Source organism: Ruditapes philippinarum, unplaced genomic scaffold (genome assembly GCF_026571515.1).
Source record: "Ruditapes philippinarum isolate M1 unplaced genomic scaffold, ASM2657151v2 ctg792_1_1_1_1, whole genome shotgun sequence".
Lineage (NCBI taxonomy): Eukaryota > Metazoa > Mollusca > Bivalvia > Venerida > Veneridae > Ruditapes > Ruditapes philippinarum.
In genome coordinates, this window is record NW_026866635.1 from 124,316 (window position 1) to 249,011 (window position 124,696).

At 32.4% G+C, this 124,696-nt stretch overlaps 4 protein-coding genes, 3 long non-coding RNA genes and 5 other non-coding genes across 16 annotated transcripts; 3 read left to right on the forward strand and 9 right to left on the reverse strand.

The window, feature by feature from the left end:
- Positions 1-1,225: 1,225 nt before the first annotated feature.
- On the reverse strand, positions 1,226-1,299 carry Trnan-guu (transfer RNA asparagine (anticodon GUU)). Its single transcript has one exon. It is a non-coding gene; the product is annotated as a tRNA-Asn (tRNA).
- Positions 1,300-12,350: 11,051 nt separating this feature from the next.
- Positions 12,351-12,424, reverse strand: Trnan-guu (transfer RNA asparagine (anticodon GUU)). Its single transcript has one exon. It is a non-coding gene; the product is annotated as a tRNA-Asn (tRNA).
- Positions 12,425-12,784: 360 nt separating this feature from the next.
- On the reverse strand, positions 12,785-12,858 carry Trnan-guu (transfer RNA asparagine (anticodon GUU)). Its single transcript has one exon. It is a non-coding gene; the product is annotated as a tRNA-Asn (tRNA).
- A 10,712-nt stretch (positions 12,859-23,570) lies between these two features.
- On the reverse strand, positions 23,571-23,644 carry Trnan-guu (transfer RNA asparagine (anticodon GUU)). The gene has a single exon. It is a non-coding gene; the product is annotated as a tRNA-Asn (tRNA).
- A 15,154-nt stretch (positions 23,645-38,798) lies between these two features.
- On the reverse strand, positions 38,799-38,872 carry Trnan-guu (transfer RNA asparagine (anticodon GUU)). The gene has a single exon. It is a non-coding gene; the product is annotated as a tRNA-Asn (tRNA).
- Positions 38,873-41,705: 2,833 nt separating this feature from the next.
- Positions 41,706-42,884, reverse strand: LOC132733142 (protein PFC0760c-like). The gene is made up of 2 exons (XM_060719755.1): positions 42,062-42,884; positions 41,706-41,950 (listed from the first exon to the last, which is right to left on the reverse strand). The coding sequence occupies exons 1-2, from the start codon at positions 42,882-42,884 to the stop codon at positions 41,706-41,708; spliced, it is 1,068 nt and encodes a 355-aa protein (XP_060575738.1).
- Positions 42,885-43,347: 463 nt separating this feature from the next.
- Positions 43,348-48,966, reverse strand: LOC132733143 (uncharacterized). The gene has a single exon (XM_060719756.1). The coding sequence runs from the start codon at positions 48,964-48,966 to the stop codon at positions 43,348-43,350; it is 5,619 nt and encodes a 1,872-aa protein (XP_060575739.1).
- Positions 48,967-59,066: 10,100 nt separating this feature from the next.
- Positions 59,067-63,923, forward strand: LOC132733140 (uncharacterized). 4 transcript variants are annotated; one of them, XR_009626136.1, is made up of 4 exons: positions 59,067-59,419; positions 59,817-59,902; positions 60,474-60,550; positions 62,510-63,923. It is a non-coding gene; the product is annotated as an uncharacterized LOC132733140 (long non-coding RNA). The 4 variants fall into 4 exon arrangements; XR_009626138.1 differs by having other exon boundaries at positions 59,067-59,361; XR_009626137.1 differs by having other exon boundaries at positions 59,067-60,169.
- Positions 63,924-65,312: 1,389 nt separating this feature from the next.
- Positions 65,313-92,498, reverse strand: LOC132733141 (PHD finger protein 12-like). Its single transcript, XM_060719753.1, has 15 exons — positions 92,173-92,498; positions 85,362-85,543; positions 84,474-84,549; positions 84,029-84,224; positions 83,238-83,355; positions 82,470-82,602; positions 82,091-82,261; positions 81,453-81,593; positions 80,283-80,994; positions 79,251-79,373; positions 78,621-78,761; positions 74,651-74,746; positions 74,201-74,283; positions 71,502-71,705; positions 65,313-70,345 (listed from the first exon to the last, which is right to left on the reverse strand). The coding sequence occupies exons 1-15, from the start codon at positions 92,218-92,220 to the stop codon at positions 70,124-70,126; spliced, it is 2,646 nt and encodes an 881-aa protein (XP_060575736.1). The 5' UTR covers positions 92,221-92,498; the 3' UTR covers positions 65,313-70,123.
- On the forward strand, positions 72,361-74,012 carry LOC132733139 (uncharacterized). Its single transcript, XR_009626134.1, has 3 exons — positions 72,361-72,446; positions 72,973-73,258; positions 73,490-74,012. It is a non-coding gene; the product is annotated as an uncharacterized LOC132733139 (long non-coding RNA).
- Positions 92,499-102,536: 10,038 nt separating the features above from the next.
- On the forward strand, positions 102,537-110,675 carry LOC132733138 (uncharacterized). Its single transcript, XR_009626133.1, has 5 exons — positions 102,537-102,663; positions 104,093-104,182; positions 104,664-104,707; positions 105,088-105,216; positions 110,589-110,675. It is a non-coding gene; the product is annotated as an uncharacterized LOC132733138 (long non-coding RNA).
- Positions 102,657-111,826, reverse strand: LOC132733137 (DNA ligase 1-like). Of its 2 annotated transcripts, none has more exons than XM_060719751.1 (2): positions 111,412-111,826; positions 102,657-104,570 (listed from the first exon to the last, which is right to left on the reverse strand). In XM_060719751.1, exons 1-2 carry the CDS (start codon positions 111,427-111,429, stop codon positions 102,960-102,962), a joined length of 1,629 nt encoding a protein of 542 aa, XP_060575734.1. In that variant the 5' UTR covers positions 111,430-111,826; the 3' UTR covers positions 102,657-102,959. The 2 variants fall into 2 exon arrangements, with proteins under 2 accessions (XP_060575734.1, XP_060575735.1); XM_060719752.1 differs by having other exon boundaries at positions 110,685-111,826.
- Between the last annotated feature and the right edge of the window lie 12,870 nt (positions 111,827-124,696).

Genomic DNA, 124,696 nt, shown 5'->3' on the forward strand with positions numbered 1-124,696 from the left:
TTTTCATTCAGCCTGCATAAACAGATAAAATATTGAGAGTGGGTTAATTTATTTCTTATCAAATATAAGGCAGCAAAGAAGTGTTTCATGTGACACCTGTATTGACAAATAAAAGGGAAAATTATTAAACATTAAAAAAAACAGGCAAAACTTCAAAACATATAAATCGATGTACTATATTTTAACTGCTGCGTTGCATAGAAATCAAATGTTTCTCTGATTTGATGAAGAATCATATATGCCCTACTAGTAAAAATAGACTATATTGGACGAAAATGATAAAGGGCGGGAAAATTGCTAGGGGCCGGAAACTGCTAGGAAACCAGTAGAGCGACAACACTAAGTCTGGACACAACGTTTGGTCTGTAAACTATATGCAAATATAACATATTACAAACGTACTTTTCGTCTAAATTATGTTTGGTGAAATACTTGTTTAATAGAGATATTAAGGAATACCTGACAACCAGACAACCAGACAACCGGTTTAAACTAGTCTAATGTTCTAAACATATTCATTTCTACGTACTCTTGGACTGACTACGGAATTATCTGACTGATAATAACATTAATTCAATATGGAATTAAAGAAATAATTATATTATGATATATGAAGTTTATTTGACTTATTATTAAAAGTTGATATGAATCAATTTGAATTGATACTTTTTGAAAAAATATCATTTTTATGTGTTGTTAAATATTATAGATTATTTATTTAAAAAAACATAAACCTTCGTATTTTAGCCTAATAAAATATTCAAGATAAAAAACTCTTATTCAAAGATATTATATAAGCAATTTATCAAAGGAATTATTATTTGTTATAATGTAACCTGGATACAGTGTACATGTAAAAAAATTTTGATTTTACATGCAGCAACCTTTACTGGTATTCACTTTTTTACATTGAATATATGATATACTTAGTATATGAAGTTTCCTAAGTAGTTTTGGAAATGCAAAAATATTGATTGAATCAATTTGAATTGATCTGATGAAAAACAAATTACCTTTATTTGCAATTTTAAAATATATTTTAATATTATTATTACTTATACATTTCATTGTTAAATAACCTTCAAAACAGATAAACTACTCATTGCTTAGTCACCAGCTTTTCGGTAAACGAAACATTCCTTGTATAGGTTTTTTTGCTAATTCAAATGTCAAAATAGAAGTAAAAAAAGACACACAAAAAAAAAAATGAAATAAAAATATCTGTCGTCCCTGGGTGGGCTTGAACCACCAACCTTTCGGTTAACAGCCGAACGCGCTAACCGATTGCGCCACAGAGACGATTTATACATGAGAGTTTATTAAATGTATAACCATAAATAACATAACATAAACAGTAACTAACATAATATTTATTCAGCATAATGTTACAACATTTATAGCCATTTCAATATATAATACAAAACATATAAGGGCAAGTACATGGTTTAACAGAGAATATATACAATGATTTATACAAATTAAAAATCTTAAATTATATTTTTAAAGAGTGAACATAATAAATTGTAAAAGTATTATTCTTACAATATTTTTCAAATCATTAATAACCATTTATCTGTTGTGTTATTTCTATAAGTAAAAACATATTACAAGATATTTTTTTTCTTGTTACGAGACAACATTTATGTTTATTAATACATTTTTGTAAACAAATTTTCAAATATGGAGATCCATTTCATTGTGTTTACCATTACTTAAAATACTTACAAAAAAGATAAAAGAAGAAAACAAGGCAGTGAACATCAGGTTATGATAATGAAATTAGTTTTGGAATAAAAGAAGAATTATTGCATATGGAAAGCTTTGTATATAAATTTGCTGACATTCAAAATACTTTTAACAGAGTCTAAATTCATAAGTGAGATATATTTTTGCTTTAGTAGGCCAATGGCAAAAATATGGATTAAAGTAGTTTTTTTCTAAAGTTAGTATATTTTGGGCATACTAAAAGAAGTGGTACTCGTTTTCTATAACATTCATATTACAATTTGAACATATTCTTTCATTTCTGGGAATATTTAAATGTCTACCTTTTTCAATCATTAAATCATGAGATGATAGTCGGAATCTTGTCAGTGCTATTTTAAATTTACTATTAGGTATTACATCTAAATATCGTTTACTTTCAATTCTTTCTTATACCAGCTATATGACTGTAATCTATTTGAAGTTCTAATTTCAGCATCCCATGATTGTTTATATATATCAATTATTCTTTGTTTAATAGTTTGTAAAGATTACGATGTCAGCATTTTTGGGATAGCCAAATGTTTGACATACCTATTTCATCGAAAATTTGTTGAACATGTCCGACCCAATTAAGACCATTATAGTTATGACCATCATTAAAAATCATCTTTAAGCATATTGTATGTCATTTTAAATGATTTATTATCATCTGATTTTACTATTCGTATCAAAAATCTAATTAAATTTATTTTACGCTGTATCATCATAGGATACCTTCCTAGTATTCACCATATAATGCAACAAGGTTTGTACTTTTACGAAACGTTTAATATTTTTCGCATGAATTTAATTATGAATCACTTCTATATCATTTGCACTATGGTATCCAAATATTTCTGAGCCATAATTCAAATTGAATCCTACAAGACTATCGAATAAGTTACATTTTCTTTTTGTATTGAGATTTAATTGGTTATAAATAAATAAATAGATTATGAAGTGCATATAGAGAGTGTTTTGCTATGTGTTTTTGTGTTCTATTCCAGTTGCCGTTTTTAAATAGGGTTATTCCTAAGTATTTGAACGAATCCACGATTTCTAACACTACGTTATTAAAAAATGAAAGAATGCGTTGTTTTTCGTCCTTTTTCGAAAATAACTATTTTGTTTTTGATGTATTTACTCTTAAATCCCACAGACCGCAGTATAATTGTAAGTCATTAAGTATTGACTGTAATGCAATGTGTTGTTTTCTGCAAAAAATGACAGCATCATCGGCAAATAGCAATAAATATAATTTGACGTCATCTATAGAACAGATCCCGTCTATGTTACTATTTATATTCAAAAGAATGTCATTTACGAAAAAATAAGAACATCAGACTGGAGCTGGGATCTCCCTGTTTTACTCCAATGTTTGACGTGAAAAAAAGTTGAGTTTTCTGATTTATATCTTACGCATGCTTTCACTGTATTATACATAGCTCTTATGAATTAACAAATCGGAGCTTACATTTTCTGTTATTAGTTTATATGAAATAAATGAGATCTCGTAATTTTATCGAAAGCATTTTTCGAAATCTATAAAACAACAATATAATTTTTTCTTTAACGATAAAGTTTTAGCTATAATTGAATGTAATATATAGACGCAATCAATTGTTGATTTACCTGCCTGAAAGCCAAATTGATTTTCAATGATTGTTTCGTTTGTTTGAGTCCAGTTCGTCAAGCGGTTTAATAGAATTTGAGAGTAGATCTTTGATATAATATTAATTAGAGTTATTCCTCTATAATTTTGTGGGTTTTCTATGTCCCCTCCTTTGTTATAGGTATTATTATTCCTTCGCCAAACGATTCAGGATATTGTCCGGTAGTAAATATATGGTTGAATAGATGGAGCATAAAAGGTGCAATTTGAGTAAACGTATGTTTAAAAAGCTCCGCTGGCAGAGTATCAAAGCCGCTGCTTTTATTATTTTTTTGTGAGAAAACAGCATTTTTAAGTTCCATATAAGAAATCATTTGGTCTAGATATTCATCATTTACAGATTCATTTAAATTTTCGTTTTCATTTATACTTTCGGTACTGTATAATGATTTAAAATCGGCAGTTCCTTTATTTTTTGTATATTGATTTTTTATTTTTCTCCAGAATTCTTTTGGGTTAGCTTTTACTTAGTTTTGCCAGCCTTTGTTTTTCATCGTTATTATATTTTCATTTTATTGAAACGTTTAGCTTTATTATATGCTGTTTTGGCCTGAATATATTCTTGCCGTGAATTAGCACAGTGTTTGTTACGTAAGAATATATTTCTTTTTCTTTTGAACATAGATCTTGCATCATAACACTCCGAATTAAACCAAGGTTGTTTGTTATTTTTAAAATGTTTGGTCGGCTTTTTATTTATTGAACATTTTATCATACAAGATGCCGACTCTTTTAGAATGTTTATGAAGCGTTCTGTTATATCATTTATATTATTTGTTGTGTTAATCATATCTGTCAGATTTTGTATTTCATTACTCTTTAATGATAAATTATAATTAAGTTCATCAATCTTTGAGTTATCCCAAGCAATACGAATATTCTGTTGTTTGTCGTTATTATTATTTAATGTAGTTTGTAAAGTTGTTTTATTGACGATTATTAACGACTCGTTAAGCATTGAAAAAGTTAATTTAATTGTTCTGCTTCATGATTCACGCAAATGTTAAGTATGCATTATATTGCATATATACTTGTGTACAATTTACGAAATTGTTTGAAACCACTAGAATAATAATTCTGCAATACTATTCACAAAATATTACCATGAAAATAGTTTGACAATGGTGATTTACTGGTATGTATGGTTGTCGATAGCGTCAACTTAAAAGCAACGAGAAATTTTACCGTCAGTTAAAATGTCGCATCTACGATATTTTATGAATTTATAGAATTTATTTATTTCATTTCCAATAGGCAAATAAGCCCATGAGGACAACATGTTACAAACATACTATGTATGACATGACAGAGTAATGCATGATAATGATAATACAAAAATGTACATCTCTTTTTCAAATATTTAAACTATAGGAGAAGGTTGAAACTCAACCTTAAAACTTCTCCAGTAGAGGAGAAACAATTATTCAATACAATACAGTATAATATATATGCAATCATGGGAATAGTACTCCAATTTACAGTCAGTCTTTATCGAAATCGAAAACAAAAGAGATAAAGGTCAACTCATTGGCTATTCGTGAGACATCATCATCAAAATAAATGTAGATTGATTCAAATATCACTTATTCTTTTCTCTATTGAATTTTATATCTTGAAAGGAGTAATATTTCCACTGTGCAGTGGCAACCAAAGAAGAGAAGAAAAAAAAGTATAGAGATATATACATCATTTTACATGTATCATTGCCCATACATAACGTTATTTCTATAATGCTTGGCAAAATTTATTCATTGAAAAAATGTCAAAATTGTATTAAATGATGCGGCTTATAGAGACTCTTGAGTTTTTCTGTAACGCTTCTGCCGTAAAAAAGTCCAGTTTTAGAAGGAAACCGCGACTTTTCTGTAAACATGGTAGATTAAGCCACACAAACAAATGCCCACTTTAGGTAGCCGATTACAGCTATTAATATCCGCGATATTTTGTTGTGATGCATACCTTATAAAATGTCGAGTTTGAGGATTCAGACTCGACTTTTTGTGCCGCGTAATGTCTCTACGCAAAAAGTCGCGGATTTCTTACAAAAAGTCGCGGGTATAAAATCTACCACATTTAAGCCGCGAACTTTTATGAAAAATTTGTTGTTGAGTAACAAAAAGTCGCGGCTTATTATTTTCATCTCGACTTTTTTGTAGAATTTCTACAACATTTGAAAAAAGGCGCGGATTTCTTTCTGTTCCTCGACTTTTAATAGACAAACGATGGACGAAATGTAGGGTCACACTATGGACGCTACTGGCCACTGAAGTCAAAATTGTTCTCAACTATTATAAAATATCGAGGTTTATACGTTTCCCGCGACATTTTGTACGATTTCGGCAGAAATTCTCGTGGATTTGTAAGTTGCCCGCGGCATTTTATAATAAAACGGTACATTTTCTCGCGGGTTTAAAATAGCCGCAACATGCCACTATAGGTATGCGTAGAGAATATTTTCAGAAAGTGCAAGATTAATGCATCACAGCCTGACAAAACTTTGCAATAGACATTTTTGACTTCGCAGTTCAACCACTGCAACAGCGAATAGATCCTGGAATACTACAATATAAACTGTCTAGTTGAGTATTGAGCCAAAGCCAACGTGATTACTTACATGTTTTATTAATTTACATTATTTTTTATATGGAAAAAGAACGTGCTTGAGGTGACACCACTGTCTGTAAATATGATTGAAAAATAAACACTATGTAACGTCCCTGGGTGGGCTTGAACCACCAACCTTTCGGTTAACAGCCGAACGCGCTAGCCGATTGCACAGAGACGATATGTATAAAATACTTTATGAAATATACAAGATGTAAACCATGTAAAAACGACTCCATTTTAAGACGTTTGTATGATTTAAAGTATTGTCCTTTTAATGATTCTTTCAAATGTTATTAAGCATTATCATGTTTATTTATGTAAGAAATATGTTCATTTTACGTAATACTTTATAAAATGTTTGAATCCACTAGAAAAAAGTTAATAAAATTACACTGCAGTGAGTTGTAGTATATACATGTATATTAAGGGGCTTCCGTGGCCGAGTTTTTTAAGCATAACACCTTTTCTAGGTTTACGAGGGTTTTTCTCCACCAGTAAAGCTGGAAAAAACGCCATATGACCTCTACTCTGTTGGGACAACCTAAAACCCAGGAACAAACAGAAAGGCAATATAACCATCATTCGAACAAACTTCATAAATTGATAGCAGTTTTGTATATAGCTCACATAAACGTCACTATTTGAATTTAGCGTTATAATGAATAATATATATTATTGTCATAAATCGTTTTAACTTATTTGTGATATTGTACTATTGTACTATTGTTCCCAGTTACCAGATATAGGCGATATAAAGGCGATATATGTCAGTTAAAACGCGCAGTATAATGATTTGAATTATTATATACTTGTATTTTCCCCCTTTTTCACACCTTGTAAATACAACTTCTAGGTTAAGATAATCCTAAAATAACCGTAAATATATCACTTACAACTTTTTATTTGTTTTTGTAATACTTTCACGAAATATTATCATAAAAATGGTTTGACATTGTGGGATATGGTTGTCAATTTAACAAATTTAAAAAAATGAAAAATGCATGTTCGACAAAAAATGATTTCTGATTTTTAACGTAATATTCATAAGAAGGAGTGTCTGTCTTAAATGAAAAACTCTGTTGTAGTAAATTTGCTTTTACCGTTGTTAGGTAATTTCAGACCGAACCTCCAATATATTTCAATTTGTACAGTTTTGGGCTTATTTAGCGATTCCATTTTTATCCTTTATACATAGGGCAATGAATACCTGCCTATTTCTGGCCAGGGAGATTGACATTGTAATGCCCAGAGCTGGAGCTTATTGCATTCATGCTGAGTGCTCAGTTGAAAACACATATTGAACAAGGTAGAAAGAGTAAGAAAATGAATGCAATTGTTACATTCAAATTCATTAAAATATTATCAACACGCATTAATGATCAAACATAAAATGATTTGTAATTATACTTTTTTAAGTCAGAATTTATTTTCAGCAGTAACTCTTTATTTTTAATTATCTTTTCATATTTTAATATTCGTATAATTTTCTGATATGAAGTAATGACATGAAACACGGATAATTTGTCTGTCAAATATCGATAAATAATGTCACAAAGGCCGTCCATATCCCGGAAGTCGTGCGAAAACACAACGCCTACGGCTGAAAAAATAAATAAGAGACCAATATCTTACATTACTTGATTCATTAACCAGAAAATTACAATTTTGATAGAATAGTCGCATATTCTTCGTTAGTTATCAGACAAATACAGAATACAAATAGTTGCATGAGAAGATGTATATTCTATCATCAATTCAGTCATCGTAAAATATGCCTATATTGTTTAAGTTTAATGCTATTCTCTTTTTTAGGCTTTTTACACTTATTGTTGTTTATTACCAGCATTGAGTCAAAATGACCGTTTTTCTGTTAAGATTTTAAAATGATCAATACAACTGCAACTGTCGAATGACATTATGGTTTTGGAAGGTCTTATAATAGTATAATGTTATTGCATGACAAAAATGTGACTATCTAAGGTTTTGGTGAATATCAATCAGGTCATGTCGAAAGACTATTGTCAGAATCCACAACAGAAAACCGTTGTGTATTTTAAGTAACATTGATTTTTATTGGTCATTTAGTATTGCCAATCCTTGAAGCATTTATAGAATGGTTTTTGATATGAGACGGTTAAATAAAAAACCACCCTTCATGATACACCAAAATCACCCGCTGTTATTGATAACATAATACTTTTTATAATAATATATATACACACGTTTCTGATATGTGAAATTCGAAATAATGTTTTGCATCTAGCTACAATTAATTTTGAAACGTATTTAAGAAAATAAAATAAGGAGATATGATTATGAAATCTTAAGACAATAAAAATAGTTTATCATAGAATTATGAACATCAGTCGTTGGAGCAACTACATGTCAATGTTTCATCATGAAATTGTTTACAATACGTACTCGTAATTACATCACTTCAGATAGAGTGGTTTCAATATGACTTAATCAAATTTTATAATAATTAAATACTAAGAAGTACATGACAACCGCATTCCACTACATATATTGATTCATTTCAGCTTTAATAAAATATTACAATTCGACCAACAATAAAAGATAATGTTAAGTCTTCAGATTTTACAACCTGCATTCGTTTGATTACCGTGTGACAACCATTGTTCAACGTCATAAAAACATTTATGATCATAGTTTACTTGTATGACGAATTATTAGAGTTCATGAATTAGTCACGTCACGCCATTGATAATTTGAGATGTAACACATATCTTTATTTAATATATCAGTATTAATAGTTTTTATTTTTGCTGAAACAAACAGACAATATTGTTTGATTTTCCAGAGTTTGTATACTTGTATCAAGGACTCAAACTCTTTAAAATAATCTCGGTACACATAAAAAGCATAGCATTTTCCAAATAAGTCTTGTCAATCTATTCAATAAAATAACAATTTAGAGAACATTTTATCACCATGCTCGACATTTGCCCTACATTTATCCTCACCTACGAAGGCTATGTTTTATTGATCTAACATATGAGCATGTGTTTTATGTAATACTGTTTTTTTTTGTCACATGACAATGACGTCATGTAAGTAACATAAATGTATTTTTAATGACAACTACTTCGTGTCCAAAAGTCATATAAACAATAAAATAATACATTTCTCTAACTCTAAAGAATCTCAAGAACTTAAAGTTATGATAAAGTTCAACAGTTGCATTGCAAGGGTTTATGACTGGCCTTTACTACCAATGTAGAGTCAAATCAACCTGTACATACGTGAAATTTACTGATTGTTCCAAATTTAAAGCTTGGCATATTGAGTATATTAAGGGTTATTAGGCTATAGATAACATATATTATTTATCTCAAACATTTTTTTCTTTGTATGTAGTTCAGGGTTAAAAGTCCTGTGTATTGACTTTATCTAAAGTAAGATTTGTCGAAACTTTGTTATGCACTAACTCGATAATACTGGCTGATCGTAAATAGAGCAATAAATTTAGTCTAGACCAAATGAATTTAATTTAGGTCTCTGTAGATATACCTATTTACAAACGTTCGTTTTTCGCTTCCAAATATTTTGTTGAAACACTTGGTTTGGTAGAGATATTAAAATATACACCAAGGTATTTTGACACCGTATGTATAATGTAAACACTAGTTTGTGAAAACAGCAAACCTCACATGCAACACATCAAAATGAGTAAATATATGTTTAAACGTTACTGTTTGATATGTTGAATTTTCTTTTAACTTAAACTACCGTCCTTTTGGTCAATTACGAAACGCACTCTAAGCGTACCTTCAACCAAAATGCCGGTAAAGATGTAAAAAAAATAAAAATGTAATGTCTAAACTTATTCCAAAATTGGCTTTAACCACCAACCTTTCAGTAAACCGCCGAACTCGCTGCTGATAAAAAATGGTTTTATCAAATTTGTACATAGAAATTGTTTTAAAAATCTATTACGTGTGCTTTTTAGCTAGGACGAAGTCCAACCAGTGTATTTACAAATACTAACGCCTACTTCAGTGACGTTTCATGTATGATTGAGTTTACGATTTTGCTTCAAGAAATACAAGCTTAAATTATGTTTGATATTTGTAGTAAAGCTTTCAAAATATTAAATCGTTTAAACGTTTGCTAAACAATTATTGAATAAAGTTTCTAAGACAACATTGTGAAGTACGATATAGGCCTATACACTGTACATAACGATTTTATTCTGTAACCATTAACTATATATGGATACATATATGTATATATTTTCCCATGAACAATTTATAGGTTATTTACATTCACAAAATATTTTTTATTACATGCTTTTCGGTGGTTTATAGAAATATATCAGTGATTTAAAACTGGTAATTTCACTGTTTGAAACAGTGAAATTACCACTTTGATAATTTCACTGTTTTGAATTTAAGCCCCTTACGTTGTTTCAGTAAAATACCAGCGTGCACAGAACTGGGTACCAACTTAATGACGTGACGTCATAAATGACGTCACGTTGTATTATTATTTGGCGCGCTTTTCATTCAATATTAGGTTTAATGTCTTTTTAAAACGTTTCTTTGCATATAATAAAAAGAAAATTTGTTTAGTTTAGTGTAAGATCGAAATATATTTCACCTTGTGAACACCAAAAGTTCATATTTCACTCGTGGCTGCGCCACTCGTGAAATATACCTTTTGGTGCTCACTCGGTGAAATATATTCCGATCTTACACTGAACTAAACAAATATCCTCTATATAATTTTGGTTAAAATTTCTGTTATACCATTTGTATCCATATTCTTTGGACAAAAACGATATGTGTTTCTTTTGCAAAGTGATCATTTCTCAATGTATATTTGTATAAAAACATAATTTCGACAAATCTTACTGCAGATAAAGTCACAAAATATATAGACATAAAAAATGAGAAATGATGGCGTTACTGAAATACATTGTATTTGACCTCCAATAAATATTTTAGTTACGCGATATTTGTTGTCTATAAACAATATAATACTTTACGATACCGATGATTAGTTCCACGGCTTTAGGTTTTGTAATTTGCTTAATCGCTGTTCTAACAGCATCTAATACGTTTTAATATTGATAAATAATGAACTACCTTTTGTTGTCTTGTATTTTAGTTCAGTTTTGAATTTTTGATAAGTAAATATAAAAATGATACGTTCACTCTTATTATAATAGATATTGCTAGACTATTTCTTCTGATTGTCCCTTCCAATGACAATACAAGAACTTGTATTACTTTACACTATTATTTAAGGCCAACCTTTGCAAGAACTTTCCTTTACCCTGCAGCAAACAAAAATATTGTATTTCAAGATGTTGAAATCATAATGACTGCAAGTAATGGAAATATGTAAGAAAGTGTATAGAGTGTATGTATGATTACCAATGTATGCGTATGTACATGTACGAAATGTTTCTAAATATCTCTAAATAATGATTTCTTGGAAATGCAAAGCGCCATTTACCAGAAACTCAGATTTCGAAACAATAGAATTGCTTACACTATAAATACATAATATTAACGAACACTCAAACTGTCACATTTCTCAATACTCGCCGACTAATATCGGTTGTCTTTTATCAATGGACCGTAACTTGTTCCAGACATTTGGTTTTACGTATGTGGGTGTGAAAACTTAAGAGTTTTTGTCGGACAAAGTTCGATCAGAAATGTGGATTGTATTACGAAATCTTCTCTTCTGCCAGAGTCAAGTGATGTAAAATTAGACTACACTATTGCAGGATTACGTTGGAAAATTTAATCAAGAAATGAACTTTTTGAAAATAACACGACATAGAAGATTATTTTCAAGCACAGAAACGCTTTGCAAAAAGGAAGAGACAAGGTGAGTTTTATGATGAATGTTTGTCGTGTTTTAATACAAACATTTTCTAAAACAGAACTAAAAACTTCAAAAAGTACGAGCATAGTTTGTAGAACAATACCTTATATCGGCGTATCTCGTGTACTTAAAAATTGGACATGTTTCTGAAGATGAAGTTTTTTTTGTTTTCATGATAAAGTATTTATTTAAGATAAAGTAATACCTTTTACTTCTCATATGGTGCAAAAGATAGACTTTCTCTAGATTCCATGCTAACTATTGAGTGTCAGTTATCTACTGCATATGGTTGATATAAAAGTAGCAACCTCACTAATTTGATTTCCATTATAAATTACATTAATTATTACATAAATTTGGAAAAGCAATCTAAGATGCTGTTAATTTCTTTTGTTTTGAGGAAATACCGTTAAATAAATGGTGACAGTATTTGCAATTAAAAGTTAAACCTATGAAAAAAAATTAACGTCCCTGGGTGGGCTTGAACCACCAACCTTTCGGTTAACAGCCGAACGCGCTAACCGATTGCGCCACAGAGACGATGTATCTGCTTGTAATAAATTAATAATATATTGTAACATGCTTTAGATATCACCATACCGTGTTTATATACTGTTTAAGCTGGCGCATTTTACTTAAAATTTCAACTAAAATAAAGTGATAAAGTGATCCATGAAAAGGTATTTGTCAGTTATCTTCAGCATATGCTTTATAAAAAAGTAGCAAAAATTTAACTGAAATCTCAGTTATTTGATTTCCATTATATAAATAACATAAATTATTACATAAATATTGACAAACAATTGAAGATGCTGTTAATTTCTTTTCTTTTGAGGAAATATTGTTAAATAAACGTGACAGTATTTGCTATATAAAAGTTAAATCTATTGAAAATAGCAACGTCCCTGGGTGGGCTTGAACCACCAACCTTTCGGTTAACAGCCGAACGCGCTAACCGATTGCGCCACAAAGACGATATATTACTGCGAAATGAATTATCTATAATATTGTAAGATGATAAAAACACCATAGCGTATATACTGTTTTAGCCGGCGCATTTTTATTTCATGCAAACTGTTAGGCAATAGTTACCGTTATATTATTAAAAAAGTTAACATTGTATCGACATTACACCAATTTAAAAAAATAATCATTATTTCCAACTTATAGTTTTGAAATGTTAATGTTAAATGTTCGATTGCAAATGTTAAAAGTAAGTTTTATTTGAAAATGAAGATATTTTGCACAATGACATATTGATAGTATTTATGTATTTGTATGTCCATTTTTTTGTATTTCTTAATTAGGTTGAATGCAAATTTGTATTGGATAACAAAAGACCAAAATATATCAAAGTTTTGGTTATATTGAGGTTTTGTGAAATATCCATTATTTGAACTTTTGTGTCCTATGAGATCATTTATAGAATGTCAGGGGAAAATGAGAGGTATTGGACATTTTACTATCTCTCGTAAAATGACTTAACTCTTTTTTCTGTTTTATTGCTCTGATATGTCAAGGGTTTTCTTTAGATTGTGTTGAAGATAAGCGTTCACAAATACTTCAACTAAGATAAAGTGATCAAGTGATTCATGACAAGGTAATCAACCAAATAAAATAAATTGAATAACAGATAAAAACCGTTTGCAAAAAAACAAACTTGTGTTTTACATCTTTTCAAATATTACAATATGCTTAAATAATTTGATATAGAAATATGGCAACTACGTTTCATATCAGACATTTCTTCCTCGCTTTCGAAATTTCTTATTTAAATAATAGAGCATTGAGTATTTCCTTTCATGTGATGATTAATATGTTAATGACTTGACTTAAGGATGCCATTTCATCTATAATAAAACATGTTCTCCTAGAATTAACAACATAACGAGTGAAACAATCGGTTGACTAATAAGGCATAGGAAAAACAATGTAGACCCTGATTTTAAATTGTTTACCGTCCTTGAAATTATCATTTTATTGGTGTTACCATCATAACACGTAGGCTTTTAATTTATGTTGTCTCTGAATGTTGTTAAGTCAGTTGACGCTGTGATCATAAAATTGATGTTTAAAAAGTTTCTCAAAAGTCCAGACTCATTTTACAGATAATTTTTGGCATCATACATTTATTTCGCCATGGTCTCTATTTGCGATAACTTTTTTTAAATCCATAAATAGTTTTCTTTTTTGGATACTGAAACTGGCGAACATAGACCAATGTTTTGTCTATGTTTTTAATATTAATAATAGGAGTAAAAATCGATGAAGAAAGTTTCAAATAACACCACAATTGTGAATTTCAAACAGGTGTTAAATTATTTAGGTAATTGGCCGAGACCACGAAAATGTAAGTGAGAAACAAGTTTGTAAAGATAAAAAAGGTTCTGAGACTAATAAGGCCATGAAATAAAAACACAAAAGCTATGTTGACATTGTCTACAAGATGATATGAAAATGTTCATTTATCATGTGTTTTCGCGATGCCATTTTTTTCGGCATAATTAGAAAGAAAAAAAGAATTATACAAAGTTTAAAATATTATTAACCCTGATATAAGAACTTGTTTTATTTAACATTTGCAGATTTATCTACCTGGCGCACATGTATATTGAATAAAACTGTTTTAATATGAGCAATGTTTCATAGTATTTTGTTATTATTGAATACATTGTCTTAGATTTCGGCCCAAATTGAAAACGAAATTAAAAAAAAAAAGAGTCAAAAGTGTTTCAAATTTCGAAAGCTTTATGTCTTTCACAGGTCTAACGTTTTTGCGTAAAACGATATAATACACTATATTTATTCTAAAAATATAAGAACTTAGAACTTGGAGTTAGAAACCTTTACTGCTGGCACGTCTAGAAATAGAGGTTTATAGTAACTTTTATGTGGAACAAGTGATACCACTGTTTGCAAATCTGATATAAAAATATTCCAAAACCTTTCCGCACCAACCGATTGCGCCGCAGAGACAATACGTATAACATATTTTATTAGATGTAAAAAATATAAAGCATCTAATTACATTCAGTGTGCATACACTTTTGTATCAATTAAAGATTTTCGTTATTGTCCTTATATGATTCGCGCAAATGTTATATAATTTATGCGTTATACTTGTATTTCTATGTAATAAATGTGTATAATTTACGTGATAGATTCGAAATGTTTGAATTCACGCGAATTAATTCACCACAAGACATGGCTCCTGAATTTATTATTTAATTTTTATGGTATATACTTCGTACTTTTATAATCTTATACAGTTCGTACGATAAAGGACAATGCTTAAGTACATTTTCGAAAACTCTAGAAAATAATCTCGGTACACATAAAAAGCATAGCATTTTCCAAATAAGTCTTGTCAAATCTATTTGATAAAATATCAATTTCGACACACAATACAGAGAAATACATTTACCCTCATACATATACATAAGGCTATGTTTTCTAAACATTTGTGGTGTAATATTAGTGCGTGTGTTTTATATAATAATGTTGTTTTTTTCCGTTTGCCAGATGACAATAACGCTATTTATGTAACAAAAATGTTTATTTTAAATAACAATTACGTCTTATTCATAACAAAACCATGTTTATTTTCATTCAGGGTATTTATTTAAAGTTAACTTTTTAATTATTTGGATGATTTTGAATGCTCTCTTCTCTGTTCAGTTTCAATAATACTATTTTAAACAATTAGATGTATTTGTTAAATTTAATATCTTTATTAGCATTTTAATAAGTATTTTTTAAATAAAAAATAAATAGAAACTATTAAGAGGGTCAACTATAAACAAAGCTTGTAAAAGTTCAAGTTAACAGTAATACTTTCTTTCTTTTACTGATAAAGTTATATGAATAATAAAACAATACATTTCTCTAACTCTAAAAAAAATCTCATATTGTTTACGACAAGGTTCAACATTTGCTTTGCAAAGGTTGAACATGATTAGCCTTTGCTACCAGTGTAGAGCCAGGCCAGTCTGTACATACATGCAGTCTAACAAGGTTCTATACTTCTAATGTCTCAAATTTTGTATTTTCATATTGAATTTCTTAAATTGTGAATGGGCTGTCCCAAATTTGAAGCTTGGCATTTTTTGTACGTGAAGGGTTAATACGCTATAGATATCATGATTTATTCATTTCAAACATTTTTACCTTTTGTATAGACTTCAAGGTTAAAGATACTGTTTTTCTACCTTTTCTAAAGTAAGATTTGTCGAAATAAGGTAATTTTGTTATGCACTTACTCGGTAAATAATACTGGCTGATCGTGAATAGAGCAATACATTTAGTCTAGACAAAATAAATTTAATTTAGGGGTTTATATAACTATTTACAAAAGTTGTTTTTCACTTCCAAAACGTTTGTTGAAAAATTTGGTTTGATAGAGATATTAAGAGATACATTAAGCTGTTTTGACACCGTATGTAAAATGTAAACACTAGTTTCCGAAAACAGTAACACGGTAAATTGAATGAATATATTACTAACATTACAGTTTGATACGTTGAATTCCGTTTTATCTTGAACTATAATTCTATTGTTTAACAACGAAACACACTCAAAGTATACCATCTACCAAATGTCGATAAAGATATAAAATGTAAAAATCTTATATTTATACTTATCCGTAAGTACGCTTACACCAACAAGCTTTCACTAGCTGTCGATGGCAAATGCTTTAAACAAATGTGTACGTAATGATTTTTAAAACTATTACATGTTCGAAATCCAACTTTCCAACCATACAGTGTAACACCCACTGCAGTGATGTTGCATTTATGATTGAGTTTATACATACAAGCTAAATTTCTGTTAAAGCGTTCAATCAAGTTTTCATAAAGTTTCTAAGACAACATTGTGAAGTTCGAATCTGTTCTGTACAGTTTTCATAACTATTTTATTGTGTTTCCATTATATGAATATATCTTTGCCCGTGAACAATTTATAGACTATTGCTATTTCACAAGATATTTTATACTTTTGGTATACGTTTCTTGTATACGCATTACAATCATATTCTTGCCAAAAAGACATGTATATATAAAGACATAAAAATAGAAATGATAGCGTAACTGAAACATTTGACCTTTAATAATATTTTAAGTTACTCTATAAACTATATAATACTTTACGACATGAATGAATTAGTACGGCTTAAAGTTTTGTTATTTGCTTAATCGATGTTCTAACAGCTTCTTTTAAGTTTTGATAATGACAAAAGATGAACTACCTTTGTCTTTTTATGTATTTTAGTTGAAATAATGTACGGAAGGGCACATGAGGTCTTCCTCCACCAGTAAAGCTGGAACGTCGCCATATGACCTATACTGTGTCGATGTGACGTAAAACCCAATCAAACAAACATAATAACTGTTGCTTAACGTTATTATCTTAATTCAATATTTGCAAGAACTTTCCTTTATCCTGCAGCAAACAAATATATTGTATTGCAATCTATTGATGCAAATAATAGAAAAATGCACGGAAGTGTATAGAAGGCATGTATAAAGACCAATGATGTATGTTTTCTATATGAACATGTATGTACGAAGTGTTTCAAACATGAATCATAATTATTCTAAATAATGATTTCTTGGAAATGCAAAGCGACATTTACCAGAAACTGATGTTACAGAATCAGATTTCGAAATAATAGAATTGCTTAGACCATAAATACATAATATCAACGAACTCTCTATCTGTCATTTTTCTCAATACTCGCCGACCAATATCGGTTGTCTTATATCAATGAACCATAACTTGTTCAAGACATTTGGTTTTACGTATGTGTTAGAAAAGAGTCAGTGTAAAAACTTAAGAGTTTTTTTTTGTCGGGCAAAGTTCGATCAGAAATGTGGATTGTATTACGAAATCTTCTCTTCTGCCAGAGTCAAGTGAAGTAAAATTAGACTACACTATTGCAGGATTACGTTGGAATTTAATTAAGAAATGAACTTTTTGAAAATTACACGACATAAAAGATTATTTTCAAGCACAGAAGCGCTCTGCAAAAAGGAAGAGTTATGGTTAGTTTTATTATGAATGTTTGTCGTGTTTTAAAACAAACATTCTCTAAAACAGAACTAAAAAAACTGTCAAAAAGTACGAGCATAGTTTGTAGAACAATACCTTAAATTGGCGTACCTCTTATAATTAAAATAATTTAATTTTATTGGACATGTTTCTGTAGATGAATTCTTTTTTTGTTTTTCATGATTAAGTGTTTATTTAAAATAAAGAACATAATGTTTGCATCTCATGTGGTGCAGAATGTACTAATGGTGGCAAAACAATGAAAGATCATGCAAATTTCTTTTATTTTGAAGAAATATTGTTAAAAGAACGCGACAGCATTTATTAATATAATTTTCGTCCCTGGGTGGGCTTGAACAACCAACCTTTCGGTTAACAGCCGAACGCGCTTACCGATTGCGCCACAGCGCTTACCGATTGCGTCACAGAGACGATATATTGATGAATTATTAATATATTGTAAGATCTCCTAAAATTAACAACATAACGAGTGAAACAATCGGTTAACTAATAGGACATATGAAAAACAAAGTAGACCTTGTAAAGGAAGACTGATTTTAAATTGTTTAACATCCTTGAAATTATTCTTTTATTGGTGTTACCATTATAATACGAAGGTTTTTAATTTATGTTGTCTCTGAATGTTGTTAAGGCAGTTGACGCTGTGATCATAAAATAGATGTTTAAAAGGTGTTAAATGTAAGCCCAGACTCATTTTACAGATAATTTTTGCATTATACATTTACTTCGCCATGGTCTGCATTTGCGATCCATAATTTTTTTTCTTTTTTGGCTACTTAAACTGGCGAACATCGACCAATGTTTTGCCTACGTTTTTAATATTAGCGATGAAGAAAGTCGCAAATAACACCACAAGTGTGTATTTCACACACTTAATTGGCCGAGACCATGAACATGAAATTGAAACAAGATGGTAATGATAAAAGAGGTTTTCAAACTAATAAGGCCATGACATAAGAACACATAAGCTATGTTTACATTGTCTATAAGATGATACTAAAATGTTCATTTATCAAGTGTTTTCGCGATGTCATATTTGTTCGGGATAATTAGAAAATAAAATCAAAAGTATAAAAATTAATTAATCCTTATATAAGCACTTGTGTTATGTAACATCTGACGTTTAATCTATATGCCGCACATGCATATTGCATGATATTCTTTTTCATATGAGAAATGTTTCTTGTTATTTTTTGTTATAATTGTCTTAGATGTCGACTAAAATTCAAACAAAAACTGTAATCAGCGGTTTTTCGTTACGTATACATCAACACAGAACCGGTTCCAGTGTTGTCCCTATGAATTCATACCTCCCGTACCTTGATATGATATTGATGATATGAACATCAAACGTGATTTGTTGGGTTTTTTTCTAGTGAGTTTGAGGAAGTACTATAAAAGTAGTAATCTGTTCAAAATTAAAGTTTCGAAAGCTTTCTGTCTTTCACAGGTCTGACTGCTTTGCGTAAAAACGATATAATACACTATATATTTTTATAAAGTGGCATTATGCTAATATTTTCATAGTCAAGTTGAGCTGAATTGGTATTATATTTTAAAAGATTGACTGCTAAAATGATGTTTGACCAAAAGTTTATATAAGAAAACGTTCTGGATAAAATTATTAATCTGCATTAAAAATAAAAAGACTGCCCCACTCTTTTTATAAACTGAGCGTTAGAGGTGAATTGTTATATATATTTACAAACTTTTATTTGGATCTGTGCATTATTTATTGTTTATGGGAAGTAAATTATTAAATTAAAAGGAATTATGGCAAAATGAAAACTTATTTTGATATTCGCCTGTTCACTCACTATATAACCCTTGGATGGGCATAGTGTCAATTTAATTTAACGGATGGAGTTAGAAAACTTTTTGAAAAGTACAATTTTATGGTAATGATACACTTTAGGCTATGTTTAATCTCCTAAGTTCTACATTTGACATCAAGTGTTTACTTTAAATTTCACAAAAGTCTTACGAATGTAATATTTATAACATATTTTCTAATATGTCATTAATTTTTTTGATTAAATGTGCATATTCCCCACTGAAAATATTGAGTCAAACGTGTATATTGTTTTATTCAATACTTTTTTCAGTGAATTACACTTTTAAAGATGAAATATCAACTCATTACCTGCTTGACCCAAGGTGACTGTCATTTGCACATGTAAATCTAATAGTACTTTAGGATATAAATCATGTTAACGTTGCTGTGTATTGACATTTCCTAAAATAAAATTTGCCGAAATTAGATCATTTTGGTATCCACTAACTCGATATATAATACTGACAAATCGTAAACAGAGCAGTAAACTTAGTCTAGACCAAGCAAATTTAATTTTGTCTTGTATACAGTACACTATGCATCTATATCAACTTCTTTTTGGACATTCTTTAGGGATTCTCTATTTCTTTATTTATTCTTTATGTCTCTCTTATCTTAAGAATGGTATTTTGCGTCCAACAATTATTTTGTTCGGTAGAGATGTTTAAAAATACTTAAAAACGTATGTAAAATGGATAAAAATAATCCACAAAGAACGCCCAAAACGACATAATTGAATACATTTTTCGCATTAAAACGACAAAACCGGTGTTTAATAGCCGATTAACACCGCTCAGACCGATATTATTTCGATTCCTACAAGATGAAATAAGGAAGATCACGAATGCTATTTTTTCAAGTGGAGATAACTGTCAGTGCCGAGTTTCGTATGACGCTGTTCGATTTCGCACTCTACTGTTAAGATAAAGAAAGTATACAACAAAAGAAATAATAAGACAAAATATTTTATAAAGTTTTCAACAATTAAAACTTACGTCTCACGCTGGATTGTATTGTGTTTACATCAGTGTTTGATTAATCATTCTTGTATGTTTAAAACGACGTCATTTTAGCGCGTTTATGAATGAGTTGCATACTTAGGATGACGTCATTGCGCTGGTTACGGATAAGCGCCTTTTTGTTCAATTTCAAATTTCAACTTTTCAAATTTAGTGGGCAAAGAACTTTATAAATGAAGGAACTATATGTTTTATGGCCTGTATTTGGATTATGTAACCGTTTTCACAATATGCCTCCTTCAGATGTCTTACTGTTTTTTTATTCACTGTGGATGGTTAGTTTTTTCTCCAAGTATTCCTGCTAGCCCTGCCATTTGTTTGATGCTTTTGTATTTGTTGCCAAAATGAGCTCTTGCTCCATGATTGATAAGCTTACAGATAAAATGCGTCTTGATTATACACTGACAGTGGCATCCTCAAGAAATAAATTCGTTATTCAAATGAGGTATTACTAACATGCAGCACAAAAGTTAAAATGGTAAACTATAAAATTTACTTCTAATTTGAAGTGTTAACTAAAACACAATGACAATGGCTTTGGCTGTATATTTGCTGTAACATGATTTATTTCCTTTGCAAAATTAATTAAACAAACAAACATTATAACATTCCATTTTTATGGCGCATGAAGCTGAATTTAATAACGTAATTGCATTTCCACACAATAATTGAAAGAAATATATAAGAGTAAACTAGATCTAATCTATAAACATCTTAGAAGGTTGATATCATATTAAATTCATCCAGTTCCATTAAATTTAAAACAACTCTAAGTGAATACTCGTAGAGATTTAATCTTAAATGTTACAGTATAAGGCATTTAATAAGGTTTGAAATAGGATTGTGTTAAAAATAACATAGTGCATTAGAATAATTACATATTAGTAAATTAACAGAACTGATACCTGTGTGACCTTTACCTCGCACACTTTTGGTTTAATATTTCTTGTATTATCAGGATTCTTCCTCGTCTTTGTATATCTCTCTACTCAAACACCATATACCTTGACCTGGTTACATGCTCATGAATAGTGATGTATCCCCATCGTAACTTTCTATGCTTATCAGTACCATAACTGCTTAAAAATGTTCCGCTTGGCAAACACCTGTAAGGTGTCTGTCTAGGCTGTTCTTTATTGAAATGAGACTACCAGGTTCGTACTCGTCACCATTTTACGCTAAGATAGATAGTGGTAAAGGTTGTAATAATGTACTCATCTATCCATTAAGAACATTTTACATTGGTACAGTATGGAAATATATTAGATAGACACGTGTTACAATCTTAAAGCTGCAGTGATTGGATGTTAATAATGGATAAAGAATAATGTTGAATATTACTTTTTTTACCTGGTACAATTCTATTTCAAAATGGTAACAGTTTAGTTTTTATAAACATAAGCGATTCTGAATCAAACCATATTATGATAATGAAGTTCGCGTTTCCTTGGTAAATTGCACACACATTATAAAATGAATAATCCGTCGCATGATCAAATCATATTTACTAACAGATGCCGGTATATATGTTAAAATGGAAAATTTAAACCAATCCCTGGCTGAGCTTGTGCAGCAAACCTTTTAGTTAACATCCGAACGCCCTATCTTTGCCACAAAATGTATGTATATAAAAAGTATTAAATATGTTAACGATACAAAGTCAAAGGTTAATCACAAAAGTTTTATTTTCTGACGATTGTCATACAAGAGAACTTTTGTTGCAATACACACGTTGATTTCATTATTATCCAGACCTTTTTAATGTTTCATACAATGTAATATTTTACAAAATGAAATATATATACATGTTACGTGGAAGGTTTGTCTAATTGAACTAAAAGAAAAATAAAACCAGAATCACGGTGACGTCTAGTATGCGGTGAATTATTAAAAACTTTAATTGATTCATTTTACTACTTGGTTGACTATTCAGGAAGCATAATTTGAAATTTGTTTGATAACATTGAATATAAAACCGTTTTAACATTTGCAAAGCAATTATTATATAAAGTTTCTTAGACTGTCAAGTCTGAATGGTATTACGAGTTCCTAAACTAACACGTTTCCCGATACTCGCCGAACAATATCGGTTGTCTTTTATCAATGAACCGTAACTTGCTTCAGACATTGTTTTGCGTTTCTGGTATTACACATTCTAGGTGGGAACTAAAAGTTTTTTATTGAACGAAATTCGACCAGGAATTTGGATAGTTATATAAACATTTATTGTCAAGTGATTATTTGGGAAATTTCATAAAGAAATGAACTTTTTGAAAATTACACGACATAAAAGATTATTTTCAAGCACAGAAACGCTCTGCAAAAAAGAAGATTCAAGGTAAGTTACATTATAAATGTATGTCGTGCTTTAATATATAAAATGTTATAAGAAATACTGGAAAATCTGTGCATTTTTTGTAGAACATTACCAATTATAATACTGTTTTGTCGGATATTTTTTCTGTCTATTGAGTTATTTGTTTTGCATGATAATGTATTATAAAGAATAAAGTAGCCTTGTAGCTTACATAGTGCAGAAGATAAACTATCACTAGATTTAGAGTTTTCAAGCTAAGCGTTTGACAGTTTTCTACATCATTTGTGTGACATAAAAGTAGCAAATTTTTAGGAAAGATGGCCTAGCAATTAAAAATACTGGCCACGTGATATTCTTTATTTTGTCTATATTTGAGATTACTTTATGTAACACTGTTTGCAAAACAAAAAGACAATCTAAACTTAGCGTCCCGAGTTTGGCTTGAACCACCCCTGGGTGGGCTTGAACCACCAACCTTTCGGTTAACAGCCGAACGCGCTAACCGATTGCGCAACAGAGACGATGTTTGTATAATTTTATAATTAGTATAAGACTGTGATTAAAACAGCACAGAGTGGTAATACACTTAGAATCTGCTAAGCGTACGTTTATTTCATGCACATTGTTAGTTTTCATTCAAACAAGTTTTTATTGTATTGAGCATGACACCCATAAAATGAAATAAGATAAAATTCTAAAAAAAAAATACATTTTCTAATGAATTGTATTTTAAATGTTAGATATTTACAAATAAATAAATGAGTAAAAAAAAATTAAACATATTTTGCACAATTACAAAATTATTATGTGAATAGTATTTGTCACCTCTAAAACATATTTGTCCGGTGGTCTTTTTACAGTGTAAACATTATAGAATATCAATTTCATTAAGCTCTCTACGGATTAATAATGAAAAATTCATAGAAAAGTAATAAAACTGCTTTCGGACATTACTTGAATAATATAACAGAGATATACAATTCTGGTGGTCACTTCTGCTTTATTATTGATAAGATTTAGACAAAACGACTTACAGTTTTCAAAAGACATATATCTATTTTTATTATTAAAAATCATCGTGAAAAATGTCTCAATGATTTTCACTTTTTGAGCGGAAAAAAATGGCATCAAAAACGTTGGGAAAAAACGATATATTCTTGTTGAAACATTTTGAATGTGTTTACTTGATTGAACTTAGGACCAAACGCTATCTAATAAAGTTATGTTGCAGTTAGTGAAATATACATTTATTTACTATCTCAATTAATTGTTTGGTCATATGGGATCACAGATATAATACCTTATGTATCGAAGTATTGCACACGTGTAAAGCTAGTGATAGGGGCATGTGAAATTTTACAATTGTCATTATCGTTCGTAAAAGACTACACCGGATACTAGTATGTGATTTTCAACTATATATTGAATGTGTTTGTTTTTATTGCTCTCACACGTCAATAGATACATTACAAAATTACAAACACATCACAATACGTCACAAATACGTCAGCTAAAACAAAGTGAAAAGGTACTGAACCAAATATAATAAATTTAATAATAGATCGTTAACGTTTGAATTAATATTAGATGAATAAGTGTATAGTATGTTTCACAACATAATTGTTCCTTTCCTCGCTTTAAAATAATACTAACAGGAGTTGAGGCTCATTTTAAATATTTTACAACTTTTTTTGTTTGTTTTAACTTTATAATATTGCAACCACTAATACAGTGTCATAAAGTCATATATGAAGTGACGAATTACTTTAGTCTATTGATTCCATTTTGTTGATTTTGTAATGTAAAAGAAAGAAAAAACATATCACTCTTCAGAATTATGTTTATGACTTTTAATTTTGTTCTTTTAAAATGAAAATACTTTAAAAACAATTCTTTTAATTTTATAAAATGTTTGTTTATGAATAGGCCTGAGGGTACCATTTTAAAAATATCAATTATTCTGAAATGAAACATTCTATAATTCATGAACATAACAAGTTAAAATATATGTAAGCAAAATTAAAGACAAAGTAGACCTTATTGCGCAAGACCATTTTTCCATTAAATTATGTTTCAATCTTGTCTCATCCTTGTACAATTCATAAGATGCATGCTTTCTTTATTCATGTTATTAAAGAGGTAATTCATGGAATGGCAAAAATTGAAGAATCTATGATAACCGTCGTATGAGCAAAAGCGGATGTTTTTAAATTCAAATTTTCCCCATTTTCGTGTTTAAATGTTGATTTCTGCTTAAGTTGATGCAAGGGGTGTGGACGGTAACTTTCAGTACCGTCAATTAATAGGCTCAATCAAATCAAGCCTGTAACACGTTAAATTTTGTTGTTTTTCTCTATGTTATAATGCGTATTAATTGCATCGCATACAGTTAGATTATTATAGTTTTCCTATTGGGCTCGTTGCCGGTGATCCTGTGTAACAGGGTTAGGTTTTAGTGATGCGTTCATTGAATGTCAACCTTTCTTGTTGAAATGCGTGTTTATATTCCAACACTTATTTAATTGATACTGGTACACACAAAATAACATTACATTTTGCAGAAAAGTTATGTTCTTCGTCATCTCAGAACGCTGTCTCACAAATATTCTGAGTAAAAGCTTTGCTGATAGTAAAATTAATATTTGTAACGTTTCTCAAATTTATTTTGAAAGATATCAATCTCAACACATTCTACTGAGAATTTGTGGCATCATTCATTTTATGATATCTGTCGAACCATGTGTTTTTTGACATATATTTTCTTGTTTTGCTTATTTAATGTATGTTTTCTTGCTGTTGATATTCCTTTTTGGTTGAATATTTATCTTTCATTGCTTCATAAATAAGTCAAGATGGCTTTTTTACTTTGCAACAGCAGGTGTCAATTGGCGTATAGCAGCTTTAAAAAGTTGCCTCGAACTACACTTAAGTGTTGTTAAAATTTTCTGATCCTTAGAGATTATTGATTCTAGCACTTTAGTGTTGAAGAATGAATAACACTTAACATTTTTTCTTATAAAAAAACTCAATCACATCGGGTCTGCAAATTTCATATAGCATTGTTGTTTCACTGCTTCCGAGGAATCACCATTTTACCGATTAGTGAAATCGCGACAAAATCAATATCTTAACTCTAAGCTGCCAAGAAACAAATAAAAAATATCCGCAAGAAATAATTAATACGAAATAGAGAACTTACAGGAAAAGTATTTTAACCCATGTTTCTATGGCACATTGTGTCCATCTGTTATATTCGACACCTTCTCTTAGAAAAATCTTATATAACCAGCCTGCGTTTTCCCTGTTCCTTGCTGAGTTCAGTGTGGGTGGTTACCTCAGATCCCTTTTCAAAATTCCATTTTATTTTGTTCCGCCCATTGTTTTCTCATTTAGGGCACACGCATTCTTTTATTTGGGGATCATACGCGGCTTTTCATGGAATGGCACGTTTGTGTCTCATTAAAGGTTCCATGATGATCGCCGTATGAACACATCTGCAGATGTTTCAAAATTCAAAATTTTACCATTTTCGTGTTTAAATGTTGAATTTTGCTTAAGCCGGTGCTAAAGGCGTGGACGGTAACTTTTTACTTTCCTGCACTGTCCATGAACAGGCACATTCAAACCCAGCCTGCAACATTTTTAATTTTGCCGTGTTGGGCTTTCTTTAGGAATTCTGTTTCTCTTTATTTGTGTGTGCGTGTGTGTGTGTGGGGGGGGGGGTGTTCACAGAATGCCGCCTTACCTTGTTGACCTTAGTTCTTGTACTTCTTAGCCTTTTTAGTCACGGTAGTAATAATTGCCTACACAAAAACCAAAACTAGAGCCCGAAGGCTTCAAACAGCATTTGATACATTCGTGCTGTAAATAATAAGTTTATTTCGTCTCTTTGTTTGTAAATGACACAACATTTTAAAGTTTAAATCTATACATCTATCTCCCATTTATTATTAATTAATTAATAAATTATTGATCTCGGCATGAAAGTCTTTCTCAAAAATATTCTAATATGTAAACATGTATCATTATTTTACTACTTTTTTCATTAATTAATCATCCATATGTTAACATATGTATTAGTTAAATTATGCTCATCTTAGTACAGTGTAACTTCCGAAAACCGAACACCCATGGGACTTGTCAAAAAGTTCGGATTTCAGAGGTTTCCGGAATTCAGAGGTTTATGATAATGTGGACAAAACTAAGCCACTTAATATCACTAAATGTCAAGGAAGATGTGGCCATTACTGTTATATCATATATAATCAAGATAAAGATGTGAATGAAATGATTACATTTTTATCTTTAATACCTGCAAATGCTTTTAAATTTCTATCAGTTTGTAGAAATGTTGTTAATTGCATAAACTTACATATCGTCCGATGCTAGTTAATTAATCATTACATCAAATGCAATAAAATCCCTAAAGACGTTTGATGCATACATTGTCCCAACTAACTGTCATTTAATCCGCTAATAAACACTTCAAATTAACTGACCGCGGTAAATTACTTTGATTAACCGCATCACATTTCACAGTTTGTGATTTTAACGCGTGTCAAATTACACGATCACCGCTGATTAGTAAACAATTGATAGGGAGATTAAATTTTCCTGCCGGGTAAACATTCTCAATTTACAATGAATTTCACACCTTTGGATATTTCCGGTTTTCGGAGGTAAAATTGCATTGATTTGACTCTAATTTTACGAAAATATCGTCCGGAATTCAGAATTTAGAAGTTCCGGAATTCAGAAGTATTATATTAATAGAAAATAGAAGGGAAAAAATCGGGACCGAAAAAATTGTTCGGTTTTTAGAAGTTTCCGGATTTCAGAAGTTCCGGAATTCGGAAGTTACACTGTAGTTACGAAACGCAAAAATGTTTTCACAAACATAACTTTTCTCCCAAGTTCCATCAAAACCCTTCGATTTTCTAAAAAGGAGTTAACTTGTATTCTATGATTTGACATACTCACCCATTTAACTTACAACTCATTTTAGAGTATGGCGCGATATGACCACTAATGCGTTAATGTAGCTGTAATTCAAATAAACAAAGCATCATACCTTGGATGTTGATGTATCTCTGTCGAAACCATTTAACAATATGCCTTTGCTTAGAGGTAATTATCTAATTTGTTTTACAAACCGTAATAGGAAACATCAAGTAGCAAATAGTCAAGTCATTCGAACAATTATAACGTGTTTTAATATCCATAAGTCTCATGTTTTCTTTGTTGTTATAGTACCATTAAAAAGAAACACACATTTAAACTGGACCATATGCTGGCATGCTGTCAATAAATATTTCTGTACAAGTTTGTCTCCTTTTTGCTCGGTGGCGTTGGAGATGTTATACATTAAATTATCTGTCCTGAACAGACTTAATCAAGTCTTGTCTGTAATTTTCACCTTTTTTCTCGAGGGATCCCCCTTTTACTGTTGAGTCCTATTTATGGTTTAACTTACTTAAAATAAACCCTCCAGTCCCCGTCTATGCTCTGTTTGTTTCGCTGGATTTTTACTTTATGCTATCAACAAAGTCAGTACTATTTAATAAACCATCCCCAAAATCTAAATTTTATCAGCTTCATATATTTTATATCCTGTTTTACTAATTTTGTCCAGATAATTCCTTACTTCTAAACTCTAAACGTTTTGACTAGTCCCACAGGCGTTATGGTTTAAGAAGTAACACTGTATAAACGACGGCCAGGCATAATTAAATTGAAGAACACCATCTGGAGATCCCTCGGAAAGCAATAAAAACAACAACAACAACAACACACACACAGAAAAACAACAACAACAACAACAACAAAAACAGAAAAAACAAACCAACAAACGAACATAAAAATGCAAACTCGGCTTGATTGAACCGCATATTTGCTACACATGATTGTCGGATTCTCGAGGGATTTCTATTGTTTCAAAACTGATAAATGTAGAAAATGGATAAAAAGTCAAATACACAAGAATGATTTATGACACCACATAAATTAAACATCAAATATCAGGTGCTCACAACGCTTTTTATAATCAGAATGATGATCGTGCGAAAGACAGTCGTTGACTTTTTCTGAACATTTTACGCACTCAAAATCACAACTAGAGATACGAGAAATCATCTAGAAACCATAGAAAAGCGCCAGTTAAATACTTATATTATTATGATATAACTGTTATTTAAATATATTTGCAAGTTAAAGAAATAGATGAACATCAGCCGATGTTTCTAAATTCGAAACATTATTTTTTATATTAGATATTGTATTTTGCTTAAGTCGATGCTAGGGTGAGCATTGGCGGTACCGTTCAAACCGACCATGAAGTATTTCCAATTTGGTCTTTATGGAATCCCTGTTTTGTCTTTTTTAGTAAGGTTAAGAAAATGAAGTCCTTTTTATAAATTATATATTGATTGTTTTCTTATTATCCGCCCTTTTACAAAACATAAGTTAATTTTACACTTTAATTTTTTAAAATTATTTGTTTCAATCAATATATACTGTGAAAATGTAATTAACAAAAGAAAAAAATCTCATCATGATACTTTATGCAAATTCTACACACTGCATTGATGCAGCTCAGATGATTATTTATTCGTAAGAAGTTATGATTCATTTTGTATTATGATCACATAATATTTAATTATGTTTTACATTGGTGAAACATCAGTTTTGCCTTCGAATATTCATATACGACACAGGTCTAGGACAGAAAAAAATTACAGTATGGACACAGGGTTGGCATGAAGTATAACAAAGAAAAATCGGACATAATTTATATTAGGTCGTTGATTGATGTTATAAACTACTTTATAATTGCACACAGAATTAAAATATAAATTATGTGTTTATACCTTGGTGAACATACTAGTAAATCAGCAACCTTTCTGATTGCGCCACACCGATTATTATTTAACAATATTTTCTATTTTTATTTGCATTTAACAACGACCATTGTACATTATTTTATTTACATAAGTTATGTGAAAATTCTCGGTGGCCGATCTGATAAGTCGTTATATGTTGGTATTGGTTCGACGTGAAACAAAAAAGTGTCCTCTCTTGTTTTCAGTTTGGTGCCTTCTGGGTGCCCTTTTGGTGAATTTGAAGTTCTGTCAACGTCGCCTTGCTTTGTTGATCTTTTTTCTCATTTTCTTTAACTCAACAGCTACAAGTCTAAAAAAGAGAATAAAAATCGCAAGATAATCTCCAAAGCAACATCCTGAAACAAATGATACGGCAATAACTCTGTAGCATTTGAGTTTTATTTTTCTAATCAATTTATGCATCTGCCGCCACATGCATTTTGCTGAGATGAATTTACATTCATGAACACGACAGTTGAATCATTTAAGTGAGGATGATATTTGTAGTCTGAAAGCTTTTACCGTTTTTTTTTGTCTAAGACATGCACTGCATAAAGTGTTAGAATATAATCATGACTACTTGTATGTACATATTCTATTCTATCCATAAAGTTTTTAGTAAATGTGTTACATTATTTACAGTCTATTTTCGCTGCAACGATCTTGTTCTGTTTAGTGTTATTGTAACAGATGAGGAGCAGAAAAGTTGCTTTTATCTAGTAAATAAGAAATATATAAGACACTATATGAACGAACACCATACAAACACCACACGAACACAATGCACACGAAAAAGATACTTACATAAAGTTATTTACAATTTCAGAAAGTTCTTATTAAGAAACATCACATATACATTTAAAGCATGTTTCCGGACAGATATCTATATAAGCAACTTTGAATTTTGTAGGAACAGGCAATCATATCATTTTGAACCTTACACACTGATTAAGTTTATAAATATTATTAAATTGTTTGGAAAAATATAATTCATCATAAAAGTGTCCATACTAAGCCGTGTAGAACGCAATCAATATTTTTATGAGCAATATTTTATAAGAATATCGAAATGATACAGTTTTTATTGTTTTATTTTAAGCAATAATGGAAATACTTATGTAAAATGTGCACATTAAAGCCCCTTCCCCTGCACCCCTTTGCTTTTGTGGGCCTGTTAATTGGTCGACTTCTTTGGTTTCCATGTCGGTTTCTGTTGTTTTTAATTGTGTATTATTGTGGTGATCGCCTCGTCCATGCTTTGCTTTGTGCCCGATTCTTTTGTGATTGGTGTCCTGCTGGGCTCCTTGCCGCTGGTCATGTGTTGCTAGGTCGTGTGGGGTTTGCGTTCATTGAACGCCGCCCTTTCTTGTTGATCTTGTTTTTATATTTTATTAACTTTAATCTTTATAGTTCTTTAGCATGTGATGTGTTTATTTATATACAGAAAGAAATAAAGTATATCTCTTCATAAATAAATTTACCAAATGTTTTAGGTGCATAGTGTAAATGAAATATAATAATGTTATATTGTATGAAAAAGAATTTGTATGTTGCAAACTATTAAGCCTTTATTGCACATGAACAGTACTGTTCAGTTACATAGTAAGTGGTACGTATTATTCACTCTGATTTTTTAGGTGCAACACAAGTTATTGAAAGCATTTTGTCATTGAAATGATAATCATCTGCCTGAAAAACAACGAAAAATCTTTTTAATTGTCATTCAAATTAAAAATAAAATCCTTATTAATGTTAGATATACCAGTTTCCTTAACAATTAATTTTTATAATATTATATATAATGAATTTTAAAATTAACATGTGTTATAATTATCTCTTGGTGGTAAAAATTTGTGAGTCTATGTTTTTAGAATTTTAAAATTTTGAAACGTGGTTTATTTGACCGTATGAGGGTTTGAAGATAAATAATAAAGATTTTTAATTGTTTATAATGATCATATCTTTGCTTTTCTCCTGGTCATTCTAGTTCCAAATATCATATATTTTTTTCATAAGAAATTGAAATCAAAGCATACAAAGTAAGTTTTGATACTTTTTGGCATATTTTGATATCTTGTTTGTTTGTTTCTCATAAAGATCAAAGATTATCTAAATGTGGTCGATAAACCAAACTGACATGATGAAGGTGCTATAAAATGTCCATAAGGGAAAACATGTTCTACTCTTTTGGTTATATCTGATTCCATTCCGTTTTATTTTATTGGCATTTGTACATCTAACTGTCATTTATATTTAACTATGAGTTAAATAAATCACCCTGTGCTGATTTGTGATATTTTACTATTGTTTCCGTTATCATATATAGGCAAATGATATAAAGGCAACATATGTCAGTTAAAACGCGCAGTTTTATGATTTGATCTATCATATACTTGTATTATTTTTTTTCATTTTGTCACACCTCGTAAATACAAATTCTAGGTCAAGATAATCCTATCATAACCGTAACTATATCACTTACAACATTTTATTTGTTTTTGCAATACTTTCACGAAATATTATCATAAAAATGGTTTGACATTGTAGGATATGGTTGTCAATGTAACAAATTAAAAATGGAATATGCATTTTAGACAAAAAAAGAAGAATAATTTCAGATTTTAAATTCAGATTAACGTTATATTCATAAGAAGGAGTGTCTGTCTTAAATGAAACACGATTGTAGTAAATTTGGTTTTAGTATTGTTAGGTAATAATTGAGACCGAACCTCCAACATATTTCAATTTGTACCGTTTTGGGCTTATTTAGAGATTCAATTTTCTCCTTTATACATAAGGCAATTAATACCTGCCTATTTCTGGCCAGGGAGATTGACATCGTTATGCCCAGAGCTTGAGCGTATTGCGTTTGTGGAAAAACACATATTGAACTAGGTATATAGAGTAAGAAAATGAATGCCATTGTTACATTCAAATTCATTAAAAAATTATCAACACATTAATGATCAAACATAAAATAATTTGTTATTAATACTTTTGTTATTTCAGAATTTACTTTCAGCAGTAACTCTTTATTTCTTTATCTTTTCACATTTCAATATTCGTCATATTTTTTATATGAAGTAATGACATGAAACACGGATAATTTGCCTGTCAATTATCGAGAAAAAAAGTCACAAAAGCCGTCAATTTCCCGGTAGTCATGCGGAAACGAACAGCCAATGGCTGCAAACAGAAATGAGAGACCAATATCTTACATAATTCATTAACCAGAAAATTACAATTTTAATAGATAGTTGCATATTCTTCGTTTGTTATCCGACAAATACATAATACAAATAGATCAAAGGGAAGCCGTATATTTTATCATCAATTCAAACATCGTAAAATATACCTATATTGGTTAAGTTATTGCTATATCCTTTTTAGGCTTTTACACTTATTGTTGTTTATTACCTGCATTGAGTCAAAAAGACTGAAGTTTTTCTGTTAAGATTGTAAAATGAATCAATATAACTACAACTGTCGAATGACATTGTTGTTTTGTAGTTATTAAACCTCGCCCCTCGCCCCCGCTAAATAGCGTGTTTTCGCTCACCGCCCTTGCCATGGTAACTTCTTTATTTACGAATATTTCGCTTAGCGCGGTCGCGAAGCGAATACAAGCTAATAAGCTGAGACGCGGGGCGAAGTTTTAGGGTTCGCGAAGCGAAAACACGCTTATTGCCGGGGGCGAGGTGCGAATGGACAAGTGTTAAAAGGTGCGAAGAAGGCTAAGATGCATGGTTTGTACATGTACGAAGTGTTTCAAACAGGAATTTTAATGTCTCTAAATAATTATTCTTGAAAAGCGACATTTACCAGAAACTGATTTCACAAAATCATATTTCGAAATAATGAAATTGCTTACACTATAAATACATAATATTAATGAACACTTAAACTGTCAGATTGACCAATATCGGTGGACCGTTACTTGCTCCAGACATGTGGTAGGAAAGTGTCAGTGTAAAAACTTTTTTTGTCGGACAAAATTCGATCAGGAATTTGGATTGTAATACAAAAACTTCACTTCAACAAGAGTCAAGTGATGTAAAATAAGAATACACTATTGCAGGATTACGTTGGAATATTAAATTAAGAAATGCACTTTTTGAAAATAACACGACATAAAAGATTATTTTCAAGCACAGAAACGCTCTGCAAAAAAGCAGAGTTAAGATGAGTTTTATTATGAATGTTTGTCGTGTTTTAATACAAACATGTTTTGAAAACAGAACTTAAAAACTGTCAAAAAGTACGAGCATAGTTTGTAGAACAATGCCTTATATTGGCGTACCTCGTGCACTCAGACATGCTTCTGTAGATGAAGTTATTAGTGTTTTATGATTAGGTAAATGTACTTACTGTTTGCATCTCATGAGGTGCAAAAGGTAGATTTTCACTAGATTTCATGCCAATTTAGGTATTTGTCAGATATCTACTACATGTGGTTCACAGTAGCTAACCGATTGCGCCACAGAGACGATACATAACTGTTAAATGAATTATTAATATATTGTGACATGCCTTAGATGAAAACAGCATATGCGTTAATACATTGTTTAAGCCGGCGCACTGTTACTTAAGTTTACGTTGTATCGATGTTACACCAACTTAAGAAATACTCATTGTTTTCAGAATTGGAATCAAATGTTACACTGTAAATGTTCACAAAAAAGTTTTATTTTGAAATGAAAGATAGTATGCACAATAGCATATGTGAAATATATTCAACACCGTCTTGTCTGGTTTAAATTTTTTTATTTGTTAATTTGGTTGAATGGAAATTGCATTAGATGATAAAGGTAATTACTTTTTCGTGAAATTTGGATTATTTGACCTAGTAAAGTGGTCAGGTATTGCACTCTTGATGTCCAAATTTTCAATGTCAACGTTCTTGAAAATGATATTTAAATATTACCGTTTACGAAAATTGAAATAAATTTAATTACTTTATTATAGAACAAACATGCAGTTATTGTTGATATAAAAGCGACTGATAGATCAACAACCACTGAACAAATAAAAAAGGCATTTTCGGGGCCGTCCAGGTTTGGTGGTTGTCCGGTTTTGGTGGTCTCCAACCAGTAGTAGATTAATTAATACTTGACGTCTTTTGTGTAAACCGCTGCAGGAACTTTCTTTAATCCTACAGGAAATAATATTTTGTAAATTATTCATATTATACGATTGAAAGATTGCAGGCACGTCCATTAAAAAAACCAACAACAGTAATGCAAAACTACGGTATAAGTAGACGGACAGAGGAGTTTAAGTGCAATGTTGTCCTTTGCAATTATTATGTTACTGACTATGAATGATTTCTTGTCTAGGTTAAGCAACACATACCGAGAAATAATTTCATAAAACAAGATTTTGAAATAATAAAATTACTAACATCATAAACGAGCTTTTAAACTAACACATTTGCCGATACTCGCCAAACAATATCGGTTGTCTTTTATCAATGAACCGTAACTTGCTCCAGACATTTGTTTTGAGTATGTGGTATTGGAACTAAGAGGTTTTTATTGAACAAAATTTGATCAGAATTTTGGATTGTGATTATTATCTGCAACCAGAATCAAGTGAAAACAAACGACTTACAGTTTTCAAGAGACATATATCTATTTTGATTATTAAAACTCATCTTGGAAAATGGTTTTCACTATTTAAGCGAAAAAAAATCTTGGCAATCAAAATCGTTGGAAAAAAACAATATTCTAGTTGAAACATTTTGAATGTGTTTACTTGATTGGATTTAGGACCAAACGCTGTCTAAAAGTTTAAGTTATGTTGTGCACAGTTAGTAAAATATACATTTATTGACTATCTCAATTAATTGTTTGGTCATATGGGATCAAAGACATAATATAATATCTTTAGTGCCTGGGGATAGCATACTTGTAATGCAAGTGACAGGGTCATGAGAAACTTTACAATTTTTATATCGTTCGTAAAAGACTGTATCTTCACTATGTGATTTTCAACTATATACAGATTGTGTTTGTTTTTATTGCTTTCACACGTCAACAGACACATAACAAATACGATACATATTCGTCACTTACACAAAGTGAAAAGGTACAAAATCGAATATAATAAATTAGATAATAGATTGATAACATTTGAAGAGAAAAAAACGTGTTTTCCAATCTGTTTAATATAAGATGAACAAGTGTATGCTATGTTTCACAACAGAATTGTTCCTTCCCTCTCTTTAGAATAATACTAACAAGAGTTGAGGCTCATTTTTAAATTTTATACAAAATGTTTGTTTGTTTTAACTTGATAATATTGCAACCACTCATACAGTGTCATAAGCTCACATATGAATTGACGAATTACACGAGTCTATTGATACCATGTTGTTGATTTTGTAATTTAAAATAGAAAAAAAACATATCACTCAAAAGAATTATGTTTATGACTTAATTTTGTTCTTTTAAAATGAGAAGACTTTAAAAGTATTTCTGATATTTTTATAATATGTCCGTTTATCAATTGGCCCGAGGGTACCATTTTGATAATGTCAATTATTCTGGCAATAAATTTTCTTTAACACGTTAAAATATAAGTAAGCAAAATTGAAGACAAAGTAGACCTTGTTGCGTAAGACTATTTTTTCAATTTAATTATGAATCAATCTTGGCATATCCTTGTACAATTAATAAGATACATGATTTCCCTTTTAATGGAGTAATTCATGGAATGGCACGAAAGAGTCACATTAAAGGTTCCATGATAAACGTTGTATGAGCGGATGTTTCTAAACTCAAATTTTCCCCATGTTCATGTTTAAATGTTGAATTCTGCTTAGTTCCAGGACGGTAACTTTTCAGTACTACTACCGTCCATGAACAGGCTCAATCAAACCAAGCCTGCAACATGTTAAATTTTGTCATTTTGCTCTATGTTATAATGCGTATTAATTGCATCCCGTACAGTAAGATTAATATAGTTTTCCGTATCCTATTGGGCTCCATGCCGGTGTCCCTCTGTTGCAGCGTTTGTTTATGGTGAAGCCACCCTTTCTTGTTGAAAATTTGTGTTCATATTCCAACACTCATAACCTGGTACACACAAAACATTACATTTTGCAGAAAAGTTCTGTTCATCGTCCTCTCAGAATGTTGTCTCATAGATATTCTCAGTAAAAGCTATGATGGTAGTAAAATTTATATTTGAAATGTTTCTCAAATTTATTATGTAAGATTACAATCTCGACACATTCTACAGAGAATTTGTGGCATCATTCATTCGATGGTATCGGTCGAACCATGTGTTTTTGACATATAAATGTATATGCTTTTTTGTTTTATTTAATGTAAGTTTCCTTGCTGTCGATATTTTTTTTGGTTAAATATTTATCTCCCATTGCTACATAAATAAGTCAATATGTATTTTATACTTTGCAATAGCAGGTGTCAATTGTCGTATGGGAGCTTTAATAAGTTGCCTCGAACCAAAGGGGTACGGCTCATTGAATGTTCACAAAATATGTATTTGATGGTAGACAACATTTATCCTCAGTCAGAAATGAATTCTAAGTCCATTCCCATTACACTATACATGTATACTAATATATAGACAAGGGTAACAACTCCCATAAGAAGGTGCCTATGCCCAATCAGGGCTTTTGCCTCGCAGTATTTTTTACACGATACAGCATAAATAAAAAGGAATCATGCAATATGTAGTCGAATGCTTTATCTATCGAACCAATGTAAAACGTTTCTTATATCTCTTACACTTAACGACTACTGGCCGTCAAAGTAACAAAAAAAACGTTCATTTTCGCGAGGTCGACATCGATCGTGGCTACGCAGGAAACATAAAGTTACACGACTGTTGCAAGCGTTAGAGATAATATCACAAGCATTTATCATGCTGGGCAATTAAAAATACATAAAAGTAATCAAAATATACCAATTATCTATAATGACAATGTGATATAAACTCATCTGCGGCTTCAAAATATTTCCCCGTTGAAATTTCTATAAAAAAACCGCCATCTTGACGAATATAAACAACCGTAATTTGATTGGTCGATTTATTTCCCGAAAATATACCCGTAAATTTCCGAAAAAAACCCGACCAATCAGATGACGGTTGTTTATATGCTTTCTGTGATCGCGCTTGTTTTTAGATAAGGATCCCGATATTGAAATAAGACGTGGAATGGTCAAAGTATGCGCTATCGATTCATTTCCGACGGTTTTCATGTTTGTACTATCCTTCGTTTTCTTTAGGCTGCTAAGCTGCCAGACTGCTAGGTTACTAACTTCACAAGTTTCGAAGCGTCAGAATGAAAAAAAAATATGTTAAGATAAAGTTCAACATCTAAAAAAATAAAGATCACGATATTGCAAAAAGGTGTGGAATGATCTAAGGAAGTGCTATTGATGTATTTCCGACGGTTTTCATGTTTGTAATATTCTTAGTTTTCTTTAAGCTGCTAGGCTGCCAAATTCAGGCTGCTAGGTTGCCAGTTATCCTAAGTATTTATTTAGGATAAAGTAATACCTTTTACTTCTTATATTGTGCAAAAGTAGACTTTCTCTGGATTTCATGCTAACTATTGAGTTAGGTATTTGTCAGTTATCTACTGCATATGGTTGATATAAAAGTAGCAACCTCACTTATTTGATTTCCATTATAAATTACATTAATTATTACATAAATATGGAAAAGCAATCTAAGATGCAGTTAATTTCTTTTGTTTTGAGGAAATACCGTTGATAAACGGTGACAATATTTGCAATTAATAGTTCAACCTATTAAAAAATATTAACGTCCCTGGGTGGGCTTGAACCACCAACCTTTCGGTTAACAGCCGAACGCGCTAACCGATTGCGCCACAGAGACGATGCATCTACTTGTAATAAATTAAAATATTGTAACATGCTTTAGATAATACCATACCGTGTTTATATACTGTTTAAGCTGGCGCATTTTACTTAAAGCACATTGTTAGGCAATAGTAACTTTTTATTAAAAAAGTCAACATTGTATCGACATTACACCAATTAAAAAAAAAATAGTTATTTCTAATTTAAAGTTTTGAAATCTAATGTTCACTTGTAAATGTTAACAAAAAACGTTTTATTTGAAAATGAAGGTTTTTTGCACAATGACATATGTGAATAGTATTTATGTATTTGTATGTGCAAATTTTAAACTGTTTATATATGTTAATTAGGTTGAATGCAAATTTGTAATGGATAACAAAAGGTCAAAATTTATAAAAATTTTGGTTATATTGCTGTTTCGTGAAATATCCATTATTTGAGCTTTTGTGTACTATGAGATCATTTATAGAATGTCAGGGGAAAATGAGAGGTATTGGACATTTTACTATCTCTCGTAAAATGATTTTATTCTTTTTTCTGTTTTATTGCTCTGATATGTCAAGGGTTTTCTTTAGATTGTGTTGAAGATAAGCGTTCACAAATACTTCAACTAAGATAAAGTGATCAAGTGATTCATGACAAGGTAATCAACCAAATAAAATAAATTAAATAACAGATAAAAACCGTTTGCAAAAAACAAACTTGTGTTTTACATCTTTTCAAATATTACAATATGCTTAAATAATTTGATATAGAATTAAGGCAACTACGTTTCATATCAGACAAAATTTCTTATTTAAATAATAAAGCATTGAGTATTTCCTTTCATGTGATGATTTATATGTTAATGACTTGACTTAAGGATGCCATTTCATCTGTAATAAAACATGTTCTCCTAGAATTAACAACATAACGAGTGAAACAATCGGTTGACTAATAGGACATAGGAAAAACAAAGTAGACCTTGTAAAGGAAGACTGATTTTAAATTGTTTACCGTTCTTGAAATTATTATTTTATTGGTGTTACCATCATAATACGTAGGCTTTTAATTTATGTTGTCTCTGAATGTTGTTAAGACAGTTGACGCTGTGATCATAAAATTGATGTTTAAAAGGTTTCTCAAAACCTTTGTTAAATGTAAGCCCAGACATTTTTACAGAAATGTTTTGCATTATACATTTATTTCGCCATGGTTTCCATTTGCGATAACTTTTTTAAATCCACAAATAGTTTTCTTTTTTTGGCTACTGAAACTGGTGAACGTCGACCAATGTTTTGCCTACGTTTTTAATATTAGCGAGGAGTAAAACCCGATGAAGAAAGTCGCAAATAACACCACAAGTGTGTATTTCAAACAGGTGCGAAGTTATTAAGGTAATTGGCCGAGGCCATGAACATGAAAGTGAGAAACAAGTTTGTAAAGATAAAAGAGGTTTTCAAACTAATTAGGCCATGAAATAAGAACACATAAGCTATGTAAACATTGTCTATAAGATGATACTAAAATGTTCATTTGTCAAGTGTTTTCGCGATGTCATATTTGTCTGGGATAATTAGAAAATAAAATCAAAAGTATAAACATTAATTAATCCTTTTATAAGCACTTGTGTTATTTAACATCTGACGTGTTATTTTTGTTAAAATTGTCTTATATGTCTGCTAAAATTCAAACACGAAGTTTAGTCTGGTGTTTTTTGTTACGTATACATCAACATAGGACCGGTTTCAGTGTTGTTCCTACGAATACCTACATTCCCTACGTGAATATTATAATGAAAATATAAACAGCATACGTGACTTGTTGTTTTTTTTCTAGTTGGTGTGAAAAGTAGTAATCTGACTGTTTTGTGTACACTATATTTATTATTAAAAAATAACGGATGAGTGTGAAAAACTTTTTGAAAAGTTCCATTTTATGGTACATGTAATTATACGCTTTAAGCAATGTTAAATCTCTTAAGTTCTACATTTGACAACAAGTGTTTACCTAGAATTGAAACAAATATGGAATATTGCTAATGTAATATTTTTACCGGCTTTTCTAATATGTCATACAATTGTTTGAATGTGTGGTGGACTTTTATCCTCTGAATATAAGACTGAAATCTGTTTTGTCCTTGCCACACCGATATTTAAGATCACTTTGTACTTTTGAAATAAATCACAACATATCATAATTTTACTATATTTATTAACACTGAGATTGAATCCAATTTTCACATTTGATATCATTTAGATTTAATTGACAAATAAATGCTAATATTACACTCCAAATAGAATTAAGTTATATATCCAACATATCTGTATTACACTCCAAATAGAATTAAGTTATATATCCAACATATCTGTTTCGCCAATGAAAGATGTTACTGAAGTCCTACCAAAAGCAAGTTGAACCTAACCTTTATATAGTGATGTTTAAGACCATGAGAAACTCGAGAATTCCATGAAACATGAAATAAACATGAATTTGTAATTATATAAGAAACAATGAGGAGTAAGAAATTATTACTGTGGAGTATTAATGTATTACAATTACTTACATAAGACCTCATGTGGAGTATGAACTAAGACTAAGGAGCAAAATACGTGAGTATAATACGTAAATAATAATAATATAATAATCACGTAAGACTTACATAAGATTGAAATGAAATATTACGATTGAGTATATACCTAGTATAACTATTCAGTATAAGCACAAAAAACAAATCAACACTATTAAAGAAATACATGTATATGTTGGTTGACATATGCACACTATGCATAAAATACACTTTATTGTACAAATAACAAAACAAAAGAAATAAAGATCGTGATTTCACGACACTCCGCCCGAGTGAAAGTTCATAACCTTGATGTATATTCGTGATAGTCTTGTTCAGCATCTGTAGCCATTCCAACTAACTCATTGTCCAGATAGTAAAACTTCTGGACTACAGTTACTGAGTGTATTTTGTACTTTGTTATAATGCGCGATGGCTCTAACGCTCGGATATCTTCTTCCTCATAATCGCTTAAAGAATCATGTTTACTATTGTCATCTCTGTCAATAAACAACTCTGACTCATCTTCACTGACAACTATTATGTCTTTGTCAGAAGATGTATCATTACTACAACTGTCACAAGAGTTCACATCGCTCTGCAGACTCAAATCATCGCTGACATGTTCATTATCATCATCGTATACATCATCATCACTATCATCTTCATCATCAGAATATTTATCAACAACACTTATATCACTCACATCTGTATAATTATCAACAAGTTCCTCCTCACTGTATTCATCGTCATCATTATCATCTTCATCATCAGAATATTCATCAACAACACTCTTATCACTCACATCTGTGTAATAATCTACAACTTCCTCCTCGATGTATTCATCATCATCATAGTCAAGGCTTACATCGTTTTCAACATCGTTACTGCACCTTTCATTTGCATATTCATCATCAATCAAAATAACATTATTCACCTCATCTATCACGTCCAAGTTATTGACGTATTCATCATCACTCAATTTTTGTTCGTTCACAACATCTCTGGTGTTTATGTCATTGGCGTTTTCATTTTCACTAAAAGTGTTATTACTATCATTTTTCACGTCCATGTTAGTAATTTGTTGTTTTATAACATTTTCGTAGTCAACAGTATCTTCTTCATACGGCTCTAAGTCGAAATATCGTATCGCCTCTTCCTCTTCCATCGCATCTAACTCTGCATGTAAGTCCAGAATGCTTTCATCAGAGCTTACATCTTCATAGTATGTACATGTTGCAGTTGTCTTTTTACTTTTAATTTTATCTGTATCCAATGCAACACGTCGTGCTTTGGCTGCACTGTATTTATGTGTAAGACACAAATGCCTTACTAAGTTACTTCTTCGAGAAAACTTTGAAGAGCACATTTTCTCACTGCAACTCCATTTTTTGTTTCCGATATGTTTTTCAAGTGAATGCCTTTTTAAATTCCTTTTATAAGCATACTCCTTGTTGCAAATGTCACACTTGAAAGGCATTTTAACGTATGAAGTTTTTAATAATAAGAGTCAAACAAAAGCGTTATCACTATGTAATAGTGTTTAATGCAGTACTAAAACTTCAATAATGACGATTTTTAATCCGCTATTCACACTTTCCTCGTGCTTATTTCCCGCCACAGTCGCAATCACTATCTGTAACATTTTGGGCGAAATTCACGTGATAATCGTGACCAACTATTTCGTTTGCTCCTCACACGCAGTTTTGGCGGGAAAATATTTATTTACTCCACACTTGCTTGGCGGGAAAATATGTTTGCTTTAAACTAAAAGTATTTGCTCCTCAATCATATATTTCACTGATTTATTAACACAAAGTTATGCTTTAACTATAAACCTATAACACACATTATTTATATATCTTACATTGATTAGAAATACCAATGTTACTTTTAAACATATTTCTTTAATATATTACTTAATTGTCTGTAATAAATTGTAATCATATCATTTTTATAATTTTCTCTCTAGCACTTATTGCTGCTTTACGTGAAGGACGTTTTGTTTCTGACGTTTTCTGTTCTTTAGAATTTTCATTAATTTTATTCGGTCTTTCTGCCTTTTGTTTTCTTTCATCAGACTGACATTCGACTGGATAGAGCAGATTTATAGGTCTACCTAGTACTTTTCCAGACGGTAATGCCACTTTCGCCGAACGTTCATATCCATCACGACTTTTAACAAGCTCTAACACTTTTCCTATTCTCCAACAACCTCTAGGAAGATTATCCTTAATAAGAACAACATCACCTTCTTTCGCTTTGAATGATGATGTTGTTTTCCCTGTCTTTAATGCAAATTGCATACGTTCACGTAAATTCATTAAATAATCTTCTCTCCACATTTTCCAAAATGAATTTAACATATTTTGGCCTTTTTTCCATAAAGCTAACAACTTGTCACGTGTGTTTTCATATGGAATGTAGTCAACGTCCTTTTCGTTGTCTGTTTCATCGTTGCACATTTCTGGAATTCCTGTAAACGGATTAAGCGACAAAAAGTGATTTGGTGTTAACGCTATAGTAGAATTTATATCATCGCCTACGTAGACAAGAGGTCGGGAGTTTACTACTGCTTCGACTTCCTTCATAGAGGTGATAAACTGTATTAATGTTAACAACTTTCTTCCAATACTTTTCCTAAAACATCTTTTTACAATGCCTACAAGTCGCTCGTAAAAACCACCCATCCAAGGTGCAAGTTCAACATTAAACGACCACTTAATACTCCTAGTTGCAACATACGTTTGAACTTCTTCAGCGCATAAAACATTTTTCCAAATTCTGTACATTGCAGTGCTTGCTGATTTGAACTGTGACGCATTGTCGCTTATTATTTGAATAGGTGTGCCTCTCTGTGATATAAATCGTCTTAAGCACAACATAAATTCTTCACTTGACATATCTTGAATGACCTCCAAATGAATTGCTCGAATCACAAGACACGTGAATATACAAATCCATACTTTCTTTGTTTCACCAGTATGTTTTATGTAAAATGGTCCAAGGTAGTCTAATCCAGTATAAGTGAATGGACTGGACTCACTGACTCTCATTTTTGGTATCGATGGCATGTTTGGCATTTTATATGGACCCCCTTCAACCTTTCGACAAATTGTACATGCACTGATAACTGATCGTACCACAGCTCGTCCCTGCGGAATCCAATATTTATGTCTAACACTTGCTAAAGTCTGTGAAATGCCAGTATGAAGACAAAGTTTATGTACACTTTCAACGACTAATCTGGTAAATATGTCTTTTTTAGGTAGTAAGATAGGACATCTGGCACCTTCACTTAGACTTGCATTTTCAAGTCTACCTTTGCTCCTCAGAATGCCGCAATCATCCAAATATAGTCCCAACTGCTTCTGAATATTTGTTGGTTTATTTTTTGAAAATCCTTCATACACTTCTGGATAATTCTTCTTTTGAATATACAGTAACCACATCTTCTCTGCATCTTCTATTTCATTTGCTGTGATATGTATACTCTCGCTTTTTTGTTTTCTTAGTTTATACACGAAACGTCTTGCTAGAGCTGTAACACGAAACAGTTTTGTGATTGAAGAATATGCTCTAACATCTATCTCAAACGGAGAACTAAGTTCTTTCGTTGATGTTTCAGTTGATGTAGTAGAAGAGATCAACAAGTCGCATTCGTGAAAGTCTTGAATTTTACTTTTGGTTTTCAGTAATGGTTCTTTTCCATGAGAGCAAAACCAAGAGTCACAAGGATTCAGCAACCAACTAGGTCCATGCCACCATTGCTCATTTTTATTCAAATCCTCAATAGTTGTACCTCGTGTAGCTACATCAGCTGGGTTTTGTTTTGTATTAGTATAAGATATGATAACGTCTTCACAACGCAGTATTTCATTCACTCTGTTTCTAACAAATACCGGTAACACTTTGTTGGAGTTTAACCAACCTAAAACACACACGGAATCTGTCCACAAATATCGTTTTTTGATTGGTAATTTAACTAGCTTTGACACAAACTCCAGACATCTAACACCTATTAATACTGCCATTAGTTCCAAACGAGGTATTGTCATGCCTTTTATTGGAGTTAAACGTGTTTTGGAAAACATCAGATCAACTTTTGTCAGTCCTTTACTTTCCTGACGTAAGTATACAACTGCGGAGTAGGATTTTGATGACGCGTCACAAAAACATAACAAATGGTATTCAATATGTTCATCTGTTTGACTCACAGCTAGACATCTGGGTAGTGTGTATTCTGATAATTTGTATAAATCAAGCCGTAGAGAAGTCCATGACAACTTTGTTTCAGTGTCTTCCACGGGATCGTCCCAATCAAGATTTCTGCTCCACAAATCTTGGAGTAGAAGTTTCCCCCTCAAAATGATTGGTGAAAAGAGGCCCAACGGGTCAAACACTGATGCTATCACTTTTAGTATACTTCGCTTCGAAATCTCTGTGTTAGTGTTTAAAACTTTAATTGGCTTTACAGCTATTGTATCATTTTTCGAGTTCCAAATATGTCCCAACACACTGATAACACTTTGCTCTGCTCTGTCTTCTCTTGGAATAATTTCATTGACTATGTCACTATTTGAAAGCCATTCTCTTAAATTCATTGAAGCATCGGTAAACATTTGTTTGGCTTCCTTATACAACAGTATTGCTTCACTTTCGTTCTCAGACCCAGTAATTACATTATCAACGTAGATGTCGTTTTTAAGTTTACGTGCTACATCACTTTTATATGAATCAAGATGTGTCTCAACGGTTGCCCCTAGAAGAAACGGACTCGAGATAACTCCAAAGGGGACGCGACGAAATCTATACTCTTGTATGTTGCTTGGAGAAACTGACGGATTGATTGTATCCTTCAACCATAAAAATCGTGTAACGTCTCTTTGATTTGGTTGTAAACCAATCTGAAGGAAAGCTTTCTCAATATCTGAAATTAAGGCAACCCTTTTTAATCTAAATCTCATGAGAAGTCCACATAGATCTTGCAACATAACAGGTCCTCTAAACAAACACTCATTCAAACTTTTATATTCTGGCCTTGTTTTTGCGGAGGCGTCATATACAACACGAAGTTTAGTTGTTGTTTTTTGTGGCGTTATCACAGCGTGATGTGGTATATAATGCTGAATACTGTCTTTAGTAGAGTAATCTACCTTTTCAACAATTCCTTTGTCTATTTGATCCTGTATGACAGAATTGTACTTTTCCATGACATCTGGTTTGTTCTTCAATTTATTTATACACGATTTCAATCTTCCATAGGCAAGTTCCCTATTTACAGGTAAATCTGGGTGTTCCTCTTTCCAGGGCCAAGTCACCTGATATCTACCGTCTTCAAACTTGATGTTTTCTTTAAAAGATTGCATAGCTTTTTCGTCATCCGAAATTGCTGGGTCATCGGTTATACCAATTGCTTCAATATTCCAAAAGTCCTGTAAATCCAGTTTAGTAGAAATTGAACTATCTACACTTTGGAATACACCACTTTCTGTCATATCCTTTCCATGGGTAATAACTAACATACTAGATGTGTCCTTACCATTCTCACTATCAGGTGTTCTTCCGGATAAAATCCAACCTAATTTTGATCCAAGAAGATACAGTCCAGGTTGAACTTCCATCTTTTGTGATAGAATGATATCAAGGTAATAATCATTACCTATCAACATCTCGATACTCGTCATCTCATTTTTGGTTGAAATGGTATCAGCTAGATCAAGACTTTGAATAAGATGATTTAAATTTGAGCTTGATGTTAAATCCATTTTTCTTCTTTGAATATTCCCACTTATTACAGGCACAATGTTCACAACTAATGGCATGAATTTCCCATCATTTAGTTTCATGTTAAGAGTAGCTGTCTTCGTTCGTAGAACTGTAGTTTTATCACTTCCAAAAGTAACTAATTTTATCTCCTCTTCTTTTGTCCCTTTCAATTTCAAATTGTCAGCAAGCTTCTGTGTAATGTACGTTCTTTGTGACCCACAGTCCAGCAATACCCTTATATTTTGTGCTCCATTTCCATTTGGATTGTTTACTTCTGTAGTTGCTGTCTGCATAAGTACCATTTCACCAGCAGATATCATTACATTTTCATTTACTTCAGAAATGTCTTTTTCTTCAGCACAAGTTTCTTCGGATAGACTAACACTTTCAACAACTGATTGATGCTTAAATTTACTAGGACAAAGACTTCGATGGTGAATGTTATGTTCGCCACAATAAACGCACTTCTTGTTCCATTTGCATTCCTTTTGCAAATGATTGTTTCTAAGACATCGAAAACAACTACCTTTAATTCGATTTTTTCTCTCTTCTATAGTCTTATATTTTAAACATTCATCACTATAATGTTTTCCATCACAATATCTACAATGATCCCTTTTAATAGAATTTTGAACTTGTTTCTGATTAACCAGAAGCGATTCTGCAGTAGACCTTTGATAGCGTTCATCGATGTTCATTTTTTTAACTCTTGGATTATACCGATTAACTTGGTTTTTGTTAGAATTCATATTCTTTCGTCTATATTCATCATCAGGGTTTATTTGTGCATGTTCACAAGCTATGACATAAGAGTGAAGTGTTTCTCTCAACAGGTCTACAGTCCATTTGTCAGTTGGTCCTTTCATTAGTTCAAGTTGACGAAGCACTTCCTTTGGTAACTTTGACCTGATCATACTCACGAAAACATGTTGATTGATATCTTCTTTCAATACTTCTAAACTTCTTAGATGTTTTTCAATGGAATCAAGAAACATTCGAAGATTTTCATGTGTGTTATCAATCGGAGGAATTTTCATTAATTTGTGGTAATGAAGATCAATAGCCTCTTGCTCATCCCCGAATCTTTCCTTCAGGATACCAATAGCTAAAGTATAGTTTTCATTTGATAATGATAATCCACTTACGGCACGTCTTGCCTCTCCATACAGTTTGGTCATCAGGTAGTTGAATTTATCAATACATGAAAGCTTGTCATTGTTGTGAATTGTACATTCGAACGCATCCCAGAATGATGCCCATTTCATCTTATCACCACTAAATGAAATTAAATCCAATTTAGGCAATTTTACAGAACACACTTCATGGTTTTCCTTTTGATTCTGTTTTTCAAAAAACTCCTTTTGTTGTTCAAGTTGTGATATCATTAACTTTTGTAACTGTTCCTGGAATAATACATTTTTATCTTCCAATGCTGTTGGGTTTGTGTCAGAAAACTGTTTTGAGTTTTCTTTCTGAACCAACTCCACAAAATGGCTAAGCTCAATAGAGCTTTGCTCAGCTTTAAATATTAAATGACAATCCTCGTCAACAATTTTTTCTGTTATTTCTGGGACATTTTCTCCCATTGCATTTGTTAATTTATTCATTTGTTCTTCTAACTTAGCACTGTATGATTTTAACAATCCTAAACACATGTTTGCTCCTTGCAAAATCAAAACTTTGTCAACTTTTGTTATATCACTACCAACTATTCCAGTTGAATTTGTTATTTCTTTATCCAAAATGTTTCTATATTTCGTTCTCACAGCTTTTAATGATTTCAAGTTAGACATATTTAAGAAATGTTCTTTGACTCAATTTTGTAGAGTTAGATTTCAATATTTAAACTTACTTTCACATATTAAATGAACAAACTAACTTTATGAACTAATGTGAATACTAGTCAACGTTAAAGTGTAATACAATCATACTTTTTTCCTTTTCCGGTTGGTTCCCGGGTTCCGGCGCCATTCAATGTGGTGGACTTTTATCCTCTGAATATAAGACTGAAATCTGTTTTGTCCTTGCCACACCGATATTTAAGATCACTTTGTACTTTTGAAATAAATCACAACATATCATAATTTTACTATATTTATTAACACTGAGATTGAATCCAATTTTCACATTTGATATCATTTAGATTTAATTGACAAATAAATGCTAATATTACACTCCAAATAGAATTAAGTTATATATCCAACATATCTGTATTACACTCCAAATTAAGTTATATATCCAACATATCTGTTTCGCCAATGAAAGATGTTACTGAAGTCCTACCAAAAAGCAAGTTGAACTTAACCTTTATATAGTAAATGTTTAGACCATGAGAAACTCGAGAATTCCATGAAACATGAAATAAACATGAATTTGTAATTATATAATAAACAATGAGGAGTAAGAAATTATTACTGTGGAGTATTAATGTATTACAATTACTTACATAAGACCTCATGTGGAGTATGAACTAAGACTGAGGAGCAAATAAGTGAGTATAATACGTAAATAATAATATAATAATTACGTAAGACTTACATAAGATTGAAATGAAATATTACTATTGAGTATATACCTAGAATAACTATTCAGTATAAGCACAAAAAACAAATCAACACTATTAAAAAAATACATGTATATGTTGGTTGACATATGCAAACTATGCATAAAATACACTTTATTGTACAAATAACAAAACAAAAGAAATAAAGATCGTGATTTCACGACATAGTTAACGAGAATAAAATGGTTGCTGTTTAATAAGTTGTTTTTCTGTTTTGTTTTATTTTGAAGAGGTTCTATCGAATATAGAACGTTTTCTCCCATTTTAAATTAGTTCCAGACATCAGATACATTTGTATGTGTGTGTTGAACAAATTCTAGTAATTCTCAAATTCACGGAGGCATACATAACATTGGTATTTGTTTCAATTCTTGAATCTTTGTTTCCATAACCACAAGTTTAAATACTATGTAGAAACGAAATATTTTGCAACATAAATTTACAGAACCATCTTTAAATGTAAAGTATAATCATCTTGAAATCAATAAAAGTGTGTTCGAGTTGTGTTTCATGATGACTTTATTTTAAAATTCAAAGATGGTACTGTAAATTTATGCGAACATAAAAGTATGTCCTTTGCCATGTTATCCAGCCACTTTATGGAACATCGGTGGTTCATTCGTCACGTTTGTGTCTGAAACAGTACACGAAAGGGCACACGAGGTCCTCCTCTATATGACCTATACAGTACTGTTTTGGTACGGTGTAAAACACAACCAATAAAGTGTGTCTTTTGTCAATGCGTTTTCAAAATAAGATTACATATAAACTGGCAGTTCGGGTAGTTTAAAACAAGAGCCACCGCCGGATGGAGGCGGTGGTGGCTGCAATGCTCGACGTTTTTTTACTTTTTCTAAAAACACATAAATGGTGTAAACAAATAAAAATAAAACAAAAAACTTTCTCTTGTTTTCAATTTCATAAATAAAAGACAACATAATTAAATCATTTGACGGTCAAGGTCATATGGACGTCAAGGTTATTTATGAATGAAAGTCCAGTTTAGTCTAGTCTACTTGAAGGTTTTGTCCCTATGGTTGTTGTGGTTAAATGTAAAGACAATACACTAAAAACTAAAAAAGATATGATCACGGTTATAGTGTGCGGTAAAGCCGTCATGACTGTAACAATAACTCATTTTTATTCATTTTTTTTTTTCGAAAAACAAAGCAAATTAAAAACGTCACAGTATCCAAGAAGTTACTCATTGGCCAATTATTTAAATTATCTTTTGCTTGTATTTCTTTTTGTCTTCTTTTGCTATTTATTATAGTGATTAGGTATTTTGTATGGCAGTGAAAATATTACTTTGAAATTTTGTTCTACTTTTACAGCAAATATTTTTACATTCCGTACTACCTTTTTCAGAAGATAAGAAATTAAATAAGCCGTTATTTAAACCATTATTTAAACATTATAAAAACTCGTGTTTGCCGTTTCTAAAACAAAGTGAAAATTTAATATTTTCCGAGGCACATTTTGAGTTTTAGTTTTAGATTGTTTCTCCGTGTGAAGTGTAAATATATGATGAACAGCATCAACAAAGAAAGGCAATGAACGCAACCCCTACACCACACAGCAACAAGAACCAGTGACAAGTACTCCAGAAGGATCCCAAACAAAACAGGACAGGACACATAGCAGAGCACTGACAGGATAATCACTAAAATGATACTTAAAAAAGAAATTATAGTCACCGACATTGAAATTAAAGAAAAACAACTAAATAAAAGTTTCTTAAAGAAAAGAGACGCTTTTGATGCTTTGCAAATGACCGTAACAGTATATAAATAACACATGGGTTTGTGGGTAACAGTAAAAATATCATCCCGAAGAAAATACTGTTACCCGAGGCGTAGCCGAGGGTAACAGTATTTTACGAGGGATGATATTTTTACTGTTACTCACAAACCCATGTGTTATTTATTTTATTACCCCGAACAAAAATACTGCGGTGATCTGAAATTTTCAACTAAATCTAACTGTAACAAAAATAAACCAAGAGTAACAATAATAACTAAACTGTCCTTACCTTTCAAGTTTTAAGTGTACTTTAGGCCTACTTGAGAAGTTTTCTTTTTCTTTTATTCTTTATGCAAGTGATGATATCTACAAATCATATACATACAATAAGCTAGGTTTTATTTAGAAACAAAACACTAACCCATTTACACGGTTATGATCTGTGGAATCGATCCTTCTGTTTCCAGAATATTCTTAGCAAATGACGATGATATCCTATGTCTGTCCACCATCTCTGTAACATTTCACTGATTAAAATTGTTAAATAATCCTTTGTTGCATGCTTAAATCGTCTGCATGTTCCAGTTTGACAATTGATTATTTACATTGCAAGTACTTCCGTTGAAAACGGATGTTCACTTTTTGACTATTCAACAAAAAGATATTTTATACACGAAAAGCACACCAGGGTGCGAACTACTAAATTTTATGGGTGTCATAGATACTCCAGATAAGAAATTGATGTCCTATCGGGGTTTAACGACGAAAATAAGAATGAATCGAGAAAAAATGGCGGCCATTTTATTTAGAAAATAGACCACGTGACCAGATTTTATACTGTTAAAAAATACTGTTACCTATGTAACAGTACAAAATTCTTAGTCACGTGGTACACCTGCATTAACAGTAAAAATAACTCCCAGAGGCCTATGGGAAATTAGCATTACGAAAAAAGTGAGGGGTAATAATATAGTATGGTTTATTTGTTATGAAGGTAATACTTGTATGTAAAAGGTAACCAGGGTAAAAAGATATATTTAAAAATTGACTTTGTTTTCTTCATTTGATTAAGGGGAGAGCAGTCGAACGATGTGTTATTTCAATATCGGTGTATGCTTAAGTATCTTTAGAGTTCAGATGTGACTAGTGTACAATGTTATTACTTTGGTGCTTTAATATTAGAACGAAAACGTACGTTTTGCAGTGTGATATTAATAGTTTTGTGGATTGTCTTTATTGTATGAGTATTTTTAGCATATGATAGGACGTTCTCATAAGTACCTCATAATGATAAGATACCATGTTAATAATGTAAAATGGCTGCGGTGGAGAAACAAATAATTTTACTTATTATTGCTATTTCTCTGCATCAAAACTTCATTATAACATTGAAATTTTAGATAAAGCTGATTTCACTTTACTGGAAATTAAAGAAAAAGGTAAATATAGCCAATTTAGTATAGGTAAAGGTAGCTTAGAAAATATAGGTTGTATAAAGGTTACCAGTTGGATGTAGGTAAAGGTAGCCAAGCGATGATATATTTGATACTTCCAGAGTAAACGACAAAGAAAACAGATCAAACGAAAATAACGTGCAATTTTTTATTAACGTTTATAATATGCAATATATTCTGAAACGATATTGAAATAAAAATATGCAATTGAAAGACAACAAATCTGTTTTTGAACTCGAACTGTAGTCAAAATAGTGGTTAAATGTGTTTTCCATAAAAATTAATATTGATGTTTAATGGGTTTCAAATATATGTTAACTATTGTTTATGTACCAAACTTGTATGCTCATTAGGTTTTGTTTGTAATAGGTATTACATCCAACAATGACACCACGTATTCTTTTACAATTGATATTAAATAAGTGTTTTTTCAATAGTATTCAACAAGTTTGCTAATTGAGTATTGTTGTATGTTTCTTTTTATTTGCATAGATGTCGAAAACAGGGAGTAGATTTCTTTATTAAAAACTGTTTAGCATTTGTTTCATTAAACCTGCAGATTAGGTTTGAGTCTGACATTTAAAGATGAATTTTCTCGTAGATGCATATTGCTTAAAGATTATCATTTTATGATCATTTTTTCCATTCATATACGAGGTAATGATGTATGGGTATAGGTGGTTGCGCTCACGCTCCCTTGCTGTTCTTGCTTGTACTTTTTGACTTATAGTCGGGTATTATTATTTTCCTTCAATATATTTTGTTCATTATGAAGGGTAGCAATACTAGTGCGAATGAAGGTGTGAATTCGACAATTATAAGAATCATATCAAAAGAATTAAGCGTTTATTGCTGTATATTTTTTTCTAATATGTTAAAGATCATGTATGTTGTAATTGAGGTTGTATAATTATGCCTATAAAACAATTTTCAAACATCGAAGAATATGTAAAATATGTACTGCAAATTATTTGTGCACATTTTATATGTAATCATTTAAATATATGCATTCTTTTGTTATTGAAAAAATTGACTTAGACTTTATAGAAAATAAATATTTATTTACCCCCTTTATTTATATGAAATGTTAAATTTGGTAATATCTTTATAAATAATGCTTTTTGGAACTTACAATATTTATAAATCTTAATTTGAGCATCATATTTATGATATAAAACCATAATAATTTGTGTTACAGTGTCTTTAAATAAGTAAATAGAACAGAAAATAGTAAATCAATTAAATACTTCTGTTCAAGGACATTGAACAATGCAAGAGCTGTCAATGAAGACAGAACGCTCAATTAATTAAATATTATAATAGACGCCTAAAGAAAGGCAAAACAGTGCACAAAAAATACAATGAATATATTTCTATATCAATATCAAGAAAAAACAACTCGAACAAACAATGTCTAACTTTTTTGTACCACATAACATGCATGGTAATGTAAGTTAAACTTGGAAAATTCATAAATATGTGTTTTGTAATAGAAAAGACAATAATCTTAAGTAGGAAATACATTATTGTATAACCCTTAAGTAACAAGATGATGATTGTATAAATAATCGTCTAATTTGCTGTTGACCCTAACGGATCATGGTATATTATTAACAACAACAACAACTTTAAACATGTACAAAATATATGTAAAGACTATGCTAGAGCATAATACATGTTGCTCTAGCAAATAGCCTGCCCTTATGATGGATGACCTTTCGAGGGCAGTTGCGGTAACGAATACTTTCTTATAATAGTGATATGGTCATACATATTGAACTTCAGTTGTTTATTTTTTTTTAAAATATCGGCCTGAGCGGTGATTAACTGCTATTTAACAGCCATTTGGTATGTAATCTAGGAGCATTTTCATCAACATATGTTCTGAAGACCCATTTCATACGACATTTTTTATCAAATATAACTGACTTTGGACTGCTTGTTCATATCGGGAATATCATAATTATTATCATAACATTTAATGCTGTAAAACTTCTACCAACACGACAATCTGCTTTCATTTTAGCTTATTTAAATATTTTCAAATGCCGTTCTTTTTTCCGATGGTTATAGACTATATTATTATAAATATCAATGGAGTTATTCCAAATATTAGGCTGAAGTAGCAAAAGACCAACGAAATATAAGAAATGTAAGACTATAAGAAATATATAAATAATTTTATATGAAACAAGGTACATGTACACATAATAACAAAAGAATCGATGCTTATCGTCACTTATGGGACTGTTACAATGTACATGCAACTTCTTAATAAATTGAAATCATAAGAATAAACGTGAATGCTGTCGCGCATACACACAACGGACAGCCCCCAATGCTTAGGTGAGCCAAAATGTATGTTTCAATCCGCCCGTTTCAATCAGTTCAATTTAAAAACGAAATAAAATTCGATCCATACATCTTAATCATAGCAGTATAACGTTGTCTAAAATTAAGATTAATGTGAAAACCATTTAGAAATTTCTGATTCAACTGAAAGATTACCATCTTTATTGTCACATAAACTAGAATTTAGTGTTAAATAAAAAATAAATGGCGTCATTCTTTGACGTATAGACAAATAACTTATCAATCAATTACATAAAAACAATTTAGAAACCTTGAAAAAGGTATAACTGTCTGAATTAATGTAGTTTCAGAAATTCCTCTTGATATTAATGAAAGTCTAATTGAAACATTTTATAGGCGGACCTACAATTTGTTGTCAAACCCTATAAGAAAGTATTATGATATTCAATAAATAAAACAAAATAAACAATATAATACAATTATTATAACTTAATTTTCGAACGGCTTCCAGGTAAAGCTCTTTTTTGACAACACGGTTAATGTTATTAATTTACAGTGTATAGGATTGATACAGAAGCAAAAACAATAATGCTGATTCCCAAGACCATGTACCGGACGGTTTTCTTCTCCTTTTTAATAAAATGTGCTTAATCTAGTTGTCATTTTTCTGCAATAACTGATCTGATCCGCCAGTACTTTTTGATGGGTTTACACGTAACGAAATCTTGTGTCTTCTTCGATCACGCTAAGGTAAGTAAAACCTGGCAAAGATGCATGTTGAGCATGGTAAAGAGAACGAGGAGGTTATAAGGCAAAAATATACAGCTCCTACAAGAAAAATATGTGGAAAAAAAACGTTAGGGAAAGTCAATGGTTGCTATGGAAATCATTGGTTGCTAAGGTGGTTTACTGGTTGCTATGGAAAGCCAGCGGTCGCTAAGGAGAGGTTATGGCTGTTGTGGAATGTCAGCAGTCGCTAGGGGAAGTCATTGGTTGCTGTGTAGTCGTGAACAGTCACTGGGTGTCTAGGAAGTCCATGGTGGCCATGGGAAGTCACTGCTTGCTATTCGAGACACTGGTTGCTGTGGGGAGTCAGTGGCTCCAACGGTAGGCCGTGGTCGCTAAGAAGAGTCACTGTTTGCTATGGAAGTCATTGGTTGCTATGGAAGTCATTGGTTGCTAAGGTGGTTCACTGGTTGCTATGGAAAGCCAGCGGTCGCTATGGAGAGGTTATGGCTGTTGTGGAAAGTCAGCGGTCGCAAGGGAAAGTCATTGGTTGCTTCGGGAAGTCACTGATAGTAACGGACAGCCACTGTGTGCTTAGGAAGTCCATGTTGGCCATGGGAAGTCACTGCATGCTATTCGAGACACTGGTTGCTGTGGGGAGTCAGTGGTTTCAACAGTAGTCCGTCGTCGCTAAGAAGAGTCACAGGTTGCTATGAAAGTCATGGGTTGCTAGGGAAAGTCCATGGTTGCTATGGAAGTCATTGGTTGCTAAGGTGGTTCATTGGTTGCTATGGAAATCCAGCGGTCGCTATGGAGAGGTCATGGCTGTTGTGGAAAGTCAGGGGTCGATAGGGGAATTCATTGGTTGCTGTGGGAAGTCTATGATAGTCACGGATAGTCACTGGGTGCTTAGGAAGTCCATGGTGGCCATGGGAAGTCACTGCTTGCTTTGCGAGACACTGGTTGCTGTGGGGAGTCAGTGGTTCCAACGGTAGTCCGTGGTCGCTAAGAAGAGTCACTGGTTGCTATGGAAGTCATTGGTTGCTAGGGAAAGTCAATGGTTGCTATGGAAGTCATTGGTTGCTAAGGTGGTTCACTGGTTGCTATGGAAATCCAGCGGTCGATATGGAGAGGTTATGGCTGTTGTGGAAAGTCAGGGATTGCTAAGGGAAGTCATTGGTTGCTGTAAGAAGTCACTGATAGTCACGAACAGCCACTGGGTGCTTAGGAAGTTCATCGTGGCATAGGAAGCCCAAGTAAATCGTCCGTTAGAGCTCTCTGCGTGCGGTCAGTTTTCGTTGTTACGTCCATATTAATTTGTAAGCGTACGTAAAAAAACACAAGGCGCCCACAGCCACTGCTTCGACACCATCCGTCCGATTCTGTTGCAGATTCGATTTTGTACAAGTGTGAGGGGTCCCCTTTTCAGAAATGTATGTCTCCAAGCCCTAGCTCAAGTAAATCGTCCGTGAGAGCTCCGTGCGTGCGGTCCGTTTTTCGTTGTTACGTCCATATAAATATGTAAGCGTACGTAAAAAAAAACACGGATTTAACTCAATACAGGATTGGAGCAGTACCTCTAGACGCTTGCTCTAGAAATCATGATCGCAAAAAAGACAAATTTATATCGTTTTTTCGCCGATTTTTACATTTTTCATTCATTATCATACATAAATCGGTGTGAAAAAGATGAATTAGACCTATTAAAGTTCATTCCGTTGGTTAAAAAGGCAAGATTTTAGCATTTTATGATTCAGGCGCCTTACCCGGTATATACCGGAATACGGTATTTAGTGTGGTGCTCCAATCCTTTTTTTAGTCTCACTCAAAAAACACAAAGCGCCCACAGCCACTGCTTCGACACCATCCACCCGATTCCATTGCGGATTCGATTTTGTACAAGTGTGAAGGGTCCCCTTCACATAAATGTATGTCCCCAAGCCCAAGTTAATCGTCCGTGAGAGCTCCTTGCGTTCGGTACGTTTTTCGTTGTTATGTCCATATTTATATGTAAGCGTACGTAAAAAAAAACACAAGGCGACCGACACCATCCGTCCGATTCCGTTGCAGATTCGATTTTGTACAAGTGTGAGGGGTCCCCTTCACAGAAATGTATGTCACCAAGCCCTAGCTCAAGTAAATCGTCCGTGAGAGCTCCTTGCGTGTGGTCCGTTTTTCGTTGTTATGTCCATATTTATATGTAAGCGTACGTAAAAAAAACACAAGGCGACCGACACCCTCCGTCCGATTCCGTTGCAGATTCGATTTTGTACAAGTGTGAGGGGTCCCCTTCACAGAAATGTATGTCACCAAGCCCTAGCCCAAGTAAATCGTCCGTGAGAGCTCCTTGCGTGCGGTACGTTTTTCGTTGTTATGTCCATATTTATATGTAAGCGTACGTAAAAAAAACACAAGGCGACCGACACCCTCCGTCCGATTCCGTTGCAGATTCGATTTTGTACAAGTGTGAGGGGTCCCCTTCACAGAAATGTATGTCTCCAAGCCCTAGCCCTAGTAAATCGTCAGTGAGAGCTCCGTGCGTGCGGTCCGTTTTTCGTTGTTACGTCCATATTAATATGTAAGCGTACGTAAAAAAAACACAAGGCGCCCACAGCCACTGCTTCGACACCATCCGTCCGATTCCGTTGCGGATTCGATTTTGTACAAGTGTGAAGGGTCCCTTTCACAGAAATGTATGTCTCCAAGCCCTAGCCAAAGTTAATCGTCCGTGAGAGCTCCGTGTGTGCGGTCCGTTTTTCGTGATTACGTCCATATTAATATGTACGCGTACGTAAAAAACACAAGTTTGGTGATCATCCATCAATTAGTTCTGTAGAAATAGACGTTTATAGGTATTTCTATTTTTAGCTTTAGCGGCCCCTAAAAGGGACCAATCAAATTAATATGAGCAAACTTGATAAAAGACTACTCAAGAATGCTACAGACAAAGTTTGGTGATCATCCATCAATTAGTTCTGTAAAAATAGACATTTAAAGGTATTTCTACTTTTAGCTTTAGCGGCCCCTAAAAGGGTCCAAACAAATTGATATAAGCAAACTTGATAAAAGACTACCAAAGAATGCTACATAGTCCAGTCAGTCTGTAAATCGACCTCAAACAAATTGCAACAGAAAATATTTTACCTGGTATAGAAAGTAAATGGAATAACATGAATCATATCAAAAGTCTAGCAAAATCTAAGTTGCGCAACATTGAAAAAAAACGGGTTTTTATCGCGTTATTTTTTGTGATTTTTTTCTGACGACAACGGTCTTCCATAGGCGAACAAAGCGTCTCCGATACTCAGAATAGCGACTGCATAATGGTGACAACAACAACAAAATATGTGTAAACAAAATTAATGTCAGTAAAGTACACTGTAAAGTGGGTTGGTATATTTTCCTTAAAATATTACAGATCATAATAGGAATTATTAATGTGGGGTCGTAAGTTTATTATGAGTATTTGTTGAAGATTATTACTTGTTTTACCAGTTCTTTATCCGTTGAAGGTCAACAGGTGTTTCAAGTGATCTGTATTATACTTTTCATGGAAAACAGTTTAATTTATATAAATTACAACTCTGATTAACTCCTGTCTTAGTAAACATTCAAAAACGGCCTAAAAATGTGTATTTATAACAAGTTAATTTCGACAGTATTTTAAACTATGGAACGCCATTATCACGTTAATTATGACGAATTACGTTAAATAAAGTCTGAATACTTTAATCATGTTTTATTGTTAAATTTGAATTCAAGGTTGGGTTTTTTTTGTATTTTTTAATAGTTTTTTTAAAATTGTTTTACATATATAATGTATGTAATGTTATTATTATTTCAGGGGTACCGCTTTGAGGTAGTCTTCATTGATGTATGCTTGATTTTGAAAATAAAAAAAATCCAGTAAACTATATGTACACTAAATGAGTAAGTTTGCTTTCCTGTGCTTACATTTGTAATATTTTTACATATATAACACAAATATCAAACATTATCTTTTACTAGTAAGTTTAAGTGAATATTAAACATGGAGGAAATAGAGTCGTATGCATAATTCAATATATCTGAAATTATTTTCAGTTTTTAATAGACATAGAAGAAATTTATACATGAAAAGGTGACATGAAAAATTTATCAATAAACAAACGTGATTTCTAGTTATGGTTCATGATTGGCGACGTGTATGAGTTCAAGGTAAACATGCACAGTTGATCCATAATTTAAAAGAAAATCTTTTATGCACAATAGCACCTGCGCGAATTTGAAAAAGTGCATTACGTGTATAAGATTAATTCACCGCGATATATTAGTATTTCTATCGGAATGCACACCAAAGTTGACTATAGTATAATTTTATCACTTTTAAAATCAAAATTTAAGCAAATACATGTAACAATAAAAACATCTGTGTATTCTATAGAACCTTATTTCACGTAAATATGAAAATAAGATTCTAATCCTTTCAAGCTTGAAGTAATTTCATGAAGTAATGTTACAGATTTCATCAACACACCAGAGCCAATGGGTATGCCCGATCATGTGTTCTGAGGACACTGTGATGTATACGAGTTAAAGGTAAAGATGCATAGTTGAGACATTTGTTTCACAAAATCACTTTAATGATATTTTTCATATAAGCAAACTTTTAAAGTGTGTCATAAGTTCCATATAGTAACATATCAGTACAAATATTTTTGAATGCATGCACGGATGGGCATTAGAAATGCTTAAAATTGAAAGGTGACATTTTTAAACTTTATCTTTACGTTACTTCCAAACACTTTAACCAGTAGGTATTTTATATTTATAATTTTAGATTAAAACCTTAGAAAATAATAATAATATCTGTCATATGTTGCGGTTCGGATCGGAATATCCGTCCCGAGGTGACCCGCCCATTGGGCGGTAACGACGCTTGCCGAGTTACCGCACATGGGCGGGTTACCGAGGGACGGATATTCCGATCCGAACCGCAAACATATGTCAGATATTTTTTCTTGCATATTTTACGATATAACATTATATTTTGAATTCTTTATCTTAATTTTCAATGGGAATTTATGCCATTGCAACCGAAACTGCAACAGCGTATGAAATTACAACTTCATTCATAACGGTAAAATTACGTCATCCTAAGCGTGACATTGTACAGCACGCGACTCATCTGGCACCCCCTATGCCAGATAAAATTTCCGGCATGGGTAATACAAACGGAAACGCCAGTCTGATATGCAAGAAAAGTGTGTCATATCAGCAACTTTGATCAAATAAATACACCTAAAACATTTTAAGGAAAGCCTTTTAGGAAAAATACATCTTATAATAACACGTACTGTTCTGGGATAACTGAAACAATACGTAATCAGCTACCAATAACCAGAATACAAGAATGCAAGGGATGATCCAGAAATACCCGTAATTTTAACAATAAATTCAATTTCAAAGTTCATATAACAAACACTTTATTACTGCGTAATATATCCTCTTTACAAGGAAACAAGAATATGATAATTAAACACAGTATGCCTACCATATAAGCAAACATAGGATTTGTCACATTATGCTAAAAAGGTTGTCCTCCCGATGCCATTCACTGTAAGTGTACTAACAACCTAAACCTATGACTATTGAACTGCTAATTGCTTTGATTGCTGTGATTCATACACATGATCATCTTAAAGTTGAAGGCATAAAATATATGATTCATTTAATTTAATTAGATAAAAAGTGCATGTAAAAGAAAACAAATAAAGTATGAAAAACAGCACATAATTGTCAATTAGAATTAATTTTTTTAAATCGCATTGAAATTGTGCAAGGCCGCATATGACAGCATATTTGTATTTTTCAATCGCCACAGCGACGGAGAACGTTAACTTTACGCGAATTCTTCTATGCCGCAAACGATATGTATTTATCTCTAAAATTACTCCAACAGTCTGGTAAAAAAACTTCTTTACCCCTCAAAAAGTTTTGTATGCATGACTAACAAAATACTTGTGTCGAATTTCTTTTATCATATTAGATGTTTCTATGGTAGGCTGTCTAAACAGTTGACAAATGTTTATGAAAGTGCCGTTTTCCGACGCCTTAATGAAGACGTTTTTGCATAAATAAACGTTGAAATAACAAATGATTACACAATAATACAAACGACGTGAAATTTTAGCAGGCTTTACATTAACCTTCGGCAAATATTGGACATGATCCCTTTTTGTGTCGGGCACTTTGGTGTTTTATAAATTTCAACGAATGTCGTGTTCTTTGAGTTGCGCTGCTGTGGCGTATCCAGGGTTATTTAAGGCGGCCTGAGACGGTACTGGATGTTTATAATCAATTATATTTGGCAATTAAATAGAAGAAACATCGATCTTTGCGCATTTATAAATTTAATGAAGAAAACATAAAAAAGTTATCAGAATTATAAACAAATTTTGGGTAATTCTGGATCAACCTCCATATACTGTAAAAAACAGATTTTATAAATCTTACAATATCAGTTATTGTTGTTTTTTTGTTTTTGTTTTTTTCAAGATGAACTCCTGTCGGATTTGTTAACGGCTGTTTGATGATCATACAAAGACAGTTAAAGGCAACGAAAAGGAATGCAAGGGAATAAATGCTGCCAGTGAGAAATAAAATGACAGTTTAAAAGTTGAATCGGAATAATATATTCACATTGAGTGTAGAAAGATGTACTGTAACCCACATTACACTAAAAGAGACACTAAGACAGAAAAAGAAAACACTGATGCCACCATTGAGATCAATGACTGATAAGTTTTCATACAAAAAAGATTGTTTATATTGTGGTCAATCTGTAATAAGTAAGGGTAAAACAAGGAAGTGTGATGTTTCGCCAGTAAGGACACTTGAATATATGTATACAGAGGAATGACACTGTTTGTCTGATATAGTAAGAGCAAGGATAGAACAGGTTCACGACTTGCTTGTAGCCGATGCTCTTTACCATCAAACATGTTTATGCTCCTCTAATTTCAGAACTGGAAAAGATATACCAGAAGAATTTCAGGTGCTACCATCTAGTGATAAAAAGTGAAAGATTGGTCGAGCAGAAATTACAGAAGCGAGTGACGCTTTGTAAAAGTCATGACATTCTTGTGCTTATGCTTAGCGAAGATATTTTACAAATTAAAATTTGCATTTTTTTTTTTTTAAATTTTATGCTCAAATGTATCAAATATTTGAAATTGACCTTCCAAAAGGTCAATGTCACCTCTTTTGACCCAATGTCATGATGTTATATAATGACTCAGAAAAAAATACAACAGATGTGCTTGAAAGTATTCAAGTTAATATAAAACTCAATATTATTATCATAGATAATATAGATTTCCTTAATGTTTCTTTTTTTGTATAAAATTACCCCACCCACTAGCTGTACAATGTTAATATAAATATTTCAATATATGCATTAAATATTGATGGAATGTAAATTAAATTTATAAAACGTTGAAACTTGATAGTTTTCACATGTACGTAAACCATTATGTATTTTCTGTTTAATATCATATAACATAGAGCTTTCAATAAATTGTTGATCTACAGCAATGTAAAAATATAATATTACCCCACCCACTTAAGTTAATTAATAAATTTTAGAAAGGTAAAAGTAGTTTCTTTAAACAAAAACAACTTTTTGATTACTTTATGTTACTATAGGGATAGATTAAGCTATATTTTTATGCATATTATATATAAAACTGATTGGAAAATTGTATGTGTGTATTACATTGAGTTCAAATTAAAAAAAATAAATACAATGATACCCATATATTTGATCTCAATTTTTGAAAACATTCTCCAATTTAGATTTTTCTAGACTTTTGATATGTTATACAATATAGGTCTGGGGTGTCAAAACACTCAAAATATTTTCTGTTGCAATTTGTTTGAGGTTTGGCTCTATTTTGAGCTAGAATGACTGGACTAACAGACAAAGTTTGGTGATCATCCATCAATTAGTTCTGTAGATGTTTGAAGGTTTTTCTATTTTTAGCTCTGTTGACCCCTAAAAGGGGCCAATTGAAATGACATGAGGCAATTCAAGTGTGACTGTCACAAGGATGCAACAGACCAAATTTAAAGTAAATCTGCCAAGTTCAAGAGAAGAAGACGATTGTTGACGCATGACGACGGGGCATCCCCCTTTGATACTAATAGCTCACCCTGAACCTTCGGTTCTGGTGGGCTAAAAAAGAGCAACTATGTACCAGTTAACGCATTCAGTCCTTTGTCTTACTGTCAATATAGTTTAAGTATCAGCGGAGTGTCAGCTTTTGCAAAAAGTACATAGTATTACGATTCTTTTTTTTTTGATAACAGTTGTTGATGGAAATTGTTGGATTTTAAGTCAAGGCTTCACAAAGCACTCGAAACTACACAATTTCTTGCTCAAAGTATCATATCAACTTATTACCTTGCCCTTCTTTATCCTCGGACATAAATTCCATAGAAAACTTACATGATGAATTGGGCTCAAAGAACCATATGAATGTTTGTTTGTTTGTTTCATTTTTTTACGCCTTTTCCCAACAGTATTTCAGTCATATAGGCGGGTAGTTTCCTAACCATCGTTCCTGGAGAGTTACACCAGTACAAGACTACCTTCCTCCGCGCTAAACTACCAAAGCATCTCCCGGGGATCGAACCCATGCCAGAGAGGTAACTGGATTAGAAGTCATCGACTCTAACCCCTCGACCACGGAGGCGGTTAACCATATGAAAATCAGGTAGATACAAAAATGATTCCAAAATGCACTTGTGTTGGAATGTAGTCCAAACGTACTACTGCAACGTTGCGTCAACTCTATGAAGCGACGTATTTGACAATGTGTTCCCCAAAACAAATGACAAGTGAGACAGGATACTGATGTAGATGTTCAGCATTTTGGTGCACATGGTAATTAAGGTAGCTTTATTTTTCTAGTCCTTCAGGATCACTGATATTCAAATGTTGAAGATAAAATACTTCTGCTTAAGCCGATGCTAGACAATAGTGTGGACAGTAGCATGCACTTTCCAGTACTGCCCATGAAAAGCTTAATAAAACTGAGCCTGCAACATTTTTAATTTTGCCATGCTGGGCTTTCTTAAGGGATTCTAATCTCTCTATTTATAGGAACTCGAGATGTTGCACCGTTCATGACTTCTCAGACAAATATAACAGTCTGCAATTTTCTCCCATTTACTAATTGCATTGCTCTTAGTGTCTCCCTTTGCCTGATTTTCATAAAAGCATTTAAAATTGAAGTTTTACTCATACTAGAAAATCAACAAGTCTTGAGCAGTTTGTAGAAAAAGAAAACAAACACACTTTTGGAAGATGAATTAAGTTTTTATACTATACAAAATGTACTATACACAAGTGTAATAATGGGTCTCTCTAGTCATGAATTTTACATATGTTCATATTTACAATAATGTACATGATTTCATTTTGATGGAGATATATACACAATATGATGACTCCATGGTGATAAAAATCCTGAGGTTTAAAAAACTTCCAAAATTATTTACCATATAATCATAACAGTATTTTTGATGCACAAGACAAAAAAGAACTAAGTACAATGTATGATGAATATTTCTGCATTTCTATAAATAAAAATACTTTGCAAAAATATTGATATAATATCAAAGAGTATGAAAAAATGTGTTGCAATTTTTCTTAAAAATAGCACTTTCTTCAACATATAAAATTAAACTTTAAACTGAAAGGGGCAAATCATTAGACAGTCATATGAGCTGTGTCACTGCAAAACCAACATAGTGCGTTTGCGACAAGCATGGATCCAGACCAGTCTGCGCATCCCTGCAGTCTGATCAGGATCCATGCTGATCGCTACTCTATAACAAGTAGAGAAACTGACAGCGAACAGTATGGATCCTGATCAGACTACGCGGATGCGCAGGCTGGTCTGGATCAATGCTGGTCGCAAACACATTATGTTGGTTTTGTCATGACGCGGCTCATATTCTGATTACTATATTAATAAATACATGTACTGTCCAGTTTCAAGGAAAAAAATATATTTGGATCATATGTAGAAGTTACAAATTGTTGATAAAACAACCAACATAAATATCTTAGCCTTGGTATAAAACATTTCTCAAACTGGATAAAAGTAAAATGCTATAAAAAAATCTATAACATGATTTTTTTAATGACAAACGGTTATAAATACGTTTATTTATTCTTGATCGAAAAACATTTTTAAATTATAAAGTAAATTCTTAAAAAACCCTATAACCAGTTCTGGGGTAAGCAGTCAAGGTTGTATAGGGCTTGAACCCATGATGCCCGTGTTGAGAAGCAAATTCTTCAACATCTAGGTCACTGCTCCAGTTCTTTTTGTAGCAGTGCTTTTATTTTCAAGTAACTTCAGACAAACATTTAACAACAAAAATCCTCTCAAGACAGGACAATGTGACACAGATCCAAAAGAATTATGACAGCTTTTCTACTAATACACTATCAAAGGGAATTAACAATGTCTTCCTATAACAATACTACCTTTGGAGTGACATTAAAGGGAGATTATATCCAGTAATCACTAACATGTAGATATAAAACAAAACATGAAAACAAATTGTACTTTCTTAACATTGCCATATGTATAAAACTACAAATGACAGTTGTTAAATTATTGTTGTATAAACCCTGTAAATAACCTGCTAAATTTCTTAAATGGATTCCCCCCACCTTTTAATTGAAACAAAACCACTCATCATATTTAGGGAAAACTTTGAAATAACTACACACTGATTAGTACAGACCATGATTTGATCACAAGGATATTCTGACTGATCTTGGTTTTCACTGGTTCCATGGGAAGCATCAGTTGCTGTCAGAAGGCTATGGCTAGTTATTCAGTAAAAACTCTGAAGTGCAGTGTGACCACACTCTACAATGTTCCCAGCTCAGTTTTTGTATTTTGTAAATGAAATCCCTTAAAATTCAAATGGACAATTCTAAATTTACAGCAGGGCAAGTCCATTGCACAAATCCAGCAGGTTTAGGGTTAAATTCATCACACAGATATAACACATTACAAAGATGACAAAAATAGTTGAATAAATATCTTGTACCAACGTTATCGATTCACATCGACTTCAATTCGTAACAAAATGACAATATGCTACTGGTTACTATGGTAACAGATAAAATAACAAACATTGCACTTCCATACCCCTGTGTAGCACATTTAAAAACACAATTACTTTGTAAAAACTAAAATCTTCTATTGTATCTATATATTAAAAAAAAATCATACACACTCCTACAATGAAAATTGGTGCTGTTGTTTCCTTAAATGTGTTCTCTTCATTCTGTTAGTCACAATTGGAATCATGCTCCTACTCTTTTTGTTTAAAATGTATAGTTTATAAAAATAAAATGCAGAGAAAGACAATTAATTTTGGGCCTGAAAAATTTCATATTGCTCATTGTAATTGAATTCTGCTTGATTTTAGTAACAAAGAAACCAAATACAATTGATAAATTACACATGGTTAAAAAAAATTCTGTTATGAAAACAAAGTAACATTGAACATCAACATGTTGAACTTCCATAAAACCGAAACACGAAGTTAAAGCAAAAAGTTTCTATTTATTGAACGATGATCAAATATATGTAATGAATTTACAGATCATGTGTCCCCTTGGGTGCCTTGTTGGTTGAGATACCATGATGCTCCAAATACATGCAAATAAACTTCAACTAGAAACATGGCAGATTAACTAAAACATAACTGTCATAAATCATTAACTGAAACTTTCACTGAAATGTAAAAATTCAAAGATGTAAAATCAAGTTCTTTATTTTCACTATTTGCCATGAAAAATGCAGTACCATTGTACCCGCAGGGAACTATCAAATCTAAAAATAGGCCAAAAACTGTTTTCTCACTATCTTCATAACAAACAGCTCATAAGAAGAACTTCAGCACTGTACTAATCTGAGATCATAGGGAAACTGATATAACTATACTTCTTCAAACACTTAATCCACAATACAAACTCAATTTTTTACTCAAAACATCAAAGAATTAGCATTTACACCTAAATTATCAAAACCAATCACAATCACTGAAAATTTCTCACCTTTTCTACCAGTATAAAGTAAGGTCAATCTGCATAGTCATGCAATCTAACCAGAGCTAAACTTTAAGATTTCAGCAGATATACTTATAGCATTTAAGGTTAATATTTTTGTAATCCTGAAAAATTCTGTACTTTTGTTCCTTTCTGACTTTATAATTAAAATCCTAAATTTCTGAATATTATAAATTCTAAAAACCTTCATCCATGTAAGCTAATTTATTTACTGTTTGTTTACATCAGTAAACCGTTACAACAAGCTCAAATGCAGATAACATACAAATTCTACCATTAATTCTTAACAACATTAACATACTTTGTACATGTTCTATGTGTGAAACAAACACATATTTATGTGTACATTATACAAATATGGACTTTTTAGCTGTTGAATATGGTGTGATATGTACTGAAAAAATTAATATTGACCGAGGCGATAGCCGAGGTCAATATTAATTTTTCATTACATATCACATCATATTCAACAGCTAAAAAGTACATATCTGTTTTATTATATATTTTATAAATAGCTTTTATATGGCTTATCACATCTGCCATTGCATACGACGGAAATCATTATTTTTCAGCTTGTCTACTGTTTCCATAATTTGGCCCTTTCCATTGGCATGCTAATCCCTATTGTTCTTAAAAATGAAAAATGGTAACTAAAATAGACTTATTTGACTCTTATGTACACCCCATTCAACGTTTTTCAGAATAATAACAACAAACTTTGCGTGACGTCTCGTCAAAGTCTCGTGTCTTTTAGGGATTTCCAGAAAATCTATTTTTAGAAGAAAAACCGGTGAATATACTCTGAAAATCTATTTTTAGGAAAAAAACAGTGAATATACTCTGATATTGACCTGTTATTTTTTACAAAAAGTTGCTTGTTAGCCAATCAGGGAAAGGCATTTCAAAGCTATTTATAGATTATATAATAAAAACTAATAGTTACTTATGATAGAATATAACTTTTTGTTGAAACTATAACTGCGGAGATCATATTTAAGGGCTGTTGAATTGAATATGCAAAAAGGGATCCACAAAAGTTCTGTCATTATAGAAATTAACACCTTAAGTTCAAAGATAGCTCCACAATTTTAAATTGTTTACTTCGTTCTTTAATCTTTACAAAATATGTTATGCAAGTTTTAAATTACTTTTCTCAACATTTTACATTTAAAAACAAACATATAAATAGACAGCTGACATAAAAATCAAAGAATGAACAAAATACTTTGGCAAAATAGATTACAACCCTTCAGACAACAATCTAACAAATAATCTTAACATTTTAAACAATAGATAAAAAAGATATATTTCATTCTTGCCAGTTTATTGCAGAGTTTAACAGAAAACTAAAACCTAACTTTTTGCTCCTTCAAGAAAAATATAATTTGAAAGAAAAAATAAAAACAACATTTCATGTGTTCTGTGATATTCCAATATTCAATGCGAGTGTTTTTTTTTGACAAATGCTTTTTTTCTGAATTAATTAAAGGGAAATATGTAAATTTTGTTGGAAACAACCAAGAAGGATAATACAATCAAATGTGATAGCTGATTCAATAGAAGGTCTCTGATTCAATAGAATCCAATATCTCCTTCAAAAATGTCACAAGAAAAAGATTTGTTTTTTATCAAGGCTGCAGCTTTAAAAAAATACAAGTTTAAACTTCAGTTACTTCAGCATGTAATTTTTATAACATTTAAAAAATTTGAAGTATTGTAATTTAATATATCTATCACAGTTACAATGGTAAACATCAGGAAGAAGAATTATAAAACTAAGTCAAGGAAGACTTTTTCTGTGACTGTTTCTCAATGTTGAGAAATATTTGATCAACATATAAGACTTTAAGACTATACAGTGCAATTTGTTAAGATTTTTTTTTTACATTTGAAACACAAAAAATGTAAAATTCTTAAAATAATGCCCAGTATCTTACAAATCTATCTAAATTGGTTAAAGATTTATCACAGAAGACATCAAATGTAAAAACAGAATATTTTATTAAATGTTACGGAACTCCTTTTAGATGTGATTTTAATAATGACATAGGTTCTCTCTTAACACCTGGTATAGGTTGAGATGTTGCATGATCTACAATGCTGAACACAAACTGTATACAGCCAACTTTGATGTAACTGCCGTGGTGTAGAATGGCTGTACCTTCCCAGCCTGCTCCACTTCCTCCTATCAGACTTGAGCTGCTGCCTTTACAGTTGCACCTTAACCGAGTCTGTAAACATTGAAAGAAAACAATAGCATATTAACTTAAGTCAAAAGAATGGGAACTTTTTAGGTATCAATTTTGTTTTCATCTTCAACAAATATGTGAATCAACAAAACTCAATACAGTGCACTCCGGATACAACGAGATCGTCGGGACTTCGGATGATTCCTCGTTATAACTGGGACAGAACAAATGAGAAATCGTCGACCATCATTTATTTCTACTTTCTCTTTCGCCTGCATCCTTTTTGAAGAGTATATAATGGGAGGTAACTCTTTGCAATCAGAAGTTTATGTTTTATTTAAATATACATGTATATAAATATATATAGCTATCATAGAATTTAAACAAAACATGAAAACACAACATTTAAAAATTCCTTTTCAAAAGTCACGCAGTGCATTTCTCACAAACACCGAATAACACCACAAGATTTGTGCTAATCAGTCAATGAAATTGTTTTGTTATGACATTTCGTCACCTTAAGGACAATTTAGCCTGGAGCGCTGACAAAAAAAGGCTGACATATTTGATCGTTAATTGCTCGACCCTTAAATGACCTTTATTATTGGTCATCATTGTTTTTCTCAAGGTGACAAACTGATGCAGACGAAGTGCAAATGAAGTGACCTCGTTAAAATTCTGAAAAATACCCATGGGACGGCGAAATTATGTACGTTGTAACCGATATCTCGCTAAAACCGATCTCGTTATAAACGATAAAAAAAATGAAAGGAAAATAGAAGGAAAAAGTAGAATGTACGTTGTAAGCGGTACCTCGTTAAAACCGATCTCGTTGTAAGTGGAGTGTATATCTATATACCTTTAATTCAGGTGCCATTATGCAACTAAATAGAACCACCGTCATTCTTGTAGCTATAGAAAGGTCGTCAAATGAAACAAAATAATAAGGCCATCAAATGGAACAAAATAATAAAACAATATATTGTATGTAATCTTTAAACTATCTGCAATTGAATCCTTAATGATCCAACTGTATAACAAAGCGCTGCCATGACTGTTTTATTTCTTAATATTTCACTGATAATAGCATAGCTGCTTTTATTTCTAGTTTAATTTTACCTTCTCATTTTTAACATAATATAAAACAAATGTTAGTGGGTATTAAAACAGGGGAGAATATCTAAAACCAAGTCCTTACATCAGGTGGTCGAGCTGTCATTGTTAACCTTTCGTCAGCTTTCATTTTTGGTTTATGTGTTTTGTTGAGATGTCTAACAGCTGCTACAACAGCTGATGGCTGTGGAGTTGTGGCGGGTTTGTCAGAAAAATCACAGGAGTAAAGCACATTGTCAACAGTTGTTCCATGCTCGCTGTAGTTCAATAACTCATAATGCTTACTAGTCTGAAATGTATATACAGGATATTACACGAAAGCCTTATAATCCAAGTTACAAATTAAATAACAATCAGTCTTTTGATCTAGACATTAATTTTTGTACCAAAAATTTATTTTGTTTTAATACTTTTATCAGTTTTCTATTTATCTATTTCAATGTGTTTTTTGTTTGTTTTTTCTTCCGAAAATTTTTTAATAAGTTTTCTATTAATCTGTTTCAAGTAAGTGGCAGTTTTTTAAACTATTTCTAAAATAACCCAGCAGGCGATCATTTACCATATGATTCTGTACAAGTACTAACTCATTTCTCAACAATAAATTAACATAAGTGAATGAATAGCAATAGACATTCTATGTCCAACCAAATCATCACCAGGGAATTCCCCAGGCGCTTTTAGCGCATCGGCACCGATGCGCTAAAATTTCAGAACAAGAAATCCCGATGCGCTTAAAATTATCATAGCGCTTTAAAAAATGACCGATATCCCTTTCTTTTGTGTCTATAAGTTAACCCCAAATTAGCCCCAGTTAGCCAAATAAACAAGCCAATATACATGTCCTGTGTAGATAATTACCCGAGGCGTATACACAACCCGATACACTGATTGCCTTTCGACTGTGTGACGTCACAGACACCTGTCATCGATGTCTGCAGACGACTGTTGGTGCACTTTCAGGTGTTGTCAATTACCGTGTATTGAGATGGGTGCAATTAAACGAGGCATGTGTGATATTTACATGTTTCAGGTAGGTGTAATAACTTTTATTGCTTTGATAATATAATTGGCATTAATTGACATGCGATATAACAGTTTGATATTTAGGTTCTTTGTCTTAATATAAGTGTAATGTTCAATTTCATCTTTCACTTTCTTATGATCGTTACGTCTAAGCAGTACTGTAGTATTAAGATTTCAAAAAAATAATATGTCTAACACGAATAAGGGAAGCCTAGTTCACTATCAATTTTAAGAGGTTTTTTTGTGAGCAATGTCGTTGAAACTGTCTCAGGATCATTTTGCTTTTTTTACTCTTGAATTAAACTGCATAGATATTCAGAAATAAATTTGGTTGATGGCTACTTTAACATTGAAAATATTTACGACTGTTCATTATCAACTTGCAAATGAGTGAAAACAACAACAAAAACTTTACACCAACAATCCCACTTAGTGACAGCCAATTGGTCATTTTGTTTTTTAATTAAAAAAATATCTTGTAATCTGTTTCTATTCATTGAATCCCCAAAATGAAAAAAATATTAACTTTGCAGGCCCTCTTTATTCGAGCCTGTTCATGGACAGCTTTGTGAAGTGCAATCTACTGTCCTACCCCTTAGCATTGGTTTGTCAGGACATACAGGAGCTGGCCTGCAGGCACTTTGGTGTAGATATGGAGCAGTGACGCCAGCCACTGGCACCAGGTACGTGCCAGTCTAGAGGGGACTGATCAGTCAGCCGACCAGACCATGACCTGGATTACTGGCAACCTTTCTACCAGTCATCCAGCTCTTTACAGAATTGCTGCTGTGGGTCTCCTCCTCCCAACCTCTACTGCAGGTAAGCATTATTAAATTCATTCATTCTTGAACATTAATGAAATTCCAATGACAGTTGCAGATGTATAACACTTTGCTAGATGTTTTTCAACATTTCAAATATAAATTTTTTTACTTAGTTAAGTTTAAACAGGCTGGAAGTTTTAAATTTTCAAATATTCACATCAAACAAACAATATAAATATAAGACATGAGGTTAACATAAATGATTACTTTCATTTATTAATTTCAGATTTTGAGCGAGGATTCAGCTGCCTGAAGAGAGTTAAGACTGAAAACAGGAATTGTCTCTCTGTTAAAGTTCTAAACTATCTTCTTGCCGTCTCCCTGTAAGGACCCCCATTAGAATCTTTCAACTTTGAGAAGGCAGTCAAGGCATGGAAGGACAACAAACCTAGAAGACAGGCCCTCTTTTAATGATGTTAATGAAGAAAAAACAACTGAAATATACTCATTTAAATAGGACACACACATACATATAAATGTTGATCACATTTTGTGAACTTGTGTTTATATATAATTGTTTATTTATTTGAATTGTTGGAAATGTAAAAAGTAAATAATAAAAATTAAGAAAATGTTTATCAAGTGAAAAGCTTTCATTATTTGTTTTAAAACAGCCCACAGCAGTATCTTGACACCTTAAATGGCAAAAATTTTCGACACGCGGTATGGGGGTCAAGACCCCCTCCCGCACCCACCCCCGTCTTATTAAAAAATTGTAGCGCTTAAAAAAAATCCTGGGGAATTCCCTGATCACATAAAAAACTTATGCTTTGGCAAATTTTAGGTCTTTATAAATTGCCCAATCTCTACCAAGCCAGCCAGGATTTCTCCATGCTACTATTTCAAACCCATTAAACACAATACCAAAATTATGCTCTCCTCTATTTATTTTGAAACTAAATACATAGACATCTGTTCTAGGTCAAACCAGCCTTACCTCATCATAGAAAATGAATGCATGTTTAGCTGAGATAAAATTGCATTGTCCATACTGGCCCAGACAAACATCCATATCAGCACCTGAAAAATTAAACACAGTTGAGATAGAATTCAAATATTCATTAACAAACTTTCCTGTTGGTAAGTTATTACATTCAATATCTCTGCACTGCCAAACAGATGGAAGGCAAGCTTGCTAGTCTCTACCCAGTGTTTACTGTAACCTGCAGGATTTGTTTTATCACAATAAAATCACAGTAACACTATAAAATCATTCGACTTTACTGGTGCAGGTAGACTCCTGTTTGCATTACTTCAGCCACAAGCAGGCAACCAAGTAGAACCACAGATTAATAAACATCATGAAAGTTTTTTTTTTTAAACATATATGCATTAATTATAAACTTATATTGTCAAGAAATTTAGAAAGCAAAATAAGTCAGTGTACCTGTGCCTAGTGACAAGGTTCTATATGGCATAGGAATAGCCTCCCCTCTACCTGACAACGGACACAACACGGCTCTAGCCTGTACGTCCTGAAGACCTGCAATATGACATGAATTGACATAAATTACATTTCCTGATGAGGTTAAATTAACTATACATTACATATCTAAAAAGATTTCCTCACTAGGTTTTAATCATTTTTAACTCCTAATAAAACTGGATATTACCCTTTCTCAGGTTTTTCTTATCATTTACTTATCATTATGTCCGAAATAAACAAGATTGCATTTGAGAAAAATGCTATGCCACCGCATTAATACAACACTAAATAGTAGTGTAGAAACAGATTTTTTTTTGTTTCTATACAATTTTGAAGATTGTCATAATGCATAGATCCCTGACCTATCTAATTCTTATTATCAGACTAGTGGTTTAATCTGTTGTTAACTCAATAAAAGATCAGAGTAGGAATATATCAATTCACTTGAGTCTAGTGAATTTGATGGTCATATTTCACACAGCCTAAATTTCATGACTACATCAAAGGACAACACAGTAAGACACTTTGTCAAAATCTAGGTCAGCTGAAAACAAAGTTCACTTAACATCTTAATCTGTACACATGGTTCAAATTTTAAAGCTGTACATAAAAGGACAAGAAAGTAGGTCACATCATCAAAATCTAGGTCACCTGACATCAAAGTTCAATTTTACAACTAAAACTGTGCTAATGGTCAAAATTTCATTGCTGTACATCAAAGGACAAGAAAGTAGGTCACTGTCCCCTTGGGCAAGGCAAAATTTTGACCCCAAGGGTTTAATTCAAAACAATCTTGATACAGGTCCACCAAACAACATTTCGAGTCAAATATCTAAGCTGTAGCTTTCTCCCATTCAGAAAAGATTTGTTTTATTTTCTGTTTTTACTATGTGATCATAATGAGAAAATTACTGCCCCGGGGCAGGGGCAATTTTGACCCCAGGGCTATAATTTGAACAATCTTGCTAGAAGTTCACTTCACAATGTTTCATGCAAAATATCTAACCTCTAGCATTTGTCAATTGCTAGAAGAAATTTTTTTACTATAAAGTTTTTACTATATACATATAAGGAAAACAATGACCCCCGGGGCAGGGCCGATTTTGACCCCAGGGCTATAATTTGAACAATCTTGTTGAAGTTCACTTCACAATGTTTCATGCAAAATATCTAACCTCTAGCATTTTGTCAATTGCTAGAAGAAATTTTTTACTATAAAGTTTTTACTATATACATATAAGGAAAACCAATGACCCCCGGGGCAGGGCCGATTTTGACCCCAGGGCTATAATTTTGAACAATCTGAATAGAGGTCTACCAGACAATGCCTTATGCAAAATATCTAAGCTCTAGGCCTTTTGGGTCTTTACAAGAAGGTTTTTTAAGTTTTTACTTTATGTACATAAAGTGAAAATCAATGACCCCCGGGGCGGGGCCGATTTTGACCCCAGGGCTATAATTTGAACAATCTTTGTAATGGTCTATCAGACAATGCCTTATGCAAAATATCTTAGCTTTAGGCCTTTTGGGTCTTTACAACAAGTTATTTTAAGTTTTTACTATATGTACATATAGTGAAAATCAATGACCCCCGGGGCGGGGCCGATTTTGACCCCAGGGTTATAATTTGAACAATCTTGGTAGAGGTCTACCAGACAATGCCTTATGCAAAATATCTAAGCTCTAGGCCTTTTGGGTCTTTACAAGAAGATTTTTTTAATTTATTCTTATAATTCCTTTTGGTTACCATGGCAACCAGATTTCTGCATGGAATGAAATTCTTTGAACAACTTTGGAAGCCCTTCACCCAAGGATCAATCCTGCCAAGTTTGGTTGAAATTGGACAAGTTGTTTTTCACAAGAAGATTTTTTAAGTTCACTATATAATCTATATAACACACACACACACAAACAAACACACACACAGATGAATCGCTATATGCCACCGCATCGCAGATGCTGCGGTGGCATAAAAAAAGAATCTGATTTCAGGTCTCAATACTAAATTTACAATGATAAAAATGTTTAACAAGAATAATTTGACAATATCTATCTTATATCAAACAATATCTATGTACTTTAATGGAGTTAAAGTTAATGTACTTAAAGAAGTCTCAATTTAAGACTTCATTTTCATGCACATTCAATACTATCAATATTCCATTTGTTGGACTATAACACATAGAGGATATTTGTTTAGTTCAGTGTAAGATCGGAATATATTTCACCGAGTGAGCACCAAAAGGTATATTTCACGAGTGGCGCAGCCACGAGTGAAATATGAACTTTTGGTGTTCACAAGGTGAAATATATTTCGATCTTACACTAAACCAGGGCCCTCAATCCAATTTGGGGGAAGCGGGTCGCTACCCTCAGCAGGGGGAATTTTAGTGTATGGGGGGAATTTTCCTCTTTTTTTCATGATCAAATAACAAATAAACTTATTTAAATATCAGCTGTTTTTTAATTTACACGCATACTATTTTTTAAAAAATCCCAAATAGGTTACACTAAACTGTTCAGAAGTGATTGATAAGATTTGAAGAAAAGTTTTTTTAACACCTTACACCATCAGATCTTTATGCTGCTTAGCTTTCTTTATGATTCACCCCCCCCCCCCCCCCCCCCAATAAAAAATAAAATAAAAGTAAGCATTGTGAAACACATTCAGACAAATGTCTCCATTTCCACTAATATGAACAATACATGGACCTAAAGTAAATTCTATTCATAAACTACATTTTAAGTGTTCTAACACACCTTTTACTTTGACAAAGCTTCCTTTTCTTGACTTTGTAAAACATTCGTAAAAATCGGCATCGCGAAAATATGTGGCAAATGAAAATTTGTTTGTTTTCTGTTTACACATCCACAATTCTAGTTGTTTCCGATTAAATTATATAAAATTAAATTGATTGTTTATTATAAGATCGTTTTTCATCAGTTATTTAATAAAGTATCATGAAAACAAAACTTACAAGTTTGTAATTTAAGCAAAATTAACCGTGGTTGATGTAACATTTTGAAGACAAAAAAATGATTTCATGAATAAACAATTTGAAATCAAATTGTTGACGGGAATTGTGATTTTTTTCTGCATATTTCTGTTGAAATTTTAGCATTTTTACAGGATGAAAGTGACGGTAGATTTTGAGGGGAAAAAACAAACGGAAACGTGCAGACATGTACTGTACGATATTCCGCTTACAAAATAGACGTCAAATAGATTGATTTTAATTTTCAAAAACAACATTAGTTTTCATTTTTCTCTTTAACACTTTATATGTTTTGAGGGGGAATTTTTACCTCTGTTAGGGGGAAAAAAACATACTATTTTGGTGGGGGACTGCGGCCGAATATCGGCCGCAGATTTGGTTGATCGAGGGCCCTGCTAAACTAAACAAATTTTCTTTTTATTATATGCAAAGAAACGTTTTAAAAAGACATTTAACCTAATACTGAATGATAAGCGCGCCAAATAATAATACAACGTGACGTCATATACGACGTCACGTCATTAAGTTGGTACCCAGTTCTGTGCACGCTGGTATTTAACTGAAACAACGTAAGGGGCTTAAATTCAAAACAGTGAAATTATCAAAGTGGTAATTTCACTGTTTCAAACAGTGAAATTACCAGTTTTATATCACTGATATATTTCTATAAACCACCGAAAAGCATGTAATAAATATTCTTAATTCACTATAAAAATATATTGAAAATACAATAGATTGCTCCCTGCAATGAAATCTTTACAATGGGAGCAATGAAATCTTTACAATAAAATTAACAACCAATCTCAAAGTACGATACAATCAAAAAGCGATTTAGAAGAAAGGGGATAAATCACTAGGTGATTAAAACAAAACAGGAAATCTGATTAACTACGCATTAGAAATCTTTATTGTGATAAAAGTGTACTGATTTGTACCTGGTGTAGTTAGGAGACCATTTATTGAACCTGAGTTTTTTCTCTGTGACTCACTGCCTGATTTACTTGGCATCAATTGTTGAAGTCGCTGCCATGCTAATATCTGTATCAACTTCTCATCTAGTTTGCTCAACTCCAAATCTGAAACAAATATATACATACACAGTGACTTTTCATCTAATTATTCAGTTTTTAATTGTTAAGCATTTGCAATAGGTAATTATTTGAAAGCTTCAGGTGAAAGAAATCTCTCCTAATTCTTACAACATAACATTCAACAACAAGAGCTGTTTGTAGGACAGTGTGCTCTAGTATTCTCAGTGATTGATAGTTAAACAAGAGCCAGGATATTGTTTTGTAGACTTTTTTAAAGTTCAAATGAGTTATAACGCTATCAAAATCCATGTAAGAGTTATGGGTCTAAGAAAGTGACTTCCTTTTATACTCTCAAATAAGTGTGTTCAGTTTCAACCCATTCCCTTCATTAATTTTGTAGAAAGCAATTTGCACAGAGAAAAAAACTTAACCAAAGTGTGGCGCAGACACATAGATGAGAACAACAACTCTCCCTACTTTTTGAACAGCCAAGCTAAATATGAATAACAAATTTATGTCAGGGTTATTCCTCACCTGCAGTTCCTTCCAGACACTGCTGCAATGTGTTGTTCAATGAGATTATTGCCGATGAAGTCTGATTAGCCCCTGTACTGGTTACTTGAGGTGCCTTGCCCTGGGATATTGCAAGTTTTGATGCTGAAAAATAATTAAGCAGTGTATACTGTATTACAATAATAATTGCTGTGGCAAAACGTTTCAGCAATTAAAAATATTTAAAAACTATTTTTCTTTCAGCCCATCATACATTTAAAAGCTGGTCATTTAAAACTTTGATTAATATAGAATTATTTATTCAACATTTATGTACTATTTTATTCCTTCATGAGATATAGTTTTTGTTGTTTTTTTTTTTTTTTTTTTTTTTGGTAGATATTTATTAATCAACTTCAATTATAGTCACTAGTTGTCATTCAGTGTTGGTTTTATGAAAATAGAACACAAATACTGTATAGCGATCTCAGTCTTAAATACAAACTACAATATCTGTTATTTCGTTGAGTTTCTTGCTTCTAAAACTTTTTTGGTCATATCTCAGCAGTCAATCCATCTTATCAGCTTTTCTGGATAACTAACTAACAATTACCAATAACTTGCCATAGATGATTATCTGTAAATCCCACATAATTTCTGAACAAGCAAAAACAGACATTTTTTTTTCAAATAATTTTACATTTTTGGTCATATCCCAGTTAATCTATCTAACCAGCTTTATTGGATACATTACCAATAATTACCTGATTACTTGCTGCAAGTGACTATTAATTCCACATAATTTTCTAACTAGCAGTAAAAGACAAATGACCATGACTCAATATTCAAGAGGAAATGTCACAAAGAAATTACACCTCGCACAAGGATTGTTCCCCTGCATATCTAATCTCATGCTTTCCCTTTTGATTTATATGGGAGCAAACCATACAAACTATACAACACATTGCGCAAAGAAACTAGAGAAAATTCAGTGGAAGTGAGTACTGAAGATGTATGACATTACACTTATCACTAACATCATAAGGGAAAACTAAACCAACTTCAGTTTATTACCTGGTTGAGATTGATTAACAGTGATGACTTTAGTTGAAGGGCTGCCCGATGCTACATTTGACTTGAGTATAGTGCTGCCTTGTTTTCCTGTTTGACTGCCTCCCCTTGCAGACAATATTGATGTTTGTCCCGCCAGCTTCCCAGGAATACCTGGAACCACTCGCGTATACACATTGTTTGTTTTACTCACAGTACTAATAACAATATTTCTACCACCAGAAGTTTGTGCATTGCTTGAAACATTTACTTGTTTATCTCCACCTGGCCAAGTCAATTTCACAAAATTTGAAGATCCATCCGCAGAGTTACTACTAGAACAGTCTTTTGACCGTGTTGGTTCTGCCATTTCAATATCACCATTTAATGTACTACAAGATGGATTTAATAATGATACTGCTCCTTTGTTTACATCTAGATGTCCATTATTCACCTTTGTGTCACAATTAGAGACTAGAGGTCCATTTGATACACTACTTTCACTACAATTACTATTTTTAGATTTAAGATCACTAGACTGGTTAGAATTTTCAGATACAGTACTAGACTGGTCCATTAAGTCTCTATTTTGCACAGGTTGGACTGAGGCTGTTGGTTTTTCAGTTTTAGCAGATTCAGAATTTTTACAGCTTTCAATTGAATTACTTCGTTCTAATTGTTTTTTAGTTAAAAACTGAGCTATACTGGTCTGTAATGATACCACTGACTTCAACCACTGAAATATATAAACATAAACTTAGTACTTCTTTAAAAGTGATTTGCAAAGTCTATGAAGTCCATTTTACAACACAAATCTATCTTTTGCCAATTATTATAATATCAAAGAGAGGCCTACAACAAGTATCATCCTTAATGTATTTGCTCTCAAAAATTATCATGAACAATATTGTTCACTCTAAGCGTAGAATACATTCTTTGCAAACATATCAAGCTCATTTATAAAATTGAAGTCCCCTGCAATCAAAACTTGTAACTGGTCCCCTGCAAATCAAAACTTGTAACTGGTCTGTTACTTGACAAGATCATCTTAAAAGTACATTGAAAATTGAACATAAAGCAGTATTCAGTTATAGTGGCAATTAATAATGTTAGTACTTTGAAATTATAATCAATATTCTATTTATATTACAGAAATGCTAATTGGAAAGTTTCTGTGGGAATTCCATAACTTACATGCTCTTGCTCTTCCAGTGATGTTTCTGTTGAACAATCTCTGTCATTTATCTCTTCACTGGTTCCCGTGCCACTAGCTAATGTTGGTGGTGGTAATAAATCACATGGGTACTGGTAGTAATCTTTTATTGATTGGGGAATCTTAAAACAACAAAAGAGTATGTAAGGATGATTCGAACAATCATGTTTTATTCTGTATATCTGCAGTAATACATGCAAAAATCAGTCATTCCTTTTTTCTTATGTGCTTCATAACATATAAGTTGTTTTTTTTACAGACTGACTTAAATCATGCCTCTAAACCATACTCTTACAAAGTTTAAAGTCAATCTTAACGCTGACATATTTGAGAAAATCCTAACAATAAATAAAATGTCTTTCCTGGCATGTTCTTTGCTATTTGTCAGAAGAAATGGAAAATTATTATAACTGAATAATATGTCAATATAATCTGAACAAACAACAGATTGTCTGCTGTTTCTTTCCATAAAATCATTGTAGTCTGGTGGCTCATGAAACTTTGTTTTGATTTCTGCCCAATCTACCTAAACAAACTTTACTGGACAACAAACCGGACTCATTGTCTAAGATCAAATGTCACAGTGAAGTAAGAGATATTGATCATAAAATGGAGGTACCTGTGCTGCTTTGCGTCGAGGATGCCGAAATTTTAATCTAAATGGAGGGTCTTTTCTATGTACTTTCTTTAAAAATCTCATTTTAACTGTGTGCTGGTTAACCCTGTCATTATACTTGTCCCAAAGTTTTACCCTTTCTGTAAGCATAGTTGTCTTCAACAATTTTTCATCCTGAAGGTAAAAAGCAAGCATTTAGGAACTTAAATTAATATCTAGAATCGCCTCTTATTCAGCATAAATGTTTGTTTACTAGTATTCCAGTATCATTTATGTACAATTTAAGAGTGAAAGAAAAAATACTAAAATAAGAAATCATATATGTTTTAACTTTAGACAGCCTCTAATCCTTAAGCAAGATCAATGTGATATGATAACTTACAATGATGTTTTCTACATGGTTAGGGCACATCCATACAGTGGTTGGTACTGAAGCTAGGGGTGGGTCCAAACAGTCTAAATGGTACAAACATGGACAATAGTCACATGGCAACAAGGGGCCAACTCGACAACTCCTGAAAAATATAAACATTTTCTTTGAAAAAAAAAGTATTAAGCTGAAACAAGCAGTTAGTTATTTAAGAATAGGAAAACTATTATTGAATAAGGACATGATTGAGTTGACTTGGTATAATTTCCTACACTGTAAAATTTAACCTTCAATGCCAAGGTCATTCCGAAGTAATGTCATTCTATTTTCTTGTCATATAAGAGGTGTGTTGTGGCATTAATTTTATTAACACATGTCAAACTTGCTCTTACTCTGGCAGAAAAGAAAATATGCCTCAAAAACAAGCAAGTGTTCAAAATGTCTGTGATTAAGTGGATAAAGACGGACACTGCAAACATTTAAAAAAAAATAACTTGTTTAAGTATTTCTCTCTTCTTTACAAGAACACATCACATATTACAATACTTTTATCACTCTTACGGACAAAAAACAAGCAGTAAGCAAATACAATATTTTGTATTGATAATCTTATAAACTCCTGTACAACAAAAAAGGTTTGAAAAATTCTGAGCAAGTCAAATTTCTATTCCTTTATACGTATATTATTGAGAAAACTTGAGACAGAGTAAAAACCATTTTAAAACTGTCAATATAATTTATACAAGTTTATCTTTTTAGCAAACCTAATTTAAAACTTACCTGTTACAAACATAACACAATTTAGCTGGTAAGGGAACTAATCCATTGTCCAACTCATGAGCTACTTTCTTAGAAGGCAAATTTTTATCCCTTCCCCACCATTTCCTTTTGTAAGACCCTGGAAAAGGCAAAAACTTGATAAATTTAGCTCAGTAACAGATATTTCTATTTCATTTTTGTTCTTGTTGCATGTATAATCTAGCCAATCACATTACATAACACATAACAGTTTTACTAAAGTTGGTCAATTGGCACATATGGCTTTTGTCACATCTTGATTTAAAACCATTATTTTCATAATCTAAATTTAAACCAGAACTCAATCTTAATTGATTTCTCAATCAATAGTGATTCTTTAACAAAGAATTTACACAGCTATTCTAAAACTGAAATCAAAGAGAAAGTTTTTCCTAGATTTCTTCTGTTATGAAAAAAAAGAAAAGTTTAAACAAGAAAATCATTATTAAAATTGACCTGTTTTGCTGGTCACTATAAACAGTGATTTCAGTGTACATAAGACCATTTATTCATGTGATCATGTGTTTAACTTTATTACTAAGGGCAGAGAAGGAATATGAGAAACCATAAATCCCCACCTTATATGTCGAGATTAAGTCGACTAGTTTATTACTAGTAAACTCTACAACAATAAGATGTAGTCCATCAACTACCATGTTCAAGATTACCAGTTTCAACAATAAAAACATGTCTCCGGTCTTTGTTTTAAACTGGTAAGATTTGATTTCTAAAAGAAATTTACCCACTCATTAAGTACAGAATGTTTAACTTACCAGGGAGTGGTGTTGTACAGTCAATATCTTTAGGGAGTTCAAATTGTACAGGGTTGAGAATTTTAGCTGCTTCAGCCAGGGTATGTAATGGGTTAGCTGATAATACAGGTATTGGAATTGGTGGTGGAAAGTATTTTGAAGATTTCCCGCTGTTAGATGAACTACCACTCTTTGTTGACGAGGCATCATCATCTTTCTAAAAATTTAATTTTCATTCCATTAATTCCAAACATGGTAAAATATTTAGTTAAATAATCAAACATCTCATCAACAACATACCTATATGTCAGTATTATTAACTTAAGAAAATAAAAATCTGTAAAATAACTTGATACAAACTTTTTACTTATATATATTTCTTAGTCTGTAATTTCAATATTGACCTGTTTTCCAGCAAAACTAAAGACATTTATTATATAAAAGATATAAATGTTGGATATATCACCTCTTTTGGACCTGTTTTACATCTATGACAGATCCATTCTCCTGGGGGAATATCATCTTCTTCCAATGGTGGATCACTGAAATACAAGACACCTTCTGTAAGACATGGTAATTTAAAAAGAGACTGAAAATTGTGTCAGGAACTTATCATCTTACTACTTCCTATATAAATTTATACTTGCAAATAAATAAAAAAAAATGTAATGCTGACATAAAGAATCAAAATCATAACCATATCTGAAATCCAGGACATTTAATTACCTACTATTTCCTACAGTATTAACAAAATATGTGATAATTCATTGACCATGGCCTTTAACTACATTCTAAGCATGAAAAACCCAAAATACCTCAAGCTACAGGGTTTTTATTTTTCAGTGAGGCAACAGATGTGCCAACAAAAACAACCAAAGCCATAGGTCAAGGCGGATATTTTAATGTACAGGCTGAAAATATAACTAATTTCTATTAGCATTTAAACCGAAAATATGGATTGGCATTTTATTAGCATTTAAACTGGTAATAACTAATATGGATTGCCAATCTGTTAACAATGAAAACCCTGAGCTATAACAAGGCCTAGTTACCATCAATATTCCCAAAATTCATGCTACAAGATAAATTGATTTCAGCCATGTAATCACAAATGATAAAATTTATTAAAATTGATGGTAGTGAGCTGCGATGATGATGTTCATAGTAAAAGCTGAGGTTGCAGCATTCCTCAAACTGTAGGTTTTGTCTGTTCAGTACTGAACGAAGGACCTTTCTGCTCATCAATTATAGATGCTGAATATCCAATTATTACTGACGTGTTTGTTCAGGTGTTATGTCACCAAGTTCAATAATATACACTGAATAAATTTCAAACAATATAAAATAAGCTTACTGGCACTGCAGATGGAATGAGGCAGGACATCTGTCACAACATACAAGATCTCCACCTTCAGTGCAGCTATCACAATAGTCATGATTTATTGCCTTTCCGTGTTTCTTAAATTCTTTTGGTCCTCTTCTCATTTTACGAGCAGCATCTTCACTAACAGGAGGGGCAATCAACTTCTGAATCTCCTGTAATAATAAGACTATTAGATGTTAATTTATACTCATTGAATGAAACGTTTTTCAAGGTTTTACACATATAATATTTATTAATGTCATAGCTTCTCATTTCACTGCACATTTTAAACCTTGGCAATCATCTTTAGTGACCTTGACCTTGCATATGTTAATCTAAATTTATATGTTTCATACCAGTAGTCATGATAATGACCATTTGTGTTTCAATCCCTCAATAAATGATGACTAAATGGTCCCAATACATATTTTCATATTTTTATCTGAACTTTGACCCCTATGTGTGACCTTGGCTGAAGGGAAATAAATTTAGCACATGACACTCCGTCTCACAATTGTGAACATTTGTGCCAAGTTATATTGAAATCCCTCTATGCATGCTCTGGACTAGCATTTTAACAATAGCCTCTAAGTGTGCAGTGTTCGAAATTAGCAGTAGTCCTGTAGCCCCTGACTACTAAATTTCTCCTCGGGCTACCAACTTTTCACAGTAACAAGCCCGACCAGGCTACTGTATTTTCAGAGGCAATATAAACAACTGTTTTGAACAAATGAATCAGTCTAGTGAAATGCCTTTTGGGCTAGTGAATATTCCAATCTGGTAGTCCGACCAGTCTAGTCGATTCAAATCCTAATTTCTTACACTGAGTGTGACCTTGACCTTTGACCTAGAGGCCTGGTTCATGTGCAGGACACAGTTTCTCATAGTGGTGAACATTTCTATTAAGTTTCATTAAAAAAAATCCTCCATGGATGCAGGAGATATGCTCCAGACAAATATTGGATGCCGCCCTACAGGGGGGAAACTATAATAAGACACATTTTTCAAACGAGCGTATAATACATTGATGAATGTTCATTTAATCACATGAAGACCATTTTATTATTGAAGGACAGATAAAATCTGGCAATATCCTGGAATAAACTCCGGGTCTAAACCAGGTGTATATACAAGGTTCATTTCGTTTTCTTTAGTGTATAATATACAAGTTTTACTTCTGAAATATACATAGGGGTCTAATCCAGGACATTGCCTAAAATCTAACGCCAGTTGGCTCATGTCTAATTTACACAGTTTACTAAGTACTGAAAATTCCCTTTGAACAATGATCAAAAAGACAAAATGGTGAAGCATGTGCCTGATTGGACAAAAAAGATAATGTGGCGCTAATATTAATACGGGGAAGTCAAAGTCAGGGCCCGCTTTGGCTTGCCCGGCTATAGACTACACGTGTATATTTAAAAGAAAATCAAATAAAAAATACAATTAAAAAATATATAGAAGATCCCAGCTGTCCACTTTGCGGGAATGTAGGATCATTACGCCATATCATGTCATCATGTAATACTGCACTGTCCCAGGGACGATACAGATGGCGCCACGACCAAGTTCTTCGTGAAATGGCGGACATCCTGGAGAAAGAGAGAAAGAAAGATAGACCGTTGAAAAAGACTGGACCACACTTTATCAACTTTGTTAAAGAGGGGGAGAAGAAGTCTGCAAAATCAACAGGTACTGGCATTTTACATGATTCAAAGAACTGGGAAATGCTGGTAGACCTTGGGAAGAAGTTAAAGTTCCCAGAGGAAGTGACTCACACATCCCTCCGGCCAGATATAGTAATGTGGTCAAGGTCTCCGAAGTTGATGGTGATGGTAGAACTCACTGTTCCTTGGGAAGAGAGAGTAGAAGTGTCCCATGAGATCAAGAAGGGGAAATACCATGACTTGGCAGACACGTGTAAAGAAAGAGGATGGAAGACATGGGTCTTCCCAGTAGAAGTTGGTTGCAGAGGCTTTCCATCACAGTCAGTTTGGAAAATGCTGGGAGCAGTGGGCATTAAAGGAGGAGCCCGGAATACAGCAGCACATGCTCTTGGCAAAGCTGCAGAGAGAGCGTCCAGTTGGCTCTGGCTAAGACGCAATGAACCAACCTGGCAGCCATCGTAGACGAGGTAGTACCTGATCAACACTACCTGCCCCACCATCTTGAGGATGTTCCGAGATAAGGGGCGAAACATCCAGTGACAGATGGGTACTCGGCTGATGACGTCTACGTTAAGCAGTATATCTGTATTTTCACATCATTGATGCTGGTTTACCAGTGACTTCCAGGAAAGGCTGGATGACAACCAGGAAAGAATGGTGACGCTGGAGAGACAGACGACATCTAGGAAAGACTAGAAACCGGTGTATAATGGGTCGGCACCCCGTTATGCAGTCTCTGCGAGGAGGCAACCATACAGTACGCTACAACAGAACAAAAGAGTAAATACCCCCAGGGCCATCCGAGAGGGGGGGAGGATGAAAGGCCCAACAGGACGGATACTATGGCAACGAACAGAAACGTACAACGGACTTTGACTGGAGAAACCACATCAGTGGTGTGTCAATGTGGAAAGATTTGTAAGAATCATTGAGGACTGAAGATCCATCAGACGAAGAGCGGTTGTCAGTCACAGCGAAAACATCAGCAACGCACAGGTTTACCTGGTGAGACGGGGGAGATATCTGGTCAGGTTTCCAACCACAGTACTAGAAGTCTCCTAGCTCCTGTTTTTTCAATGGTTGGTAGCAGGTTGACGGGGGAGGTAACACAGTCCATAGATGACCTCTTGAGTGTGCAGGAAAATATACATGTTATTGTTCCTGAGGAGCAAGATAATGATGTACGAGATGAAGAAGAGGACTCACCAATATTCAGGCTGAATAATACAAGGAAGGACTCGCCTATATTTGGGCCAAGTTTAACCCAATCCAGTGAGAGAGTCTCAGCCACAGGAAATAGCACCGAAGATCTACTTACCTTCCCAGAGTCATGGCGAACATCACCACTTGCAGGAAGTACCAGGGAGACACACGACCTAGTCATTGAAAGGCAGCAGCCAACTTCTAGTGAGAGGAAACAGAAGATTGCTTGGCCAAAGATGAACGACAAAGGCTGGGCACTGTTTGACGAAGACTTACACTTAGTCCTACAGTCAACACTCATCGGAGCAGTGGGAAGGAAATTGGAGGCACTTACCTCACTTACATACACACTTGGGAAGGAAAGATTTGGCTTAGAAAATAAACCCAATCTACCGCAACCACCTCCAGTCCCTAACAGACGACTGTGTGAAATAAAGAAGATCCGACTAGAACTGCGGTCTCTCAGGAAGCAGTACAAGCAATCAAGTACGGTTGAGAAGGAAGGGATTAAGCAACTCAGAGAGCAGATACGATCAAGACTCAAGTCGCTGACCAATGCTGAAAGACTTAGACGAAAAAGGAGGGAAAAGACAAAGAAAAGAACAGCTTTCATATCAAACCCATATAAATTTACGAAAGAACTATTGGGCGAGGAGAAATGTGGTAAGCTGGAGAGTAGTCGAAAGGAGGTGGAAGAGTACCTTAAGGAAACCCATTCTGACCCACACCGAAACGAATCATTGGGAGAATGCGGAAGAATCCAACCAGTAGACAAGCCTGCCATTCCACTAAACATGAAGGAGCCCACATGGAAAGAAATAAACGATGTGGTCAAGAAAGCACGCTCTTGCTCTGCCCCAGGCCCTAGTGGCATCCCATACAAGGTGTATAAGAAATGCCCAAAGCTTTTAAGAACACTATGGTCACTTTTACGGGTGGTATGGAGGAAAGGAAGCATTCCAAATTGCTGGCAGACAGCAGAGGGCTGTCTTGTCCCAAAGGAGAAGAACTCGCAGAATATAACACAGTTCCGAACCATATCATTGTTGAGTGTGGAAGGAAAGATTTTCTTCTCCATCCTAGCCAAGAGAATGACAACTTACATGATAGAAAATAAGTATATCGACACGTCTGTACAGAAAGGTGGAATCCCAGGATTCTCTGGCTGCGTGGAGCACACTAGTGCTCTCACACAACTGCTACACGAGGCAAGAATCAACCAAAAAGACCTTACAGTAGTATGGCTTGACCTTGCAAATGCTTATGGCTCCATACCCCACCAACTTATTCTTGAGGCACTACAGCACTACCATGTTCCAGAACAAGCAAGAAATTTGGTCACAAGCTACTTCAATAACATCCATTTGAGGTTCTCATGCAGTAGATTTACCACAGATTGGGTTCCACTGGAGAAAGGCATTGTCACAGGATGCACCATCTCTGTCATATTGTTTGTTATGGGTATGAACATGATCATCCGAGCAGCAGAGAGGGAATCAAGAGGTCCACAGACAAATGCCGGCATTCGTCTCCCATCCAATAGGGGTTTCATGGATGACATGACTATCCACCACAGAAACCCACATCCAGGCGAGATGGATTCTGCACGCACTTGATGAAACAGTGTCATGGGCAAGGATGTTATTTAAGCCAAGAAAGTCAAGGTGTTTGGTAGTGAGGAAGGGGAAAGTAACAGACAGATTCAAACTAACTATACAGAAAGAAGAGATTCCTTCGTTAGTCAACAACCCAGTAAAGTGTTTGGGAAAGTGGTTTGATTCTACACTCAAGGACACCAAAAGCCAAGGACGACTAAAACAGCAAGTTGAAGAAGGGCTAAAGAGAATAGACAAGTCAGAACTCCCTGGAAAGTACAAAGCATGGATCTTCCAGCACGGTCTTTTAGCTAGACTTATCTGGCCATTGATGGTCAATGAAATCCCCATCAGTTTAGTCGAGAAGCTGGAGCAGTCAGTTAGCAAACATCTAAGGAGATGGCTAGGCCTCCCTCCATCATTCACCAGTTTAGGTTTATATAGCCGGTCATCAAAACTACAGATGCCATTCAACTCACTGGTCGAAGAATACAAAGTTGCTAAGGCACGTCTGCTGCTTACACTTAGGGACTCGTCTGATGAGAAGATCAGTGGAGCAGGAATTGAAGTAAGAACTGGGAGGAAATGGTCAGTTAAGCAGGCAGTAGACCAAGCTGAAAGTAGTTTAAAGCTCCAGGATATTGTAGGAACAACAAACAAGGGCAGAGAAGGACTAGGTATCAGGTTCAAACAGAGATGGAGCGATTCTGATAAAGTGGAGAGAAGATCAATGGTGCAGACAGAACTAAGGAGAGCAGAAGATGAAACACGGTCATCAAGATCAGTCCAACTTGGTTCTCAGGGAAGCTGGATGAAGTGGAACTTGCCAGAGAGGCAGTTAACCTGGCAGGAGCTGTGGAGTTATGAGCCACTTCAATTGAGTTTTCTCCTTAGATCTGTTTACGACCTACTACCCTCCCCAACAAATCTTAAACTGTGGAAGTTGTCAGAAGATCCCAGCTGTCCACTTTGCGGGAATGTAGGATCATTACGCCATATCATGTCATCATGTAATACTGCACTGTCCCAGGGACGATACAGATGGCGCCACGACCAAGTTCTTCGTGAAATGGCGGACATCCTGGAGAAAGAGAGAAAGAAAGATAGACCGTTGAAAAAGACTGGACCACACTTTATCAACTTTGTTAAAGAGGGGGAGAAGAAGTCTGCAAAATCAACAGGTACTGGCATTTTACATGATTCAAAGAACTGGGAAATGCTGGTAGACCTTGGGAAGAAGTTAAAGTTCCCAGAGGAAGTGACTCACACATCCCTCCGGCCAGATATAGTAATGTGGTCAAGGTCTCCGAAGTTGATGGTGATGGTAGAACTCACTGTTCCTTGGGAAGAGAGAGTAGAAGAGTCCCATGAGATCAAGAAGGGGAAATACCAAGACTTGGCAGACACGTGTAAAGAAAGAGGATGGAAGACATGGGTCTTCCCAGTAGAAGTTGGTTGCAGAGGCTTTCCATCACAGTCAGTTTGGAAAATGCTGGGAGCAGTGGGCATTAAAGGAGGAGCCCGGAATACAGCAGCACATGCTCTTGGCAAAGCTGCAGAGAGAGCGTCCAGTTGGCTCTGGCTAAGACGCAATGAACCAACCTGGCAGCCATCATAGACGAGGTAGTACCTGATCAACACTACCTGCCCCACCATCTTGAGGATGTTCCGAGATAAGGGGCGAAACATCCAGTGACAGATGGGTACTCGGCTGATGACGTCTACGTTAAGCAGTATATCTGTATTTTCACATCAATACCCATCATTTAAATTTTCAGTGTCAGTTCTAGTTAGGCGCCGCCATTTACAATTTAACTCAATGATAAAAGACGGTGTATTCCGAAAACGGAACAAATCTCAACTTTTCGGATAAATAATAAACGTCGAGTGTTCCGAGTGAAAACGGAAGTGGTGCATGAAATACCGAATGACACTTTTAAAACGGAAAAAATGAAAGGAATTTTTAACGACTTCCCCGTTCATAGGCTTTGCCTAATTTCATATTATGTCTTTCCGGCTTTATTTTTGCCCCAGATTGATTAATTGACCTAAAATAGAAAAACATTTCTATGATGAATTTTGTCATCAAGTTCCCAATCTTTCAAAACCAATCAGACCTTCCATTGCACTAATTTCATTAAGGAAACACAACTGATATGCTTGAAGTTTCTACAAAAAATTAGATAATGAAAAAAGAAAAACCACCAAATGTATTCACAATGGCTGCCATGTTTTGACAAAAATTGGAAAGGATAAATAATTTCAGCGAATGTATGAACTTAAACATGGATTGCGATAATTAAAACTGAATTTAAATGCAAAGGAACATGAACGTACATCCATCAGTCCTCCCGATGTGTCCAAGTCATATTCACAAGACGCCATATTTCTCAAGAACGATGATCAACTTCGAGGACCTGGCCACAAAAAGCTCAAACACTGGGCTAAATTTAAAGCAACAAATATCAAAGTTTTGCAGCCCTAAAACACCGGAGGGCAAAATAAACTACAGCTTAAGGTGCGGATTCTCGGCCGTCGTAATTCTTTTGACACCTAAAAATCGCATGGTGATTTGATTGTTCAAAAGCCCTGCAAATTCATTTTGCAAACATTTCTCCAGGAAACTTGGCGCAAAATGTCGGACAAAGCATTTGCGCATGCGTTAATCCGGGAGCTTCTACGGGGGCATGCGTATTGAAGAGAATAGTTTGAAATTACGACTGAATACAATATCATGATGGGAGCAGAAATAGGCAGCAAGCTATTAAATGTTTTAAGCTGGACCATTTAGTTGGATAAAAATGAAAACCAATACTGCTGCAATGAAATGGATCTCAACCTAAATCTATTTAAGAATACAATAGCAGAAAACTGCACATTCTTTAAAAGTTTGTTCTCCACTAAAGCCTTGATGAACATTCCAACGGTGCCGATGTTAAAAGTAAAATGTGAAGATGAAAAAAAAGATATTTGTACAAAATGTGAAATGAAGTAAAAACGTGAACTATATACTTATATGTGATTTTTTTATTTGTGTTCTTTTGTTTGTGAGGAAGCACAATAACTACTTGATCTTTTTGTAAAAAGATAATTATTATACATTATATCACAGAGCTATATCTAAATAAAAATCTGTAGATATATAGTATAGAGCGGGTCATGTACGTACTGGAAGAAGAAGAAGAAAGTCAAGTCAAGTAAATAAAGTCGGATACATATAACAATAAAAGAAGGAGATAATTTGATACTAGTAGTTGATTTTACAAACGATTTAATTTTCACAAATCAACATGCATAAGTTTGCATACTGAAAATATCGGACTAAAGGTTTGAAAAAGAACTTACTGTTGCCTTATCTCGCCAATTCAAACTGAAATGAATTATATGAAATAGGTTGTGTGTGAATTTATACACTGTAAATGATGTCCAAGGTATACGGATACTATTTTGTCCCTTTTGTCCCCAATCTAAATCTTTAGAAAATTATACAAAATTAAAACTATACCAAAAAGACTTCTATGCAAGCTAATGTTCTGTCTGATCTTAAAATGTTAAATGTCAGCAATAGAGTTTTCCAGTCAAAATTTAACCTCAGTCATAAAATGTACTAAAAGAAAAGCCCTTCTTATATAAAGAATTTGTTAACGGTAGTTAGAGAAAACAATTTGAGATCTAGTAATTGATATATTTTAAAGCTAAAATAATTAATTATTTCGAGTAAACCGTGACTTTGGTGAACTGTTTTCTGATTGGTCGTTTATTTTCTGATTATTGTCGCGCCAATTTTGTACTACTAGTCAAGTTCAAGAAAACCCGCCCACTCAACCCATTAATAATGTTGCTTTGCAATTTAAATATTTGATTTTGAGTTTATTGTTTTGCTTTGCTTGATTTTATCCTTTTGTATGTGCAAAGTTATTATATTGTTTAATTATTATTTCTAATTGGAAATGCACATAAATGTGAACCTTTTTACACACTGATGGAGAATGTACTTCATATCGAGGGAGTGTTGGAGTTAAATTAACTTTGTTTTGAAATTGTAATCAGAAGCAGTTGCTTTCTTATTTTTGTTAAATAAGCGAGTCATCAGTCTGAAGTAAGATCGAGAGTTCAAGTGTATGGATATGTGTTTATTTGTTTTGTTTTTGTGTCAGTCTATGCATGAAGTGTATTATTTATTTTGCATGAATGCCTCTTTGTGTTTAAGATACATGTTACCTGCTTTGTCCTTAAAGCTTATGCATTGTCATTATTAAATTTTTATTAGATTTGACAGGGTTTCTCTATAGTAATGTTAAATTATATACATTAACATTAAACATTTACTTGATTAATTGAACACAGAAATTATTTGTATAAAATGTGTACAGCTAGACATACATTTTGCCTACTACTATTTAAAGATGAACTATGTGGGTGTTTGTTATTTATTGTTATTAAAGGTCTTTAGTAAGGTCCAAGAAGTAAATTATTTTTTCCCACAAAATGTTACTCATGTCACACACATGTTTTTCTACTATGCCGAAAAGACTGGAATTCTTTGTCATACAGCAATTAGGTCAGTTGAAAATATTCAAATATTAGCAACGAAAGTTAAACTTTTATTAATTAATGAAAATGAAAAAAAAATGAATATTTTTTTTTATATATTACTGAATTGCTTTGTAACTTAATTATGTGATAATGTTTTACGTGTTGATGTTGATTGTTGTACTTGAAAATGTATTAATTTAAACGGGATTTACTTTATGGTTGGTTGTGTATAATGTTTTGTCTCATTATATAGATAAAATTGTGTCTTGATTGTATGTATTATCATTAGCTATGAAAAATCATTATAAGTCTATAGATATATGTGGATTTTAATCAGTGGAATGTGATTAACACATTTCGCGTTGAATAGGCCTACCTCGTTTATTCCCTTTTTAAACAACATATTTCTGTTATTAGACGGCGCTTGCAAAATTTTAGTGTCTGTTGGTTTAAAGATATTGTTATTGGAGCAAATTAACAAAGAAACAGAGAAAAAAACATATCATCTTTACAAATTTGTAAAAGATGTCGAAAAGACTAGAAGGTTTTGACGCCGAAACAAAGTGAAAAGTCCCGAAATCATATGAACTAACTACTCGGTAGAGAAAATTTAGTGGTCTATACCTGATTATTGAACGCCCGCGTCTTTCTGGTCACGTGATTAGTAGGAGACGACGAAGAACAAAATGGCAGACCAACGTGGGTTATTTTCCATTAGTTTTATTTAAAAAATTCATAAGTTAAGACGTATTTCTGAAAGTATTTGAAGTTTAAACATCTGGCAAATAAAATAATATTTTAGATAAATAATGTTTTCTTGAAGTAATTGATTTCTCTGTGTGATAGTGATCAATTTTATGGCGACCCGGACTTTGTTCGCCTTCGCCCATAGCGATTTGTTTTAAAAGATTAAAATACATTACTCATAAATGCCCGGGTTCCCGTTTATCGAATCAAAATGTCGTTAAAATTAGTTAAGATTGAAAATAGCCGAATAAAACATGTCAGCTGGCCATTCCTGTCAATGCGGTCCCCTGTCAATGTGTTTTCGTTAATTTTTAACAATGAAAATCACATGAATCACTCCCCTATGGTATAAAATCATTGTTGGATATAAAATTTCACACTCAATCACAATCAATGAAAATAAGTTAAATCTGTCATGTGTATAGGTGGTGCCACTTTTGCAAAATAGTGAATGATCGACAATCGGATGATTTCAGAGACGTCCAGGAGGTGTAATTATGTCCAGACACCAATCGGATTCCTATTGTCACAGGGTCGGTCATCGAATAGTTTTATAGCACTGGCCCGGAGGCCCATGGTCAGTGAAAATTAATTCGGACCAGTGTAGATCTTAAGAAAATTTAGTTGAAAATATAATAGAATAAATTCAAAACTGAAATTTGGGCCAGTAAATTCAATTACTGCAGCCAGCAGGGCGGTCATTCTATTTACCCCAAGACACCCCAAGACTACCCCAAGACCAGGGGTGCGGAATTACTTTGCCCGACTCGGGACTTTTTGCCGGCGGACAAGTAGATTTTCACGTAGCGGTTGTCCGCGGGCAAGTGAATTTCTGAGCCAGAAAATTAAAGCAAAATGCCAAAATTCTTACATAAAATTGATAACGAACGTTAATTTTTATCCCAATAATGTTTAATCCGTATTTAATATGCGTAAAATTAAATTATAAACTACCTCCCGCAGCATGAATAAATCGATGTAAATAAATGCTATTTTCCCCCGTATGAGGCCTCTCGCTATTCTTGGAATAGGTCGTAACGAGGCAACCAACCGGTGCTTTAGTAAATAATGCCCATTGTGAAGGTCGCGTTGTAAAGTTATTTTAGTACGAAATGGACAAATTTGTCGTTCGTTCTGGTGGTGCAAAGCTGCCTGAAACACCCAAAGAACCAGAAAAGCGTAAATCTAAAGCCCAAAGAGACAAGGAATATGACCGTAAACGCATGAGTGTGTTTAAAGATAGCTGGTTTAACGATTTTTCTTGGCTAAGAAAGGAAGATCATTCGGACAAACTTTTTTGTCATATTTGTAGAATGTTCCCGCAAACGGCGGATACGACCTCGGCCCTGTACGTAGGGAAGTCTGCCGCCACATTACTTAGAAAGGACACTCTTTCATCTCATCAAATATCATCTAAACATGTTTCATGTGTGTCCAAGTCCGAGTTCAAGCAAAAACCAAGTAAACAAGGACCCATACAAAAGTCTATATCTAAAGTTGAAATGCATGAAATAGAGAGATACCAAAAGCTGTTTAATACTGCTTATGCTGTTATAAACCACAATCGCCCTTACAGTGACTATCCTTTTCTCTGTGAAGTGCAGAAGAAAAATGGGGCTGAATTAGGAAATGACCACTTATCTAGAGATACCTGTGTAGTATTCCAGAATTCCATTTCAAATGTACTATTAAATGAAACAAAAGCAAACTTAAAAAATGTTAGGTACTTTTCTATCATGAGTGACTCAAGCACTGACTCTTCTGTAATAGATCAGGAAGGCATTTTGTTACGCTATGTACACCCTGAAACATATGAGCCGGTTACATCCATTGCCAGTATTGAGAATCTAGAAAATGCAAGGGCTGACGGTGTTGTTGATGCTATTAAAAGGGGTTTATTGAAGTGCAACATTGATATTGATAATCTGTCTAATGAAAATTCAAAATTGGTGTGTGTAAATCTTGATGGAGCTGCAGTTAATTTAGGTGCAAAGAATGGTGTTGCAAAAAAGCTGAGTGATGCAGTTGATAACAATGTTATTGTAACACACTGTGTGGCACATAAACTTGAACTAGGTGTCTTAGATGCAGTTAAGCAAGTGGGGTATTTTGAAAAAATTTGAGGAAACTCTTAAGAGAATCTGTAAATTTTATTCTTTTTCTCCAAGAGGAGAGAAGAATTGAAAAAAGCTTGCTTCTTTTCTTGATGAAAGCTTAAAGATGCACACTGAAATTAAGGCAATTAGGTGGGTTTCTTCCAAGCTGCGTGCATTAGAAGCAGTCTGTCAGGATATTAATGTTACAGTCACACACATGGAGCAAATTCTTGAAACATCTAATAGGGTAGATGAGCTAGGACAAGCTAAAGCAATTTTAACTGATCTTAAAAGTGTAAAATTTGTTAAATACATTTATGTCATGCTAGATGTGCTTACAGCCATAACCAAAACTTCAGTCTTGTTTCAAAATAAAGATTTGTCGATGTTTGAGGTGAAGGAAGCTGTAGATACATTGTACATGTGTTTGCATGCAATGACCAATGAACCAGGTGAACACTTGTCCAAATTCTACAGCTTGTATGATCCTGAAACATCCCTGTTTGATGGTAAATTTAAACTGAATGGGTCTCTTAGTGACTTCAAAGATGACAATGACATTCACTGTTTATTTGATAAAATCAGTCAATATGTTCTAGAAAGATTTAAGGATCTTGAGAACCCTCCATTGAGTCTGTACAGGGTATTTGACTTCAGAAACTGGCCAAGTTCACTTACTGAGCTTAGCACATAATTATGGTTGTAAGGAAATTAAACTGCTGTGTGAGCACTGTAATGATTTGTTAACAGAGGAAGAGGTTCTCTCTATTCCAAGTGAATGGCAGACTCTTAAAGTTCAGGTATCCTTGCAAAGAACTAATCACCCCCTTGCAGTATATACATCCATACTGCAAAGAAAGGAAGATTCTGTTAAACACATCAGTGCTTTGCTGCAGGTTTTGCTCACAATTTCTCCCTCCACTGCTGCCTGTGAGAGGCTTTTTTCTCAAATGAATCTTATCAAGAGCCCTCTTAGAACTCGCCTTACCCAAGAAAACCTGCAGAGTCAAATGAGAATTGTTGTCTCTGGTCCAGATTTCTCCATTTTTGACCCTTTACCTTCTGTTGAAGAATGGCTTAAGTCTGGTCATAGACACATACGTCATAAGCCACCACAAAAATCAGCCACTTTGACCTCTGAAAGCATAGCCTCCACATCTACCCAGGCAACTATTGAGATGGATAGCATACAGCCCATGTTAAGTGAAATTGTGAAAACCCTAGGTGGGGAAGACATTGCAAGGGAAAAACTGAAAAATTTGACTGATAACTAGGGTTTCTTAATCGGACAAAAATCATAATCGATCATCGAAAATAATCGAACAACCCTTTTCGATCAATCATCGATTATATAATTGAAACATTTACATTAACAAAGTAAATATGTACAATGTACATATCATGCTTTAATATTTATAAGAATTCCATTTCCATGTAACCACCACTTTATCAACTGAAATAAATTAGTCTTTAAAGATATACTATGCTCATCCTTGAGTAAAATATTTTAGTCAAATAAATTCATTAAAATCTATGAAATTATTATGTCTCACTTCCAAAAAAGGAATGAATAAACTATGTATGGGAACAAGTTAAGTTGGTCCTTTCTTAACAAAACTGTTTTAATGACACTATATATTGATATTGCACCAACCTTTAGTGTGTAGAATAATATCATACATAACATATCTTCTTTGGTTGAAATCAAAACATGTTTATTCTATATTTACAAATAGACTGTGTAGCAATTTTAAATATTTTCTATGTCAAATTTTATCATAGTACATGTATATCTTTAAACTAGCATATCTCACTGTCAACTATTTATTAACTCCATGGTCACCAGTATGCTTTCATATTCAAGGCCATCCTTAAAAAAAATGATCGTTTGCAGTAACGCGACCGACTCACAAAATTTGCCCCTACTCAAATTTTTTTTTCATGGTCTGGATAAAAAAAATTTTTTTTTTTTTAATCAGAAAATTATGCCAAGTGCTTTGTTTTCGTTCTTTTAAAGGTTAATAGGAGAAGTAAAATGTAGGTCTTATTAAATTAGATTTAGTTATCAATTTATTAATTGTTACCAGATTATCAAAGCATATTGTCCAGCATTTTTGAAATTCCATGTTTATTTGGGAGCACAGTTCAATAATGAAAAAAAAAAAAAAAAATCGACCTACCTACCCACCTTGAAAATTCTGGGTCGGGTTACTGCAAACAAACATTTTTTTAAGGATGGCCCAATTGAATGAAAATTTTATAATACAGTGAGTCAGTCTTAAGAAACAGCAAGAAAATAAATTACCGATAATCGATTATTAAACTTTGTAATCGATCATCGCCGATCGGTTCTATAAACGATCAATTTTCGATTATACTCGATCATCGTTTAATCCCTACTGATAACCCAACTAACGCCTGTGCCTTAATGTAACCCAGGATGTGTTTAACAGAATGTTCTAGTCTATAGCATGTTTACCATGATTCTATTGACAATATGTTCACATACACAATAAAAAAGTTCTGTTTAAATAATGTTTGCTTTCAACTCTTGTATAATTGTTCATTTATAACTGTACAAACATGGTAGTAGTTATGAAAATGTTTAGAAAAAATGTTTGTCTAATAAAGCCATTGAAATAAACCTGTTTTTCACTGTTTATTTGGGCAAGTCAACTTCAGCTGCGGACAAGTAGAAATTTCAGTCCAACTTGTCCGTGGGCAAGTGGAAAAAAATCAAATTTCCACACCCCTGCCCAAGACTATCCCAAGACACCTAGTTACTCTCCTGAGATTATCTCCTACAGGATCGTATATTTATAAAACTTTTCCAATTTATAAGTTAATTTCCATTAAGAAGATTCTTAGGATGTCTTGCGGTAGGGCCTAAAAAAAAAAATTGTTTTGTTCGGGTCACCCGACCCTACCTAATAATATGCGCCGACCCTACCGTTTTTTTCGTGTCCAAAAAAAAAAAAAAAAAATAATAATAAAAAAAAATCCATGAAAATACCGTATTATTGAGGTACTCAATGAGCAGTGTGAAGGGCAATTCAGGCGAAAATTTCGCTGTGTATATTTCCATTTCGCTCTCCCAATTGATCAAAGAGAAGTCAACATCGCCGATAAAATCTTAATTCCCAAAGAGTAATTACTTGCCGATGTAAAGAGCAGAGATTGTATCCGCCCATATGACGACTGCTTATTATCATTATCCAATCAGAGCATCGCTATATACTACCCCTCTACCTGTATGCAAAGCGATAGACCGCCTACTCTAAACAGTAAATAATGAGAGCATCGACCCGAAACGGGTATATTTTGCGAGTTTAAAACGCGATTTGGCAATAATTATAGATTAATTTTTTTCCGATCATCTAAACACGTGCAAATCTTCCCTAATTGATATACACGCGGTGTTTAACCGAAGTAAAGGCGATGTCCAATGGGTTTTTCACGGCTATCACAAAACTGTTAGTCAATTCGCAAAAATCTTATGATTGGTATGTTGTAGACAGTGAGAGTGTTTTGCATTGTTATCTTTGTAGAAATGCCAAATTTGACACAGCTTGTACGCACGTGGGCACGACATCCTAAAACTAGGAATCATGATCGGCATGCGACATATCGGTCGTATATCATGTGCTCATGTATATAACAACAAAATTTGCCAGGAAAGAAGTGTTCTTATTGTTTTAATATATATATATTTGTTTTAATGTCATAAATATGACGCTCAGATTAAGATTTATTAATATTGTAAATTTCAAAAAGCTTTATTTATAAAGATATTACCGAGTTTAACATTTCATGAAAATAAAGGGAGGTAATTAGAAATTTATTTTCTATAATTTCTCAGTCGAATTTTTCAATAAGAAATGAATGTACATAATTTTAGTGATCAAATATAATGTGCACAAATGATTGCAGTACATATTTTACATATTCTTCGATATTTGAAAATTGTTTTATAAGCATAATTATATGCACATAAATATGACAATACAACAGAGAAGATCATAAAAGAAATTTCTGTAAACAGAACAGGATAAACAGATTTTATTAATCATTATCCAATGTAACTTTATCTGGAAAGTAAAAATATAAAGTTAATTTATTCATCATAGTTTTCTTACACATTATTATCAAAAATATATGAGAAAGCTTATAAAGCTGACAAAAAGATTGTGTTTCTATTCTAGTTAAAGGATGTATAGCCATGCATGTTAATGCATAAACATTGGGATGTTTCCCTTCTGCCGATTTTTCACGAGGAAGTCACTTCTCCCTAAAATTTCCCCCCAGGATGAGCCCTGGGTACGGTACAGGTTTTAACGCCGCTCTTAGTTACAAAATGGCGGATCACATCGTCAATATTTGTAAAACGGCGTGTGATCTTCACCAGAAGAACGCTGAGAGTTTAAGATTGTTACACCTGAAATGTCTTTTGAAAACATAGAAGGGATGTATTTGTGCCACCCGGGAGGGATGTCAGAAATTTCCATATCTAAATTTCAAAAAAAAAAAAAAAAAAAAAAAAAAAAAAAAATCCGACCTACCCTACCTATTCCTTGAGAGCATGTTACCCTAACAAAACAATTTTTTTTTTTAGGCCTAAGTATTAACTTGTACATCTATTTCATTAATGAATTATATAAACACATATGTACACATTCAGTAAGTCTCACTTACATATGGCATCTTCATAACTGCATAAATAAATGATTAACACTTGTAACAATTTATAACTTCAACATTAACTTGATTAAGTAATAATGAAAAGTTTAGCAAATTTACTAAATTCTAAACTTTATGATTTAGTCCAATTTTACATAAATGCCATAATGTCTTCTTAGTGAATAAACATTTCACTAAGCAATATAATAATTTTATCAGAGCATAACATTTAATAACATGTGACATTTAATTATATAACTATCAGTCATACCATAGACTCTACATCATTGCCCTAATGTTCTCTTATTTAATAAATATTTCAATAAGCAATACATGTATAATAATCTCAACAGAGCATATAAAAATTAACAACATTCATTTACATACCCATCAATCATACCACTTGTGTTATAAAGGAACACAAAATTTGTGTTCTTGCTTAATTAAGAAAGTACTACACATACATGTAGTATGTTAAAATTTATTTAATCATAAATGTATGAAAATTCCTTAACGGTTATTTATTATTTAAGGTATTTCCTGTCAATAATATTTGTTATTAACTTATGCAATAACAATTTAATATAATAAATCAATACTTACTATGTAAACTATGCTAATGAAAATTTACAATTTGTTTTTATTGTTTAAAGCTACTGTTTAAAAACATTAATAAAAAATATTCTTTACTTACTTCAATAGGTACAATTGAAATGTGACTGTTAAGCAATAAAGAGGAAAAATCTTACACATCATTTGAGGAAAAATTAAGGTATTGTATACATATAATTTAAAGTAATGATATTTAAGTTATATACTTAATAATTAATTACAATCTTCATCTGTTCTTCTTCTGTATCTTGGGTAATTTTCATATATATATTCCACGCGAAATTACATGTGAAGAACACATGACATATCTGTATAATTATAATTCATTTTCTGATATTTTCTTTGGTGTTTACATGTATTAATTAACATGACATTTCTTTTTATTTAATTCAATTTCTGATATTTACTTCTGTTACTTGATGATGATATCTGGATATGACTTATCTTTTATTAATTTCAAAATAGTCCTATTAGTTTTTCTCTTTTTTCTGTAGCTATTTTCAACAATTTTAGTAGACCATAATATTTACACTCAAGAATTAGTTCTTTCAGTTCTATTTTGTTGTTTGGTAACAGAGAAGCTGGTGTAAGTTCACCTTGTCGGGTATATCGGAGATGTTGAAGTATTGTCCTGAAATTTTTACTGTCCCGATCAATATATATTTCTTCATTATCAATCTCTAATGCGATATTTTTCAGCAAGCTTTCTTCCGCACATAGCGTTCCTCTTGTTGTAGAATATTTTATTCCTCCTACATTCAAAATTATTATTTCTTGGTGTTTAATTTCCTCGAGTTTCTTCTTCATTTCTTTTTCTGTTTTTTCTGTTTCCTTATTTTCAACTGTTTTTTCTACTCTTTTCTTTGTCATACTTTTCTCTTTTCTTTCTCTCTCCAATTTTTCTCTTTTCTCCTTCTCTTTTTGTTCATTATCTAGCCTTTCTTTTTCTTCTTTTTCTCTTCTTTCATTTTCTATTCTTTCTTTTTCTTCTTTTTCTTTTCTTTCTCTGTCCAACTTTTCATTTTCTAGCCTTTCTTTTTCTTTTCTTTCATTTTCAAGTCTTTCTCTTTCTAGCCTTTCTTTTCTTTCATTTTCAAGTCTTTCTTTTTCTTTTCTTTCATTCTCTTTTCTTTCATTATCTAGTTTTTCTTTTTCTTCTCTTTCTCTCTCCAACTTTTCATTTTCTATTCTTTCTCTTTCTTTTCTTTCTCTGTCCAACTTTTCATTTTCTAGCCTTTCTTTTTCTTTTCTTTCATTTTCAAGTCTTTCTCTCTCCAATCTATCATTTTCTAGCCTTTCTTTTCTTTCATTTTCAAGTCTTTCCTTTTCTAGCCTTTCTTTTTCCAACTTTCCTCTTTTCTCCTTCTCTTTCTGTTCATTTTCCTCTCTTTCATCTTTTCTTAATTCTTTTTCTATCACATCTGTAGCCATTCTTATTTCTTCCCTTTCCTTTAGCCTCATTTCACTAATCCTTCTTTCATTTTCTCTTTTTCTTCTTTGTTTTTCTCTTTCACTGATTTCAATTGTATTATTCTCTTCACAGATCTCTCCCACAACAAGGGCTTCTAATGTCGCCATTTCTATTTCAGACGAGTGTGTGGAAGATGACGTAGAAGATGATGATGACGAAGATGTTGTTGATGTTGCAGAAGATGATGATGACGACCTTGATGATGATGGTGATTTACTTCTTACTCTTTTTTCATTTGGTGTTACAAAGTCATTTTTTCTTTTTCTAATGTATAATTGTGGTCTTGTTGCAATTCTTTTTGTGGGCGAATGATTTTCTTTGTTGTATCTATTATCAATTATTAATTCATCTATCTTTTTAATAAAGTCTTGAAGACAGGCTTCGGCCTCAGCCCCACGTTGGCCAGTGGTTGTATGAAATCGAATGAAGTCTTCCCTTCTTGTATGACACGACTGACCTGGTGTGTTTCTCAAAAACACTTTACCACACCTTGTACATTTAAAGTTTATCTTTGAGTGCTGTTCAATTAGGTGAGCTCTACATTTACCCTTAGTAGTAAAGTGCATGTCTCCACATGTACGACATGTAAACCGTTTCTGCAAGAAGACAAATACAACAATTTTAGTTATTAAAAAAAAATGTTTTAGCTTCATGTATACCATATTTATTATATATTTATATATTTACAGATTAGTGAGAACCTGATTTGTTTGTGGAAACATAAGGTATCAAAGTAAGTATATCATTATTTCATTGTGTTCTGAACTTATTATTAGCTGTCATAAGGCTTCAATTTATCCTTATGCACAACACGCGGTTTCTCTCTAGAACCACCCTGAATGCGGAACAGGATGTCACTTATTTTAGTTACTATTACATAAGGACCTTTCCATGGTCGTGTAAGTTTACCACTGCGACCAACTTTTCTCTGAGGATTGTAATACCAGACACGGTCACCCTCGAAATACTGTATTTGATGACTATTAAGATCATATTTCTTTTTCATGGCATCACTAGAAAGTGAAAGCCTCGTTCGAGCAAATTCATGAACTTGAGCTAGCTTAGACTCAAGTTGAGCTACATAATCTAATCCATATTTTGGTTTTGTTTCAGTTCGATCTATTTCAGGTTTGCCAAAGACTAAATCAATTGGAAGTCGAATTTCAGAGCCAAACATCATGGTTGTTGGTGTGACACCAGTTGACTCGTGCACAGACGAACGATATGCCATTAAACAAAAAGGTACAAATTTATCCCAGTCATTTCTATGTTCAGACACAAAAGCAGTTAGCATATTGAGGATACTTCTGTTTGCTCTTTCTATAAAACCTCCACCTTGGGGACGGAATGGAGTATTTCGGGTTTTTTGAATTCCTAATAACTTACAAAGTTCTTGAAATAACTTTGATTCAAATTGGGAACCCTGGTCTGTATGAATTGAGATGGGCACACCAAATCTTGAAATAATGTGTTCAACAAGGGTATTTGCAGCTGTAACAGTTTCAATGTTTTGAAGGGGAATAGCCTCTGTCCATTTAGTGAAATAATCAGAAACAACCATCAAATATCGGTTGTCATTTTCTGTTTTACCTAATGGACCTACAAAATCTATTGCAATTCTCTCCCATCTTTCACCAGAATTAAATTTTTTCATAGGAGCTTTAAATTTCTTAGGGGGCATTTTTCTAGAAGCACATACTAAACATTTTTTACACCACATTTCTACATCTTTTCTTTGATTATACCAATAAAATCTTTGTCTGACCTTTTTCAAAGTTTTCTTAATCCCTAAATGACCACTTGTCACAGTATCATGTAACTGTGTCAAAACATACTTAGTAAGACATTTGGGTAAAACTAGTTGGAAATCAACTGTATTTCCATCATCACTCTCCCACTTTCTATACAAAATATTTTCTTTGATAACTAAAGATTCCCATCTATACCAGAAATATTTTAATTCTACACTATGTTCAGAAACACTATTCCAGTCTGGTTTCTCATTTACTTTAAACCAGCTCAAAACATGTTTGATAATAGGGTCTGACTTCTGCAATTCAGCTACATATTCTAAGTTTAAATTTTCTACATCTATCTCATTTTGTACTCCTACCTCACATCCTGTACTAATGTTACTACTACTTGGTTTGCTATCAGCTTGTTTTCCAGTCAAGTCTTTGTCTATGCTTATATTTGTATGGTTATCTGTTCTACTATCTCTATTTGATGGACCAGGTAAACACTCTGTATCTTTAATATTCTTGTCAGATAATGATCTGACCTCTTTAGAATTTAAAGTATTACATTGTTTACTTGATTTTAATCCAATCTTCATGTCAGTTGTATTATAACTAACCCCGGTAGAAGATTGATATTTCACACTACAGTCACTACTCTGGATCGATGCTAAATTATTACCCAATTTTCTATCAACTATCACATCTTGACTAGACATTTCATTATTGTTGCAAGCGTTACTAACACAGATATCGTAAGACCTCTTTACTTGGTTAGCAACTACAGTTTTACTTTTTATCACACTATTTTCTACAGGAATAATTAATTTCTCTGTGGACACAAAAGTTGTCCTATTACACAATTTGAAAAAAATATACAGTATAAACAACACTAGTACTAAAGGTACTTTCATTGCAATAAGCCCAAGAATAACTAATACAGAAAGAAAAGGTAGTTCAGGGCACACATAATCTGACTTGTCATTAAATTTTGTCAACGGTTCATTTGTCACATTAATATTTGTACTACTTGTACAAACTTCTGGTTTGATTTTAACCATATTTTGATCTACAGGTTGTTTTAACTTTTTGTCATGTTTAAGTGCTACTCTAGCAACTGTTAAATTATCATATCTGCTTTCTACTCTATCACAATGTACACAGTTCTCATCATAACATGGTCTCCTACTAAGTGCATCAGCATTGTTATGAACCCTACCAGGTCTATGTACAATTTCATAATCATAATTTTCTAGAATATTTATCCACCTACATAGTTGACCTTCTAGATTTTTGAAATTAGTTAACCATTTTAAACTGGCATGATCAGTTCTGATGGTAAACTTTCGACCGTATAAGTAATGATGAAAGTGTTTTACTGTTGATATTGCACTAAAAAGTTCTTTACGTGTAGTACAATATCCTCGTTCTGATCTAGTAAAGCATTTGGAGTAATACGCTATAACCTTCTCCTGGCCATTTTGTATTTGTGACAAGACTCCGCCATACGCGAAATTACTCGCATCAGCGTCAACTATAAAATAATCATCTGAAGTAGGGAAAGCTAATATAGGACTACTGGTCAAAGCAGCTTTCAAGGTAACAAAGGCCTGTTCACATTCTGTGGTCCACACAAACTTGTGACCCTTTTCTGATAGTGCATGCAAAGGTTTTGCAATAGTTGAGAACCTAGGAATAAACTTTCGGTAAAATGAAACTAGAGAGGTAAAGCTTTTAACCTCCTTACATGTTCTTGGTCTTGGCCATTCTTGCACACTTTTAACTTTATCGGGACATGTTGAAATGCCATCTTCACTTATAACGTGACCTAAGAATGTAACCTGTTTTTGAAAGAGATGACACTTTTTTGGATGTAACTTTAAGCCAGCTTGTCTTAACCTGTCCATAACTTCTTGTAAACGTACCAGGGCTTGATCAAAAGTTTGTGCAAAGACAATAATGTCATCTAAATACAATACTAAAGTATTCCAAATAAGACCTTTGAATACCATTTGCATGAGCCTGGTGAAGACACTAGGACTATTAGAAAGACCAAAGGCTAATTTACGAAACTGCCATTGCTGACCACCTTGCAAGCTAAATGCTGTTTTATGCCTACTTTCTTTATCAATATCGATCTGCCAAAAACCCGATTTTAGGTCACAAACGGAGAACCATTTTGCAGATGATAATGCATCTAAATTATCTTCTATTCTAGGCAGAGGTTGATATTCTTTTACAGTGCAACGGTTAAGTTTTCGAAAATCACAGCAAAACCTGATACTGCCATCTGGTTTTGTTACCATAAGAATTGGGGATAGCCATGGGGAACATGCAGGTTCTATTATCCCATCCTCAACCATTTTCTTAATTTCAGCTTCTGCTGCTTTACGTTTTGCTAGTGGTACACGATAAGGATAGGTTTTTACAGGTTCATGATTACCAGTGTCTATTTTATGTGTAACTAAGTCAGTATGACCAATGTCTCTATCATTTTGTGAAAACACATCTTGATTCTTTATAAGAAACTGTTTTAACTTTCCTTTTTGTATATTATCGAGATGCACAGAAGACCTATCATAAACACTATTTAAATACTCAGGCAGAGTTGTACTACTTACTGCCACATTGGATACATTATTGCTAACATTTCTCACAGATACAGGCTCATTTACAGTTACAGGTTCTAATACAGCAGTTACTGTATTTTCATAAATAGTATAAGGTTCACTATTGAAATTTGCAATTCTCATTGGAAAATGGCCATTTTTTGGACTAATTAAAGATTTTGCTACTAACAACCCTGATTTTTCAGCAAAACTTAAATTTGGTTCTATCAAACAATCCCTATCTCGACTCAAGCTGTCCAACGGTTTCCCTTCTACAATAACTTCAGTTTCAGGGGGAATAACTATGGTTTCAGTTACTGCTATTCTACAACAATTGACAGGTGCATCTTTCTGATTCATAAAACATGGGATTCTCTCCCCTTTCAGAGTAATGTACCCTTTACTCAACATTATATCACAATTGTGCTTAAACAGAAAATCTAATCCAATAATGGCAGGTTGCTTTATATCAGCAATCAAAAACTCGTGAAGTATTTTTTGTTTACCTATACATATTTCTATTTCTGCCTTTCCATGAAAAGGTGATGTTTCACCAGTAACCGTATGAAGTGAACATTGTACAGCTTCAATAACTGGTCTAGTTGAATAAGGCCAATTTTGAACAGTTTCTTTACTTATTATGCTAACATTAGCACCACTATCAATAAGCATAGTCAAATCACATTCATTTATGGTAGCAGAAAGAAAGTATCCATGGTCAGAACCTAAATTATTTAATGCAATTTGGGACCTTTTTGATTTGTCAAGCTGCGATCCCCCCAGCTGGACTTGTTTGAGTTTCCCTGGTAAGTTTGGTTAAACCTTTGTTGATCATTACTTCCAAAAGAATAATTATTGTTTTGATATCCTCTATTGTTTCTATTATTGCCGTAAAAACCATTATTATGAAATCGGTTTTCATTTCTGTGATATCTAGGTCTGTTTTCATTTTGACGCCTATTTCTATACTGATTTAAACTTTGGTTCGATAGTTGATTTCTATTACCCTGATTCTTGTGCCAACTACTAGGTTGTCTACTTTGACTACTTATCTGCTCTTGACCCATATTTGTTGATTTAGACACAGTATTTTCTTTGTCACTACTTACATTATCTACTGCACAGACAAACTTATTTCTATTTCGATCAGCTAACCTATGGGCTTCCATGCGCACTGCTATTTTTTCAGCTTCAGAAATAGTTTTTGGAGCAATTTCACGCAACCTTAAACGTATGTCAGAATCATTTAACGCATCTATGAAACTATCGAGTGACAAAGCCTCGACCACATCTTGGCTACCTGTGGGATAAGCTAGCCTAGTCATTTTTCTAATGGACTGAGCCATTTCTGGAATGGTCTCCCCTTTTCCACGAACACGACTCTTTAACTGGGTTCGAAATACCTCGGCTTTATTTTCTGTCCCATACCTTGCTTTTAGTTTTTCTTCTAATGTACAAAAATCACGCCTACCGCTTTCACTCATTTCGCTTAAAAGTGACCGAGCCCCACCTGTTAAGCTACTTGCAAGATATAATGATTTCTGGGTATAGTTCCAACCATTTATTTCGGTAGTAATTTGAAACTGTGCAAGAAAATCTTGCAAGTCTTCATCTCCACTATAAGTTTGGGGTTTCATTTTCAAGTTATTTGTGCTTCTAGGTACTGACAAATTTGGGTAATTAGGTACAGTCTCATATACAGACGATCGAATATACGGCCCATTTTGAAGACAATTATTATTTTCTGCCTCATATAAGTTTTGTTCTTCAAAATTGTTAGAGTTCCCTGTCGCCCTATGATTAAATCTTATTTCTGGGTCAGGATGTTCTATTTCAGACAATTTCGACTTAACAGTACACAATTCATTTTCTACACTGTTCATTTGCTTTTGCAATTGTGAATTTACATTTTGAATAGTTTGACCCAAACAGGTAATCTTATGTATAATCTGTGACATTTGGCTTCCCATATAATTTTCAAGATCTTTTAACTGGGAGTTTTCATTTTCTACTGGTTGAATATCATGGTTAGGTGAGCAAACAGAACTATTCTCATTCATACTAGTATTAATACTAGACATATTTCTATCATTACTGACATTTTCATTGGACGAGACAATTCTTGAGGCATTACCTCCAAAATCATAAGCAGATGAATACTCGTCCATTTTACTATATTAAATATTGATAATATAAAAATCTCTGATACTTATAAAATTGTATATTAGTATAAAAATTAATTTACATTGTAATTCTTATCTATTTTCAGAAAGAAATATCAACACTGTCACTGATCCGGTCAACATAAAGAAATACACTGCTGTTTATTGTACAGTTCAATCAATAAATTAACTGATCAACTTACTGTTCATTTTCTGTAATCCAGAATTCATGGATATCGATATTTGGCGCTATTGTATCTTCCAATCACACACATCAAAAAAAAGTAAAATAAACCGGTCAAGATTTTAATCTATTTCTTATTTAGACCTACAAAGATGGTGTCTCATTATCATTGGATTTCCAAACTTCAATTCTATAGATCTCTCGACAGATCCCACTTCTGACACCAGATGTTACGCCCCCTTAAAAGTGAGAAAAGGGTGTTAGCTTAAAGCTAGTCAGGATTTAAATATATGCCAGGCGTTAATAAGGGGAAAGTAACATGTGTGGGAGTTAGATTTGGTTCTACCTACTGAGAGATAAATAAGACATGTTCCAGTTCAATCTATGATTTTATTATTGGTTCATGATAGTTTATTCATGAAATATTAACATACAATATTAGTTAATCTGGCTTTAACCAGATTGTTCTATAGTAAACAACTGAGCTAATTAGAGAAACATTTATGTAGATCTAGTACTATAATATAATATCCGAGTTCCAAGTATATAGTTAATTATAGATTTACCAGATTGGGTCAAGTCAGAATCCGGTCAAGTTCCAGATTGGGTCAAATACCAGATTGGGTCAAGTTCTAAAAATGGGTTCAAGTTAAGTTTATAATACCAACTTTAGAGTTATATAAAATTGTATAAAGATCCCAGATCAGTGACAGGTTAAATGTTTATAATTATATTTGGGTACAAACCTCCTGATTGGAGTACATTTCTTACGACTGGTTGGTAAAGATCTTAATGCCCAACTGTCTATGATAGGTTAACCCAGTAGCTTAAATAGAATAGGAGCGCGCGACCCAGTACTTGTGACGTCACTCGCTACCCGAAGTATATCGTGGTGAACGGTGAAGACTACTTGGAACTCGTATATCTCAATAAATACAGAGAGTTAAAAGCTAAAATCGGTCTCAAAATGGAGCTAAAAATTAGTTTGATCGACAGAAAACAAAAATACAGGTTGTCAATCAGTATTATTCGTGAAAACATCGATAAAGCTTGGACTAGATCGGGATCATGAGACGCTTGACGAGACGGCAAACAATTCCATAAAATTAAAGCGTCCCGTGACTTTGTAAGACACAATACACAATTTGACATGTTCATAGCATTATTTGCTTTGTGTACATAGCATTTCAAGTGAGTTAAATACGGTTCTAAAGAGCGTAACAATGATGCACTTTACATAAGCTTTTATGAACAGACTCAGTAGAGCAGAGTCTGCAAGCATTATTTGCTTTGTGTACATAGCATTTCAAGTGAGTTAAATACGGTGCTAAAGAGCGTAACAATGATGCACTTTACATAAGCTTTTATGAACAGACTCAGTAGAGCAGAGTCTGCAATCATTGTCAATAATTTGATTGATGTCACTGCTCTGGAGCGGTCTCTTCTAATACTGCACATTTGTTAGGACGATTTTTATAGGATAATCATGACGATTATATTATCATGAATAAATATGGCTGCAGCAAATCTAACATGTAATTTTATTTCAATCAAAGAAAGCATTTATGCTGTGTAATAAATTTGTTATAAACTTTTTTGACAGTTGATATGGTTATGTATAAACAGTTGTTGGCTATTACATAACCGTTTTCGGGTCATATAGTCAAATACTCTTCACAATAAAAATGTAACATAGGGTAAGACGGAGCCAAGCGGAGTGAAAATTGTTGTATTTGTCATTTAGGTTTCGGGAGCAAGGGAATTCATTTAGTTAAAACATATTTTATTTCTCAGAATATATATACATGTTACAATTTACAATGTACAGAGAGCAATTCAAATATTCTTAAAAACTGGATTAGAATGAAAGACAACATTTCTTATGAAATTCTTCTCCTAAGTGAGTACTAGACATGTAATAGGCGCTTAAATAATTACATATTTTATAATCTGAGACGAATATGATATAAAAAATACAAAAATCACGAGTTTATATTAGAAAAAAAGAAAACACAGAATTTGATATGTATTTAAATGCTTTAAGAAACATAGTATATGTTCCATTGAATATATTTAGAATGCATATATATTTAGAATGAATACATTAATGGATCGAATTAACATTTAAATTAATATTATCATACAAAGTAGTAGTTCTGGCTTCCAAAACTTTATAAGCCGCTTTTTAACATTTTTGTTTTTCATCTGATGCGGCATTAAAGTTTTGGATTAGACCCGTTACGAAACCTAACCAGAATAACATAAGTTGATTTATTCTTGTTTTTCACTTGCAAATACACTTGACCCAATCAATTCTTGTGCATTTTACGATAAAACAATAATTTTAATATCATTCTATACCAATTAAAGTATCAAAATATTAATACCGTCATTAAAATTGCCTATTTAACTGTAAAATATCAATTTACGCCGACTACAGTTGGCCATGACATTCAGGTGCCACGCGAGATCTCGTATGACGTCATTCGCGGGAACAGATTTGAATAGAGTCGTGTACTATATTTAGAACATTTTGTTGACATGATTTCGATACTTTTATTCAAGATAATGTTTTTATTTATTTTCATTAATTTTTTAGTACTTAAGTACGATTGTATTGAATATAAAACTCAGTAAATCACCTTTTTCAATATCTTTAAAAAAAGTAATTTATAAAAATATTGGAGGCACATGGGTTCGTAAAGGTCAATCTCGTAATCACGTGATCAAACATTTTGGCAATATGGCGGCCAAGTGCCGAAAATTTTACCTGTCGGAAACTATTAGGTAGTTTATGTTCGTAATAAGATTTTTATTTGTCCATCCTTGGCTTATCAACAGATTATATATAGTTTTATCAAGGTATGCTTCACTTTACTTCATGGCATGTTCGATGAATAAATACGAGCGTGTCAGATTCCTGGCACGATTATTGGTGGACTTTCCCTATGGGGTTATCTTCAGCGTTCACGTCATGTCATAGTATATAAACGGGTACGCTGAAGACCTTAAGCTAACAAAGTAGAATAGTATTTGAAAAGAACACAGAAAGGTGAAAAGGTAGTGAAGAAGGAGAATGATAAATAACGAGGTATAAAGTATAGGAATATAATGATTTAGTGTTTGGGTGTTAGATAAATCTTTTTGTCTCTTGGATGTAAGTGTGTACGTGTGAAAAAATTATGTCATTAGTTTGGTCAGAAAGGTCTGGGTTGCCTAAAAGTAGAACTATTAAATCAATGTCAATTTTTTTCAAATTTCGAAGTAACTTTTGTCGAGCTGTGTCAAATTGTGTACATTCGAAGAAGATTATTCCATTTCCTTATTGCAGTCGGGAAAAAGAGTTAAAATAAAGTGTAGTTCTTGCATATATTCCCGGAATATTGTCAATATTTCTTAGGTTGTACCTATCATTAGTTGATGTTGGGAGAATTGAGAAAAGATAATCTGGAGCTAGTCCGTTTTGGATCATTCTATGAATATATCGTCTTTCTTCGAGAGATTCCCAGTTTATTTCATTTGAAAGATTTTCGAGTGAAACAAGTCTTGTACATCCGGAAGCAATACGAGCACATTCTGTTTGGATTTTGTTAAGTTCGTCTAATTCAAAATTTGTAGCATTTCCCCATATAACATCAGCATATTCAAGTAATGGACGAATGAAAGAAGTGTAGATTGTATCTAGTGATTTTCTATCTAAGCGAGTTCTCATAATATTTACCCTATTCCATGCTTTATTTGTTATATAATCTATATGTGCCATGTGCAGTTATTCGAAATTAAAACTCCAAGATGTTTGTGGTCAGAAACTTCAGAAATAGTCTGATTATTTATTTGTAGTTCTTGGTGTTGATTTGGATATCTCTTTCTAGAGATTAATAAAGACTCAGATTTATAAGGATTAAATGAAACAAGCCATGTATCTGCCCATAATGAAATTCTGTCTATATCCGACTGTAATGTGATAGCAGCTGTTTGTGGATTTTCAACAACAAGATAAAGACTAGTATCATCGGCGAATAAATTGATACAAGATCTTATATCTTCAACAATATCGTTAATAAATATGAGAAAGAGAAGAAGACCAAGAATTGAGCCTTGGGGAACACCAGCTGAAAGATAACCAATAGACGATTTAGAATTAGAAAGGACAACACGTTGTTGTCTATCTTTTAAATATTCGAGAAACCAAGAATAGACCTTTCCAGAAATTTCAGCATGTTTCAATTTAGTAAGTAAACCCTTGTGCCAAACCTTGTCGAAAGCTTTACTAATGTCAAAGTAAATAACTCGTACTTTTAGGAAATACATTTCCTTTAATAACAATACAAGTACTATTGTTTCTGCAATTTTAGAAGCAAATAAAATAGTCTGCAATTCGTACATGCATTCTTTACAGAAATTGTCTCCAATTCATTTTTGTTTTCATTGCTCCTGGAATCTGGGGTTTAATTTTATTATATGAAACAAAATCTAAAAGAAAGATATTTATCTTTATTAAGAGAAGAAAGATATGTATATATCTTATAAAACTTTCCGAAAAAGAATAAATTTCGTATTTCAAACATGTTAAACTAGCGTGAAATAGACACAATGCCTCAATGAAAATGTACCATACTTGCGTTATTTTATGTTTACAGGCAAAGGCATTCAGAATTCAAATGTCTGAAATGAAGGAAAACAGTTGTTCTGACCTTTCATATTAAAATGTAAACATAATCTTAAAAGACAATTACGTGCACAAAATGTTTAGTCTTTGGTCATTTATTTTGCCCATTTAATTGGTTTATTTGCGTTTATTACATTGCATTACATCTTAATAAAGTAATTTAAAAGCAATGACCGTAAATCAAAATCAAAATTGAAAATAATTTGTTCCTTAAAAGTACCCAAAAAATCTTCTTCTTTTCTTCCCAAAATTTTCTACTGAAAATTTCATATTTTCTTTTCCAATCAAGTGATATAATTGCACATGTATTCCTTTAAAAAGTGGCGCCATTGTCAGCCATTTTAGAATTTGTCGTTTCTATTTGCCTTTTAAATTGACTTGGTTAATGAAAAACGATCTTTTCTATAGATATATTGATATATATGATGTTTTAGTTTTGATGTATTTTCAAAAAAAATCTTCAAACGTCTGTATAAATGATATGGTTAATCCTCATTAAATACCGAGTGTTTTTGTTGTTTTACTGATTGTTTAATTAAGTACATGTACTATTACATGTGTATTTTATATATTCTTCCACAAAAGTTATATAAGCATTTAAATTCATATATCATCCATAAATAATAATTGCATGATGATTACTTCAAATTTTCTCTACATTCAATTTAGATATATTGAAAGACTAACTCTTTTTAAAGGTTTGTATTTTGAATTTCACATCCGCAATGTGCTCTACCTCGAGAATTTTGTTAATAGTAGCTCATGTCTGAAATGCTACTTGCTGAATTTTATATGTTACTTATCAGTAACAAAGAGCTTGAATTGCTGTTTCGAACCATGGATATCGTAAATAATCTTTTACTGCATTACTGGTACCCTCATTATCTTTTTTGGACGTGTGCAGCTTATTCCTCTATTTTTGTCCTGAAACATGCAACATATGAAACAGTTATTACTTACCTCTAAACTAGCACATGTTATGACGTGCAAAAATGTTTTTCATTCAAATATCTTGCAAATCTTCTAGTAATTTATCTAATATTTGTCTGCAGTAAAAAAGTTGGTTTACTTTAATTGTTTGCAGGAGCCCTTCCCATTTTAAATAACTGAAACACATGTGGGTTCGACGTCATCTTTTTATGTATTTTTCTTTTAGTACGGATGAAAAGTTATTCTATCTAAATGTTAAAAGCGTTAGCATCTTAAAAAGTAGCAAAGTAAATGAACTCAAATACAAATTTTCAGACTAAAACAAAAGGACACATTCCACTAGGAAATGTCACTCTATACTATCAAACTGTGCATGAAGTTGAATCAACGGACATTGTATGTGAGGACGATAACTTGGTTTATATATACATTGTTTTTGTAAATGTTTTTTATCAGATATACGTTTCTCATCTTTTACACATATTTGTTATAGTTTCTCTAATCATTTCTTTATGACGGAACAAAAGCAAACAAATTGAATGCAATTTGTCTTCATTAGATTTGATCGGATCGTTGTTCTTTTTAAATTTTTTAAAACGAGTCACGCTGCATTCTTATTTCATAATCACATTATAAGAACCATTTAAGGATTCGATTTATTTTTGTTTGATAAATAACAACACTTATTTGGGATGTAAATGTAGTGTGTGTGAGCGTCCGACAAGTTTCTTAGAGAATTACGTTTAAACAAAATAAGTTTGCAGTCATTTACATATTATACGACATATGTATATAAACTGAATCTTCTCTACTGGAAGGTATATAAGCGATATGATTCGAATAAAATAAATAACTTTCAGTTTAAGTTCATTTCCCTTTAAAAGCGTGCTTTCATCAATAATAGCGGAATGAAATGTTGCACAATTAATTTTCCTTGACAAACAGACTCAATCAATTCTATTCTGCGATTGTAATTGTTTAATTATTTGAATGCACCGTTGTCTGGGAAGTTGCTTTATTCATAGTTAATTTACTCACAAATGTGTTTTGTTAAACGGTGCGTGGTGCCTTCAAAAGTTCATAATCTTGTCCTCCGGATTATTGATTGCGATCAGTTTTTATTGAAGAATAAAGTAATCTTTTAGACGGTGCTTCTGAGCTTTGAAATATTTTTAACGGTAACCTTACAATTTCATATTTAAATGTCTTATTTAAAACTATCTTACTTAGTTTATTTCTAGCCAAATAAACGATATCCATTATGGTAAATAAAAGTCTCTTCTTTAGAAATGATACTATAATAATTACGATCGTAAAAGGTTAAAAAACATGATCTATTAATACTTATTAAGTCAGACAGGTGAATCTGTAAATTCTGTTTCTTAATAGGAAAAGAACAAAGCGTATTGGAAAGATATTTTGTATTAAGAAATGCCCTAGTAAACTCAATTTGTCACACGTTGTATATAAAGTTTAAGCACGTTTATATACATTCATGAGCTTAGATTTTTTATAATAGTTTCTGTATTTAATACAATGTGTTATATACAATGTGTTATAATAGCAGAGGAATAAAAGATACAATTAATTTAAGAATGCCTAGGTATTTGTCTCATCTCTAAAGTACTAAAGAATTATTTCTGAATTTTCAAAAAGACATTGTCCCTAGCATTATATAACATAATAAAACCGAGCATAAAATGTATATTTTGAATAAGCACAAACATTTATCTCTATCAGACATTCATTTATATAAATGTTCTATTTATATAAATGTTCTGTACAGAAAGGACTGATGAAAATTATTTTGTAATGAAAAGATATTTTAAATAAGACAGATATAGCAATTGCATTAGGAAAATAATGGGTTATATTTACATAATCGTTTGTATAGATGTTTATTCAGAATACAAATTTAGCTCTCTTGCTTTGTTATACATCTAATTGCTTTAACACGATGTGTATGGAAATAAGGTCTTTAAAACTGAATCCATGACTTTAAAGTGGAAGACGTTTTTTTAAATTTAAATTGATATTAGTTCTGCTTTATACCTTGAATTGTTGTTTAGCGTTGTTAAAAAAGAAATATTTTTAAATTAGTGGTTCCAATTGTAAACCTTTGTGTTTTGAAAAAAAAAGCAAACATAATGGTTGCATTTTATTTCTCGAGTTAAACATTCATTTCAGTATAAAATATCGATATATTATCAAGATATATATCTGTCTAATTATCACTGTTTTTAAACAAATTTTGGTAACAAGAAAGTATATCTTATAGATATCTCATACTATTTTAGAGGACATATTCGCGTTACTGAAATCAGATCAAATGCGCAAAAACCACAGACATGATATTTATGTAAGTTACAAATTGCACCAACACAAACTACGAAGAATTTCATGAAAACTGTCAACTGATCAATCAAGGCTGATGAGCTATGAAAAATACTTAATAATTTTTTTGTATGTGTTTACCTGAGTTTATCTGAGATAATGTGGTCGTATTAGATTATACTATATACTGAGTGTTTTTTTGCATACATTACAATTCTTGCTTAATTGTATCATAAAATGACAAATACAGATTTTCCCACTCTTTTTTTATTCAAGATTGCAATAAAAGCACGCACCTTCAATAAAATGTAGTGTTTCCTGTCGGAAACAGACAGAAACTAGTCGTAATTTGATAATAAATTATACATTACAATACCTAGAAATCCCAGTAAGTAGGCACTTTGGTAAGATGCTAACACTTACTGTCATGAAAATTTAATATACTATGTATCTTATTAAACTTAAATCATATCAAAATTAGGACAAAATGAAGTTTTACACATAAATAGACGGGAAACCTACGTATACGGGTTTTCTGATATGTATGTTTATGAAGAAAACAGGTTGTTTCATTTATCGTTGTTATTGTTTTGTTGTTTTTTACATAAATCATACTTACTTTTATTAAGATTATAAGAGAGTTAAAGCCAGTGATTTTTAATTGTTAAGATTTGTTAATTTAATCAAGTCGATGTTCTTCCTTGCAATGATCAAGGCTTCAACTCTTTTATCGACTTCGTTAATGAACTGTGACAGTAATCTTATGTTGTCTAAGTTTTTGACTATTAATTTTGCTTATATCAATAAACATTACATCACAATGTGAAGATACAAAACTGATGTCTTACTTCATAGTCTTTGTGCTTTTTTTTCAAAAATGCTAACTGACTTATTAAATTTGCATTTAGGTTCTTGTATCAAAAGTAGAAAGTGCATTTATTTGATATTGTCCCGCGTCGAAGAATTAGACAAACATAATCATCGATACTATTGTAGCTATGTGCAACTTATCCAAAAAGGGAAACTTATCCAAATAAGTGCAACTCATCCAAAATAAAAGAAATTAAATATCATCGTCAGCATTAACTAAAAATATATATCTAGATTGCACGAAATTTACGCACAAAATTATTACTGTATTAATATTGTTTACAAATATACTGTGATACGTGTAAATGCAATTTCACGGGTAGTTCCGTATAGTTATGTTTGAAATAAGGTTTGAAACAATTTCATTCATTATACTCATAATTATGAACTTCAAGAAAAATGTACTTAAGGTAGTACACCCCTAATGGACACTATAAGGACAGTTATATGCCTTAAATGTCACCTGTATGCAAAATTTAAACAGAATTTACCGTGTGGTTTATGAGTTATGGACATTTTTATGAACTAAAACTTTGCCATTAGAAGGGATTTTTTCAGAAATGAGGAAACTCTAAATAATCTATGATATCATCATTATGAAAAATATTTTCCTTTTGCTCATTGTTAAGAAATAAATAATGACATTTAGGTAACAAATTAAACAAGCAAAATGATTGTTTTTAAACGAAATGTTTTTAATATGTATAAAAATGTAACCCTACCCCACCCACTTTTAACACTAATTTGACCATTTCCCTATGTAAAGAGCCTTATCTAAAATATCCCTAAAATTTTTCAAAATGAGGGGCTATTTTCAAAGTTTGCCTAAATTTTCTTTAATGTATATTGGTTGGTCTTGCAAAATATAAAATACTTTTACCGTTTAGTTTTTATTTTATTAAACTTTGAAAATATCTGGTATCATATTTGCTATTAAATTTGGCATTATTTAGTAAATAAATACCTACAATAATTATATAATTAAAATAAAACACTTTTTTCTTCCATAGGGGGTCTGAGAGATTAATAAAAAATGTTAAAAAGAAAAAACAGAAAGAAAAAAAATGCCTCTTCTGGGGTTTGAACCCACGCCCCCTCAATTTCAATACACTTTACAGTGATTTTAGCCCATTTGAATACTCTTCAAAGTGGAAACATTGCATTAGGGGTGTACTACCTTAAATTGTATATAATATTGCAAATAAATCCCCATTCACCGTGGTTTTATGTAATCGTTTTATACGCATATTTTATTTTTATTTTTGATATAGCGTGTCTCCTTACTTCAAAACCGGCCACATGTCTATATAGTGTAGCAAAGCACGAAAACACATAGACGAAAAGGGGTTTAAGCGTAGTGTTTACTTTGCATTTGATGGTACAATGTATGTGACAGTATACATCTATACAAGTATCTTTTAATAACGATATAATACACACAAAAATCATTTAGAACAATCTTTTACAATTGTTAAGAGAATTCAATCAACATTCGATATGTAATATCATTGTATATGTTCATGAGATTTGAAATATCAATTATTTTAAGGAAATTATGTTTTAGTTTTGTTTAATATTTTGATTGGTATTAACAGTTTTGTATGTTCAAGCGTGTTTATTCATTGTAACATTTCACATGTCTGTTTAAACAGCAAATAGAAGAAAAAACAATGATATCAAATGTGGGTGTGTGTGATACATTTATCATTCAACGAGATTTATGACATTTGAAAAAAATATACTATTCTTCAAAAACAATAACTTATCAGAAATTGAAATTTTAGGCAAGTATTTAATGGTTTAATGAAACATTAGTCGTAACTGAATCTAGTGCACGTTATAATCAGAATTATGAACCTCAAAACGAGAAAAGGGAAAATTGCGAAATACAACTGTAAGAGATATTTACAAATACATTAAATCTTAGTTTATTAGAGAAATAATATTCAGTTGCAAAGTAAAGCGGAATGCACTTAAGTCATTGTTAATGTTTTGTTCGGAATTTGACCGATATTATTCTTTATAAAGTAAGAAAATATGTATTATCGACTTAGTTCAGAGAAATATAACTGCCCAGGCGTATTTTGTAATTTTTATTCGATAAACATTTTTTAAAGTTTTTTTTCCGTATTGCAAATGGGTGAAATATCTTAGAGACAGATAGGACAGTTTCTAAAGTGAATTTATTTCATTTATGTTTATTTGAATTAATGAGTCGTGTTTAGTTGATTAGAGCAAAGAAAGAAATAGAAATGTACTTTGGCATGAACATATATTATTAAACATGATCTTGACTTGAACATAACAGTTTATTATAATTACATAAATATGATATACATTAAGTACAGCAGGAATGAAAATACAAACATACAAATGAAACAATCATTATAATTATCGATTATATAAATTATTCATGTTTTCCTTTATGACACTAAATGATTTATTACAAAATATTGCTTCTTTATTCAAAGTGTTTTTACAACATGTATGAAAAGTTCAATGAGTTTTAACATGATAGACTGTATATCATCACCTGGTTAGGTTGTAATATATTTTCTAACAAATTAAAACAAAATTGTGTTCATCTTCTATACCATTAAGGTTGCCAAAACGTACATTTCTTTCAGATCGAACAATTCTCTGTCAGTCTCTGTATTTAAATGGTGCAAAGGCAACCTTACTTCAGCTATTGTATTGCTTCATTTAGAGAAATACATTTTAGTTGTTTGATATTTCAAATTTATAAGTCTTGGTCTAAATATTGGAATAAAGATATGAAATATCAATAAATACCATTTCTTGGAGTAAATAGTTAACTTAAGAACCCAAATTATTTACATTTGTATCTGCTCACATTTCCTAATAAACATTATTGCTTTTTAAGTATAATTTCACAAAATCTTGCATAACGTTTACTTGCCTAATTAACGATCAGTTTCACCATACAAAGCATCATTGCATAAAGACAAGAAAAAGATCATCTGAAAGTTCAGCAAATCGGTGTGTTATTGTTCTGAATATTTGTCTGATAAAAGTTATTTTATTGCATATTGATTATTTTATGTAATAAATTAAATGTAAAGTACATTAAGGTTTCTCATTTATGGACAGCAAATATGTCTCTGCATTTCCAGGCAGGCTTTCTCCGTTATGATATTTTTCATTTTATAAATAAAGTATAAAGAAAACCAATATTTCTCCACGATGCAAAACAAATAAAAGTGTCTGCATTTCTGGGAAACTATATATCTTTTGTTGGAATATGTACCATTTGAAATGATACTGATTCAGATATCAAAGAGAAATCTAACATAAGCCATTTATTTTCAGTTCATAAGATTCTGAAGTAAAAATGATTCTTTTCTGTTATAGTCTAGGAACCAAAATTGACATGTAAATTTATAACCGAGAAAGACAAATTTTATTGGAAGGAATTCGTAAATGAAAATGAATTAGATTGCGTGACAAAACATATACAGTTTGTATGGTTAAAATTACATAGAAATATACAGTAATATATTAAAAAATATTATTCGTGATACGAAAATCGAAAAATATAAGATATCTAGAGTCACGTTTTTATTGAAAGGTATTTTTTCTTGCCATAAACATATGAACGATTTCTTACCCGATAAAAATATTTAACGATAAGACTCATAAAAGCTTGATATACCGTTATACACTTATGTTTCTTCTGTTCAAACGATTGTTTTAATTTTGACAAAGAATATTTTTTTTCTAAAATATCTGTATACAAAAATGTCTGTATGTTTCCTTAAGAATCAATGCTAGGTACATATGCAAGAAATCAATTATTTATAAATGGTTACAACCATTACTTAAATTAACAGCCTGTTATTTTGTTCCGGGACATTTTATTATGTATAATTAAAATATTCATGTACAGAGACATTTTATGTTACAATTCGTTCGAGCAACATTCATAATTGTACTGTTCATACTAGTAATTATTGTTTTAAATATTTCATTACATATAGCTTTATAACCTTTAAAAATGTTGTGCTGTCGACAACAAGACAAGAAAAAATGAATATGAATTCATCTATCTATTTATAGTTTCAAGTTCTGCTTTATTAGATGAAGATATATAGGAGTTAGAACTATCTATATATCGCAGTTTTAGGCTTTAGTGTATGGTTGACTTCTTTAATGCGGTTATAACATTAGTTCTATGAGTTTTAGTTGTTACTACTTTTTTATTTCAGTTATCGAATCATCGGATAATGCCAAAATAGCATTATGCCTTTGGGATCAAGCATCAAAAGAGTGTTTTGTCTATTTTCTTTTGTTTTCTTTTGTTTATTTTGTCTTATTTCTTTCTTACAAATCAAAAGAGGAAATGTTTTCTACTGGCAAATGAAAACATTCAGTAACCACTTTCTATATTACTTCAATCACTTTGATGTCTTCTCTCAACAGATTCTCGCTACTTGTACCATTGACCTTCCGGTGATCATATTGAAATACTTGACCTTCTAACTCGGATTCATACTTTTCATATTAACTTGCAATTTTGTTGTTGTTGTTTTCAGACAATGGCTGCGAACGTGTTTGGGATAGTCTCTTGTGTTGGCCACCTACTGAAAATGGAACTGTGGCATCCATGCCTTGTCCAAACTATGTAAATGGGTTTAAAATAAGTGGTAAGTATCAATATATGCTTTGTTTATACATTGTATATTACTTCTGTTATTTTCACTATAGAGGATAATGTACATTAACCTCATTCAAGTAATTAAGCAATTTTAATTATGACCGCATTGTTTGTATACTGTTCTCGTATTATTATATACATGTTTCTCTTTGTTAAGCTTTTGCAAGGTACATACATGTAGTGCTACAGAATTTCCGTTTTTCGCATTAAGATGGGGTAATTTTTTATACAAATGTAATCAATAAATCAAATCCAATATATTAAAGCTGAACTTAAGTTCTGCATGGCATTTCAGGTACTATTCAAGGTAATTTTAGCGTTTAAAGAGCACGTCCTACGTATTTTTTCCTCGATAACTTCAATGTATCCTTAAAACCAATTGTTGCCCTTGACAATAATATTTAGGAAGAAAAATTGTACCGTTAACATTACAAAATTGTAATTAGATTTAGTGGGCACGACTGAGGCTTAATGTTCCTTCAAACATCTAGTATAAATAAGGGTATGAATAGTCAATCATTAAAAAAATAGAACATTTGTACAAAATTTTAAA

What these genes read in the sequence shown, in the direction of transcription:
- LOC132733142 (XM_060719755.1), bottom strand. Translation starts at nt 42,884, where the DNA reads ATGCCTTTCAAGTGTGACATTTGCAACAAGGAGTATGCTTATAAAAGG. An exon ending in TTCTGATGATGAAGATGATA is followed by an intron (nt 41,951 to 42,061) that starts GTGATGATGATG and finishes CTTCTGACAAAG; the next exon opens with ACATAATAGTTGTCAGTGAA.
- LOC132733141 (XM_060719753.1), bottom strand. Translation starts at nt 92,220, where the DNA reads ATGGCGTCTTGTGAATATGACTTGGACACATCGGGAGGACTGATGGAT. An exon ending in GTAAAACAGGTCCAAAAGAG is followed by an intron (nt 84,225 to 84,473) that starts GTGATATATCCA and finishes TTAAATTTTTAG; the next exon opens with AAAGATGATGATGCCTCGTC. An exon ending in TGTTAATCAATCTCAACCAG is followed by an intron (nt 79,374 to 80,282) that starts GTAATAAACTGA and finishes ATTATTTTTCAG; the next exon opens with CATCAAAACTTGCAATATCC.
- LOC132733143 (XM_060719756.1), bottom strand. Translation starts at nt 48,966, where the DNA reads ATGTCTAACTTGAAATCATTAAAAGCTGTGAGAACGAAATATAGAAAC.